Raw genomic sequence first — 107,311 nt, 5'->3', positions numbered from 1 at the left:
TTTTGGAGGTGTAAACCCTGAGCTCCCTAAAAGTCCCGTGAATCATTTCAGTCTCTTTGTCGAAAGAAGAGGTATTTAATTGCCGGGACAATCTCGGGCATGGAGGCTATAACAGATTGGACGCCTTCAAAAGGCGGCTTCCATCACTAAGGACCCCCACCACCCAGGAGTGGCCTCTTCTCATTGTTACCAGCGGGGAGAAGCCTGGAGACTCGCACACAGCGATTCAGGAGCGCTTCCCCTCCGCCACTAGACTTTTGAACGGACTGTGAACCCATGAACACTATCTCAGTATTTTTAAAATCTCTTTTGATATGTATAATTTATAGTAATTTTATGTATTGCTCTGTACTGCTACCGCAGAACAATTTTCACCGCGTACCCCATGTCAGTAACAAAAAGCCCGAACCTGATTCTGGGAGACACGTTGAAGAGGAAGGAAAGGAGGCCTTTTTGAATCAGGTGAGATTTTGAGAGGGTTGACAGCGTCGTTACTGAGGGGCACAAACCGGAAAATCTACAGATGCTGGAAATCCGAGCAACACACACAAAATGCTGGGGGAACTCAGCAGGCCGGGCAGCATCAACAGTCAACAGTCGACGTTTCGGGCCGAAACCCTTTATCAGGACTGGAAAGAAAGGTGCAGAATAAGAGATGGGTTTGGGGGGATGAGCTCAAGCTGACAGGCGATAGGTGAGTGAGGGGGGAGGTATGTGGATGGGGGAAGGAGGAATGAAGTAAGCTGGGAAATGGGAGGTGGAAAAGGTAAAGGGCTGGAGAAGGAGGAACCTGCCGGAGCCAGGGACTGGAGGTTGGTGGCTAGGAGGCGGCCCATCATGGGGTTGACGGTCTATCTGTGTGTATGAAGGAGCCTGTTTTATTGTTGTTAATGGTGTTGTGCTACCGAGCATTGTGGACATGCGGTGATGGCACCGGAATGTGTGGCCCCCAGCACATCCTTAGGTACGTTTTGATGTTCGTGAGAGAGATAAATGAACCAGTCCCTGCTCCGACATGACTGTTAGAACAGACTCTAGGGGCTGAATGGCCTACTCCCATTGCTACATTGTCTGGGTGTCAACATCTCTGAAGATCTATCCCGGGCCCAAAATATCGATGCAATGACAGAGAAGGCACGAGGCAGTTATATTTCATTCGGAGTTTGGGGAGATCTGCTATGTGACCAAAGATTCGTAGAGAACATGGTGACCGGTTGAATTACCGTCTGGTACGGAGGGGCCACCGCATGAGATCGTTAAAAAGCTGCAGCCATCTCCGTCAAGGGCTCCAGCCTCCCCAACACCGAGCAGTCGGGGTCCATCATTAAGGACCCCCGTGGCGACCCACTTTCTGCGCGGGGGGAGACCTTGGTCATTTCCGCCCGGAGGGGGCGGGCGCTCGGGATTTAAATGCCAGCGCCGCCAAGTTTGAATAAACGAGTCTCGAAACGACTGACTGGAGGGACCTTGGCATGGGACAGTCAGCAACGGTGCGGTTCTCTCGCTGTTCAGGTCTGCTGGCGTGCGGATGGAGCAGTTGTAACGGAGTCACTACAAACACTAGAGATTCTGCAGATGCCGGACATTTAGAGCAACACACACACACACAATGCCGGAGGAACTCAGCAGGTCAGGCAGCATCTATGCAAATGAATAAACAGTCGCCGTTTCAGGTCGAGACCCGTCATCAGGGCTGCGAAGGAAGGGGGCAGGAGCCGGAATGAGAAGATGTAGGGAGACGGAGTACAAGCTGGCAGGTGATAGGTGAGACCAGGTGAGGAGGAAGGTGGGTGGGTAGGGGAGAGAAAGAAGGTGGGTGGGTAGGGGAGGGGAGGAAGTACAAAGCTGGGAGGTGATAGGTGAGACCAGATGACAATAGACAATAGCTGCAGGAGTAGGCCATTCGGCCCTTCTAGCCAGCACCACCATTCATTGTGATCATGGCTGATCATACACAATCAGTACCCCATTCCTGCCCTCTCCCCATATCCCTTGACCCCGCTATCTATAAGAGCTCTATCTAACTCTCTCTTGAATGCATCCAGAGACTTGGCCTCCACTGCCTTCTGGGGCACAGCATTCCACATATCCACCACTCTCTGGGTGAAAAAGTTTTTACGCATCTCTGTACTAAATGGCCTACCCCTTATTCTTAAACTCTAGTTCTGGACTCACCCATCAGCGGGAACATGCTTCCTGCCTCCAGTGTGTCCAATCCCTTAATAATCTTATATGTCTCAATCAGATCCCCTCTCATCCTTCTAAATTCCAGTATGTACAAGCCCAGTCACTCCAACATATGACAGTCCCGCCATTCCGGGAATTAACCTTGTGAACCTACACTGCACTCCCTCAATAGCAAGAATGTCCTTCCTCAAATTTGGAGACCAAAACTGCACACAATACTCTAGTTGTGGTCTCACCAGGGCCCTGTACAGCTGCTGAAGGACCTCTTTACTCCTATACTCAATTCCTCTTGTTATAAAGGCCAGCATGCCATTAGCTTTCTTTACTGCCTGCTGTACCTGCATGCTTGCTTTCAATGACTGATGTACAAGAACACCTAGATCTCGTTGTACTTCCCCTTTTCCTAACTTGACTCCATTTAGATAGTAATCTGCCTTCCTGTTCTTGCCACCAAAGTGGATAACCTCACATTTACCCACATTAAACTGCATCTGCCATACATTTGCCCACTCACCCAACCTGTCCAAGTCACCCTGCATTCTCATAACATCCTCCTGACATTTCACACTGCCACCCAGCTTTGTGTCATCAGCAAATTTGCTAATGATACTTTTAATCCCTTGGATTAAAGGGATTCTACTCCTATGGGTAGAAACGGTTCTACTGGGCTCGGTGGCTGAGGAGGAAGGTGGGTGGGTAGGGGAGGGGAGGAAGGTACATGAAACTTTTGGGCGTCTGCCCAAAGACACAGGTTTTGAGGCACCAGTAACCCACCTTTGCCCCTTCTCCTGTGGGTGGAAACGGTTCCACCGGGCTCGGTAGCTAAGCCACACATGAAGGTCAGGAGCTGGACTTGATCGTCAGAGGCTATTTGATATGCAAACTTTCGGGAGCATTTAATAGGTAGTGGGAGCTTATCCCCATTACCACCCTGGGATACAACACCCTTAAGAAACCGGTTTCAATTGTTATCAGTTAATTTCAATTAAAGCAAGTGAGTGGTGAGGATTGGTGGCAAGGTGGAGATAGGTCTCTACCAAAGGAGGTGTGAGGTGCTCCTTCCCTCTGCTAGCCTGCGGGGCACCCTTGGGTGAGGTGCAGCCCCTGCTTAACCTCCCCTGTCCCTGGATCAGGGTCATGTGAAGCCACAGGAGCCGGTGGTGGATGGTCGGATGAGCAGCCGGTGCAGATCACAAGTCCTGGTTTTGTGATCACCGACGCCAGGCAGACAATCTCTGAAGAGTATTGATAATGGCTGGTGTAAAGACACAGCACAGTTGGGGGGGGGGTATTCCAGAGGAGGACAGCACAGTTGGGGGGGGGGGTATTCCAGCGGAGGACAGCACAGTTGGGGGGGGGGATTCCAGCAGAGGACAGCACAGTTGGGAGGGGGTATTCCAGCAGAGGACAGCACAGTTGGGGGGGGTATTCCAGAGGAGGACAGCACAGTTGCGGGGGGGATTTCAAAGGAGGACAGCACAGTTGGGGGGGGGATTTCAAAGGAGGACAGCACAGTTGGGGGGTATTCCAGCAGAGGACAGCACAGTTGGGGGGGATTCCAGCGGAGGACAGCACAGTTGGGGGGGTATTCCAGCAGAGGACAGCACAGTTGGAGGGGATTCCAGCGGAGGACAGCACAGTTGGGGGGGATTCCAGCAGAGGAGAGCACAGTTGGGGGGGGTATTCCAGCAGAGGACAGCACAGTTGGGGGGGGGATTTCAAAGGAGGACAGCACAGTTGGGGGGGGTATTCCAGCGGAGGACAGCACAGTTGGGGGGGGGATTCCAGCGGAGGACAGCACAGTTGGGGGGGGTATTCCAGCGGAGGACAGCACAGTTGGGGGGGTATTCCAGCGGAGGACAGCACAGTTGGGGGGGGGGGTATTCCAGCGGAGGACAGCACAGTTGGGGGGGGGTATTCCAGCGGAGGACAGCACAGTTGGGGGGGGTATTCCAGCGGAGGGCAGCACAGTTGGGAGGGGGTATTCCAGCGGAGGACAGCACAGTTGGGGGGGTATTCCAGCGGAGGACAGCACAGTTGGGGTGCTGGGGGTATTCCAGCAGAGGACAGCACAGTTGGGGGGGGGTATTCCAGCAGAGGACAACACAGTTGGGGGGGATTCCAGCGGAGGACAGCACAGTTGGGGGGGGGATTCCAGCGGAGGACAGCACAGTTGGGGGGGTATTCCAGCAGAGGACAGCACAGTTGGGGGGGGTATTCCAGCGGAGGACAGCACAGTTGGGAGGGGGTATTCCAGCGGAGGACAGCACAGTTGGGGGGGGGGTATTCCAGCAGAGGACAGCACAGTTGGGGGGGGTATTCCAGCGGAGGAGAGCACAGTTGGGGGGATTCCAGCGGAGGAGAGCACAGTTGGGGTGCTGGGGGTATTCCAGCAGAGGACAGCACAGTTGGGGGGGGTGTATTCCAGCGGAAGGCTGGACTGTTCCCCGTTTGCACGGTAAAGAGTGATTGAGGGTCGAGTGTGAGCCATCAGAGTCCAGTTCACCGGTGACAACGCTGCCCTTCTCCAGGGCAGCCACATGGCCCAGGCAGGGGAGGATGAAGTGTGGGACAGATTGCCCTGGGCTTTAAGAGCCTTTTCCAAACAAACAGGCAGGCGTGTGGTCCCTCTCCTGTGTGGTGTGAGGCTTTGTAACTTCAAAGGTAAAGTGCCAGGCAAACTCAAAGGCCTTAAGGTGGATAAGTCACCTGGGCCAGATGGACTACATCCCAGAGTCCTGAGAGTGGTTGCTGAAGAGCTAACAGATGCATTGGTCATGATCTTTCAAGAATCACTTGATTCTGGCATATTCCTGAAGGACTGGAGGATTGCAAATGTCACTCCACTCTTTAAGAAGGGAGGAAGCCAAAAGAAAGGAAATTATAGGCCAGTTAGCCTAACCTCAGTGGTTGGGAAAGTGTTGGAGTCTATTATTAAGGATGAGGTTTTGGGGTACTTGGAGACTAATGATAAAATAAGTCAAAGTCAGCATGGTTTCTGTGAAGGAAAATCTTGCCCGACAAATCTCTTAGAGTTCTTTGAGAAAGTAACAAGCAGGGTGGACAAAGGAGAGGCAGTGGATGTCACTTAGTTGGATTTCCAGAAGGCATTTGATAGGGTGCCACACGAGGCAGCTTAACAAGATAAAATCCTATGGCATTACAGGAAAGGTACAGGCACAGATAGAGGAATGGCTGACAGGCAGCGAGTGGGAGGAAAAGGGGCCTTTTCTGATTGGCTGCCAGTGACTACTGGTGTTCCTCAGGGGTCAGTATTGGGAGTGCTAATTTTCACATTGCTAGGCAATGATTTGGATAATGGAATTGATGGCTTTGTGGCAAAGTTTGCAGATGATAAGATAGGTGGAGGGGTAGGTAATACTGAGGAAGCAATGCAATTACAGCAGGACTTGGATAAATTGGAAGAATGGGCCAAAAAGTGGCAGACGGAAAACAGTGTTGGGAAATGTATGATAATGCATTGTGGTAAAAGGAACAATAGTGCGGACTGTTAACTAATCTAGATTCAAGGATCAGAGGGACTGCAAGACTCCCAGAAAGTTAATTTACAGGTTGAGTCTGTGGTAAAGAAGGCAAATGCAATGTTGGCATTTAGTTCAAGGGGAATAGAATATAAAAACAAGGAGATAATGCTGAGGCTTTACCTATAAGGCACTAGTCAGGCCGCACTTGAAGTATTGTCAACAGTTTTGGGCCCCATATCGCAGAAAGGATGTGTTGTGATTGGAGAGAGTCCAGAGGAGGTTCACAAGGATTCTGGGAATGAAGGGGTTAATATACGAGGAGTGTTTGGCAGCTTTGGGCCTGTACTCACTGGAACTGAGAAGACTGCGAGGGGATCTCATTGAAACCTACCAAATGTTGAAAGGACTAGATGTGGAGAGGATGTTTCCTATGGTGGGGGTATCCAGAACTAGAGGGCACAGCCTCAAAACTGAGGGGCGACCTTTCAGAACTGAGGTAAGGAGGAATTTTTTTAGCCAGAGAGTAGTGAATCTGTGGAATGCTCTGGCACAGACTGCGGTGGGGCCAAGTCCGTGGGTATATCTAAGGCGGAAGTTGATCATTTCCTGATCAGTCAGGGCATCAAAGGATATGGGGAGCAGGCAGGTGTATGAGGTTGGGTGGGATCTGGGATCAGCCATGATGGAATGGCAGAACAGACTTGATGGGCTGAATGGCCTAATCCTGCTTCTATGTCTTATAGTCCTTTCTTTTGCCTTCCTCCCTTCTGAAAGAGTCGAGTGACATTTGCAATCCTCCAGTCCTCCGGGAATATGCCAGAATCAAGTGATTCCTGAAAGATCATGACCAATAGTCTGCTGGGTGACCCATGGACCCTGATGAGAGGCATCAGTGAGGGTGAAGTGAATGGCGGCACTTCTCAAGAGGTGTTCGCTCCGCACCATAAGAAATGGGTAACCGCTGCGCATAATCAGAGAACTACAGCACAAAACAAGCCTTTTGGCCCATCTAGCCTATGCCAGCTCGTATTCTGCCCCACCCCATCAACCTGCACTGGGCCCACAGCCCTCTGTACCCCTCCCATCTGTGTACCCATCCAAACTCCTCTTAAACGTTGCAGTCAAACCTGCTGGCAGCTCGGACCACACTCCCATCACCCTCTGAGTCAAATTCCTCTCAGTTAATTCACCTTTCACCTAAGATCTCCAGTCCTAGTCTCAGCCAATCGCAGCGCAAGAGCCTGCTTACATTTACCCTATCTAATACCCCTCATAATTTTGTGTGCCTCCATCAAATCACTCCTCATTGTCCTGCGATCCAGGGAATAAAGTTCAAAGTAAATTTATTATCAAAGTGCATTACGTCACCATATACAACCCCGAGATAAATTCCTAACCTCTTCAACCTTTCCCTGTAACTCAGGTTCCCAAGTCCCAGCAACATCCTTATAAATTTCCTCTGCACTCATTCTGACATCTTTCCTGTCAGGTGACCAGCAATGCAAGGAGAACACCAAACTGGACACCAACAGCCTCTTGCACAACTTCAACCCAGCCTTCCAACTCCTGGACTTAATACTCTCGTATATGAAAGCCAAGATGCTCTCAGCTTTGCATATGATCCCCCTTTAAATCCCCCTACCAAATCCAAATTCACTCAGCACCTGCCATCTCATACTCCACCCGTGTGTGTTGTTCTGGCTTTACATCATCTGCAGAAACTGAGGTTTATCCTGTAGTTCAGAGTATCAAAGAACGTGAACAATATACACCCTGAAATTCTTTCTCTCCACAGCAGTCCACGAAACAGGAAAAACCCCAAAGAGTAACTGATAGAAAAAACAGTAAAAACGTGAGCCCCCACCCTCCCACTCTCGACAAACAGTAAAAACGTGAGCCCCCACCCTCCCACTCCCACTCCCAACAAACAGTAAAAACGTGAGCCCCCACCCTCCCACTCCCACTCCCAACAAAGTAAAAACGTGAGCCCCCACCCTCCCACTCCCACTCCCAACAAACAGTAAAAACGTGAGCCCCCACCCTCCCACTCCCAACAAACAGTAAAAACGTGAGCCCCCACCCTCCCACTCCCACTCCCAACAAACAGTAAAAACGTGAGCCCCCACCCTCCCACTCCCAACAAACAGTAAAAACGTGAGCCCCCACCCTCCCACTCCCAACAAACAGTAAAAACGTGAGCCCCCACCCTCCCACTCCCAACAAACAGTAAAAACGTGAGCCCCCACCCTCCCACTCCCACTCCCAACAAACAGTAAAAACGTGAGCCCCCACCCTCCCACTCCCAACAAACAGTAAAAACGTGAGCCCCCACCCTCCCACTCCCAACAAACAGTAAAAACGTGAGCCCCCACCCTCCCACTCCCACTCCCAACAAACAGTAAAAACGTGAGCCCCCACCCTCTCACTCCCAACAAACAGTAAAAACGTGAGCCCCCACCCTCCCACTCCCAACAAACAGTAAAAACGTGAGCCCCCACCCTCTCACTCCCAACAAACAGTAAAAACGTGAGCCCCCACCCTCTCACTCCCAACAAACAGTAAAAACGTGAGCCCCCACCCTCCCACTCCCACTCCCAACAAACAGTAAAAACGTGAGCCCCCACCCTCCCACTCCCACTCTCGACAAACAGTAAAAACGTGAGCCCCCACCCTCCCACTCTTGACAAACAGTAAAAACGTGAGCCCCCACCCTCCCACTCTTGACAAACAGTAAAAACGTGAGCCCCCACCCTCCCACTCGCAACAAACAGTAAAAACGTGAGCCCCCACCCTCCCACTCCCACTCTTGACAAACAGTAAAAACGTGAGCCCCCACCCTCCCACTCCCAACAAACAGTAAAAACGTGAGCCCCCACCCTCTCACTCCCAACAAACAGTAAAAACGTGAGCCCCCACCCTCCCACTCTCGACAAACAGTAAAAACGTGAGCCCCCACCCTCCCACTCTCGACAAACAGTAAAAACGTGAGCCCCCACCCTCTCACTCCCAACAAACAGTAAAAACGTGAGCCCCCACCCTCTCACTCCCAACAAACAGTAAAAACGTGAGCCCCCACCCTCCCACTCCCAACAAACAGTAAAAACGTGAGCCCCCACCCTCACACTCGGAACAAACAGTAAAAACGTGAGCCCCCACCCTCCCACTCCCACTCCCAACAAACAGTAAAAACGTGAGCCCCCACCCTCCCACTCCCAACAAACAGTAAAAACGTGAGCCCCCACCCTCCCACTCCCAACAAACAGTAAAAACGTGAGCCCCCACCCTCACACTCGGAACAAACAGTAAAAACGTGAGCCCCCACCCTCCCACTCCCAACAAACTGTAAAAACATGAGCCCCCACCCTCTCACTCCCAACAAACAGTAAAAACGTGAGCCCCCACCCTCCCACTCCCAACAAACAGTAAAAACGTGAGCCCCCACCCTCCCACTCCCAACAAACAGTAAAAACGTGAGCCCCCACCCTCCCACTCCCACTCCCAACAAACAGTAAAAACGTGAGCCCCCACCCTCCCACTCCCACTCCCAACAAACAGTAAAAACGTGAGCCCCCACCCTCCCACTCCCAACAAACAGTAAAAACATGAGCCCCCACCCTCCCACTCCCAACAAACAGTAAAAACGTGAGCCCCCACCCTCCCACTCCCAACAAACAGTAAAAACGTGAGCCCCCACCCTCTCACTCCCAACAAACAGTAAAAACGTGAGCCCCCACCCTCCCACTCTCGACAAACAGTAAAAACGTGAGCCCCCACCCTCCCACTCCCACTCCCAACAAACAGTAAAAACGTGAGCCCCCACCCTCCCACTCCCAACAAACAGTAAAAACGTGAGCCCCCACCCTCCCACTCCCACTCCCAACAAACAGTAAAAACGTGAGCCCCCACCCTCCCACTCCCAACAAACAGTAAAAACGTGAGCCCCCACCCTCCCACTCCCACTCCCAACAAACAGTAAAAACGTGAGCCCCCACCCTCCCACTCCCAACAAACAGTAAAAACGTGAGCCCCCACCCTCCCACTCCCAACAAACAGTAAAAACGTGAGCCCCCACCCTCCCACTCCCAACAAACAGTAAAAACGTGAGCCCCCACCCTCCCACTCCCAACAAACAGTAAAAACGTGAGCCCCCACCCTCCCACTCCCAACAAACAGTAAAAACGTGAGCCCCCACCCTCCCACTCCCAACAAACAGTAAAAACGTGAGCCCCCACCCTCCCACTCCCAACAAACAGTAAAAACGTGAGCCCCCACCCTCCCACTCCCAACAAACAGTAAAAACGTGAGCCCCCACCCTCCCACTCCCAACAAACAGTAAAAACGTGAGCCCCCACCCTCCCACTCCCACTCCCAACAAACAGTAAAAACGTGAGCCCCCACCCTCCCACTCCCAACAAACAGTAAAAACGTGAGACCCCACCCTCCCACTCCCAACAAACAGTAAAAACGTGAGCCCCCACCCTCCCACTCCCAACAAACAGTAAAAACGTGAGCCCCCACCCTCTCACTCCCAACAAACAGTAAAAACGTGAGCCCCCACCCTCCCACTCCCACTCCCAACAAACAGTAAAAACGTGAGCCCCCACCCTCCCACTCCCAACAAACAGTAAAAACGTGAGCCCCCACCCTCCCACTCCCAACAAACAGTAAAAACGTGAGCCCCCACCCTCCCACTCCCAACAAACAGTAAAAACGTGAGCCCCCACCCTCCCACTCCCAACAAACAGTAAAAACGTGAGCCCCCACCCTCCCACTCCCACTCCCAACAAACAGTAAAAACGTGAGCCCCCACCCTCCCACTCCCAACAAACAGTAAAAACGTGAGCCCCCACCCTCTCACTCCCAACAAACAGTAAAAACGTGAGCCCCCACCCTCCCACTCCCAACAAACAGTAAAAACGTGAGCCCCCACCCTCCCACTCCCAACAAACAGTAAAAACGTGAGCCCCCATCCTCCCACTCCCAACAAACAGTAAAAACGTGAGCCCCCACCCTCTCACTCCCAACAAACAGTAAAAACGTGAGCCCCCACCCTCCCACTCCCACTCCCAACAAACAGTAAAAACGTGAGCCCCCACCCTCCCACTCCCACTCCCAACAAACAGTAAAAACGTGAGCCCCCACCCTCCCACTCCCAACAAACAGTAAAAACGTGAGCCCCCACCCTCCCACTCCCACTCTCGACAAACAGTAAAAACGTGAGCCCCCACCCTCCCACTCTTGACAAACAGTAAAAACGTGAGCCCCCACCCTCCCACTCGCAACAAACAGTAAAAACGTGAGCCCCCACCCTCCCACTCCCACTCTTGACAAACAGTAAAAACGTGAGCCCCCACCCTCCCACTCCCAACAAACAGTAAAAACGTGAGCCCCCACCCTCCCACTCTCGACAAACAGTAAAAACGTGAGCCCCCACCCTCCCACTCCCAACAAACAGTAAAAACGTGAGCCCCCACCCTCCCACTCTCGACAAACAGTAAAAACGTGAGCCCCCACCCTCTCACTCCCGACAAACAGTAAAAACGTGAGCCCCCACCCAACAAACAGTAAAAACGTGAGCCCCCACCCTCCCACTCCCAACAAACAGTAAAAACGTGAGCCCCCACCCTCCCACTCCCAACAAACAGTAAAAACGTGAGCCCCCACCCTCCCACTCCCAACAAACAGTAAAAACGTGAGCCCCCACCCTCCCACTCCCAACAAACAGTAAAAACGTGAGCCCCCACCCTCCCACTCCCAACAAACAGTAAAAACGTGAGCCCCCACCCTCTCACTCCCAACAAACAGTAAAAACGTGAGCCCCCACCCTCCCACTCCCAACAAACAGTAAAAACGTGAGCCCCCACCCTCCCACTCCCAACAAACAGTAAAAACATGAGCCCCCACCCTCCCACTCCCAACAAACAGTAAAAACGTGAGCCCCCACCCTCCCACTCCCAACAAACAGTAAAAACGTGAGCCCCCACCCTCTCACTCCCAACAAACTGTAAAAACGTGAGCCCCCACCCTCTCACTCCCAACAAACTGTAAAAACGTGAGCCCCCACTCACTTATTTCAGCAAAGAGCATTGGCCCCACCAACCACCATGAAGATGGGGAGGAGGGAGGGGGAGACCCCCCCATTAGGAACAAAAAGAGAGAGAAGTGTTTGTGGAACCAGGACACACAAGATCCTAAATATTTCTTGTCTTAATTCAAGGAGGTTACAGATCCAGGTTTGTTTATTTATTACATTTACATCAAAATATACAGTGAAATGCGTCATTAACATTAACGTCCAACACACCCAAGGGTGAGCTGGGGACAGCAAGTGTCACCTCACTTTTTGGCCCCTTTCACAGCATGTTCACCACGCTCAGCAGAACAACACCAGCAACAAATCAGTAAAACGAGCCCCTCCCACAAATAAAGCCCACCTCTTGCCCACCGATCCCAGTCCTTGGTCAGGCCCACATAAGTGCCTCTGATCCCAGTTTATTTTCCTTAGAGCACAGACTGAGCAGGGATGGAAAGAGAATCAGGTTTATTACCACTGGTATCTGACGTGAAATCTGGTTTGTTGTCACTGATATCTGATGTGAAATCCGGTTTGTTGTCACTGATATCTGATGTGAAAACCTGTTTGTTGTCACTGATATCTGACGTGAAATCTGGTTTGTTGTCACTGATATCTGACGTGAAATCTGGTTTGTTGTCACTGATATCTGATGTGAAATCAGGTTTGTTGTCACTGATATCTGATGTGAAAACCTGTTTGTTGTCACTGATATCTGACGTGAAATCCGGTTTATTGCCACTGGTATCTGACGTGAAATCAGGTTTGTTGTCACTGATATCTGATGTGAAAACCTGTTTGTTGTCACTGATATCTGACATGAAATCCGGTTTATTGCCACTGGTATCTGACGTGAAATCAGGTTTGTTGTCACTGATATCTGACGTGAAATCAGGTTTGTTGTCACTGATATCTGACGTGAAATCCGGTTTATTGCCACTGGTATCTGACGTGAAATCAGGTTTGTTGTCACTGATATCTGACATGAAATCAGGTTTATTGCCACTGGTATCTGATGTGAAATCCGGTTTATTGCCACTGATCTCTGACGTGAAATCAGGTTTGTTGTCACTGATATCTGATGTGAAATCAGGTTTGTTGTCACTGGTATCTGACGTGAAATCAGGTTTGTCGTCACTGGTATCTGACGTGAAATCAGGTTTATTATCACTGATATCTGATGTGAAAACCTGTTGTTTTGTAACAGCCGTACAGAGTAAGACAAAAATCTATCAATTTCAAAACTAAAGTGAATAGTGTTCATATTTTGCAGCAGCAGTACAATCCAAAACAAAAAACTTACTGCAAAATTACATAAAGAATATATTAAGATAAATAGTGCAAAAAGAGAGCAAAAGAAAGTGAGGTAGTGTACATGGGTTCACTGTCCAGTCAGAAATCTGATGGTGGAGTAGAAGAAGCTGTTCCTGCAACATTGAGAGTGTGTCTTCAGGCTCCTGGACCTCCTCCCTGGTGGTGGCAGTGAGAAGAGGGCCTGTCCCGGAGGGAGAGGACTCTTTGTGATAGGTGCCTCTTTCTGGAAGCATTGCCATACGAAGATGCCCTGGAGGTGGTGCCCATGCTGGAGCTGGCTGGGTTTATCCAGTGCAGTGGAGCCTCCACACCAGGCAGTGGTTTAACCAGTCAGGATGCTCTTCGTGGTACCTCTAGAAATTTGTCAATCTTTGGTGACAAACCAAATCTCCTCAAACTCCTAATGAAAATCTCTTTTGGCACTACTTTTTATGCTGTGTCTTGACGTAATTCGCAGCATTTTTAAAAAAATGCCTTGCACTGTACTGCCGTTGCAAAACAACAAACTTCACAACATACATCAGTGACAATAAATCTGACTCTGATTCAATACACAGCCGCTGTTGTGATTCCGTCAATATGTTAGGCCCAGGACAGATCCTCTAAGATGTTGACACCAGGAACTTGGAGCTGCTCACCTTTTCCACCACTTGGCCCTCGATGTGGACTGGAGTGTGTTCCACATTGTTTACAACTGACTCCAAACTTCTGCAAGTTTAGAAATATTACTCCTCAAATCTGAGTCCGCTCATTACTATATTTTAGACATACAGGACAGGAAGGAACATGGATGGGAAAGTTTTACAGGGATATTGTGTGCCATTCTGATTGCCAGGATGTTATTAAATCAGAAAGATTGCATAAAACATCTACAAGATGTTGCTGGGTTCTGGCAGCTCGAGCAATAAGGAGAGACTGGACAGGATGGGGCAGCTCTCCCTGGATGATAGGCGGCCGAGGTATGACCCTGTAAAGGTTTATCAAATCATGAGGGCCATAGATAAGTTAAAAGGTCAATGTCCTCCCAAATTCCCCTTCCTAAAGCCCAGAATCATTTCCTTGGGTTTACTGACATTGAAATTTGTCCAAAGCTTAGGCACCTAGATACTGAGAAAAGGGATGTGTCTGAAACAGGTGGGCAGATGTTTAAGTGATGTTGAATCAGAGAGGATTCAGGAGGAACTGTCCTCCAGGGTGGTCGAGATCAGTGACACTGACTGGTTGCAGATCTTGGCATTGAAGTGTCTGGATGAGGACTGGAATAGGCCACAGGTACAGTGCCAGTGAATGTGAATTAGCGCAAACCAGGAGACACCAAGTGGGCTGAAGGGCCTGTTTCTTCTGTAAACTTCTAACCAGCTCTCCCCAGAACACTGCTGCTGGACTTTGAACCAAAGCCAGATGAGGAACCCATCACTCCCACCCAATGACACTATTGTACCTGTCGAACCACTTCCGCTGGCAGCTCATTCCATATGCTCTCTGCCCCCTCACCCTAAGGCTGTTATAGCCGGGGGCGGTAATGGGGACAAACTCCTGCTACCTATTAAATGCTCTCGATGGCGTGCACCTCAAATACCGTCTGACAACCAAGTCCAGCTCCCGGCCTTCAAGTGCGGCTTAGCTACCAAGCCCGACGAAACGCTTTCTACTGACAGGAGAAGGGGCAGAGGCGGGTTACAGGTGCCTTAAAACCAGTCGCTTTGGGCCGATGGGGCCGTGGTTGGCAGCTCATCTAGGAGAAGGAAAACTCTGATCTCAAACCTCTGCTGCCTCACACTCATGAGGGAGTAAACCCCACGGGGTAAGTCGGAGCTGGAGTCCCTGAGGCAGTCCGACATTGAGTTCAACACTGACTGGCAACTCCTGTGATGCTGCTGGCGCCAAGTGTTATCAGTCTCTGCTGGAGAGGGGGAGACTGAGCATGGGTAATAGCTGACTATTAATAGCTATATCGCACTGCCAGGCTTGCATAACTAGACAGCGAGGACACAACATCCATGGTCAAGTCTGACTGATGGAGGCCTTCACCTCCCCTCCCCTTCCCCATTACTGTCCACCTTATCTGTACTTCTCAGAATTTTAAACATTTCTGTCAGATGGTTCCTCAATCTTCAGCACTCTGGGTGGGTCTCCAACACCACACAACTCTCACTTCTTAACCTCCATTTTAGCCCGTGAGCCCGTGTTCGAAAACTGCCGCTTTGTAGAGGGAGGGGCGGGCGGGCGGGCAGGGCTCTGTCACCGGCCCAACACATGAAACCCCTTGGCCCATTCAGACCTTGCCCGCTCACTGCCATCCCATTCTCTCCCACGCCAAACATTTCATCCCCAGTTTGCCTGTTGGTTGCCATGTGCAGGGTCAATGTGTGCTGACTATTCTCCCCCATTCCTACACGGCAGAATAGAAACTGAAATTTATTGTTTCAGTATCGAAGCCTGTCTGGAAAACTAAACACCATAAGGTATAGGAGCAGAATTAGGCCATTTGGCCCATCGACTCTGCTCTACTATTTCACCATGGCTGATCCATTTCCCTCTCAGCCCCAATCTCCTGCCTCTCCCTGTCCCTTCATGCCCTGACCAATCGATAATATGGCAACTTCTGCCTTAAATATACCCCATGACTTGGGAGGATGGGGTAGAATAAATATGCAGACTATTTTCTAAACAGGCAGAAAATCCAAAAAAATGTGAAATGTAAAGCCACTTGGGAGTCCTTGTGTAGAACACCCTGAAGGTTAACTTGCAGGTTGAGTCGGTGGTGAGGAAGGCAAATGCCATGTTAGCATTCATTTCAAGAGGTCTAGAATACAAGAGCAGGATGTGATGCTGAGGCTTCATAAAGCACTGGTGAGTATTGTGAACAGTTTTGGGCTCCTCATCTTAGAAAGGATTTGCTGGCATTGGAGAGGTTCCAGAGGAGGTTCACAAGGATGATTCCGGGAATGAAGGGGTGACCATAGGAGGAACGTTTTATGGCTCTGGGTCTTACTCGCTGGAATTTAGAAGGATGGGGGGGAATGCGGAATCTCATTGAAACCTTTCAAATGTTGAAAGGCCGAGACAGAGTAGACATGGTAAGGATGTTTTCCATGGTGGGGGAGTCTAGGACAAACGGGCACAGCCTCAGGATAGAGGGGCGCGCATTTAACACAGATGGGGGTGATTTCCTTAGCAAAAAGGTGGTGAATTTGTTACCACAGGCAGCTGTGGAGGGCGGGTGGTTGGGTGTATTTAAGACAGAGTTTGACAGGTTCTTGATTGACCACGCATCGAAGGTGACGGGGAGGCCATGGAGTGGTGCTGGGGAAGGGAAAAAGAATCAGCCCTGATTGAGTGGCAGAGCAGACTCGATGGGCCAAATGGCCCAATTCTGCTTCCATGTCTTTTAGTCTAATGTTTATTTTATTAGACATTTTGTAATGTAATTTATAGTATTTACTGTACTACTGCTAAACACATTTGCCAGTGCTAATCAACCTCAGGATCATAATCCGAATACAGCGAGGGAACCGGCGCTTCGGCCCAAATCGCCCCACCCGATCGAGGCTCTCACTTGTCCGCGTTTGTACCAAGTCCCGCTAAACCTTTCCCAATCAAACACTAATCCCATTTTAAAATACCCCGATGTAAATCTTTACAAGAGCGACTGAGTTACGAGTAGATCGACGCTGTTTTGTGGGATTGACAGTGTGTGACAACTACTAGTCAGTCAGGGGAGTATCGACGTCCCGAGGTGTGAAAGGCGCCGGCCACAGCAACAAACGTGTCTGACCACCCGTCTGGAACATAACGTAGCAGAGCGACTCAAACTTTCAATAAATTTATTGTAATTATTCCTTCACAATAAATAAAAAGTGCCCAATGTCTTTAAAGTGCTACATCTAGAGTTACATCTCATAATCCTCAATAACTAAAACAGGGGTAACAAATCAAATGAAACATTACATTTAAATTCGGAAAAACAGACAAGTTGAACTTTCACACACCGTGTCTTCCCGCTACCCTCGGGGTCACGGCAGTTTCTCCTGAGAGAAAAATGAAGAATAGGGCCATGAATAATTAACCTTCGCAAAATTATGTGTCTGAGGCACTTTCTGCGACTTGGAACCCAAACACCAAGGATAAATAATGCACCCACACACAATATACAGCGACTTCGTCACGTCGCTACCAAAAACGAACTTTCTGGCCAAAAGTCGTGTATCATTTTCCTTTCGATACTTGTATCCGTGACCTATCAGTGGGACTAAACACACGTTCCTCCTTATCCCCCAAGAATTTCAGTGGCTCAAAAGTCATTCGCAAGACAATCCGGTTCGCAATGTCTCATTTTTTAGAGACCTGCGTTTTCTTGGGGAGCAGCACGGCCTGGATGTTGGGGAGCACGCCTCCCTGCGCGATGGTCACCCCCCCAAGCAGCTTATTGAGCTCCTCGTCATTCCTGATGGCCAGCTGGAGGTGACGGGGGATGATCCTGGTCTTCTTATTGTCCCGAGCAGCATTACCAGCCAGCTCCAGAATCTCAGCCGACAGGTACTCGAGCACGGCCGCCAAGTAGACGGGCGCCCCAGCTCCCACTCGCTCGGCGTAGTTGCCTTTCCGTAAGAGGCGGTGGACGCGGCCTACTGGGAACTGCAAGCCGGCCCGAGAAGATCGGGACTTGGCTCTAGCCCGTGCCTTGCCGCCGGTCTTACCTCGACCAGACATTCTCCGTCGCTACAGTATGACCAGCTGTCAGCGGCGGCTACAACGTGGCGCGGCATTAAACCCCGCCCCCTCGCGGCGCGGGGTATTAATAACCCGGCGGACGTCACTGCTTGTTCACCTGATTGGTCCGCCGGAGGCCAGGTAACTCTCCCATTGGATTTAATCTGGATCCTTCATTTGCATATTGCTGTGCAAACGCGAACCAAGTCATTGGACCACCGAGCTCCAGTGTTTGGATGGGGTTTGAAGGGGTGGGGCTGGCATCCGACCATCTGTTTATCTGTGTTTCACGACAAGCCGAATCTCTCACGATTAACACGCTCGGTATGGCTTTCGGGTTTAAATCCGGCCACCGCCTCTCCAATTCCTTACTTCTCCGCGGTTCCTTCATCTGAAAACAATGACTTTCATTTATAAAACCGCCGTCATCAAAGGGACGCTTTGCGAGATGTTAAAGAAGCCTTAGGCTTTAATGGGCGATGTGGAACGAGCTGAGCACAAGGACAAAACAATTGCAAATGAGATGGTTAGACATCGGAGCAGAATCGAACCATTCGGCCCATCAAGTCTGCTCCGCCATTCCATCATGGCTGATTCATTATCCCGCTCAATCCCATTCTCCTGCCTTCTCCCGTAACCTTTGACATCCTGATTAATTAATCTATCAACCTGCATCTTAAATATAAAATGTAGTCTGGTGTACTGACCTCTACCTTGCTGAGGCCCAGCACCAACTCTCAGACATCTCTCACTTAACCCTCAAACAGGACCCCACTAAGGAGCATTGTCTCCCACACAATCACCAATCTTATTAACTCTGGGGATCTCCCATCCATTGCCACCAACCTCATAGTTCTCGCACCCCACATCCCTGGCTTCTACCTCCTACCTGCTTGTCCAGGTAGATCCATTGTTTCAGGTTTTCTGCCCCCCCCCCCCCCCGAACTCATATCTACATACCTCAACTCTGTTTTATTCACCCCTCCCTACCCTTCCTCCCTACATCCATGACACTTCACACGCTCTGGATCTTTTCAATTATTTCAGGTTCCCTGGCCCCCATCATCTTATTTTTACTGTGGATGTCCAGTCCCTATACACCTGTGTCCTCCACCAGAAGGCCTCAAAACTCTCCTTTTTCTGGACACCAGACCCAACCAATTACCCTCCACCTAGCTGAACTTGTCCTCACTCTAAATAATTTCTCCTTCAGCTCCTCCCACTTCCTTCAAACTAAAGGGGTCGCCACAGGCACTCACATGGGTCCCAGCTATGTCTGTCTGTATGTTGGCTATGTGGAACAGTCTATCTTCCAAGACTGCACTGGTGATCATCCCACACTTTCCCTACGCTACATCGATGTCTACATTGGTGTTGCTTCCTGCACCTGTACTGAACTCGTCAACTTCATCCACTTTGCCTCCAACTTCCACCCTGCCCTCAAATTCACTTGGACCATTTCTGACACCTCCCTCCCCTTTCTCAATCTCACTGTATCTGTCTCCGGAGACAACTTATCTACTGATGTATATTATAAACCCACAAATTCTCACAGCTACCTGCACTATACCTCATCCCACCCTGCTACTTGTAAAAATGCCATCCCCTTATCTCAATTCCTCTGTCTCTACCACATCTGCTCTCAGGAAAAGGCTTTTTATTCCAGAACGAAGGAGATGTCCTCCTTTTTCCCTTCTTCCACCATCAACACTGCCCTAAACTGCATCTCTTCTGTTTCACACACGTCTGCCCCCACCCCATAACTGGTTTCACAAAGGGATTAGATACATAGGAGACTGTTTTGAAGGAGGTATATTAATGTCATTTGACCAATTAAAGAATTGTTATGAAGGATGAACAGCTCTGATGGGCAGAAGGGTGCAGAGTTGCCCCTGTTTCCCCCCCTCCGGGAGAATCACAAACTGTTACTGTTGCTATGCTGCTAATGAGAGAGAGAGATGTAAGAAAACATACAAGAATATCTGCTACAGATAAGGGAGAGATAAAGCAGGGGAGAGACTTGTTGATTCACCATATTATGACTTATGAAAGACTTATGGCTTCTGAGAGCATTGTTTATCTGGTTCCATTCTGTTCATTAAAATTCCTCAGTGGACAGCCAGAGTGAGTTGGTTTGATGGACACAGCCATTCAAAACTGATTGACAACTGAGACCCTGTGAGTAGGGATAAAAGTGAGGTCTGAGGAGACACCCCTCAGACACACTATTGAGCACTGCTTGAGTGTTGGAACCCACGGGAAGGTGTGGGGCATCAGAGACCAAACAAAGGATCGGTCAGTTAAACTCACAGTGTTATAGCAGGGCCGGTGGGGACTTGTGTGTGTGTCCACTCATGCCAGAGTGACGAGTCCACCACAGAAGAGCGGTCTAGCAGAAGGACAGAGGGCCTGAATGGCCTCAACAGAATGACGGATCAAGAACATAAAGGAAAGTTTGCCTGCCTGTAGCTGTTACTGCTCTCCCTCTCTCCAACAATTACAACACACCAACACCTACCTCAGCATGTATGAACTGAACTAAACTTTATATTCACAAATGACAATTCATTATCCCCTAGACATCGACAGAACTTGTTTATTATTACTTATTATTATTCCCACATTTTTAGGTTTATTATTACTAACGTGTATTATCTATATATTTGCATTATTGATTTGTGTATTTTACTAATAAACACTTTTGAATATAATACCACCAGACTCCAATGGATTCTTCTATCTTTGCTGGTTAGACACCCAGTTACGGGGTACGTAACAGAATAAATATAAAATATCACATAACACTCTTTTTTGTTATTTCCAATTAAGGGCTTATTTAAGAGATAAACTGGGTCAAACAATGTTATTGCCGAAACCTAATGAAAGAGAAACTTTAATTCATAAAGGAAAAATTAAAAAAATTATTTCTGGTATGTACAATTTGATTCAAAAACAGCCAATTAAACAAGGAATTCATAAGTCAAGACAAAAATGGAAAACTGATTTGAATATTAAAATTGATGAAAAGTTGGTCAAGATTATGTCTTGACAGTATGACAAATACAATAAATGTTCAACTAAGATTAGTACAATATAACTTTTTACATCATGTATATATTACACCACAAAAAATAAATAGATTAAACTCAAATTTATCTGATCAATGTTTTTGATGTAATCAAGAAATTGGTACTTTTTTATACTCTACTTGGTCTTGTTTTAAAATTCAAACTTTTTGGACAAATTTAAGAGTTTTACTGGAACAAATTATTGGAATACAACTTCCACATAATCCAACATTATTTTTACTAGGCGATATTGAAGGGATAAAATTGAAATTCAAATTGAATAAATATCAGAAAGAATTCATAAAAATTGCATTGGCAGTAGCCAAAAAGGCTTTTGCAGTTACTTGGAAATCGGATTCATACTTAAGTATAGATCATTGGAAGAATGAAATTTTTAGCTGCATTCCACTTGAAAAAATTACTTATAATTTAAGTAATAAATATGAAATATTTCTGAAAATTTGGTGCCCTTATTTACAAAAAATAGGATTAAATATATAGCTGCTCCGAAGATAAAATTATTGGTTATCTGGGGAAAGAAATAAATATATATACTAAAGCTATTATGAACTCCATGGAGCATTTGGGGATCTTCCGATAACCAGGCATTCTTTCTTTCTTTTTTCCTCTCTTTTTTTTCCTATAGGGATATGTTAGGGGGGAGGGGGGAAGGGTTGATAATTTTTTTTCTTTCTGTAACCTATTTGAAAATTCGATAAAAAATTAAAAAAAAAACAATCAGGTTTCTGGTGTCTTGTTTACATTTGCATTCTAGTTCTTACTTAGAGATATTGAGGAGTCTGATGGCTTGGGGGAAGAAACTGTTACATTGTCTGCTTTGGTGCCTTTTCCCAGATGGCAGGAGGGAGAAGAGTTTGTATTTGGGGTGTGTGGGGTCCTTCTTAATCCTGTTTGCTTTGCGGATGCAGCGTGTAGTGTAAATGTTTGCAATAGCGGGAAGAGAGACCCCGATGATGATCTCAGCTGACCTCACTATCCGCTGCAGGGTCTTGCGATCTGAGATGGTGCAATTTCTGAACCAGGCAGTGATGCAGCTGTTCAGGATGCTCTCAATACAACCCCTGTAAAATGTAGTGAGGATTGGGGTGGGGGGAGGAGATGGACTTTCCTCAGCCTTCGCACAAAGTAAAGACGATGCTGGGCTTTCTTTGCTATGGAGCTGGTGTTGAGGGACCACGTGAGATTCTCCGTCAGGTGAACATCAAGAAATTTGGTGCTCTTAACAATTTCTACTGAGGAGCTGTTGATGTTCAGCGGGGAGTGGTCACTCCATGCCCTCCTGAAGTCAACAAAGTTTAAAGTCTGTCCCGAGCCAGATAGGCTCATCAGGCCGGTGCTTATTTCCGGTTTCCGTGGCATGAAGCGACTGAGACTCTCCCCCTGATAGGACACCAGTCTATCGCGAGTCTATACCAGTCCACCCAGCATTTTTGCCGGTACCCATTTTCAGCTGGGTGGACTGGAGCAATGTGTGGTTAAGTGCCTTGCTTAAGGACAGACACGCTATCCTGGCTGGGGCCCAAACTCATGACCTTCAGGTCACTAGTCCAACACCTTAACCACTTGGCCACATGCCACACTGAAGTCAACAACCATCTCTTTTGTTTTGTTTACATTAAGAGACAGGTTGTTGGCTCTGCACCAGTCCGTTAACCGCTGCACCTCCTCTCTGTATGCTGACTTGTCGTTCTTGTTGATGAGACCCACCACGGTGGTGTCATCGGCGAACTTGATGATGTGGTTCGAGCTGTGTGTTGCAGCACAGTCGTGGGTCAGCAGAGTGAACAGTAGTGGACTGAGCACGCAGCCCTGGGGGGCCCCTATGCTCAATGTGATGGTGTTGGAGATGCTGCCTCCGATCCAGACTGACTGAGGTCTCCCAGTCAGGAAGTCTAGGATCCAGTTTCAGAGGAAGGTGTTCAGGCCCAATAGGCTCAGCTTTCCAATCAGTTTCTGAGGGATGATTGTGTTGAATGCTGAACTGAAGTCTATGAACAGCATTTGAACCTACCTGCCTTTCCTGCATAACCCTTAATTCCCTACTATGCAAAACATTGTGAACATTGTGCATAATTGTCTTATTTCCTCATGGAGAATCTCTGGGTCCGAAATAGTTCTTGCACAGTAGAAGGAATCAGTCTATGCTGAGAGATATGATGGTAGCTGTTACTGTTTAGGTACAAGTCCATGTGAGTGGATTTCCAATTGATGCCTGTCAAAGGGTTTCAGCCCGAAATATTGACTGTACTTTTTTCCATTGATGCTGCCTGGCCTTCTGAGTTCCTTGAGCATTTTGTGTGTGTTGCCGAGGCTACCGTCCAGTTTCCACTGTACTAGAATGTTCAGGAATGGGAGACGTAATAATCAATGAACCTTGAATCTTGGAGGTGGTGGCGGGGAAAGGCTATTCTGGCCGACCATCCTAGCCCACGTGTTATCTGTTGGCAATACCGCTCCTGTCCAGCAGGTGGCGCGCCGGCCGCTCTGCTGCCATGGCAACTCCCACCGCCTTCAGGATCCGCACTTCACGTCTTCGCAGCGCCTGAGTGTGTCCTTCACTCGCAGAACAAATTCCACTCAGAAAATCCTTCGTGCTCCTTGGTCCCTTTGTCACGGGGTAGAGGAATGTGAAGGAGATTGGAGAGGGTGGGCGTGGCTTACCCGAAGGTTAGGGGGGGCGAGACGAGGAGCCATACGGTCGGGTGCGCAGCGTCTAGGTGGGGCCAACAGGGGAGGAGGCGGGGCGAAACGGGAAGAAGCATGCGCACATTGGACTCCCGTGTCCCAGCGAGCGTTCTGGGGGCGGGGCAATGTCGGAGGGGCGGGTCAAGGAGAAGTGGTGCATGCGCAATGGGTCTCGTTCTGCGTGGTTGGGGCGTGGCCACCCGGAAAGAGGCGGACTAGGGTGGAGCATGCGCAGCGCCGGTGTGCCGTTAGCTGCTTAAGTTTGCGCGGGGCCGCGGCGAACCTTCGGGAAGCTTTCGCCCGCTGTTCAGCTGAGGTAAAAGTTTTCCGTGTGGCCCCAGTCAGGGTCTCTTGCTCTCTCGGCCGCTCCAGTATGGCTCCCACTGGCTCATCCGCCTCCCCTGAGGAGCTCAGGGCCGGCATTAAGCGGCTGATCGATTCGCACCTGGTGGTGGTGTTCAGTAAGAGCTTCTGCCCGTACTGCAAGAAGGTGAGACTGTGACTAGCGATCGGGTGACGAGGTCTGGGGCGGTGGAGGCTGAGTACGGAAAAGGCCTGCTGGAAGGTTCACTCAGCGCCGTGGAGCCCTCCCATCCAGTCTCGTTAATGGTGGAGAAACGCTGTGCAGACGTGTCACGCGTGTTTGCCGGTGGGGAAACGCTGTGTAGACGTGTCACGCGTGTTTCCCGGTGGAGAAACGCTGTGTAGACGTGTCACGCGTGTTTCCCGGTGGAGAAACGCTGTGTAGACGTGTCACGCGTGTTTGCCGGTGGAGAAACGCTGTGTAGACGTGTCACGCGTGTTTCCCGGTGGAGAAACGCTGTGTAGACGTGTCACGCGTGTTTGCCGGTGGAGAAACGCTGTGTAGACGTGTCACGCGTGTTTGCCGGTGGGGAAACGCTGTGCAGACGTGTCACGCGTGTTTGCCGGTGGGGAAACGCTGTGCAGACGTGTCACGCGTGTTTGCCGGTGGGGAAACGCTGTGCAGACGTGTCACGCGTGTTTGCCGGTGGGGAAACGCTGTGTAGACGTGTCACGCGTGTTTGCGGGTGGGGAAACGCTGTGCAGACGTGTCACGCGTGTTTGCGGGTGGGGAAACGCTGTGTAGACGTGTCACGCGTGTTTGCCGGTGGGGAAACGCTGTGTAGACGTGTCACGCGTGTTTGCGGGTGGGGAAACGCTGTGTAGACGTGTCACGCGTGTTTGCGGGTGGGGAAACGCTGTGTAGACGTGTCACGCGTGTTTGCCGGTGGGGAAACGCTGTGCAGACGTGTCACGCGTGTTTGCCGGTGGGGAAACGCTGTGCAGACGTGTCACGCGTGTTTGCCGGTGGGGAAACGCTGTGCAGACGTGTCACGCGTGTTTGCCGGTGGGGAAACGCTGTGCAGACGTGTCACGCGTGTTTGCCGGTGGGGAAACGCTGTGCAGACGTGTCACGCGTGTTTGCCGGTGGGGAAACGCTGTGCAGACGTGTCACGCGTGTTTGCGGGTGGGGAAACGCTGTGTAGACGTGTCACGCGTGTTTGCGGGTGGGGAAACGCTGTGTAGACGTGTCACGCGTGTTTGCCGGTGGGGAAACGCTGTGTAGACGTGTCACGCGTGTTTGCCGGTGGGGAAACGCTGTGCAGACGTGTCACGCGTGTTTGCCGGTGGGGAAGCGCTGTGCAGACGTGTCACGCGTGTTTGCCGGTGGGGAAGCGCTGTGCAGACGTGTCACGCGTGTTTGCCGGTGGGGAAGCGCTGTGCAGACGTGTCACGCGTGTTTGCCGGTGGGGAAGCGCTGTGCAGACGTGTCGCGGGTGGGGAAGCGCTGTGCAGACGTGTCGCGGGTGGGGAAGCGCTGTGCAGACGTGTCGCGGGTGGGGAAGCGCTGTGCAGACGTGTCGCGGGTGGGGAAGCGCTGTGCAGACGTGTCGCGGGTGGGGAAGCGCTGTGCAGACGTGTCGCGGGTGGGGAAGCGCTGTGCAGACGTGTCGCGGGTGGGGAAGCGCTGTGCAGACGTGTCGCGGGTGGGGAAGCGCTGTGCAGACGTGTCGCGCGTGTGGAAACGCTGTGCAGAGGTGTCGCGCGTGTTTGCGGGTGGGGAAACACTGTGTAGACGTGTCACATTGCTTGAGTGCAGTGAAGTGCCGGGGTGGGTGTGTTGTGCGTGTTTATGTGTGGGACACTTTTGTGTTATGCGTGCACTTGCTACTGCAGCTTATGGATAGACGTTCAGCTATTGCTGTAGTCGGCTTGGCGGGTCAGATGAATCTGCCTCAGTGCCACGCTTTAATCCTCCCTTTTCAGAAGGTATCTTACATTCTCAGCGGTTCTATGGATATTGACAGCAGCTTGGAACGTAAATGGCCATGGTGTTCCCACGGTAAAATCAGAAATCTTCAGCGTCTTTGCATGGGAAACAGAAGACCAGAGCATTGATTTGGAGATCAATTTGAATTCCACCTCTCATCTGATGAATTCAAATTTAAGCAAAAAAAAATTGGACTGAATAATTTAGTGTCAGTGACTAGAAATGCTTGCCACAAGTCTAGTCCAATCTGTATCCACAATGTGGTCGCTGCTAACTGCCTTATCGAGGGAGGGTAGATTGGGTACAGCTAAATGGATCCCATGAGGTGCTCTTTTGGTGGCAAAGCATAATGAGTCTTTGTAAGCTGTTTTGACAAATATGCTCCAATTCCCTTAACTATAACAACCTGCTGCTGGGGATGTGGTGACCAACAAATGTATGTTAATGCCCTTTAGTTTGTTATTTGTGTGTGGATTTTATAATTGCCTTAAGTTGTCATGTGGTTGTGTATTCTACTGTGCTTTGCACCCTGGTCTGGAGAAACGTGTAATGGCCTGGTTCATATTTTTACTGTTAAGCTGTATGTATTTCATTTAGCAGTTATGGTTTCAGCTTGTTTGGGTTACTGTTGAAGATAAGAGATAGGAGAAATGTCTGCCATCCAATTAAGATGGGCAAATTAAGGGGAGGTTTCTCTGGTGAGGGACACTTAAGGTTGGGCTTGGGGCTTTTGTGTGAGAGGGGATGGAGAGGGAAGATGCAGTGGAGAACCGGTCATAGCATATGATCCGGAGCCGGACTATGATTCGACAAAGCTAGGAGTGAGATCAATTGAGGATTGGTGACTATGGAGAAACCGTGAGCTCCAACTTGTGCACGTTTGACTGTTTCATTAAAATGGGCCGTTTTCTTTACTAACTCACTGGGTAAATTAAGATTCATAAATATAATCTTTTAATCATATGCGGTGTACTGTTAATTATTTGGCGGCACTGATTTGTAACAGGGTAGCAAATTACACAGAATCCACAAAAACGGGTGTGGGGTGGGAGAGTGCCTCAATCTCATGAGTTTGGTGGGATTGGGTGTTGTCTTCCCTAGATTTATGCAGCCATGGAAACCAGGGAGTTTCAGTTGTCTAGTTTCTATATGCATTATATAGTTATATATGGTATGTGCATGTATATAGTAAAATGACAATGAACTTGTCTTAACTTGAACCGTTAGAATCTATGGTATTTCAAGGGCATCTTTATTCTAAATATAGTGCACATCCGCTGAAGATGAATATCTATCCAACATAATTAAAGCTGAGAATATTTAATACACTTTTCTTGCTTTGTGCTTACTCACAATGCACACCAATTTATTAACATATTGAATTTAAATTTAGCAAACCAATAAACTTGACCAAAAGATTCTAGGCATGTTTTGGATTAGCTGATCTTTACAGGGCAGAACCTCTCACACTGACGCTGTCTTCTGATCTAGAGCATGAAAATCCCAGCCATGATGCTTATCAATGATGGGAAGTTTAGGTTCTATTTGGGAGCAGGAGAGGCTTGTGGTGTCTCCACTCTGTTTGTCCATACGACTTGCAGTGATGAGGTACTGAAGCATTGCCTTGCCCTGGCAGCATTTGGTAATCTCACGATGAGTGCATGATGATGCAGTTCTGATAGTTTTGTGGCCATTGTTGCTCTATATGAATTTGAAGCCCTTATGTTGTTTTTAGGTAGCATTGCTTTCTTTTCATAATAAACAGCTGTTTTTCTTATAGGTTAAAGATCTATTTGAAAGCCTGGATGTTGATATTCATACTGTGGAACTAGACTTAATAGGTAATAATTTTTTAATCCTTAAAATGTTGATGGTGCAATTCTTTTCAAAGATGCTGTTTCAATATTTGATGTGCTGTCCTTATCGGTGTCAACTTTCAGTAGAACTTGAAAACAAATGGGAAAAGTGCAGAGTCATGCAGAGTAAGGGAAAATGTGCAAATTCTTATTCAGATGTTTATGGTTATAACCTTATTGCTATGGTGCATAATAAACAATGAATCAGCTGTGTCATCATATTCTTGCTTCCTTGATTTTATTTCCTCTAATCTCATAGTAAAACTTCTTCTGCACTGTGCCACTTTGCCCTTGTAACAAATTTATCACATCAGTGACCTCCCACGGAGATGGAGAATTGTGGACTAATAAGAGTTCTTTTCAGCACTTCTTACTGTGCTGACTGTTAAAATACTATAACCCATTTTTTCTGAACTCCTATAAGCACTCTTTCTCCTTCATTCATATGAATCTCATTCTGTGACTCCACCATTCTTTCTAGTAGTGCATTTAAATTTAGCCATGAGGAAGGTTTGAAGTTGCTTTGAAATAAGGGGCAAATGGAGATTTAATTGAACTGTACTGAAATAAGTATCTTGAAAAAGTGGAGATGAATCTTATTTCTACACCAGAAAATTGGTAGCAGAGGGAAGTTAATTCATTATTTTTAAAAATGAGAAGGAACTGAACTCTTTTCACCTGCAGTGTTGTAGAAGTGGAAACTGATCTTTGAGGTGACATTGATAAAGTAATCTGAAGGTCATCACATTCATTGGTGTTTCCCCTGAAAGTTTGATTCTGTTTTAGGCAATTGCAGAGGACAGAGATAGAGTTGAGTTGTTCTCTTTGCCCTTAATAGTCTTTTCATCTTGTACTGTTTTGAATTTTAAATATGCGGTCTGACAGAGGTGTGGAAAAAGTATCTGTGTAATTGAGCAATAGTGGTTTCAAGAGAGAATTTGGCACCTAGAGCGATTTACAAGAGTGCATGTTTTTGCATTTATATTGCTGTAGAAAATGGGTACTATACAAAAGCACTTGAAAGGTGTTTTTCTATAATTTCTTGTTTTCTGTAATTAGTTACTATGTAGGAAATGTGAGCCATTTTATGCACAATCTTAAATATAATTGAGAAATTCATCAATTATTCAAAGTAAGATTCTGGGAAAGGGGGTAATTGGATAGAGTAGATGGGCCAGAGCCTTTTAACCATCCCCTTCTCAAATCCTCAAACACGTATGCACTTGCAAATCTGTTTTAGTCATCCTAAAACATTACATTAAAGGTGATACTGCACATTATGGCTATTAAGGCTACAAAAATTTGCCCTTACAGAATTCACAAAAAAATTGATTTATGGGATGTCACTCGCAGAATTTTTTGTGGAAGGTGAAAAAGTAAATACAATTTTTTTTTTTCCCCCCCAAACTCATGTCTCCTGATGTGTGTGCAGATGATTTGGTTTTATTCTGTGGGGAAAAATTACGACATGGCCTATCTTTTATTAGAGCAGGTACCTCTGTATCGTGTTTCTGAGTTGGGCTTTTGACCATATTAGAGTAACATTAAGTTTGCCTTTGTCTACATAAGACTGACTTTGTCACCTGCTGTTGAAATCTTCAGTTATGCTTTTCATTAATCAACATTTTTCTGTTTTCACTGCTTCCCATACTGGCACGTCTATATTCTGTTCATACCAAAGCTCTGCTGTGTCCTACAAGACCACCCAACAACACCTCCCAGATTCCTGTTTTTCACCTCAGCATGCTGGTCTTTTATTGGCTTCCTCCAGTTCTAAGCATCTCCTATTTAAATAGTTCCTTTAGCTGCCAAGCCTTCAATGTACCTCCACCTCTTTCTTTTTTGAGGCACTCCTTAAAACTTGCCTGTCTTTTAATATCTCCTTAGGAATCCTTATCAAGATTCATTTAATATTCCTTTTCTAAGGATAGTGGTGCTATATAAATATCACTTCAAACCCCTCTGCATCTGCTGCTGTGTTCTTGCCAGTTTTTTTATCTGCGTGTATGTTTTGTTTCCATTAAGTTTCAATTGCTTTAACCTCACAGTTCATATAATTTCCACAAATGACTCCAGTCATATCCTTTGTTTTGGTCAACTGACATAAGATACTTCATCTGGCCTCGCCCCCTCTCCCCAATATCTCAAACAAGGGTTTGTAACTGTTAACAGATGTAGAACTGATTGATGTATATGAGAAGGCTGCATGGTATCCACAGTGCTTCAATTACTTAGAATCAGTCTTAGAAAACTACAGCATTGAAACAGGCCTTTTGGCCCTCCTAGTTCATGTTGAACTATTAATCAGCCTAGTTCTATCAATCTGTACCTGCACCAAATCCCTCCATACAACTGCCATTGATGCACCTATCCAAATTGCTCTTAAATGTTGAAATTGAACCTGTATCCACCACTTCTGCTGGCAGCTCATTCCACATTCGCCATCCTCTGTGAGAAGTTCCCCCGTGCTTCTTTTAAATATTTCACCTTTCACTCTTAACCCATGACCTCTAGTTTTAGTCTCATCCAACCTTGGTGGAAAAGCCTGCATGTGTATGCCATATCTATACCCCTCACACTGTAATTTTGTGTACCTATATCAAATCTCCCCTCATTCTACTACACTGCAGGGAATTAAAGTCACAACTGCATGTGATGCTTGAAATTAGTCCTCATCAATTTCTTATATGACTTCAACATAACATCTCAAATCCTGTACAGGTACTCAATACTTGAATTTTGAAGGCTAATGTGTCAAAAGCTTTCTTTATGATCCTACGTACCTGTGACCCCGCTTTTAAGGAATTATGATCTGTATTCCCAGATCTCTGTTCTACTGCACTCCTCAATGCCCTACTGTTCACCATGTACAGTGTACCCTGGTTTGTTACAAATTTGTTTTACAGTTTTAGCCGACATTACCAAATCTCTTGCCACCTTATTATCCTGGCTCTGTTGTATTTATTTTTGTTTCTGTTTTTGCAGACGAGGGAGTTGAAATGCAGAACATGTTGCATGAGATGACTGGCCAGAAGACTGTTCCTAACGTATTTGTTAATAAGGCTCATTTGGGTGGCTGTGATAGCACCATACAGGTAATGTGTTTTGTTTTTGATAAAGCTACACACATTGATTATTTCCCAAAATTTCTTACCTTTGTGAAGGAAATGAATTTGCAGCCTTGCACCTTTAGCTTATTTATAATTTATTTAGAAATGCAGTCTGAAGTGTAGTTTAACAGTTGAATGATTAAGCATGGAGCCCATTACAAAGATGCTAGGAATTCCTGTGTTGGTGAAACCTGTAGATCAATTTCTAGGCTTAATCTTTTCTGTGTTAAATCAGAGTAGACAGCTCAGAAATGTGCCCCTTGGCTACCACTTTCAAGCTGCCTGTTTTGCCTGTCTACACTAATCCCAGTTGATTGCATTCTCCTGTTCTTTGCCCATTCAAATATCAGTTTAATATAGCAAATGTTCGATCCCTTCACCTTCTCTGCTAGTGTATTCCAGATATCAGCCACTCTGTGCACTGAAATCGTTTCTCCTCAGATCCCCTTTAAATCTTCTTGCCTTTAAAGCGATATCCTCTTTTTTTTCCCCTCTGTTGGTAAGGTGGAGATGAGTCTCTATCAGAGGAGGTGTAAGGCACTCCTTTCCCTCCACGAGCTTACAGGTCACTCTTGGGAAAGATTATTTACATGCACAGACCTGCATACACCCTCCCCCCAGCTGATCAAGGTCATGTGAAGCCATGGGAGCAGGTGGTGGATGGTCTTATGAACAGCTGGAGCTATCACAGGTCCTGGTTATGCGACCATTGATGGCAGACAATCTCTGAAGAGCAGTGATAATAGCAGGGGTGACCCATTTGAAAAGACACTACCCCCAAAAAACCAATAGCAGACAACTTCTGTAGAAAAATTTGCCAAGAACAAAGACCATGATCACCCATGTCATACAATATGGCACATCATGATAATTGTAGGAAAGATGACATCTACTCTGTGTTCTCATATTTTTATATGCATCCTATATTATTGCTTGGCCTCCTGTAGCAAAGGAGGCCAAGCAATAATATATAGTGGCAACAAGCCTATTAATTGTTGTCACCACACTCCAGGCAACATCCTGATGAATCTACTCTCTAAGTGCAATGTAACCAGTGTTTAATAAAGTTGCTGCATTATAATGCAACTTTTGTATTCTATGCCACATTAATGTCTACTTATGTTGCCACTTTTGGACAACTCAAGTCTCTTCATTCAACACTCCTTAGTGACCTATCTTTTACTGTATGTACTACTCCTATTTTACTTCCCAAAATGCATTGCCCTGCACCTGTCGGGATTAGATGACAACTGCCAATATCTGAGCTAAAGCCTTTGGTAGTTGTAGACAACCTCTTCATTGTCATCTGCAAACTTATTGATCGTTCTCCAACATTCACATCCAAGTCAATAGTATCACAAATAATTGATTAAAAGATTAGCTTTATGTGTCGCATGTACATCGAAGCATACAGTGAAATGCATTGCTTGCATCAAACAAAATCAGTGAGGGTTGTGCTATGGGCAATCCATAAGTGTCACCACATTTCTGGTGCTAGAACTGCATGCCCACAACTTATGAACCCTAATCACGTGTCTGGGAATGTGGGAGGAAACTAGAGTACCTGAAGGTCACGGGGAGGACATGCAAATTCCTTACAGGAATTGAAACTTGATTGTACTGTAAAGCGATTGTGCTAACCACTATGCTACCATGCTGTTGCTGTTTGGAGTGATACAATTGATCTCCTCCCAGAATAAGGAAAGGGCAATGGCTAGATTTCCTGATTTCAATTGTTTAAGAGACTTTCAGGAAAATGTATGGGACTGCGTTATTAATTTGCCTGCCATTCTGACCTATTTTAGAATTTAGAATATTTAAATTGGGTGACAAATTTGAAGCTAACCATGCTTCATTGAAAACTATTATTGTGTGAAGAAGAGTTGAGAAAGTTTGTGGTGCTACGTTGTAGTAGTTTTTTTCTTGGGCAAGTTTGGGTGGTTTGGTGAGAGTGTATTCTTTCTAGCTACTTCCTGGCTCCATACTGTCTTTGTCATGTTTTATTGCGGAATTTTTTCCATTCTTAATAAGAGGGACAGCAGGAAACCCAACAGAAGGCTTTTATATTCACATTCAGTGGCTTTTTTATTATATATCTCCTGTACCTAATAAGGTGGTTACTGAGTGTATGCTCATTGTCTTTTGCTGTAGCCCGCCCACTTCAAGGTTTGACACGTGTGTTCTGGGATACTCTTTTCCACACCACTGTTGTAATGGGTATTTATATAAAAAAAAATTCCTATCATCTTCCAGTCAGCTTCAACCAGTTTGGCTATTCTGACCTCTCATTAAAAATACATTTTTGCTGATAGAACTGCTGCTCACTGGATGGACATGTAAATCCCAGGATATCAGCAGTTTTGAAACTCAAACCACCTTGTCTGGCACCAACAATCATTCCACAGTAAAAGTTACTTGTATCACATTTTTTCCCCATTCTGATGATTGGACTGAACAACTGAATCTCTTGGCAGTGTCTGCATGCTTTTTTGCATTGAGTACTGCCATGTGATTGGCTGATTAGAAATTTGCAGTAATGAGCAGGTGTGCTGAATGAACTGGCCACTGAGTGCAAGTGCTGATGGCCTTGCATGGATTGGGCACTAATCTTTGCTCCATATTGGTTGCTTATTTCAGCCTTTATGCCAGCTTCAAACAGAACAGTTGATCAGTCCCATTTCTCCATCTTCAGGCTGGGAAGTCAAGAATGCTAGATTAGAAACATAGAAAACCGATAGCACAATGCAGGCCCTTCGGCCCACAAAGCTGTGACGAACATCTTACCTTAGAACTCCCTAGGCTTACCCATAGCTAAGCTCCATGTATCCATCCAGCAGTCTCTTAAAAGACCCTATCATTTCCACTGTCCCCACTGCTGCCATCAGCAGCCCATTTTATGCACTTACTACTCTGCATTTTTTTTTAAATTGCCCCTGACATCTCTGTACCTACTTCCAAGCACCTTAAAACTATGTCCTCTTGTGCTAGCCATTTTATTCCTGGCAAAAAGCCTCTGACTATCCACACGATCAATACCTCTCATTATCTTATACTTCTGTATCAGGTCACCTCTCATCCTCTGTCACTCCAAGGAGAAAAGGCCGAGTTCACTCAACCTGCTTTCATAAGGCACGCTTCCCAATCTAGGCAACATCCTTGTAAATCTCCTCTGCACCCTTTCTGTGGTTTCCACATCCTTCCTATAGTGAGGCGACCAGAATTGAGCACAGTACTCCAAGTGGGGTATGACCAGGGTCCTATATAGCTGCAACTTGCCTCTCGGCTCTTAAACTCAATCCCACGATTGATGAAGGCCAATGCACCGTATGCTGCCTTAACCACACAGTCAACATGCGTAGCAGCTTTGAGTGTCCTGTGGATTCTGATCCTCCACACTGCCAGGAGTCTTGCCATTAATGCTATATTCTGCCATCACATTTGACCTACCAAAATGAACCACCCCACACTTAATCTGGGTTGAACTTCATCTGGCACTTCTCAGCCCAGTTTTGTAACCTATCAATGTTGTGCTGTAATCTCTGACAGCCCTCCATACTATCCACAACACCCCCAACCTTTGTGTCATCAGCATATTTACAAACCTGTCCCTCCACTTCCTCATCCAGGTCATTTATAAAAATTACAAAGAGTAGGGGTCCCAGAACAGATCCCTGAGGCACACCTCTGGTCACTGGTCTCCATGCAGAATATGACCCGTCTACAACCACACTTTGCCTTCTGTGGGCAAGCCAGTCCAGGATCCACAAAACAATGTCCCCTTGGATCCCATGCCTTCTTACTTTCTCAATAAGCCTTGCATGGGGTACCTTATCAAATGCTTTGCTGAAATCCATATACACTACATCTACGGCTCTACCTTAATCAATGTGTTTAGTCACATCCTCAAAAAATTCAATCAGGTTCGTAAGGCATGACCTGCCCTTGACAAAGCCATGCTGACTATTCCTAATCATGTTATGCCTCTCCAAATGTTCATAAATCCTGCCCCTCAGGATCTTCTCCATCAACTTACTGGTCTATAATTTCCTGGGTTATCCGTACTCCCTACTCCCTTTCTTGAATAAGGGAACAATATCCGCAACCCTCCAATCCTTCAGAACCTCTCCCATCCTCATTGATGATGCAAAGATCATTGCCAGAGGCTCGGCAATCTCCTCCCTCACCTCCCACAATAGCCTGGGGTACATCCCGTCCTGTCCCAGTGACTTATCCAACTTGATGCTTTCCAAAAGCTCCAGCACATCCTCTTCCTTAATATCTACATGCTCAAGCTTTTCAGTCTGCTGTAAGTCATCCCTACAATCACCGAGATTCTTTTCCATAGTGAATACTGAAGCAAAGTATTCATTAAGTACCTCTGCCATCTCCTCCAGTTCCATACACACTTTTCCATTGTCACGCTTCAGTGGTCCTCTTCTCTCACATCTTATCCTCTTGCTCTTCACATACTTGTAGAATGCCTTGGGGTTTTCCTTAATCCTGTCCATTAAGGCCTTGTCATGGCCCCTTCTGGCTCTCCTAATTTCATTCTTAAGCTCCTTCCTGCTAGCCTTATAATCTTCTAGATCTCTATCATTACCTAGTTTTTTTGAACCTTTCGTAAGTTCTTTTCTTCTTGACTAGATTTACAACAGCCTTTTGTACACCATGGTTCCTGTATGCTACCATCCTTTCCCTGTCTCATTGGAACGTACCTATGCAGAACCCCACGCAAATATCTGTTGAACATTTGCCACATTTCTGTGTGTTTCCCTGAGAACATCTGTTTCCAATTTGTGCTTCCAAGTTCCTGCCTGATAACCTCATATTTTCTCTTACCCAAATTAAACATTTCCCTAATTTGTCTGTTCTTATCCCTCTCCAATGCTATGGTAAAGGAGATAGAATTGTGATCACTATCTCCAAAATGCTCTCGCACTGAGAGATCTGACACCTGACCAGGTTCATTTCCCAATACCAGATCAAGTACAGCCTCTCCTCTTGTAGGCTTATTTACATATTGTGTTAAGAAGCCTTCCTGAACACACCTAACAAACTCCACCCCATCTAAACCTCACTCTAGGGAAATGCCAATCAATACTTGGGAAATTAAAATCTCCCACCACAACAACTCTGTTATTATTACTCCTTTCCAGGATCTGTTTCCCTATCTGCTCCTCGATGTCCCTGTTATTATTGGGTGGTGTACAAAGAACACTCAGTAGAGTTATTGACCCTTTTCTATTCCTAACTTCCACCCACAGAGACTCCGTAGACATTCCCTCCATGACTTCCTCCTTTTCTGCAGCTGTGATTTTCTGATCAACAGTGCCACACCCCCCACCTCTTTTGCCTCCCTCTCTGTCCTTCTGAAACATCTAAAGCCTGGCACTTGAACTAGCCATTCCTGCCTCTGCACCATCCAAGTCTCTGTAATGACCAAAACATCATAGCTCCAAGTGGTGATCCATGCTCTAAGCTCATCCACTTTATTCATAATGCTCCTCGCATTAAAATAGACACATCTCAAACCATCGGGCTGAGTGTGTTCCTTCTTTATCACCTGCCTATTCTCTCTCTCACACTATCTCCAAGCTTTCTCTGTTTGTGAGCCAACCTCCCTTTTCTTTGTCACTTCAGTTTGGTTCCCACCCTCCCCCCAGCTATTCTAGTTTAAACTCTTCCCCAATAGCTTTGCAAACCTCCCCACCAGGATATTAGACCCCTCAGATTCAAGTGCAACCTGTTCTTTTTGTACAGGTTACACCTACCCCAGACGAGGTCCCAATGATTCAGAAATCGGAATCCCTGCCCCCTGCTCCAATCCCTCAGCCACGCATTTATCCTTCACCTCACCCTATTCCTATACTCCCTGTCACATGGCACAAGCAGTAATCCTGAGATTACCTGCTTCTCAACTTCCTTCATAAATCCCTGTAGTCTGCTTTCAGGACCTTCTCCCTTTTCCTACCTATGTTGTTGGTACGAATATGTACCATGACCTCTGGCTGTTCTCTTTCCCACTTCAACATATCACGGCCGTGATCAAAAACATCCTGGACCCTGGCACCTGGGAGGCAAACTATCATCTGCGTTTCTTTCCTGCGTCCATAGAACCGCCTGTCTGACCCCTTAACTATAGAGTCACTGTTGCCATCCTCTTCCTTTCCCTACCCTTCTGAGCCACAGGGCCAGACTCTGTGCCAGAGGCGTGACCACTATTGCTTCCCCCAGGTAGATTGTCTCCCCAGCAGTACTCAAACAGGAGTACTTATTGCTAAGGGGGTACAGCCACTGGGGTACTCTCTAGCACCTGCTTCTTGCCCTTCCCTCTCCTGACTGTTACCGACTTATCTGTCTCCCCAGGGCCCGGAGTGACTACCTGCCTATAGCTCTTCTCTATCAACTCCTCACTCTCCCTGACCAGACGAAGGTCATCGAGCCGCATCTCCAGTTCCCTAACTTGGTCCCTATGGAGCTGCAGCTCGACGCACCTGGTGCAGATGTGGCCGTCTAGGAGCCTGATGGTCTGCAGGACCTCCCACATCTGACACCAAACACAGAAAACCGGCCTTACATTCTTTCAGTCTGTATTCTAAGCAGATAACCTACCTCGCCTCAACCCATTATCGCCGAAGCCTGTTAAGCCAAAGCCTTCCTACTCTGTCTTCCTGTACACTGATGCCGGCTCTATAAAGCTGTCTTCCTTTAAAACTCTTCCTGCTGATCTCCATGCGCTTGCGCAGTCATGACCGGCTCAAACTGCTGAAGAAATCACCGTCACCTTATCAACTCTGCTCGCTTTTAAACTTTTCCCGCTGTTCTCACTGGCCGACCTCCATGTGCTTGTGGATTCGTGCCCTGTTCAAACTGCTGAATAAGTAACTGGATTATTTTACATACTCTTGGTTCTTGCCATTTAATTTTACCCATTGATTAGAATGTTTATGGGTTTTCACCCACTGCTTAAGAGTTGATTACTTAAAATCACTACTTCATTTTGCTTCCTGTCTGTCTGCCTGCCTCCATGTCTGCTTCTGTACCCCTCAATGTCTTGTGCCCAATTTAATTTTTATTTTTGTCTTGTACTGTAGTGCTGCAGCAAAACAACAGATTTTGTGACATGTTGGTGGTGATAATCCTGATTCTGATTTTAGCCCCTGTTATGTTGCAACAGGATTGTCTTACATCACTGAGAATATTTCTGTCATCTCAGTCTGTTCACTGAGTTCATATCAGTGATTTAGCTGAGGGTGTAAGGGCCTGACAAGGTGTGACCTTGGGTTTGTGGGTGGCTAGTGTAGAAATTGCAGTGGTCCTTAGTGAATGGGTGAGGGTTGAAAGATGGCTTATGTTGTTCTGTTGTTTAAGAAAGGTTCTAAGAATAAACCAGCAAATTATAGGCTGGTGAGCCTGACATCAGTAGTGGGTAAGGTAGGACCTGATTAGGAATTGTCAACATAGCTTTGTGCATGGTATGCGGTGGAAACCAGAGTAATACACAGAATGCTGGAGGAACTCAGTAGGCCAGGCAACATGTATGGAAAACAGTAAATAGTTGACATTTTAGGCTGAGATATTTAAATTTGATTTATCGTTGGCTTTGTGGAGAAGCTAGAGAGTGGTAGTAGACAGTTGCCTCTCTATCTGGAGGCCTGTGATTAGTGGTGTGCTGCAGGGGTCAGTGCTATGGTCATTGTTTGTCATCTGTATCAATGATCTGAATGATACGGTAAACAGCAATTTTGCAAGTGGCAGCAAGATTGGGGGCGTAGTAGATAGTAAGGAAGTCTATCAAAGCTTGCAGGATCTGGACCAGCTAGAAAAATGGGCTGAAAATGGCAGATGGAATTTAATGCAGACAAGTGTGAGGTATTGCAATTTGGGAGGACCAGCCAGGGTAGGAATTACATAGTGAGTAGTAGGGCACTGAGGAATGCAGTAGAATGGGGATCTGGGAATATGGATGAATAATTCCTTGAAAGTGGTGTCACAGGTAAAAAAGGGTCATAAGAGAGCTTTTATCACACAAACCATCATAAATTAAAATATTGAGTACAGGAGTTGGAATGTTGAAGCTGTGTAAGGTATTGGTGAGGCCTAATTTCAAGCATTGTATGCAGTTTAGTCACCTACTTACTGAAGGATGTTGCCAGGATTTAAGTTGTGGGGAAGGGTTGAATAAGTTAGGACTTCATTCTGTAGAGCCTAGGAGAACAAGGGGAGATTTGATAGAGGTATACAAAATTATGAAGGGTATAGATAGGGTAAATACAAGCAGGCTTTTTCCACTGAGGTTGGGTGAGACTAGAACTGGAGGTCATGGGTTAAGTGTGAAAAGTTAAATAGTTAAGGGGAGGTGAGGGGAAACCACTCAGTGGTGAGTGTGTGGAATGAGCTTCCAGCAGAAGTGGTGGATGAGAGTTCAGTTTTAATATTTAAGTAAAGTTTGGGTAAGTTCCTGGATGAGAGGGGTATGGAGGGCTGGGTCCAGGTGCAGGTCAGAATAATAGTTTGCCACAGATTAGCTGGGCCAAAGGGTCAGTATCTGTGCTGTGTACTCTGACTCTATGAGCAGAAAATAACCATTCACACATTCAGAAGAGAAAAGAAACATAATGTAATATCAACGAAAGGGCAATTTGTAATAAAGAAATCTAGTGGAAGCTAGATCATGTGATATGGTGCTGTACAGCCTGAAAACAGGCCCTTCAGCCCAATTACTCATGCTAAGTTGCCTTCATATGCCTCTAAACCTTTTCTATCCATGTCCTCATCCAAGTGCCATTTAAGTGGTAATTGCATCCACCTCTCCTTTTCCTCGAACACCTTGTTCTCTCATTACCAATTAAGTGGACTCTTACAGCTGCAGTTTGTTCCGTAATCACACATTATTTACTTGTGCACAAGAACAGATGACCCCTGTCACCAATCTGTGTGGGGCTTGCAGAAAGAAATTGCTTTTTTTAAAAACAGAAATTGACTAGTTGTATACAGATGTTGATCCAATTGAAACTTTGTACTTCTGAATCCCATCACCAGTCATAATACGGTGGATTATGGTTATTGGGACACATTGGAACCAGTACGTTGTTCCATTTAAGTGGGTGCCTCAATTAGCTACAGTTTAGCTGAGTAACAATTTAAATGAAATACAGAACAAATTAGACTATACCAATACCTCTAAGTACTAAAAAAGTGTATTAGTTCCTCATAGTTATCGACAGAGGAATTCATTTGCTGTGTTCTTTTAATTGTAAATGACCAAAATCAGCACAGATACCTAGTACAGATAATGCCTTCATACGATGCTATCAATAGTTGCACCCTCCAAATCTTCATTTTTGTATCATTCAAGAAGATTGTAGATACCTTAGTTCTTTGTAGTTCCTAGCTTGTTGAAGTAATGAAATTATTTCATTTTCAGACTTGGTTATTTCTGGCATTTCTGAGCCTGAATGCTTGATACAGCAGTGAGCAAAACAGTTCTAAGTTGTCTTGTTGCTTATTTCTCACTATTTCTCAGTAACGCAAATATCAGATTTTTTTGAACTCGCGTGCAACTGACACTGTATAAAAACTGATCGCTGTAAGCATGGTGTGTCTAATGGCCATGCCAGTGCATACAACTGAGGCTACTTAGAAATAATTCACCAATAGTATTCTGTCCCAATTAAGTGGCATTGTCTCAAATTATCAAAGGGAATCCCAGTTATTTTAACAATCTAGTTCTTCAAGAGTTGGCCCAAATAATTGATGGCCTAATTAATGAGAATCTACTGTACTAGGGTATTATTAACCTATTATAGGTCAATAACATTTGAACATTAGTAATATAACTGTCCAATAGTAAGTGTTGCCCTAGAGTCCTTCATTTGCATCTTAATCTTGTTTGGGCACGCTTGGTGACCTTGGTTCCCAGGCTTGGACAGCCTGAGTAACTACACTATGCACCATATCTCTGTCATCTTTACTGTTGCCTTGGTGAACTTTCACACATAGAAAGGCTGTACAAAGTGTCTGTGATCTGTTCTGGTGGTTCATCTTTGTAATCCACTGTGCTTGGTGGGGAGGTTCTTATCTCTGAGATCTCCTTGATCACGTCCCCCTGTTTTGTCATCAGTATTCACTTTTTGGTCTAGGAGGGGTAATAACTATTGTGACTAGTGACGTTACCCAATAAAAAGAGCAGTTACAGTTTGAACAGGGCAGAGCCCCATCCATTCTGAGATGTTTGAAATTCAAGGGGAAAAGATGAAAAAGCACTTTCATTGTAATCTTTATTTATAATTACTTATTGTGATATAGTGTGGAATAGGCCCTTCCGGTCCTTCAAGCTGCACTGCCTAGCAATCCCAATTTTACACCTAGCCTGATCACTGGACAATTGACAGTGATCAATTGACCTTCTAATTGGTATAGGAAACCCACGGGGAGAATGTACAAACTTCTTGCAGATAGTAGCTGGAATTTACTAAGTTGGTTATAAAATTATTTGGAAGGTCAAACGTACACTGACATTACAGGTCAGGTACAGGTTTCCCTCACTATCCGAAGGTAGAGCGTTCTTGTGAAACCATTCATAAACTGAAATATCGTAAAGCGAAGAAGCAATTACCATTAATTTATATGGGAAAATCTTTTGAGCATTCCCAGACCCATAAAATAACCTACCAGATCATACCAGATAGCACATAAAACCTAAAATAACACAAACATATAGTAAAAGCAGGAATGGTATGATAAATACCCAGCTATATAAAGTAGAAATAATGTATGTACAATGTAGTTTTACTTATCAGAATCGGGAAGATTGAGCCAAGACTGATTTGTAGAAAAAAGTCGGCAGGTACATGCATGCGTGCACACCTGCCCGTGCAAGGCTTCATGGTCATGGTAGTCTTTCTTGGGGTAAACACAAGTTTAAAGCGGGCGTCTTTTTTTGTAAAAGCGCAAATCCTCTTTCGGTTAGTGAAAATGGGTACAGGCCCCCCCCCCCCCCCCCCCCGTGCTTTATGAACATTTGCTTTACGCCTCTGAACTTTTACAAAGGACCTACATTAGTAACCTGTTTTCGAATTAGAAAGAGGATTTTTGCTTTTATGAAAAATTTTCCCATATAAATTAATGGCTCTTCGCTTTACGCCGTTTCGGCTTAAGAAAGATTTCATAGGAATGCTGGAATGCTCTACCTTTGTAAAAGTGGGGGGGGGGGGCACCTGTACTAATGCAAGTCTTTTGTAAAAGCTAAGTTGCGTAAAGCAAACATTTGGAAAGCAGGGGACACCTGTATTGTCTGCATTCTCAATATACAGTTTAAATTGGTTTATTGTCAAATGTACTGAGATAGTGGAAAAGCTTGTCTTGCGCACTGTTCGTACAGTTCAGTCAATTGCACAGTGCATTGAGGTATTACAAAGTAAAGCAGTACAGAATAGTCACACACAAAATGCTTGAACTTAGCTGGGCATGCAGCATCTATGGAAAAGAATACAGTCAACGTTTTGGGCTGAGATATAGATATATACACATATATATGTGTATGTATATGATATTTATTAGTAATTTTAGTTCTGATATCTTGATATTCCAGCCTCCGACTATATTGGGGGGCTGAAAAATTTCTGTTGTCTAACACTGAGATAAGAAATGACAAACCCAGGTACTAAGTACATGCTGGAATTGTGTTTAAAATCTATTTGTAGCCACAGCCTGTGGTGAGTTTCTGTTGATGTTGTAGATTATAAATTAACAAAGTCACAAAATACAATTTTGTTTTCTGCAGGCTAATGATGATGGCTTGTTGAAGAGACTCTTGGATGGAGGTGAAATGTACGATTATGATCTCATAGTCATTGGCGGTGGTTCTGGAGGACTTGCAGCCTCAAAGGTACTGTATTTGGCTCTTATATAGCGAGAATGCAATCTGATAAGGTTTATCTGTTGTATTGCTGTAGAAACTAGAAAGCATTACTTTAACCCCACAGAGACTGTTAGCAACTTGATCCATGCATACAATTGATTTATTTTTTTATAAATGACACTTGTTAAATTCAGTGTCCCTTATCATGTGTCAGCAATCCAAGTTTAACAAACAAATCAGTGAACATTTGCCTGTCCTGTACCAAGCTGGAGTAAGTAATACAAATGTAACCTGAAATGGTTACATTTTTTCAGATGTTTTCTGCCATATCCAGTGTTTTCAGCATTTTTTTTTGTTGCAGATCATAGAAATAAAGGTAACTATCTTTTTGCTGTGAGATCTTTACTGCCCAGTTGAGAATGTAGGGGCTCTAATTCTCAAGCTCACACTTCTGAATGGGTGCAAGTTCATTTCATGGGTGAATGGTGCCAGGGCTGACAACTGGATATGTAAGACCATACTAGTCAGAAATGTGCGTTATCTATTGGTCCTAGAAACGTTGAGCAATAACAGTTTATAATATGATTAGTCTTGATAACATTACCCTGCTGCTGAGGCTTTTGTTAGCCCTTGGATACAATGATTCAAATATCCTCATTTCCTAAATGTATACATTTGAGTTAATGTACGTTTTCTAAATTATACAAGTCCTGTTGTCCATTACCTGTACAGGCAATCCCCGGGTTATGAATGAATTCTGTTCCTGAGTCGGTCTTTAATTCGGATTTGTACATAAGTTGTAACAGGTACATCCGGTATTACTTAGCATCAGTTAGTCAAACGTTTGTCTTAGTATATCGTATATATATTTACCTTTCTATGCATATAAAACACAAACGTATGTATTCAATAATTAAACCACTGCGTTGCTTAGTAATAATTGTAGCTTTCATCAGGGCAGGGCCTTTCACATGCTCTGTTACTCTCACTTTATCCTTTATTCTTTAAAATTGTTCCGAACATTGACCGACTGTAGCCTAACACTTTTCCAATGACTGGCTTTTCACCTCTTTCCGATCGCTTTATTATTTCCACTTTATTTTCAATTGCAACCGTTTTCCGTCAAGGGAACAGAAAACTGTAGATTCAGCAGCAGCCACAAGCGGTAGGTCCTCTGCTCCCTTGGGTCCTAAGATCCCCACCCCCGCACTGAGCCAGGTTAAATGGGACAAGTAGGAGCAGTGCTGACTGGAAAAGGGGTGGTGGGTGGGGGGGGGGGGGTCAGGGTGAATCTTGCTAAGAAATACTTAAGCCAAATACAAAGTTGCACACTCAACACTATGTTAATGGCAACGACAAAATGGCGGAAAGAGTTCTCCTCCCTCCGTTCGTAAGTCAGGTGTTCGTAACTCGTGGACTACCTGTATTTTCTTACCTCATCTTTTAATCCAGTACGCTTCATACATTTTACAAATTCTTGGCCTCACCCTGTCTCTGCAATTCTCCACTTACTCAATTTCCTGTACTCACTGTGTCTCCAGTCTAGGATCTGAGTTCCAAATTTCCTTCTAAACGGCCCTATTTCGTCTTCATTAGGATGTGTTAAAATTTCTTTGACTCAACTTCAGGCAAGATATAAATCAATTAGGAGTACCGTGGTTAAATCTATATTTAAGAAATCTACGTGTACCTTTTTTAATTTAACATCAGTCTTTTAAGCTGTAATTTAGGGGGGAACATCCTAATGAACATAAAAACTGCAGGATTGACTTTAAAAACACTTCTAAATTACCAGTGTTCTCCAAGGAATGAACTCTGACAGTCTTTCCTTTTTTGACCTGCATGTTACTCCAGATTGCCAGATGTTGACTCTTCAGTGCCCTGGGAAGTGTCTAGCAAGCCACTAACAATACATTTAATCAGAAGGAATAAAACTACACAGGCCACCTGGCGTCAAATTTGGACATGACAAAATCACACTTGACACAGTTGACCTTGCCAAGTAGTCCTCTCAAACAGCAGGGGGCTGGTGTCTGTATTGGAAAAGCTGCCCTACAGCCAAGTCATGCACTAGCCCAATATAGTCATACTCACACAATTGTACCTTCCCTTACCCTTGCCCTTTTGGGAGGTTATACCTATCAGAAGTCACATTACAGTGAAATGAAGGAATCCTCAACATTGACTTCATGAAGTCTGATATGACAAATATGAGAAGGGAAGCTATTGTAACTGCTTATGTTGAGCCACACTTGGTAGCAATGATAAAAGTGTAGAATTTTCCTGGTGGTATATAGATGCCTTGTCTCTCTGGTGGCAGCTGAAGTGAGGTTGAGGCCCCCTTAATTAAAGCTGAAACAGATTTCTGCCCCATGGTAAGGTAGGCTGTACTCTGCAAGATTAGCACTGTTTGAGCTGGATCCTGATCTTGTCAGTGATTCAGAAGAAAACCACTGATTTCTAATCAATGTGAGTAAAGGCTGGACTCGTGCAGAGCAGCTGTATAGACAGCAGTGGAGACTCGGGTAGAATTTCCCTGTATTATGCTGGAATATTGACCCTCCATTCCTACATCAATTCTGACCTTTTGTAGGAACGAAGACCACATAGCCGGTCCTCACCAGCTCTTGCAGTGTCCAGAAGGTCCTGCTCGTCCTCTCCATCTTTCCCAGATACAAGCTCAGGAAAGTTGAGGAGTTATGGAGCATTGCTTTGGTTCAGCTTATATGCATGTATCCTTGGCAGTTTTTTCTAATCTTTTTGTCTATCTGAATATTCCTATTTTGGCAAGTTTACCTTGACTGAGGCTGCCAGTTCTGTTTGTTGGGATGAATCTTTACTCTTTGCCCTTGTTTACAGGAGGCTGCCAACTTTGGAAGGAAAGTCTTGGTGTTTGATTATGTTGTGCCGACGCCTTTGGGAACATCCTGGGGTATGTTTCTATGCTTTCCCCTAACTAAAACATTAATGCATTTGCACATGTTTTTAGGCTTGCTTTGCTTCTACATTTGAACTTGGGTTTAGTCTTTTCTTAAATATGATACTTGTTCTGATAGAATCTGACATCAATGCTAGTCATATATTTCTGCCATTCTCAAAATCAGAACACTTGCCCAGCTCTGTATCAATACTGCAACACATACCAGACTTGGATATCTGAGTTGTGAATGAATAGTCAATGAAGGAGATATTTGAAAATTAAAAGATCTGAGTGTGTGCTACAGTTTTTACAGTTTAATATTTGAGATTGGTTGCAGCCCCCTCCACAATGCCACACTCCATTTTGGTGGTTCTTAAATCCTAATTTATCTCCTTTCTTTTGGAGGTCTTGGTGGTACGTGTGTAAATGTAGGGTGCATTCCAAAGAAGCTGATGCACCAGGCAGCTCTCCTCGGGCAAGGCTTAAAGGATTCCCGCAAGTTTGGCTGGGAGTTTGGAGATGCAGGTAAGAATTTTAAGTAATTTGTCTGTTTCATTTTGAGTTTGATATGTTGAAATACATCAAACAAATCTAATAACTGTTGGAGTAGCATTAAATTAATTGATGAGTTGGTTAAATAAGGCTGTGTTCAGGTCAGTTTTTCCATGCAGTTATAGAATTAATGGAATTTATGGCTTTTGGCCCATTTAGTTGCTAATCCTTCAAATTAACCAGTAGCTATGTTGTCTTTTTAGAAGGTGGAGAGTAAAATTGCATTTATCCCCTATGTAAGTGTCACTTCTCCTTTTGAATTTTTTTTCTAAGAGTAGAACTACATTTTAAAATGTTTGAGCTTTTTGTTTAAACATCAGAGGAAAAATGATAGGTGAATGCTGTTAGAGGAGGGTGTTAAAACCGCATGATCAAAGTTGAGGAATTCTTTTGTTTATGAATTATAGTTGAGCACAACTGGGCCAAAATGAAAGAAGCAATCCAGAACTACATTGGCTCTTTGAACTGGGGTTACAGAGTGGCTCTACGGGATAAGAAAATAACCTACATTAACTCCTATGCCGAGTTTGTGGAACCACATAAGATAAAGGTACATTACATAATAGCACACTATGTTCATATTATTACATGTAACTGTTTTCTGGAATTACTTTGTCCCTCATTCTTATTGCTTTGTGTTCAGATCCATTGTCTGCAGTATTACAGAATTATTGCAACTTCAGAGTATTCGGCCCAAATGGTCTGTTATTCTAAATTTATGGTCCAGAAATAAGTCACTTAGCTCTTGGTCTTTGAAAGTCATGGTATTTCAAGTGCTTATCTGGGTACATTTTAAATTTCAGGTATTTATATTCACATCCAATAAACGTCTAAGATGCAAAAATAAGAACACCAACCCAGTGACAATGAAGCTGCAAAACATGAATTGCATGCATTGTCACACTACCCTGTGATACCTGCATGCCTTGTTTAAAGTAAACTTGAAGTTAGACTTACATTCTGAACTGGTTTAATGTTTTGAAGTTACAAAACATAAGTTTCTATCATCTTTGTTCTGGCCACCAATATGCGGAATGGCCTCCTCACTGCCTCTTGCATCGATGTGTAATTTCCATTGAAGTCATGTACTGTACTGACATGGGAACTATTGCATCTTCATTATCACAGGGTCAGTGTTTTTATTATAGAATCTTGTTTATTGAATGTGAATTTTGTTGGCAGTGTCAGCATTTGTTATCCTTAATCACCTCTGAATTGAGGTAAGTAAGTGTTAATCACATGTAGCTTTGGAGTTGTGTGTCAAATGTCGACTGTCCATTTCATGGATGCCGCCTGACTTCATCGAACAGGAAAGTTTTAAGTATTTTTCCCCTTTCTCCTCCTGCCCCAGGCAACCAGCAAACGGGGCAAAGTGACCTTCCATTCAGCAGAAAGATTCATCATTGCAACAGGCGAAAGACCGCGTTATTTAAATATACCAGGAGATAAAGAATACTGCATAACCAGGTGTGGGACGATAAATATTGCCGTGGACTAGTTTTTTTTCTGTGCTGTGTAACTGTGATATAAAACCTAATTATATTTTTGATCATCTGTGAAACCAAAACATTGGGATGGTTAGTATCTCTGAGTAAGGGTGATAAGAAATTTTTTTTTAAAATTCTGAGCATGTGAATTGAAGCAGGTTCAAGCCTCTTCCACCTGTAATAAGATCACTGGAAACAGAATATTGCATTTGCCTGCAGTAACCTTTCATTCCTTCGCTTATTATGTGTTTCTGTCTTCAAAAAAAATTGAAGACTCCGCTCCCTTTTGAGGGAGAACACTCAAAAGAATCCAAGAAAATATTTTACCTCATCTTTTAATTGAATGACTGTTTATAAACAATGATCCTTGTTCTGTGTTCCCTCATGAGAGGAAATGTCCTGTCCACATCGTTGTTGAGGCATGCCCAGATTTTGTATGCTTTACCTAATCCAATAGTCCATTCAATTTTTCCTACAAGACATCTCAACCAATCCAGGTATTAGTCTAGTAAAGCACTTGCATTGTTTCTAATGTATTAACATTCTTTAATATTGTTTGTGTATCTAGATGTCCTCCCTGAACAATAAATCCTGATGCAGGGCTTTGATCTGAAGCACCAATAGTTTCTTTGCTCCCACAGTTGTTGCTCAATTCAGCAGCTTGTCTGTTGATAACTGAAACATGCCCTTCCTGTTTTTTCCCCCAAGGGGATTTGAATGCAGTGCATTCTGTGGCTCTCAATTTAGAATCAGAATCAGGTTTATTATTACTAACATTGTCAGTGTAATTCGGAATAGGCACCTTCCTATTGACTGTTTAGTTTCCCCTGGTGTTGTGCCAAAAGTTGTTCGCAGATCCAATAGAAATAAGGCATGCACACACTATGCTGCACACAACACACTTTATTGCCAAATTACAAAAAGTGGTACTTGTCTCAGAAGCGCACCTGAGCCCATTAAACTGCAGCGCCCCGTTCCAACAGGTCCACAGCATCAATTGCGACCTAACCTGTGGTGAGCCCACATCCAAGAGACCTCGCCGCCAGTGAGCACATTCTTTTATACCTTGGTCACTTCTCTCCACCTCTACCTGGGCTGATCCTTTGTCCAGGTTGACCTGGACATGACAGGCTCAGGTCTGCAGAGACCAATTCTTGGTCACCCTTTACCCCACACATCATACATTTGATCCCAGCAATTTTTCCTTGTGCTCCCTGACTGACGTTTTAGGATTCTACTACACCAGAGTACTCTTGCTTCCTTCCACAGTCCAAAAGAAGTATCAAGTTAGTTAATTGGTTATTGTAAATTGTCCTGTGATTCAGCTAGGGTTAAATTAGGGTTGTTGGAGCTTGCTGCAAGCGCCAAATCTGCATTGTATTGCTAAATAAAATGAGATCTGTTGTTCTGTGGCAGCAATACAGTGCAATACATAAAATATAGTATATGAGGGGTGATTGATAAGTTAGTGGCCCAAGGTAGGAGTCAGTTTTAGAAAACCTAGCACATTTATTTTTCAACATAGTCCCTCCTACATTTACACACTTAGTCCAGCAGTTGTGGAGCGTATGGATCTTGAACCTCCAGAAAGTGTCCACAGCAGGGGTTATTGATAAGTTCGTGGCCTAAGGTAGAAGGAGCTGAGTTATACAGCTCTTGTTACATGCACATGCAGTTCAACTCTTTGATTATGCAGAAAGTTTGAAGTTAATAACTCATCAGTTAATAACATTAGGGATGATTGATAAGTGTGTGGCCGAAGTTAGAAGGAGATGAGTTATTAACTTCAAACTTTATACATAATCAGTCAAAGATCTGTATACTCCACGACTGCTGGACTAAGTGTGTAAATGTTGGAGGGGACTATGTTGAAAAATAAATGTGCTAGGTTTTCTAAAATTGACTCCTACCTTAAGCCACAAACATATCAATCACCCCTTGTAACTTACAATAAGAAATATACAATGCACTAAAAAAAGTGCAAAAAGGGCTAGATAGTGAAGCTGCATTTGTCAGTTCATTGTCCATTCAGAAATCTGGTGGCAGAGCGGAAGAAGCTGTTTCTGAAATGTTGAGTGTGGGCCTTCAGGCTCCTGAAATACCTTACTTGTAATAGCAGCCTTTTGTGAATCTTGTGTGGGTGTCTAGATCAGAGTCCTGCAGTCCTCCTTGAAAATGTTTTCTCCCTCAGTTGGATCTAGTGGTTTTGTATGATGGGAACGTGTAACGATACAAATTGACCTCGATCTCACTAAATGGTTGGCATTACAACATCTCAGCTCAAACAACTCTTTAATAAAATGATTTTGACAAGTTTAAAATTTCCTGTGTACTGTGTGACAGATGATAACACATCTCATTACAATCTCCTTGCATCGAGGAAGTGTCTCTCTTTGCAACAGCCACAAAATGCTGGAGGAACTCAGCAGGCCAGGCAGCATCTATAGAAAAGAGTACAGTGGACATTTCAGGTCAAGAGCCTTCAGCAAGACTGGAGAAAAAAGGATGAGTAGAGTTAAAAGATCGGGGAGGAAGAACAAAGGTGATTGATAAAACTGGGAGCGGAAGGGGTGAAGAAAAGAGCTGGGAAGTTGATTGGTGAAAGAGATACAAGGCTGAAAAAGGGGGAATCTGATGGGACAGAAGAGGCAGGAAAGGGATGGAGAATGGTGGGGAGGGGGCACCATTACTGGAAGTTCGAGAAATCGATGTTCATGCCATCAGGTTGGAGGCTACCCAGACAGAATATAAGGTGGTGTTTCTCCAACCTGAGTGTGGTCTCATTACAACAGTAGAGGAGGCCATGGATTGACATATCGGAAGGGGAACTGGAATTAAATTGGGTGGCTACTGGAAGATCCTGCATTTTTGACAGACAATATATCAGTAAGTCCTGATGTAGATTGGGAGAGCACTTTGCTAAACACCTATGTTCCGTCCGCCAGATAAAGCAGGATCTCCCAGTAACCATCCATTTTAATTCCACTTCCCATTCCCATTCCAATATGTCTACTGCCACGATGAGGCTACACTCAGGTTGAAGGAACTACACCTTGTATTCCGTCTGGGTAGCCTCCAACCTGATGGCATGAGCATCGATGCTGCTCCCTGCTCTCCCCTCACCATTCCTCATCCCCTTTTCCCTCTCAGCTCATCTCCTTGCCTGCCCATCGCCTCCCTCTGGTTCTCCTGCCCCTTTTCTATCTGTCATGGCTTTCTGTTCTCTCCTATCAGAATCCCCTTTTTCCAGGCCTGTATCTCTTTCACCAAACAACTTTCCAGCTCTTTACTTCACCCTCCACCCCCTCTCTTTCCCCCCCCCCGTTTTACCTATCATCTGTTTCTCCCTTCCCTCCCCCCCCCCCCCCCCCCGCCACCTTTTAACTCTACTCCTCATCTTTCTTTCTTCTGCAGTCCTGCTGAAGGGTCTTTGCCAGAAATGTCGACTGTACTCTCTTCTGTAGATGCTACCTGGCCTGCTGTTCCTCCAGCATTTTGTGTTGTTTGGATTTCCAGCATCTGCAGACTTTCTCATTGCTCTCTTCCTGGACATATAGAACTTGCTGATTTGCAATACCGGGTATAAAATTTCTTTGGCTATGAAAAATCAGCTCTTTTATCAACTACACTTATGCATAGGTGCTAAGTATGTAAGGATGGGATTTGTGGTCAGCATAAAGCATGTCTGGTTTATTTAAAACTTGAATTGACTTTATTACTTAACATCCTTCATATACTTTGAGGAGTAAAAATCTTTACATCATGTCCATCTAAATGTGCAATTTATAGTAATGTGCAACAAGACAGTCAATATAACATAGAAATACAATTGTATCAGCATGAATTAATCAGTCTGATGGCCTGGTGGAAGAAGCTGTCCTGGAGCCTGATCCTAGCTTTTATGCTGTGGTACCGTTTTCCGGATGGTAGCAGCTGGAACAGTTTGTGATTGGGGTAACTTGGGTCCCCAATGATCCTCTGGGCTCCTTTTACGCACCTCTTTTTGTAAATGTCCTGAACAGTGGGAAGTTCACATCTACAGATGCGCTGGGCTGTCTGTACCACTCTGCAGAGTCCTGCGATTGAGGGAAGTACACTTCCCATACCAGGCAGTGATGCTCTCAATTGTGCCTCTTTTGAAAGTCCTTAGGATTTGGGGGGCCCATACCAAACTTCCTCAACAGTCTGGGGTAAATGAAGCACTGTTGTGCCTTTTGCACCACATAGCTGATATGTACAGACCCCATGAGATCCTCAGTGATGTTTATGCTGAGCAACTTAGCTGTTCCCCCTCTCAACCCCACATCCATTAATGTAATTCATTCCTCCTAGAGTCCACAACCAGCTCCTTAAGTTTTGTTATTGACAGAGAGGGGTTGCTTTCTTAACATTGTGTCAGGGTGATGACTTCTCTGTAGGCTGTCTCATTATTATTTGAGATTACTTCAAAAGTGAACTATGTTACCTTTTTTTTGTTGTTATTACTATCATGTTCAACAAAAGGAAATGAAAAATCAAAACTACAGATTCTGAAATATAGAAAATTCATGAAATGGTTTGCAGGTTCCGGCATCCTCTGTGAAAGAGAAATTGGTAACATTTCAGGTTTGGGGCTCTGTCAGAGTTGAGAAAGAGGAAAGCTGATTATTTTTCCAGTAGGATTGAACAGGGAGGAATGGGTAGAACAAAAAATATCTCTGGGATGAGTTCAAAAGGGTTAACGGTAGTTACTAGCATAGTAAGCTGCTTTGCTGGTGTGTGTCTGTGTGTGGCTCTGGGACAATATAAATAATTAAAACCGGGCTAAGACAGTAATGGCCAAGTGTCCGAAACTAATACAGACAAAAAATGAACAAAAAATTGTCAAATTTAATCAGTTTGGGATACAGCAATGTGATCAGACAGATGGCGTGGCGGTGTTCAGATTTGCATTGAGTTGCATCTGATGAGACCCTGTTGACAGGTCTCAGCCTGAAACATCAGCTGTCTTCACTATAGATGCTGCCTGATCTGCTGAGTTCCTCCAGCATCTTGTGTGTGTTGCTCAAGGTTTCCAACATCTACAGAATTTAGTGTTTAAAACCTATACTGAACCTTTTTGCAGCTAAACATGGTGCCACAGGAAAAGGTTAGAATGAGGTGGTGAATTAAAGCAGAAGGAATGTGCCTTTCCAGATAGATATTGAAGATTAGCCAATGTGGATAATTACTTTGTGCCCAAATTTGAATAACAGTTGTTCAAGAAGGGAGAGGACATTAAAGCAAATTATTGATTTTCATTTGCTTTCCTTATTTTTGTTTCCACAGTGACGATCTCTTTTCACTGCCTTATTGCCCAGGGAAGACTCTGGTTGTGGGTGCTTCCTATGTCGCACTGGAATGTGCAGGATTCCTTGCTGGCCTGGGATTGGATGTGACTGTTATGGTGCGCTCAATTCTCCTGCGAGGATTTGACCAGGAAATGGCAGGAAAAGTAGGAGAGCATATGGAAAGTCACGGGGTGAAATTTCTGAAGAAATATGTACCGATTAAGGTAATGTCACATACCCGTTAGCATTTTTCTGTTTGTAACATAATGATACTACAGTCAGGAGATGCAGTACAGTATATTGCAATTCTAGATTGTATAGTTAATTTGAGGGAAGGACTTCTGTACAAATCTAATGTTTGCAACATCAGAATAAGACTTTAAATATTTTTGTTAAAATCCTATGGGTGCAGTAGATCTGAAATAAAAATATTGTAAGTACTCAAGTTGGGCAACACTTGAGAGGAATGTTAGTTCAAATTAATACTGTTGGTCAGAGATCTTGTTAGATGCTAGAACAGGCTTGAGGGGCTAAATAGACCAAATCTGCTTCTCATTTTCAGTCTGAATGTAATAGAATGAAAGGTGCAGCAGAATGAGTTCGTTCTCACATTGAGGAAGGGTCTTGGGCCGAAGCATTGACTGTTTATTTTCTATAGATGCTGCCTGACCTGAGTTCCTCAGCATTTCCAGCATCTGCAGACTTTCTTGTGCTCATTCTTTTAATTTTCTACCGATTGAAATTAACTGACAGAAACTAAGCAACCGGGTATCTGAGCCTCATTCTGGCGCCTTAAAACCAGTTGCTCCGGGCAGATGGGGCTCGTTAACCACGGATGGCAGCTCATCTAGGAGAGGGAAAACTGCGATTACAAACCTCTGCTGCCTTGCGGCTGTACCTGTTCATGGGAAAGGGAGTAAACCCCGAGGGGAAAATCCGGAGTCAGAGTCCTGAAGGCGGCTGAGTGCTGTACTCAGCACTGGCATGGCAACTGCTGCGATTCGTCGTTCCTTTGGACCATTCATCAGAATGGGGGTGGGGGGGAGGTCCCACTACATGGGTAGCAGACAGATCTCCCTATCAACTTTGTCCTGGCTTGAGCCCTGGAGAAGCCACTACCAGAGGCGCAGTATCCATGGTTGACCATGACTGACAGAGGCCACACATGCCTTTTTCAGGCACTGCTCCTTGGATACTTTGTAGGCTAGTACCCAAGATGGATTCAACTAAATTTACAACCCTCTAGCTTCTTTTGGCCCTGTGCAGGAGCACCCCTCCCCCCACCCACACCAGAGCAGTGATGCAGCCTGTCAGAATGCTCTGCACAGTACATCTATATAAGTTTTTGAGTGTATTTGTTGACATACCAAATGTCTTCAAACTCCTAATAAAATATAGTCACTGTCTTACCCTTCTTTCTAACTGCATCGGTATGTTGGGACCAGGTTAGGTCCTCAGAGATCTTGATACCCAGGAACTTGAAACTGCTTACTCTCTCCACTTCTGATCCCTCTGAGGACTGATATGTGTTCCTTCGTCTTACTGTTTTTGAAGTCCACAATCACTCTTTTATCTCCCTGATGTTGAATGCCAGGTTGTTGTTAGGATACCACTCCACTAGTTGGCATACCTTGCTCCTGTACACCCTCTCATCTCCATCTGAGATTCTATCAACAATGGTTTTATTATCAGCAAACTTATAGCAGGCATTTGAGCTATGCCTAGCTGTACAGTCATGTGTACAGAGAGAGTAGAGCTGTGGGATAAGCACACAGAGCTGAGGTGCACCAATGTTGATCGTCAATAAGGAAGAGATATTATCAGTGATTTTTGTCACTGATAGTTGGCGAGAAATGAGCAGTAAGATGATTCAGAACTGCTTTGCTCACTGCTGTTTCAAGCATTGAGGCTTGGAGGTGCCAGAATTTCACAACTTCAAGTTAAGAACTGTGAAGAATTTGCAAATATTGACAATCATGAAGGTTACAATGAAAATGAAGGTTTGGAGGATTCAATCATCAAAAGCATTGTATGAAGGCAGTCCATTAACTACACTGATTTTGTTCAATTAGTCAATCAAAAGAACACAGCCAAGTACACTGGATGAATTCCTCCTTTGATAACTATTAGCAACTAATACAGTTTTATAGTATTGCAGTAGTATTGGTTGTCATAGTCATAGTAAACTAAATAGAAACAGACTCTTTAGCTCATCTGGTCTGACCCAAACCATTTAGATTGCGTAGTCCCATTGACCTGCACCCAGACCGTAGTCCCCCATACCTCTCCCATTCATTTATCCAAACTTCTCTGATACAGGAAATCAAAATTGCATTCACCACTTGCACCGGCAGCGTGCTCCACACTCGCCACTCTCTGAGTGTAGAAGATTCCCCTCATGTTCCCCTTAGCATTTTATGTCACCCTGAGCCCATGACCTCTAATTGTAGTCTCTCACCACCTCAGTGGGAAAAGCTTGCTTGCATTTATCCCATCTACACCTCTCATAATTTTGTATACCTCTATCAAATATCCCCTCAATCTTACTTGTTTCAAGGACAAAGTCCTAACCTATTCAATCTTTCCTAATAACTCAGGACCTCTGGTTCCAACAACATCCTTGTAAATTTTCTCTGCACTTTCAATCTTATTTACATCTTTCCTGTAGATAGGTGACCAAAACGGCAAACAATAATCCAACTTATGCCTCACCAATATCTTCTACAATTTCAACATAACATCCCAACTCTTGCACTTAATACTTTGATTAATGAAGGTCAATGTGCCAAAAGCTTTCTTTATGACCTTATCTACCTGTGACGCCACTTTCAATGAATTATGGATCTGTATTCCCAGATCCATTTGTTCTATCATACTGCTCAGTGTCCTACCACTCAATGTGTAAGACCTATCCTGGTTGGTCCTCCTGAAGTGCAACATCTCTTGCTTGTCTGCATTAAATTCTATCTGCCATTTTTTCAGCTATGGTGTTCCTCACTGTCCACTACACTCCCAGTCTTGGTGTCATCGCAAATTTGCTGATCCACTTAACCACATTATTATCAAACAGAACGGACCTAGCATTGATCCTTGCGGGACTCTTAGTCATAGGCCTCTAATTTCTGTATTTCTAATCTGTAGTGTTCTAATTTGTTCTGTATTTCATTTAAATACATAATTTGTTACCCAATTAAACGGTAGTTTGTCATTTATTTTACACTTTTTAAACTATTTTTATGAAACTTTCACTAATAGGGACAGTTACTTAATTGGACCAAAATATAGTTGCCCAATGTGTCTCAATTAACCGGAGTCCATTATTTATATTTCTAGCCTGTTCAGCTTTTTGATTGACATCTGATATGCATGCATTTCCATGATTTATGTAAAATGTCTTTAAATTCCAATTTGACAACACCTTTTCAGGTTGAACAGCTGGAGGCTGGAACTCCTGGGAGACTCAAAGTAACTGCAAAGTCCACAACGAGTAGAGAGGTCATTACTGGAGAATATAATACTGTGAGTATAATGTGTTACGGTCTTCACTTATTTTGAAAGACAGACTGATTTGGGGTATAAGTGGAAACCAGTCCCTGAACAAACAGTATAAATGAAATTGAAACAACACACTGATCTTATCTATCCATAAAGAATCTATTTTCAATTGAATGGATATTGTAAAGTGCTTTTCCCTCTGAGAACACTAATCCTATGCTAGGCAGTAATAACTGATGCCTAGTCATTCTTGGTTTGCGCTCTGTCAGACTATGGAAGGGCACCTGATTGTAAGACAAACCTTGACTTCAAATTGCAAGACTTACCACATTTAAGAATTTTGAGTTGAGTAGAGTTTCCTGTTGCTATTTAGTTAATTCCAAATTGGCCATTAATTAAACAGATGAAGATCAGGAGTTCCTTGTGTTTGATAAACTTTTCAATAATGTAAAGTGGGATTATACTGCCATGGCACATGTGCAATGGCATTTTTAATAAAATGCAGAAGTAGTCTTGATGAAGGGTCTCTTCCTGAAACATTGATAGTTCCCCTCCACAGATGCTGCCTGACTTGCTCAGTTCTTCCAGCACTTGAGAGATTTGCCCAAGATTTACAGCATCTTGTACATCTCTATCATATCATGCTTCCTTTTCTCCGGAGAAAACCAGGCCTGGCCGATTGAATCTTCCCTGATAACTCAAGCCCCACAATCCAGGCAACATCCTTCTGAATGTGTTCTGCATTCTCTCTAGCTTAATAGCATCCTTCTAGCGGTAGCCAGGACTGCAAACAATACTCAGAGTCTTGGCTGATGAAGGGAGGCATGCTATAGGCCTCCTTCACCACCTGCGTTTTCACTTTCAGGAAATTGTATTTCTATAACTTACACGTCCCAAGGCCCTGCTATTCAATGTGTATGTCCTGCCCGGGTTTAACTTCTCAAGATACATTACTTTGCAAATGTCCAGGTTAAATTCCACCTGCATAAACACGAGACTCTGCAGATGCAGAAAATCTTGAGCATCTCACACAAGACATTGAAAGAACTGAGCATCTGTCGAGGGTGATAAGTTCTTTCTTCTTCCCTGGATGAAGGGTCTCGGCTAAAAATGTCAGGTTTTTCCCCTCCATAGATGCTGCCTGAATTCCTCTGGCATTTGGTGCTTGTATGTGTGTTGCTGTAGATTACATCTATTTCTTTGCCCACTTTTACAGCTGATTTATCTCCAGTTGTAATTTTAGATGACTTAACTGACCATGTTCTACCAAATCTGGTCACCTGCAAACTTAGTCATACTACCTATATTTCATCTAAACTATTCTTGCATATGTTGTACACAAGGGCCCAGAGTATGTATATACTTAAACACCTTGAGATTCATTTTCTTGCAGGCATTTGCAAGAAAATAAAGAGATGAGATAGATTTTATGAAAAATTATGAATTACAAACAACCAATGTGCAAAGTCATGCAAATGATAAATAAAAAGTAAATAATGAGAACATGAATTGTATCTATCTGGGAAAGCAGCCCTCTGTTATCAGTCTTCACCGAGCCAATTTCATATATGGCTTATAAACTCGCAATAAATCCCACCCATTATAAAATTCTGGACCAGTCTTTCATGCAGGGTCTTGTCAAAGTCAATGTAGATAGGTACTGCCCTCGCTGTCTTTGTCAATCCTCAGTAATTTCTTCCAAAAAAAAAGCTCAGTCATGCAATCTATATGATTTCCCACACAAAAAGCCATGCTGGCTATAATTTATCCTTGCCTTTCCAAATAAATAAATCCTGACTCTTCGAATCCCTTCAATAAGTTTCCTATCACTGTAGTAAAGCTCATCAGCCTGTAGTTCCCCAGCTTATCCTGCTGCCTTAATAAAAGGTATGACATTAGTTTTGATTCTCACCTGTGGCTATTGAAAATGTACCAATCTCTGCTTGGTCCCCAGCAATCTCCTGTCTTGCTTCCCACAGTATCCTAGAATACATCTGGCCAAGTTCTGGGGATTCATCCACTTTAAACATTTCAATACCTCCAATGCCGCCTTTTTAATGACCATAAGCTTCAATATATCACTGTTCCCTCCCCTAACCTCACTAGTTTCCACATTAATTATTAATTAACTAACAAAGAAAACTATTTCTTTAGGTGCTAATTGCTGTGGGCCGTGATGCTTGCACCAAGTCCCTTGGCTTGGAGAAAGTTGGTGTTAATCTCAATGAAAAGTAAGAATTTTTCAAACTTCCATAAATGTCTGCAAGTAGTAGATTATAGTTTGATATACTAGCAATAGAATATACAAAATAATTTTGATCAATTTAACGGAGAATTTTTATTTGTGAATCACATGCTTTTTTCCCTCACAGCAGAACCCAACAAAACAAGGAAAATGTAAAGCATGAAAAACTAAAAAAAATCAAAAACCAGATCCCCCTGCTCCTCCACACTACCAAGTATCCTGCCATTTACTTTGTACTCTGCCTTGGAGTTTGTCCTTCCAAAGTGTACCACCTCACTCTTCTCCAGGTTGAACTCCAGCTGCCACTTCTCAGCCCACTTCTGCATCCTATCAATATCTCTCTGCGATCTTTGACAATCCTCGACACTATCTACAACACCACCAATCTTTGTGTTGTCTGCAAACTTACCAACCCACCCTTCTACCCCCACATCCAGGTCGATAATAAAAATCATAAAAAGTAGAGATCCCAGAACAGATCCTTGTAGGACACCACTAATCACAACCCTCCAATATGAATGTACTCCCTCCACCATGACCCTCTGCCTTCTGCAGGCAAGCCAATTCTGAATCCACCTGGCCAAACTTCCTTGGATCCCATGCCTTCTGACTTTCTGAATAAGCCTACTGTGTGGAACCTTGTCAAATGCCTTACTAAAATCCATGTAGATCACATCCACTGCACTATCCTCATCTATGTGCCTGGTCACCACCTCAAAGAACTCAATCAGGCTTGTTAGACATGATCTGCACTTCACAAAGCCATGCTGACTGTCCTTGATCAGACCATGATTCTCTAAATGCCCATAGATCATATCTCTAAGAATCTTTTCCAACAGCTTTCCCACCACAGACGTAAGGCTCACTGGTCTATAATTACCTGGACTTTCCCTACTACCTTTTTTGAACAAGGGAACAACATTTGCCTCCCTCCAATCCTCCGGTACCATTCCCGTGGACAAAGAGGACATAAAGATCCTAGCCAGAGGTTCAGCAATCTCTTCTCTCGCCTCGTGGAACAGCCTGGGGAATATTCCGTCAGGCCCTGGGGACTTATACGTCCTAATGTATTTTAACAACTCCAACACCTCCTCACCCTTAATATCAACATGCTCCAGAACATCAACCTCACTCATATTGTCCTCACCATCATCAAGTTCCCTCTCAGTGGTGAATACCGAAGAGAAGTATTCATTGAGGACCTCGCTCACTTCCACAGCCTCCAGGCACATCTTCCCACTTTTATCTCTAATCGGTCCTACCTTCACTCCTGTCATCCCTTTTGTGCTTCACATAATTGAAGAATGCCTTGGGGTTTTCCTTTACTCTACTCGCCAAGGCCTTCTCATGCCCCCTTCTTGCTCTTCTCAGCCCCTTCTTAAGCTCCTTTCTTGCTACCCTATATTCCTCAATAGACCCATCTGATCCTTGCTTCCTAAACCTCACGTATGCTGTCTTCTTCTACCTGACTGGATTTTCCACTTCACTTGTCACCCATGGTTCCTTCACCCTACCATTCTTTATCTTCCTCACTGGGACAAATTTATCCCTAACATCCTGCAAGAGATCCTTAAACATTGACCACATGCCCATAGTACGCTTCCCTGCAAAAACATCATCCCAATTCACACCCGCAAGTTCTAGCTTTATAGCCTCGTAATTTGCCCTTCCCCAATTAAAAAATTTCCTGTCTTCTCTGATTCTATCCTTTTCCATGATAATGCTAAAGGTCAGGGAGCGGTGATCACTGTCCCCCAGATGCTCACCCTGACCTGACCCAGTTCGTTACCTAATAGTAGATCTAGTATGGCATTCCCCCTAGTCGGCCTGTCAACATACTGTGAGAGGAATCCATCGTGGACACACTTAACAAACTCTGCCCCATCTAAACCCTTGGAACTAATCAAGTGCCAATCAATATTTGGGAAGTTAAAGTCACCCATGATAACAACCCTGTTATTTTTGCACCTTTCCAAAACCTGCCTCCCAATCTGCTCCTCGGTATCTCTGCTGCTACCAGGGGGCCTATAGAATACCCCCAATAGAGTAACTGCTCCCTTCCTGTTCCTGACTTACACCCATACTGACTCAAAAGAGGATTCTGCTACATTACCCACCCTTTCTACAGCTGTAATAGTATCCCTGACCAGTAATGCCACCCCTCCTCCTCTTCTCCCCCCCCCCATCCCTTTTAAAGCACTGAAAAAGTTCCACTTTAATCTCACCTGACTGCAAAATCTCCTCCTACATCTTTTCAGTATCTGCAGTCTTTACCAGCAAGGATGTGATTTTACTTAGCCAGGGCTTCTTCCTTGCCACACTTCCACAAATACCCTTTTTGTACAAAACCATAGAGATTGTGGAGCCATGAACTTCATCTTCAGTTGCAGCCAGTGGCCTCTGCAGCTTACTTTGTGATTGTTGGTTTCACAGCAGCTTCTCTTACACGTGCATTCTGCTCCAGTGACTATGATTAGAGGGGCGGTCAGACTAGGCAGCATGGTTATGGTTTCATATTTTTCCAGTTTTTCCCACAATAGACTACACTGAACTCCGAGATATGTTGGTGCCTTTGAGATGGTCTTTGTACCCTTCCCCAGATTTATGCTTCTCTATCATTTCCCTGAGTTGTCTTGAATACTTATTTGTCTTCATTTTGGTTTGGTCTGAAAATCTACTGTTGGACCTTAGAGAGGGAGTATTTATTCAGGTGATCCAATTTTCTATATCAACAAATTGGGTGAGTTGATAGGGTAATATAGTCCTGAGGAAAGTTAGCGTGGTAATGACAAAGGGGATGGTTTTTAATTTTTAGTAAATTGTTGACAGGTTTTGTACACCACAGGAACAAGTCCTTTGACCCACAGTGTTGTGCTGAGCCAATTAAATTAGTAATCAAAGGGCCGACTAAACTTATCTCTTCTGTCTGCAAAATGTCACTATCCCTATCTAAACATCTCTTAAAAGTCTAATGATTCTGTCAATAAAACATCTCAAATATTATAGCTCTTAATTTTGTTTTGAGTGGAATAATTGACTCCAATGCAAGCAGGACTGTTTGTTGTTTTCTTCTCACTGTTTATAGTTTAATCAAAATACTCTATGCCTGGTTTGTGAGTATGCTGTACTTCACCAATAATATTTTCCTTTAAAAGGACTAACAAATTCTCAACTATATTGTGCAGTTTTTTGATTTATTTTCCCCAATGCTATCATTCAAGATAGTTTCTGTGTGTTGTGGATTAATGTCTTTTTACAAAGACTGATCTGATCATTAGCCCCTCTGTTGGCCCATGTCAACCATCGATGTCGTGTCTTAGCTATCCATACGATATTCAAACCAGGGCAATATGATATGGAAAGCAAGCTGTTGCCTATGGAACAGGCTGCTCCTCTCCATGCAGCTAATGAATCCAAAGGAACTACAGTGACCAATACAGTTTGGTACCAGCAGTATAGCAGGAATTGTCAGTCAGTGTTGAACTTAACATAGGACTGCCTTAGGGACCCCAGCTCCAGCAATGGATGTTTGAGATTAGAGCTTTTCTTCTAGATGAGCTGCCAACAACTGCTGATGAGCCCTATCTGTCTGTCATGTTGTCAGTATTGTAGATGTAGACATTTTATGGGCTTTGGTAAGAGTCTTGGCAAGATCTCGTGTGATCGATGGTCCAGAACATTGAGGCCCCTGAGATTCGGGGTAAGTTGCCAATTAGATCTAAAATTTGCTTGATAAGAGGCCTAGCAAAGTGGTGAAGATAGCTTCTGATTGGATGTGTGTCCAGTGGTGTACCAAGGGCTGGTGTTAGGACTTTTTTTATTATAGGTAAATGATATGGATGTGAATGGTGGCATTCATCTGTTTTGAAGGACAATGCAGTTATGGTAGTGCCACTGGAGTGAGACCTTTACAGGGCACAAGCCTGGGCTGAAGGTAAGGAGATCCTGGAATGCCCAGTCATCAAGATCCCCCTCTTGGCTTCACTGGTGTTCTCCAAAAGAAAGTGAAGCTATGCATTTGGCACCAGCTTGGCTGCAGGAGCTGCTGTAAGGATGTTCAGTGACGTCCAGCTGCCTTGGGGGCTGCACTCTGGATTTTCTGTCCTGAGGCTGTCACAAGGCAGTGGTGCTATTTACCCATAGCTGGGGATCTGGTTCACCAGCACCAGGGTGTGTCCACGTGCCAGTGGGCCTGTGTGCTACATGTGCAGAGGCCAGACTTCCTCCCTGTCCTCTGTAGTTCTGAGTCTGAAGGATGTTCATTTTCTGTATTATCAGCAAGGAGAGGCTATGTACTGGCAGAGAGACTGCTAGCCAGTGGTGGGCAGCATAAAAATTGGTTCTTGTGGGTAGTAAGGAAGGTTACCCAAGCTACAACAGGATATGGCTTGGCTGAAAGGTTGGGCACAGCACTGACAGAAAAACTTGACAAGTATGAGGTTATGGATTTTGAGAAGTCAATTAAGGGTAGGGCATGGATAGTAAACAGTAGGGTGCTACTAATTTTGATAAACAGTCTTTGAGTTCAAGTCCATTGTTCCCTGATAAGATGGTGAAGAAGGCAAATGGCATGCTTCCCTTCCTCGGCCAGATAAAAGCTGGAAAGTTGTGTTGCAACTTTATTAAACACTGATTAGACCATATTTGAAATATTTCTACAGTTCTGGTAGAACTGGTACAGTTCAGTGCACAGGAGAAATGGAGTGGTTGCACAGTAGAGAATGCGGAAGAGATTGACCAAGATGTTAGTGATTTGGAAATACTGGGGTGGTTTTGGCTGGAGTAAAGGAGGCTAAGATCTAACTTGAAAGAAGTTTATAAAATTGAGAGGTATAGATATGGTAGTTTGCCAAAATCTTTTCCCATGGTAGATGTATCAAAACAAGAAAGTATGGGTTAAATGTGGGAAGAGGGAGTTTTCAAAGGGCCTTTGAGAATTAAGTTTTGCTTGATATTTGGAATGTACTGCCAGAAGAGGTGGTGTAGTCAGATAACAAACAATAAGTTTTTCATATTTGCTCTTATCCAGATTACAAGAGAAGAGGTGCTGGCTGTATGAGGCAAATTAAGGTGGATAAATCCCCTGGGCCTGACAAGGTGTAGCCTTAGATGTTGTAGAAGGCTACTACAGAAATTGCCTAGGCTCTGCCATGTGTCAGGTTCTGGAGGATGGCCAGTGGGAGGGGTGCAGAGCTAATGTTCAAGAAAGGCTTTAATAATAATCTGGGAAATTTTAGTTAGTCATTGGTAAGGCCACCAAAGCTTGCTCCGTGACCTGGACAAGCTGGAAAAATGGGCTGAAAGTGGTAAATGGAATTTAATACAGACAAGTATATTACAGATCTTACAGATCTATAATTCCTTGAAAGTATTGTCACAGGTAGATAGGTTCATAAAGAGAACTTTTGACACGTTTGCCTTAATAAATGTGCCAAAAGCAGGGTAGACAAAGGAGATACAGTGGATGTGGTGTACTTAGGTTTTCAGAAGGCCTTTGACAAGGTGTCGCACATGAGGCTGCTTAGCAAGATAAGAGCAATGGAATTACAGGGAAGTTACTAGCATGGGTGAAGCATTGGGAAACAGAAAACAGTGGGAATAAAGGGATTGTGGCGACCCATTTCCTAGCGTATCCGAACCGACTCACAATTAGATAGCCTACGGGGGTTTGCGAGCACAGAGCTTTGGAGCCTCTGCGCCATGGGGGGGCCGGTTGACAGAGGCTTAAAAGTGAGGCTGAAGTTTTCGAATAAAGTTTTTTCCTTCGACTGCAGTTACCGACTCCGTGTCGTAATTTTAGCGCTGCGTGTAGCACACCGCTACAATTGGTGACCCCGACGGTCCAAACGATTTTTGGACCAGAAATGACCGACGCCGCCTCTGTTCATGCGGTTTCGTTGAAACTGCCGGGTTTCTGGACACAGCGCCCGGACCTATGGTTCCAGCAAGCCGAAGCCCAATTCCACGTTCGCCGGATCACCTCAGAAGACACCCGCTACTACTATGTGGTGAGCTCCCTCGACCAGGACACAGCGGCCCAGGTCGCGGAGTTCGTACAGTCGCCCCCGGCAGACGGCAAGTACACGGAATTCAAAGCCCTGCTCCTCAGGACTTTCGGACTCTCTCGGCGCGAGCGGGCTGCCCGTTTACTGCACCTGGTGGATGGCTTGGGCGACAGACCTCCATCGGCTTTAATGAATGAGATGTTGTCTCTCGCCGACGAACACACACCCTGCCTCATGTTTGAGCAGGCATTCCTGGAGCAGCTGCCCGAGGACATACGCCTGCTGCTGTCCGATGCGGATTTCAGTGACCCCCGGAAGGTGGCAGCCCGGGCGGACTTGCTGTGGAACGCCAAAAAGGTGAGCGGGGCGTCCATCGCACAGATCACCCAGCCACGCTCCCGGCAGCAAACCAGTCCAGGCCCGGCCACAGAGCCCGCCAACCCCCGGCCCAATGAACACTGGTGCTTCTACCACCAGCGGTGGGGCGCAGAAGCCCGCCGTTGTCACCCGCCCTGCAAGTTCCCGGGAAACGCCAGGGCCAGCCGCCGCTGATGGCTATGGCGGCTGGCCATCGGGATAGCCTCCTGTATGTGTGGGATAGAAGGTCGGGACGCCGGTTTTTGGTCGATACTGGGGCTGAGATCAGCGTTTTACCTCCGACGAGTTACGACACCCGCAGCAGGGCACCGGGTCCCCCCCTGAGGGCCGTGAATGGCAGCACTGTAAGGACCTATGGCACCCGTCAGGTGCAGCTACAGTTCAGCTCCAGCCAGTTCACGTGGGACTTCACACTGGCCGCCGTAGCCCAACCGCTTCTGGGTGCGGATTTTTTGCGAGCTCACAGCCTGCTGGTCGACCTGCCCAGGCAGAGACTGGTACATGCCGAGACCTTTCAGACGTTCTCTCTGGGTGCAGCCCAGTTGCCAGCCCCTCACCTCGGCTCCATCACGCTGTCCGACAACGACTTCACCAGGGTCCTGGCGGAGTTCCCATCGGTTCTGGCACCGCAGTTCACAGCGGCCATGCCCAGGCACGGCGTACAGCACCAGATCCCGACCCAGGGACCACCCCTCCATGCCCGTGCTCGGCGGCTTCCCCCGGACAAGCTCCGACTGGCGAAGGAGGAGTTCCAGAGGATGGAGGAATTGGGGATCATCCGGCGGTCCGACAGCCCATGGGCCTCCCCCCTGCACATGGTGCCCAAAGCGACGGGGGGCTGGAGACCGTGCGGCGACTACCGCAGGCTGAACGAGGCTACCACACCGGACCGCTACCCTGTGCCGCACATTCAGGACTTTGCGGCAAACCTGCACGGCGCACGGATCTTCTCCAAGGTAGATCTCGTCCGGGGATACCATCAAATCCCGTTGCATCCTGACGACGTCCCCAAAACGGCTCTCATCACCCCTTTCGGCCTTTTCGAGTTCCTCCGCATGCCGTTCGGCCTGAAGAATGCCGCACAGACGTTCCAGCGGTTAATGGACGCGGTGGGACGGGACCTGGAATTTGCGTTCATCTATTTGGATCACATCCTCATAGCCAGCGGCAGTCGTCAGGAGCATCTGTCCCACCTCCGTCAACTCTGCGCCCGACTGAGTGAGTACGGTCTTACAATCAACCCCGCCAAATGCCAGTTCGGACTCGATACCATTGACTTCCTGGGCCACAGGATTACTAAAGACGGGGCAACCCCTCTGCCCGCTAAGGTAGATGCGGTCCGCCACTTCCCCCGACCCACCACGATCAAAGGCCTTCAGGAATTCGTAGGTATGGTCAATTTCTACCACCGCTTCCTCCCTTCAGCTGCCCGGATCATGCGCCCCCTGTTCGCCCTGATGTCGGGTCCGAGCAAGGACATTACCTGGGACGAGGAGTCCGCCGCCGCTTTCGTTCAAACGAAGGAAGCTTTGGCGGATGCCGCAATGCTAGTACATCCCAGAATGGACGCCCTACCGCCCTCACAGTGGACGCATCCAACACGGCAGTCGGTGGGGTGCTGGAGCAGCTCATCGCAGGTTGCTGGCAACCCCTGGCGTTTTTCAGCAAACACCTGCGTCCACCCGAGCTTAAGTACAGTGCTTTCGACCGGGAACTGTTGGCGCTCTACCTGGCAATCCGGCATTTCAGGTACTTCCTAGAAGGTCGGCCCTTCACCGCGTTCACGGACCACAAACCGCTTACCTTTGCGTTTACGAAAGCATCCGACCTCCCAAGCAGGTTCTGGCCCAGACTGTGGACATTGGGGGGTGTATCGCCGGTTCTGGGGGGGGGGGGGGTTATGTGGCGACCCATTTCCTAGCGTATCCGAACCGACTCACAATTAGATAGCCTACGGGGGTTTGCGAGCACAGAGCTTTGGAGCCTCTGCGCCATGGGGGGCCGGTTGACAGAGGCTTAAAAGTGAGGCTGAAGTTTTCGAATAAAGTTTTTTCCTTCGACTGCAGTTACCGACTCCGTGACGTAATTTTAGCGCTGCGTGTAGCACACCGCTACAGGATCCTATTTTTGGCTGGTCGCCAGTTACCAGTGGAGTTCCACAGGGGTTGGTTTTGGGACCGCTGCTTTTTATGATGTATGTCAGTGATTTGGACTATGGGATTAATGGATTTGTGGCTAAATTTGCAACGATACAGAGATAGGTGGAGGAGCGGGTAGTGTTGAGGGAACTGAGCCTGTTGAGAAACTTAGATAGTTTAGAGGAATAGGCAAGGAAGCGGCAAATGAAATACAATGTTGGAAAGTGTATGGTCATGTACTTTGGCGGAAGAAGTAAACAGGCAGACTAACATTTAGATGGGGAGAGAATTCAAAATGCAGAGATGCAAAGAGACTTGGGAGTCGTTGTGCAGGATACCCTAAAGGTTAACTTCCAGGTTGAGTCAGTGGTGCAGAAGGCGAATGCAATATTGCCATTCATTTCTAGAGGTATAGAATATAAAACAAGGGATGCGATGATGAGGCTCTGTAAGGCACTCGTGAGACCACATTTGGAGTATTGTGTGCAGTTTTGGGCTCCTTATTTCAGAAAGGATATACTGACATTGGGGAGCTTTCAGAGGAGATTCATGAGAATGATTCCAGGCATGAAAGAGTTACAGTATGAGGAACATCTGGCAGCTCTTGGGCTGTATTCCCTGGAGTTCAGGAGAATGAGGAGGGTTCTTAGAGAAACATTCTGAATGTTAAAAGGCCTGAACAGATTAGGTATGGTAAAGTTATTTCCCATGGTAGGGGAGTCTAGGACAAGAGGGCACAACTTCAGGATTGAAGGATTACCAGTTAGAACAGAGATGTGGGGAAATTACTTTAGTTGGGGGTGGTAAATCTGTGGAATTTGTTGTCACGAGCAGCTGTGGAGGCCAAGTCATTTGGTGCATTTAAGGAAGAGATAGATAGGTTCTTGATTAGCCAAGGCATCAAAGGGTATGGGGATGACTGGAAGAATTGGATCAGCCCATGATTGAATGGTGAAGCAGACTTGTTGGGCTGAGTGGCCTACTTCTGCTCCTATATCTTATGGTCTTAAATTGGCATTGAGTACAGGAGTTGGGGTGTTATGTTGTAGTTGGAATATCGTATGCAGTTATGGTCATCTACCTACAGGAAAGATTAAAGTAAGTTTGGAAGAATACAGGGAAATTTACAAGGATGTTGCCAGGACTTGAGGATCTGAGTTGTGGGGTATGTTTGTATAGTATAGGATTTTATTCTCTGGAGCACAGGAGAATGAGAGGAGATTTTAGAGTTATACTAAATTATCAGGGGTATAATGGTAGTTGGGTCACACTAGAACTAGAAGTCACAGGTTAAGGGTGAAAATTGAAATGTTTAAGGGCAGCATGAAGGAGAACTACACTCAGGGTGGTGTGAACGTGGAATGAGCTGCCAGTAGAAGTGGTGGATGTGGGTTTGATTCCAAAATTTAAGAGAAGTTTGGATAAGTACATGAATGAGGGGTATGGAGGGCTGTGGCCCAGGTTCAGGTCAATGGGACTAGGCAGAAGACCAAGTTGATGTGGACTGAATGGGGTGAATGGTTTTTGTGTTGTTGTATTTTTTGACTACGTAAGTTTAAGATTCATGTAGACAGGCATTTGAGTAAGCAAAGTATTGAAAGTTGTGGACCGAATGCAAGGAAAATAATTAGTGCAGATGTACAAGAGGTTTGGTTGCTCATAGTGGGCTAAAGGGTTTGTTGTGCTGTTCCACTGTATGACTGCCTTTCCTCTAAAGGAGGCCCTACACTGCATTACAGGAAAAATTATGTTCTTGAGTGAATAGAATAAAAGGAAGGTGTCCTTCAGATCTCTACCCTAGAATATGTTTGATTACTGACAGTGAGTTTTAATGAAACATCATCCACATAAAAATGTGCTGCCTTTTAGGTCCTATCTAACTTGTTAAATATCTGTTTACTTCTGGTGGAATGTGAAACCATTCTCAGGCCTCCAGTACTACCTGGGCAACTGCTGTAATCATTTGCCTGTAGTGTGTTTGAGAAAATGAAGAGATGTTCTAGGCATGTTAGTTTTGGCCTGTCTGGAGAATTGAGTAAGGGATGCAATTGAACCTGCAGAAATTCCACTTTGAAAGAACTGTTAACATCTCCCTGCCCCAAACATGACCAAGATGTACCAGAGTTCTGATCCCACGAATGTAATTGTGCTGATTTTCTTTCACTATTCCTGCTTGTTAATCAGGCAAAGTAAAACTATTGAATCTAATAAACTGGATGCTTTAGGTTGTTAATAGCTTTATGGCAGTTTCTAATCTTAGCTTTGTCCCTATGTCCAATTTCATTAAACTATAGATTTCTAATGAGAAATGGATCTTAGTAAAGGAAATGGGAGTGCCTCATGCCAAAAACTTCTAATACTATATTTGGCTTTTTCTAGATAAATTTGCTGCATATTTGGCAGTGGTTGTGTGGAGGAATGAGTTAGCAGTTTTTAAACTTGACTGGAATCCAGCTTGTATTGGGAAATATTCAGCTGGAAAGCTGAAATCAGTTGTTTGTGAAACTGTCACTTGGAGATTAATGCCTCCCCCAGGACCCAGGCACCTTTTTCTACATAATTAAAGCTTCCCATGAAGTTGCTTGAAATTTCAGGTGATATGTGTTATTGACAGCTAGGCAATGTCCCCGTTATTACTACTTGTTGTTTAAACACTGAAATCTTTGTCGTGACCTTAATCTTGCAGAACACTGGAGTTTTCAGATAGAACTTCTTAATATTTGCTAGAAATTGTTTATATATGCAGCTTTGTGTTTGCCCTCTTATCTGAGTGGAGAAAGAATGCAGTTGAGTGAGTTACTGAAGAAAAACCTAGGTGTTCTTGTTACACCTGCTAATGTTTTACAATTTGTGCACAGGTAAACATTCTTCTCATATTCCCCCCCCACCAACCCCATCAGACAGAAGATACAAAACCTGAAAGCACATACTACCAGGCTCAAGGCTACTTTTACCCTGTTTGAATGATAAGATGGGCTCTTGACCTCAATTTACCTGGTAACAATCTTGTACCTTTTGTCTACTTAGAATGCACATTTTCTATAGCTGTTACACTGTATTCAGCATTGGTATTGTTTTACCTTGGATTACCTAAATGCATTATGTAATGAATAATGGGATACTGATGCGTACTAAGTAGTTTTAGTCTCCTATTCAAGAAAAGATGTACTGGTATTGAAAGCAACCCAAAAGAGATTCACTACGCCAAATCTTGGGATGAGAGGGTTGTCGTGTCAAGGGGTTCAATGGGGATCTGTATTCCATGAAGTTTAGAAGACTGAGTAATACTGAGATGCAAGATCTGTGGAGGGAGGGGGAAGGTGTGATAAGTAGGTGTTTGGATGTTTTCACTAATAAAAAGATCTTAAAAGGGACATAGTTACAAGAATAGCGACTGGTTGGTTAAATCTTGTGTGCAGGAACTTTCCACAGAGAATGTTGAATTTCTTGAATTCTACCTTGGAGGATTGTGGGGAGTAAATATACGGGGGGGGGGCAGTGTTACAAAACATTACTCAGTCCATGAAGCCTATACTACCGTTCACTGTGATAATGGATGATCTATCCCGGGCCTCATCTCTTCTTTGCAAATTCCCCATCGGCCTCAATTCCTTGATCTTCCAAAAACTTATTTGAACACCCCTCCTTCCAAAAGAATTCTTCCCTCCATACCCTGGGGTAGAGAGTTCCAGAGATTTGGTACCCTCAGCAAGAAGCAGTTACTTTTTGAAAGGAAAGAGAATTGATAGCCAAGGTGAATTGATACAGGAGAGACTTGGAACATTTTAGCCAGGGTTGTGTTGATTTTCAATGGATGACTGACTTGCTCCTATTTTCTTAGTTTCTGGATGTATAAATGTTTGAAGGGTCTTAGCACAAAATGTTGACTGTACTCTTTTCTATGGGTGTTGCCTGGCCTGCTGAGTTCCTCCAGTATTTTGTGTGTGTTGCTTGGATTTCCAGCATCTGCAGATTTTCTTTTACATATAAATATTTGAGATTGGGTAGATCAAGTGATTTGGACAAGTCTACAAAAGCAACATTTTTTTGCTATTAACCATTGATTAGGCTAGAATATTCCACCTCCTGAAGGCTGTAGAGAAGATGCAGGTAAGATTAGTGCGGGTTCAGGGATGAAGAATTGTAATCATCAAGTGTGACTGGAAAATGTGAAATAAATTTGAGAGGAGATTCTATGTGAAATTGAGAAGGTGTTGGATATTTTTCTTTAGTGTTACAGAGATCAAGGTTCTATAAGGATATTGTCTTAAAGCAGAAAGCAAATATGGAGTCACCCATCGAGTTGCCAGCCATCAAATAGTTCACAAAAAGAAGCTGCTGCCTCGGTGACCTCTTTCTGAATATTCGTGAACATCTGTCTGGATTATTACTGGAGAACTAATACATAAAGTTAATGTAAATTTGTACTTTTTTGAGTCTGCGCTGCTGTTCAGTGTCACAATTTGATAAACGAGGGTTCAGTGGACTGCAGATTGGGGAGCCCCCAATCTATGGAATTGAATAAACAGTTGGCATTTTGGCCATGACCCTTGTCAGGACCGGAAGGGAAGGGGGAAAATTCCAGAATAAGGTGGGGGGGGAGGGGAAAGGGCAAGCAAGAAGGTGATGAGTGAAGCTGGATGAGTGCAGAAGGGGGGATGAAATAAGTTGGGAGGTGATAGGTGGGAGAGGTAAAGGGCTAGAGAAGGAATTTGATAGAAGGAGGGTGGACCAGGGGAGGAGGGGCTTCAGGAGGAGGTGATAGGCAAGTGAGAAGAGGTAAGAGGGAATTGAAGGCGAGAAGGGAGAAATTGAATGTAACGTCAAAGGACCAGAGACCAATAGAGAATTATGGAGATGTGCACAAAGCAGCATAGCTCCTGTTGCCTCACTAGAACATTAATGCAAGAATTCCTGTTGTCTCCTAGCCCCAGCTAGACAAATAACTGATTTTCACTCTAGTTGGATTGTGCATATTCAGTTTTATTACAGAATGTCTGCAAGCAGCTAGACTTGGATATGTTATGGCATAGTTTGTGGCAAATACTGCCTCTGTGACCATTCTCACCTACCCTTGAAATGCAGATGTGTTGTCGTTGCCTTGACTGCTACCATTATCATCCTGGGGTTCACTGTTAACCAGAGGCTCCAGAGGCTTAATTTGATCAAGCACTAAAATAATGTTACTATATAGAAACAGACCAGAGGCAGAATATCCAGTCGTGATTGTCTTGCCTTTTGATTTATCAGTGTTTCTGAAAAGCACAATCAGAAATATGATCGAATAGCCTCCACTTGACTGGATAAGTGCATCCCTCTCAATAATCCATCTTGATACCATCAGGGCAAAGCAGTCTTCATGGTTCTGTCAATGCTCAAGCATTCCTCCCTCCTCCACTGGTATGTGCTAACTGTAAAATGTGCTTTGGAAAACAAGTGTATTTTGCCCCAGGTTATGTGATTTCCTAACTCAAAAATGTTTTTCATTCTTTTGTTATCTTTGGGTGTGCATGTGGAAATTCTTTAATGTAATAGTAATGTTGGTCTGCAATGTTTCAAGGAAAAGTCTTACCAGCACCATTAAAAATATATAGTAAAAGCTGGCCTTGACAACTAGTGTTCCATGAATGTTCTACGTATTGAGCTTATGAAAATGGAAACTAGTGAGCTCTTTTCCAATCCTATCCCAATGTCCTTGATTACTTTACTGTACAAGTTTAGCAATCCTTCTTGAGAAAGATGGGTGAGAAAATACTAGGACATGGTATAAAAGGGTGAGCAGAAATGTTAGAAATTAAGTCATCATTACATGCTCCCACTAAACACTTTGTTTCAAGGGAACTTTAGAAGGTTTGTAAATGGGGGAAAATGTGTATATTGACATTTGCCAAGACAGTTCCATCATCTTTGACCTGTGGAAGTTTGCCAATAATTTTTTCTCGGTAAAGGAGCCAATGGATAAGAAATGCCTGGAGAAACCTGCAGGGACTGTATGATTTTCTTTTAAGCTTCAAATAGCAACTATTGTATCTTGCTGCAGTATTTTGTTTCTTTTGCTTCAATCTTTTTTGTAAGGTAATTACTGTTTCACTAAATTCTATATGACAATCATTGGAAAGATTTTATAAAATAATAAATTCAATATGTAAACTCTAAATGAAATTATTGATAAAGTTGGAATTAAAGATTTTCTGAGAATAGAAGTATTGTATTTTTAGCCTGCTGGTTATACCTAGCTTAAAAAGCTGAATGTTTTGTTGCATTCATTTTCTTTTGATATTTGTTAGAAATGGAAAAATGTTGGTGGACAGTGAAGAAAGGTCCAGTGTGCCTTATATTTATGGCATAGGCGATGTTATTGATGGCAAGTTGGAACTCACCCCTGTTGCCATTCAAGCTGGGAAGTTGCTTGCTCGCAGACTCTATGCAGGTTCTACCGTGAAGGTAAGGTGGTATCTAAACTCCAAATTGATAGCATGGACGTAGTGAGTGAATAATTTCCTCAGCCATAAATTTGATCTTGGTAGGGTAGTGATAAAAGGTCTTGATTCCTCTGCAGACAGAAGAAAAATAGTGAAGGACAGTTTTTACAATGAATGTTGATAACTTGTGTAGCACCTGAGAAATTTCATAGAGGTAGATCATAATAGCAACCTGTGTCAAGTGAGTTTTAATGCAATCCTAGTGAACATGCTTTTTTTAAAAAAACTTGGCTTTCGGTATGTCTTAACGCAGAAGAGGAATGGTGAGGTTTGTCAAGGAACTCTAGAGCAGAGTTGAAGTTGTAGCTTGCAATTGTGAAGGAACCAGAAACAGATCATAAAAGATTGTAGGCAAAGATTAAGGATAAGGAAACCAAGTAGATACTTTTGTCAAATAACAAATGATTATATTTGGACTGCAAGTGCAATGGAACAACTTTACCTTTGGCATGTCACCAGACTGATTTAGTAGAGATGGGGCACCTTAATGAATTGAGAGCTGTAGCCCATGAACCTCTTTGTGGGAGTGGGCAGTAATGGGAGGAAGTTGAAGGGCCAGATTTGTCAAAATGTTTTAAAGTTGGGCTGTAACCTTTTGAAAACAATATTATTTAATATACATTGGCAGTTGGGTGCTGGGGTGGAGATGGGTCTCTACCAAAGGTGTAAGACATACCTTCCCTGCACTAGCCTGCAGGTTACCTTTTGGTAAGATGTTGTACCTGCTTTAACCCCTTTCCCCCACCTGGATGAAGGTCATGTGACGCCGTGGGAGCAGGTGGAGGATGGCTCTACGAGCAGCTGATACATAACACAAGTCTTGGTTATGCGACCACTGATGCCAGGCAGACGAGCTCTGAGGAGTATTGATAATAGCTGGGGTCACCCATCTTGTAAAGGCACTGCCCAGAGGAATGCAATGGGGGGAAAATTTGTCAAGAGTAATCATGGTCATGGTTATTTCTGTTAGTACCTCGACACTCTCGATTCATCTCTTTGTATGTTACGAATGGGATAGATATTCCAGTGAACCAGTTAAATTGAAAAGGGCCATTAGAGCTGGGGCCCCAACAAACTGAAATGAAGTATGGCAAACATTACCTGGTGGAATTTCTGGGTTATTGGTTGTATTGTAGAAATCCACAAAAATGTAACTCATAGTATTTTGTGTTATTGTCTTTCAATGTTTAACACTAAAATTAAACTGAATAGTGGCATGTCATGTCATTGATTCTATTTATTTTTCAGTGTGACTATGTCAATGTATGCACCACAGTCTTTACGCCTTTGGAGTATGGATGCTGTGGGCTGTCTGAGGAAAGTGCAAAAACACTTTATGGAGAGGAGGTCATTGAGGTAGGAACTAGATTGATTTTCAGAGTTAAATGGCTTCCTATTATCATTGAAATATAAATTTTAACAAATGACAAAAGCCAATTAAAATGAGAGCTCAGTTAATAGATACTTTGGTTAATGCTGGAACTTGATTAGCAACATGTTTGGTTGCTATTCAAAGAACTCCATTTTGGCTTGCATCCACCTTTGGAGGTTTAGTTCAGCTTGAGCAAGACCTGGAATTTGCTCTGGATTTTCATCATCTGCAGAATCTCTTGTGTTCATGATTAGCTGTCCTTTCAATTGCTTTTAAAAGCAATCTGCCTGTTGAGGAAGAAATGGGCTAAAATATAGTACTCAATGTTGGAAAATATTTGTGTGATGCAGAGTGATGTTCCCTATTGAAAAACCAGTGCTCTAAACCTGCACTGAAAATCTGTGAACAGGAAGAGAGGGAAGGAATTTAGTTTGTTTTTGGTGTTGCTGCTTATATTCTGAACTCCATAGATAATCATATAACAATTACAGCACGGAAACAGGCCATCTCGGCCCATCTAGTCCGTGCCGAACACTTACTCTTACCTAGTCCCACTGGCCCACACTCAGCCCATAACCCTCCATTCCTTTCCTGTTCACATACTTGTCCAATTTTACTTTAAATGACAATACCGAACCTGCCTCTAAAAAAAATTAAAGGCCAGCATTTGGCTTGCCTTCCAAGTTGTCTGCTGTTTCTGTATGTTAATGTTTTTTACAGGTGCATCCAGGTCCCCTGAACATTCTCAGTGTCACCATTACAAAAAAAGTTCTCCACTTTCCTACTGCTTATACCAAACTAGATGACTTTTTTAACCCAATATTTTTGTATCATGACCTGTTCATGTACTTGCATGCTGTAAAATCATCAGTTTTCATTAGCTGTGCGACATTATTAAACTTGATCCTTTAATTTTTATCAGTCATTTAGATGAATAGCTGGGACTATCGAACTGAATTTTCATTCTGCAAAAAGACACATTAACATTAGCTAATCTTTTTATTTATATTTACATTTCTGTAGGATCTGTCTTTTTTGATTTATCAACTTTACCTTGTATTCTACTTTTCTCTTCCTTATTAGGACCTTAGGCTTACTTTTGCTAAATTCTGACATATTCCCAGTTCGTGGGCTTCGCTACTTTTGACAATATCTTGTACATTTCTCCTATAATGTAATTCTATCTTAATATTGCCTTGAAGGAATATATATTACTTGTAAACTGCCCTAATTCACTGTATGCCAATATATGGGATATAATAACCCAATTAATGGTGTGGTGGGACACAATTATCTATCTGCATTTGTAGAGGTACACTGTCTACACAAGTTCTTTGCAAAATGTGAGTTATTTGAATGTCAGGCCTGTTTTAAATACAGACAGACATACTTTATTGATCCCGAGGGGAAATTGGGTTTCGTTACAGCGGCACCAACCAAGAATAGTGAAGAAATACAGCAATATAAAACCAGAAATAATTAAATAATAATAAATTAAGCATGCCAAGTGGAAATAAGTCCAGGACTAGCCTATTGGCTCAAGGTGTATGACACTCCGAGGGAGGAGTTGTAAAGTTTGACGGCCACAGGCAGGAATGGAGTGAAACTTCAAGAACACTTACAATTTCCTTTTTACTTTTGCTCAGTGTCAACTTTTTCACATTTCAGGTATATCACAGCATATTCTGGCCATTGGAATGGGTCTTACCTGGAAGAGATAAGAATGCTTGTTATGGCAAGGTGATTTGCTCGAAGTCAGATAATGTAAGTTTTTGGAAGAATCTGTAGAATGTATGGTATTTGTTTTCAAAGTGCTTTTTTCATTAAAGTATGTATGTCATATACAACCTTGAGATTTATTTTATAGGCAGCCAGAAAACAAAAAAATAAAAACAATTTTTTTTAAAAAAAAAGGATGGTCAGGCTCCTAATGTGCAGAAAAAAAGAACAAATCAATCAAACAATAAAAGTAACCAAATAATATTCAGAACTGATTTTCCTCAGTAAATCCACAGCCACAAAGCCAGTCACAGCTGATCCAGGAGCCTGTTAGTTGTAGGACGCAGCCTTAGATCAGCGCAGAGATGAGTAAACCTTCTGAGCAGCGGCTGAACACTATCCGTCCCTTGCCTTCGGCCTCGACGTCCTGACCTTTTCAATCTGGTCCAGCACTTAAATCAGCCAGGCAGCATGTTGTTCCTCACTCTTGGACTAGGGCCCTGTCATTTTCATATGCTCTTGGGTCCAGAACCAGCCTCCTCGATTCAGACTAAACCCGGTCTTTCCAATATGGCCTGGTGCTTAAATTGGTTAAACATCAGCGGCTTCCTCTCTCTTGCAGGTACAGGCCCTGGTGTCTTGACTCTACCTTGCCTTGGTTCGCCGCTTCAAACCAGCTCTAAGTCTTCTCCAACAGCCAAATGTTGGGTCATTCCCCGCTCTCAGGCCAGGCCCTGTCACCTCAATTTGGCCTATATGTGCCACGTCACAACCGTCCTGCACCTTTTGAAATTTCAGATCACACTGCAAAAATGCCAGGTTGTATAGGCGGTTCAGAAGCTCAACACAAGAAGGGAAGTTACAAGCTATTGATTGCAATGATAGTTTTGGAGAGAGTGTGGGGAGTAAAATTGTTAATAGTTGTTTGCTGCCAGGAAGTTGTCATTATGCTTCAGCAGTGTCGTCATAAACTGGAAAACATTTTAAACAGGTTAGTTTCTTCATTGTTCATGTGTACATTCTATAACACGTTTTGTGGAGAGTAATTACCCCTCCAGGTAACTTCAAGTCTGTGCTAAGACTTAGTATGGCCATGCCAAATCTGATTTTTATCAACAACTTTCAATTTAGTCATTTAACTCTGGCTCTTGCACTGAAAACTTCTGAGCATGGTTCTGTTTATACTGGCTACTGCCTGTTCTTCCATCTCAGATCAGGTTGTGAAGTGAGCATTAAATGTAGGAATGGAGCATAGGTCATGTGTACAACCCTTTGTCTAATCGAATTGTGTTAATTGCAAAGAGGGAAGGGATAGAATCAGGTTTATTATCACTGGCGTGTGACGTGAAATTTGTTAGCAGCAGCAGTTCAATGCAGTACATAACATAGAAGAGAAAAAATGATAAAATAAAAATAATTAAGTAAATCGATTACAGCATAAGTCTATTGAATAGATTAAAATCGTGTAAAAATAAAACACACAGAAATACTGTTTATTTTTTTAAAAAGTGAGTTAGTGTCCAAGGGTTCACTGTCCATTTAGGAATTGGATGGCAGAAGGGAAGAAGCTGTTCCTGAATTGCTGAGTGTATGCCTTCAGGCTTCTGTACCTCCTGTTGATGGTAGCAGTGAGAAAAGGGCATGCCCTGGGTGCTGAAGGTCCTTAATAATGGACGCTGCCTTTTTCAGATGCTGCTCCCTGAAGATATCCTGGGTACTTTGTAGGTTAGTTCCAAAATGGAACTGATTAGGTTAATGACCCTCTGCAGCTTCTTTTGGTCCTGTATTATCATCACTTGGAGTAATCTGTGAATTAGGGCATTTAAGTAAACAAGAACTTCCAAATTAAGAGCTGTCAACTTGAACTGTTAACTGTTTCTTTCCACAATTAAAGCCTTCCCTTAATATTTACCAACATTTAAATGTATTAACTAATGTATTATTCTGTATCAGTAATTTAAAGTTAAGCATACTCTTTTTTTAATTGGGAATGTTTTTGTTCTATCCATTGTATTTTAATTGTATTCTTAACAGCTTATCAAAGTAATAACACTTGCACATTACCATTTAAAATTAAGATCTGTTTCAAGTTGGATGAAAATGGTTGAATGCTGCCTTTTTTTGAATTAAATTAAAGGCAAAAGTGTATATAATCCAAGCAGTACTTGATGAACTTTTCTTATTTTAGAATAAGGTGGTGGGATTCCATGTTCTTGGTCCGAATGCTGGTGAAATCACACAAGGATTTGGTGCGGCAATGAAGTGTGGCATGACCAAAGACCAGCTGAACAATGTCATTGGCATTCATCCAACCTGTGCAGAGGTAAGATGCCTCATTTCTTGATTGCACACACATTCTTTCCCTGTTTCTTGCTTTGCTTCTGTATCGTGCAAAAGAGTCATTGGAAAATGCATGTTCTTATTTTGGTTGTTAAATTTATCAGATTTCATCGTGTTTATAGCTCCCTTGTGTGAGCAGACTGTTTTCCATTTGATGATGGGGTACAGACATGAGCATGGTTCAATCCTGAGGTTTCACCTCATTTTCCCCAAACATCTGGGACTAGGTCTGGGTTAAACGTCTTGGTCAGTGGCTTTAAGGTGGCTGACTACTTAGTTGGTTCATTCAACACTTGACTCCAGCTGATCAGAAAATACTCTTGGCATGTGTCCAATTATGTGAGAGTTCTTTTACTTGGTGTCTATTGAAGTAATCCCTGCAACCTTTCTAGTTGAGTTTTATTACTGTGTGGTGATGGCTGGTTAGGGAGCAGGTTAAAGTTATTTTAAATGTCTTAATATTATTCAGAATAGAAAATGCTTATAGAAAAAATGTTAAAAAGAAAATGTTTCTGGTAATGATTTGAATCTGTTTTCTTGTAAACAGAATCACTAAACTTTGGGCAAGTGGTTTGTTGATCTTGTCTGTTACAGGAAATACATTGGTGCTAGAAAGTTTGTGAACCCTGTAGAGTTTTATCTATTTCTGTATAAATAGGACCTAAACTGTGATCAGATCTCCACACAAGTCCTAAAACCAGATAAAGATAACCCAATTAAATAAATGACACAAAAACATACTTACTATTTGTTGAGAAAAGTGAACCAATATTACATGTATTTGATAGAAAAAGTATGTGAATCTTTGCTTTTGGTAACTGATGTGACCCCCTTGTAGAGCAATAACCTCAACCAAGTGTTTCTGGTAAATGTTGATAAGTCCTGCGCGTCAGCTTGGAGGAATTTTATGCCATTCCTCCTTACAAAACTGCTTCAACTCTGGGATGTTGTTGGGCTTCCTTGCATGAACTGCTTTCTTCAGGTCTTTCCACCACATTTCTATAGGATTAAGGTCAGGACTTTGACTTGAAATAAATCTTCTTTTTAAATCATTCCGTTGTTGATTTACTCTTGTTTTTCAGATCATTGTCTTGTTGCATTATCCAAGTTCTATTAAGCTTCAGGTGACAGACTGCTACCCTGACATTCTCCTGTAAAATGTCTTGCTACAATTTTGAATTAATTGTTCCCTCAACAATTGCAAGCTGTCCAGGCCCCGAGGCAGCAAAGCAGCCCAAAACCGTGATGCTCCTTCCACCATGCTTCACAGTTGGGATGAGGTTTTGGTGTTGCAGTGCAGTGCCCTTTTCCTCAACATAGCAATGTGTATTTCTGCCAAAAAGTTCAACTTTGTCTCATCTAGCCACAGAACATTGTCCCAGAAGCGTTGTAGAACATTCAGGTAATCTTTTGCAAACTTGAGACAAGCAGCAATTTTTTGTTTGGAGAACAGTGGTTTCTTCCTTGGTGTCCTTCCATGAACACCATTCTTGTTCAGTGTTTTTCTTATCGTGGACATGTGAACAGAGACTTTAGCAAGTTCTAGAGATTTCTGGAGGTCTTTTGCTTTTACCCTTGTGTTCTTTTTCACCTCCTTCCTCATTGCACATTGTTCTCTTGGTGTGATCTTTGCAGGATGCCCACTTCTAGGGAGAGTAGCAACAGTACTCCATTTGTAGATAATTTATCTTACTGTGGACTGATGAACTTTCAAGTCTTTAGAAATGCTTTTGTAGCCTTTTCCAACGTCGTGGTCTTCTGAAAGTTGTTTTGATTGAGGCACGGTGCACTTAACAGATCTTTCTTGAGAAGAGCAGGCTCTGTCAGTAACCTGACTTTGTGTGTCTTTTTTATAGGGCAGGGCATTTCTACAACCCACACCTCCAATCTCATCTCATTGATTGGAACACCTGACTCCAAATAGCTTTTGTAGAATGCGTTACCCCAGAGATTCACATACATTTTCCAAAAAATATATTGGATCATTTTTCTTAATAAGTAAATGAACAAGTATATATTTTTTTGCATTATTTAATTGGGTTCTCTTTATCTAGTTTTAGGATGCATGAAGATCTGATCACTTTAGGTCACATTTATGCAGAAAGAGAAAAAAAATTCAACAGGGTTCACAAACCTAGCATCACTGTACATGGTGAAACTGGAAAGAATGCATAAAAGATTTTAGAATATTGCCAGGACTGAAGGCTTGAGTTATAAGGAGAGATTAGACGGGCTAAATCTTGTATTACTTGTGTAGAAGTGTTCAAAATTGAGAGCTGTAGATGAGATGGATGGCAAGTCTTTTCTCCAGGGTAGGTGAGTCCAAAACCGGGGCAATAGGTTTAAGGCAAGGGTTCCCAACCTGGAGTTCACGGACCCCTCTGTTAATGGTAAAGCTCCATGGCATAAAAGGTTGGGGGCATCAGGTTTAAGGTGAGAGGGATGAAACATTTAAAGGGGATGAGGGGCAACTTGCGCAGAGTATATAGAATGAGCTGCCAGAGGAAGTGATTGAGGCATGTATAATAGTGTCATTTAAGGAGCACTTTGGATAGGTATATGGGTTGAATGCAGGAGATTGGGACTACTTGGATAGACTGGTTGGGCTGAATTGCCTTGTCTGTGCTGTTTAAAAAAAAAATTGTTCAGACTCTTTACAGATTTCTATGATTTACCTTTTGTTTGTAGGTGTTCACAACAATGGAAATAACGAAACGATCCGGGGTGGACATTACCAAGAAAGGAGGATGCTGAGGTTAAGCCCTGCTGTTGTAATGCTGTTGCCTTGTGTGCATTGTTACTGCTGTAAGGCTTGGTCAACTTGCATCTTGCCTCCTACTCAGGTAAAACTAACACCAAGAATAACCAGTGACAAAGCACTGTGAAACGGCTTTCCTTGCTGCAGTGCCTTGCCTTGAGTTCTGCCACAGCAGAGGATCACGGATGTACATGGGGCATACGACACAACAGCGGGGTAAACCTCGGTGTGAACTTTATCACCAGATCTGCTTGGAAGGGCACTGACTTGGAAGGGCCTGTGCCTCCTTGAAGTTTTGGCCTGGAATCTGGTACAAGGTGGGCCAAGATGGATGACTAACAAGCAGGGTCTGGAACTTCTACGTCCACTCGGCTGATTGCGCTTCCTTCTCTAGTGAGACTTCAGTCTTGTGTAACAGCCTAGTCTCCTGAGATATTACTCTGTTTTTTAAGTGTTGGGCTGCTGATGGGAATGTTTTTGTTTCATTATAGTGTAGCTAATTAGCATCATTGGATTATTGTAAGTTTTTTTTTTAATCAAGAATTTGTAAAAGAATATCCATGTTTGATTATTAGATGCTCTACAATATTGATCTTTTATCATAAAGTATACTGATTATGGTTTGGGAAGCATATGTTTGATTATTTTGTAATATGAGGAACTGCCCTGTTTATAATGGTCTCTACTTTTTAATCTTAAAGTCCAATAGGAGTAAGCAATCTCTGACCAATCTTGCAATTGTTCTTGTATGTCAGAATGTGTGAATCTAGAAAATTCTTTCTACAGAAATTTTATTTAAAATCTGATTCTGCAGTAGAATTGTAAGCTTCCATAAAAGTTCATTGACTTTTTTTTTTGCCTTGTTCTCTTTGTTATTTGAGGAAGTGGTCACGGTCTGTTTAATTCTGTTTGTAGCTCTTGCTGGTGACTTGTAGACCATTTGTTTTAGAACCAGGCAGTTTCTGCTCCTTAGTGTGACATGTTGAAATCGCCTATGTATTCAGATGCTTTCGTTTCCTTGTCTTTCTGCTCATTTTTAATTGGGAACATTTGCAAACCAAGGTCAGATTAAATGCATGCACTGTCACATTTTTTTTTGTGGTAGTGTATATTTTTGGGTAAGCACACAAGTGCTTGGATATTTAATTGGAATGATAGCTGACTTGCATTTATTTATCACTGGTGCCTGTCTGATCAGAACTTTTTGTCAAGATTTTGTGTATTCCACCTCAAGCAGCACTAACTGAAATTTTCTATTGTGAACAAAGTTTGTTATCCAAAATACATTTAATAAAATCTATACCAAATTTAATAGTGTGTAAGGAATGCCTTTCTGATGAGGCAACTAGACTGTACTAGGCTTAAAAATTAATCTTTCTCTCAGTGGCACAGTTCAACTGAAAGCAGCTGTTAATACCGACCATACTTGGAAAACTTGTTCTTTTCATGAGTATAAGTTTGTAACTTTTTTCCAATATAGTGGGTTCCTGTTAATTAGATAATCGATCTATTAAGCCAGCCACTTACTTTTTGGACAACTCTTAAAGAACGAAAACTAATCGATAAAATAGCTGGGATTCCCTTTGTTTATTTGGGACACTGCTGCTATATTGGGGCAGGAGACTGGTTTTTTTTTTAGTTTCTAACTAGCGTCAATTGTGTGCACCTCTGTGGCCATTAGACATTTGACAATGCTTAGAGTAAACAGTTTTTAAAAAGTGTTAGGTGTGTGTATTTGTGTTGGAAAAAGCAGTGATCTGTGTCACTGATAGTTGGTGAGAAATGAGCAGCAAGACAATTCAGAACTGTTTTGCTCACTGCAGTTTCAAGCACTGAGGCTTGAAGATGCCAGAAACAACTGGAAGAGAAAATGAAACTTTCACTACTTCAAGTTGGGAACTATGAAGAATTAGAAGGTATCAACAATGATCTTGAATGACACAATGAAAGGGAAGATTTGAAGGATGCAGTCGTCAAAAGCATTGTATGAAGGTAGTCTATTATCTGCACTTGGTGACTGCACAGATTTTGTTCATTTACAGTCAAAAGAATAGCAGTGTACCTGAATTCCTCCCAATAATTATTAGGAATTAATACAGTTTTATAGTATTGTAGAGGTATTGGTAATGTTCTGATTTGTTCTGTATTTCATTTCAAAACATTACCTTTTTTGTATTTACTTTAATTATTTCCATGAAACTTCAGCTAATTAGGGTAGTCACTTAACTGGGCCAAAGTATACTGGTCCAAAATCCACTATTTTTCATTTTTAAATTATAAAATGTCAGTGCTTACAAATATAGTCATTTGCAAATTTCCTATCAGCTATTTGGATCATTTTGCCAAAGCTAGACTCCAAAGTTTTATAAAAATGAGATTCTACAGATGCTGGAAATCCAGAGTGCGCACACAAAATGCTGGAAGAATTTAGCAGGTCAGGCAGTAAAAGGAATAAAGAGTCCGTGTTTCGGGCCAGGATCCTTCATCACCCTCAATCTATGACTTCTAGTTCTAGTCTCAACCAGCCTCTGGAAAAAGCCTGCTTGCCTTTACCTTGTATATACCCACCATAATTTTGTATGTCTTTATATCTATCACTTTCTTTCCTGCCTACTTACTTTAACCTTTCACCATACTTGTCAGATATCTATCTACCTCTCCAGAAGAAGTGCCTCGGCCCAAACCATTGACTATCTATTCATTTCCATGGATGCTTCCTGACCTGAGTTCCTCCAGCATTTTGTGTGTGTGTGTGTGTGTGTATGTGTGTGTGTGTGTCTTTCTCTCTCTCTCTCTCTCTCTCTCTCTCTTTGGATTTCCAGCAGCTGCAGACGTTCTCCTATATATCTACCTCTATCTTGATAATATTCAGAGACCCTTCCTCGAGCTGTAGAAACAATTACAAGAAAAATTGAGACCCTTTAAGTAAACATTTTCTCATGCCTTTAGTAACCTGACCCTTTTTTTTTTAAAAAAAAAGTGAATTTGAGTTTGGAATTCTTCCACAAGCTGAAGCATCTTTGGTACAATCACCATGCAAAATCTCTTGAGGATTTTGAACATTCCAAATAATTCCTCTCACTCACTTAAGAAGTCTAGTATCCAACCTCTCCTTTTCTAGACTGGATGGTAGCTGCTTCCAATGTATTGACATCCTACATTGAAAAAGGAGTCCACTGTTTGAGCTGTGGTATCAACAATGCCATATGTAAATGAAGCATGTCCTCCTACCTTTGTATTCAATTCACCTCTGCTTCCTGTGGATGGCCCATTTCTGTTCTAAGTGTTTGCAGGTGACCACCCTTGTGGGCTGTATTTCAGATGATGGAGCCTCAGTACAGGAAGAAGGTGGAGATGGTGACTTGACAACAACCTTTCCTTCTGACTCAGAAGAGCAAAAGATCTGGTTATTGTCTTCAGAAAGGGAGGTGGTGCACTTGCTCCTATCTCCATTAATGATTCTGAGGTTGAGAGCATCACGTTCCTAGGAGCCAACATCATCAACAGCCTGTCCTGGTCCAAGTACATTGATACCACAACCAATAAAGCTCACCAGTTAATTGGGTGGCTAAAGAAACTTGGCTTGTCCTAATATCCAGATACATGGCATGGCATGGCAACCCTAAAACCATGAGAAACAGAGTTGTGGACACAGCTCAAAACATCATGGAAATCACACTTCTCACTGTAAAGCAGCCAGCATAATCAAAGTCTCCAGCCACCTGGACATTCTCATCCCTCACCTACCCCATTAGGACACAAATGACTGAATGCTCAAGGACAGATTTTATCCTGTTCTTATAAGACTATTGAAGATCCTTTGTTATGAAAAGTCTACATCATGATCTTGCATCTTATGATCTGCCTGTACTGCACTTTCTCTGTTACATGTTATTCTGCCTTCTTTTACTGTTTTTCCTTGTACTTAACGTACTGTGTAATGAATTGATCTGTATGAATGGCATGGAAGTCCTTTTTGCTGTACTCCAGTACATTTATTGCAATAATAAACCAATTTACCAATAAAGAAGAAACATAGTTTTACTCACCCTTGATTCAGCATCCCTCTACCTGTGCAAATACTTCTGTGTTTGTCAAAAGCGAAAGAATTCTTTAGACTTTAGACATACTGAAGAAAAACAATATCCCATCTACACTAAATTTACTAGCACTTGGTTTCAGGCTAGGCAATTCAACTGTTCAAAGTTCAAAGTAAATTTTGTTATCAAAGTACATGTCAGCATATATTGCCCTGAGATTCCTTTTCCTGTGGGCATACTCAGCAAATCTATAGGATGGTAATTATAACAGTTTCAATGAAAGATCAACCAAGGTGCACAAGACGACAAACTGCAAATGAGAAAAATATTGAGCAATAAATAATGAGAACATGAGATGAAGTGTCCTTAAAGTAAGATCATTGGTTGTAGGAACAGTTCGATGATGGAGCAAATGAGTGTAGTTATTCCCTCCAATTCAAGAGCCTGATGGCTGAGGGAGTAGTAACTGTTGAGTCCTGAGGCTCTTTTACCTTCTACCTGATGGCAGCAATGAGAAGAGATGATGGCCTGGGTGGTGTGTATCTCTGATGATGGATGCTAATTTCCTACAACAGTGTTGCAAGTGTGTGTGCTCAATTGTCGGGAGGGCTTTACCTGTGATGTAGCGGGCCAAATCCACTACTGTTTGTTTGTAGGATTTTCCATTCAAAGGCATTGGTGTTTCCACACCAGGCGGTGATGCAGCCAGTCAATGTATTCTCCACTACACATTTCTAAAAGTTACATTTAAGGTTGCAACAGTTTACTGAAAATTGTCTCTCCTACAATTAGTAGCCATTTTATAAGGTACCTCCTAGACCTAATAAAGTGGCTACTGAGTATGTTTGTCATCTGCTACTATAGCCCATTCACTTCAAGGTCTGATATGTGTTCAGGGATGCACGCTACTGTTGTAATGTGGTCATTTGATTTATTGTTACCTTCCTGTCAGTTTGAACGAGGCTGTCATTCTCCTCTGACCTCTTATTAATAGAGTATTCACCCATGGACCTGCTGCTCACTGGATGTTTTTTGTTTTTCCACACCGTTATATGGCCCAATCCATCACTGGTAAAGTTCTCACAAATCTATATGAAATGCTGTCGCAGGAAAGCAGGATCCATCATCAGGGACCCCCACCACTCGGGATGTAAGACACAGGAGCAGAATTAGGCCATTCAACCCATTGAATCTGCTCCACCATTCCATCATGGCTGATCCTGGATCCCACTGGACCCCATACACCTGCTGTCTTGCCATATCCTTTGATGCCCTGACCAAACAGGAAATGATAACTGTGGTAGAGCATTGGACGGATTCACGACTCTCTGGCTAAAAAAAAAATCCTCCTTCCTTCTGTTCTAAAAAGTTGCCCCTTGATTGAGGCTGTGCCCTCTAATTCTGGATGCCCCCACCATAGGAAACATTCTCTGCACATCCACCCTATCTAGTCCTTTCAACATTCAGTAAATTTCAATGAGATCCCCCACCGCATTCTATATTCCAATGAGTTAAGTCCCAAAACTGCCAAACGCTCCTCATTTGTTAACCACTTCATTCCTGGAGTCATCCTCGTAAACCTCCTCGAGAATCTCTCCAACGCCAACACTTCCTTTCTGAGATATGGGGCCCAAAACTGTTGACAATATTCAAAGTGTAGTGTGGCTAATGTCTTAAAAAGCCTCAGCATTATCTTGTTGCTTTTATAGTCTGTTCCCCTTGAAATAAATACCAACATTGCATTTGCTTTCTTTACCACAGACTTAACCTTCTGGGAGTTTTGCATTCCTAAATCCCTCTGCACCTCTGTTTGAAATTTTTCCCTATTTTAGTCCACACTAATGTTCCTTTTACCAAAATGCATTTTTGCACATTTCCCAACACTTGCATCTGCCACTTTTTTGCCCATTCTTACAATTTGTCTAAGTCCTTCTGCAATCACATTGCTTCCTCAGCACTACCTACCTCTCCACCTATCATCCACAAACTTTGCCACAAACCAATCAATTTCATACTCCAAATCATTGACAAGCAATGTGAAAAGGAGTAGTCCCATTACTGACCCCTGAGGAACACCACTAGTCACTGGCAGCCAACCAGAAAGGTCCCCTCTATTCTCATTCACTGCTTCCTGCCTGTCAGCCATTCCTCATTCTATGCCTTTATCTTTCCTGTAATGCCATAGGATTTTATCTTGTTAAGCTGCCTCATGTGGCACCCTATCAAATGCCTTCTGGAAATCCAACTAAATGACATCCACTGCCTCTCCTTTGACTACTGTATGTGTTACTTCTTCAAAGAACTCTTGTCAGGCAAGATTTCCCTTTACAGAAACCATGCTGACTTTGACTTATTTTATCATTAGTCTCCAAAACCTTATCCTTAATAATAGACTCCAACACTTTCCCAACCATTGAGGTTAGACTAACTGGCCTATAATTTTTTTTTGTCTTCCTCCCTTCTTAAAGAGTGGAGTGACATTTGCAATCTTCCAGTCCTTCAGGAATATGCCAGAATTAAGTGATTCTTGAAAGAGCATGACCAATGCATCTGTTAGCTCTTCAGCAACCACTCTCAGGACTCTGGGATGTAGTCCATCTGGTCCAGGTGACTTATCCACATTAAGCCTTTGAGTTTGCCTAGCACTTCTTCCTTTGTAATAGCAATGGCACTCACTCACGGACTTCTGGCACACTACTAGTGTCTTCCACAGTGAAGACTGATGCAAAATACCCATTCAGTTCATCTGCCATTTTTTATCCCCCATTACTACCTCACCGGCATCATTTTCCAGTAGTCTAATATCAGCTCTCATCTCTCTTATACTCTTTAAATAACTGAAAAAACTTCTGGTAATATGCTTTATATTATTGGCTAGTTTGCCCTCATATTTCATTTTTTTTCCTTTCTTATAGCTTTTTTAGTTGCCTTTTGTTGGATTTTAAAAGCTTCCCAATCATCCAACTTTCCAGTCACTTTTGTTATCTTAAATGCCCTTTCCTTGTCTTTTATGCAGTTCTTAACTTCCCTTGTCTTATCCCTGCCATTTGATAACAACTTCTTCTGTGGGACATATCTATCCTGGACCTTGTGAGCTATTCCCGGAAACTTCAGCCAACTCTGCTCTGCCTTCATCCCTACCAGTATCCCCCCTCCAACCCACCTGGGAAAGCTCCCTCGCATGTCTCTAATTCCCTTTGTTCCATTGTGATACTGATACATGAGACTTGTGCTTCTCCCTCTCAAACTGTAGTATGAATTCAATCATATTATGATCACTGTCTCCCAGGGGTTCCATCTCTCCAAAGAGTAAAGCCCTAGCTCCCTTAATCTCTGATTATAATGCACACTCTGTAAACCAGGCAGCGTCCTGGTAAATCTCCTCTGTACCCTTTCCAATGCTTCCACATCCTTCCTATAGTGAGGCGACCAGAACTGGACACAGTACTCCCAAGTGTGGCCTAACCAAAGTTTTATAGAGCTGCATCATTACCCCATGACTCTTAAACTCTATCCCTCAACTTATGAAAGCTAACACTCCATAAGCTTTCTTAACTACCCTATCTACCTGTGAGGCAACTTTCAGAGATCTGTGGACATGTACCCCCCCCCCCCACCCACCCAGATCCCTCTGCTGCTCCACACTTCCAAGTATCCTTTCAAGGACTCTTCATCTCATGTTCTTGATATATATCTTGCTTTATTATTATCATCATTATTTCATTTTCTAATTGCACAGTTTGTCTTCTGCAGTCTGTTTAAATAGACATACTTCATTGATCCCGAGGGAAATTGGGTTTCGTTACAGCCTAGATGGGTGGTCTTTCATTCACTTGTTCTTCTACAGATTTATTGAGTATGCCCACAAGAAAATGAATCTCAGGGTTGTGTTAGGTGACATATATGTACTTTAATAATACACTTACTTTGAACTTTGTAAACTCTAGAAGACTGTTGTGCATGAAAATACCAGGAGATCAGCAGTTTCTGAGATGCTCAAACCATTAACAATTACTCCATGGTCAAAGCTACTTGATATGCTGCCACATGACTAGCTGATTAGATGTTCACATTATTGAGCAGGTGTATCTACTCATGGGGCCACTGGGTACACATTCTTAAATTTGTTTTTTTTTTGTGGCAGAGGTACAGTGCATTACAGAATGCATGGCAATACTTGCAAGCTGTCACTGAACGTAGATTGTGTTTGTTAACGCAAACAACACATTTCCCTGTACCTTTAAATGTACATTTAGATAAATGTAAATAAACTTTCCCCTCTAACTTTAGAAGCACACCTTTGTCTGACATTTCTACCTTTGGGTAAAGACTCTGATTGTGTACCATATATATATCTCATAATTAAAACAAAACCTCAGGTCTCCCTCAGCCTTCAACATTCCAGAGAAAATAATCCAAGTTTGTTCAGTCTTTACTTATGGGTCATGCCCCCAATCTAGGCAGCATCCTGGTGAACCTCTTCGGCACCCTCTTCACATCCCTTTCTATAATGAGATGACCAGAACTGCGCACAATTGAGCCATTTGATAAAATTCAAAACCCCCCCACAGGTGCTGGAAATTTGAGATCAAAACTGAAGCCATAGTAATGACTGAGAAAGTCAGGCAGCATCTGTGGAAAGAGAAAGCAATGGCATTTAATACTGAAGAATTAGCCATTCCATGTTGCAGGAGGCTATTAACACAGGCTAATGAGGAGCAAAACAAGGTGAATAATTAGTACTGAGTAACATACATAAAATGCTGGAGGAACTCAGCAGGTCAGGTAGCATTCGTGGAAATGAATAAACAGTCAACGTTTCAGGCCAAGACCCTTCATCAGGACTGGAATGAAAGGGGAAAGATGCCAGAATAAAAAGGTGTAGGGAGGAGAAGGAGGATAACTAGGTGATAGGTGAAACCAGATAGGTAGGGAAGGGGGATGAAGTAAGAAGCTGGGAGGGGATGGTTGGAAAAAGCAAGGGGCCAGAGAAGAAGGAATCTGAAAGTAGGGGAGAGTAGACCATGGGAGAGAAGGAAGGTGGAGGGACACCAGTGGTAGGTGATGGCCAGGTAAGGGGAAAAGGTACAAGTCCAAAGTGGGAAATTGAAGAAGAGTGAAAGGGGAGGGGAAGAATTACTGGAAGGAGAAATCAATGTTCATCCTATCAAGTTGGAGGCTACCCAGATGGAATATGAGGTGTTGCTCCTCCATCCTGAGAGTGGCCTCATTGTGGCAGAAAAGGAGGCCATCATCCGACATGTCAGAATGGGAATGGGCATAGGAATGATTAATATTGGCTGATAGAATTTAGGACATTGATCCCTACAGCTCACAATATCCATGTCAGCATGATGCCAAATTAAAACTATCTGGTGGCACATGTCCTGTACTTCTCCATTTCCTGCCAGTTTATGTGTGACAGAATGCCTCTTAAAAACCATGCAGTGTCTGCTTCCATCATCTCCACCAGTGGTGGGCACCCACCACTCTAACTCTCCACCCTCATGCCTTAAAGCCAAGCCCTACAGTATTTGGCATTTACACCTCAGGAAAAGGACTATCTACCATATTGGTGCTTCTCATAATTTTATAAATCTCTATCAGTTCTTCTTTCAGCCTCCAACACTCCCGAGAAAACAATCTTAAGTTTGCTTAACCTCTCCTTATAGCCAATATTCTCTATTCCAGGCAACATCTTGGTGACATTTACATCGGTGAGAGCTGATGTAGATTTGGGGACAGAATAGGCAGGATTTTCCAGTAGTCACCCATTCCAATTCAACTTCCCATTCTTAATGGTTGGTTCACAGCCCACTCCACTGCCATGATAAGGTCACACACAGGTTGAAGGAGCTATACCTCGTATTCCATCGGAATAGCCTCTAACCTGATGGCATATTCAAGTCTGCTGGTGATACCACTGTCAAAGGCCAAAGCAAAGGTGGTGATGAATCAGAGAGAGATCGAGAATCTGGCTGAGTGGTGTCATAACAACCTCTCATTCAATGTCAGCAAGACCAAGGATCTGATTATTGACTTCAGGAGAAAGAAACCAGAAGTCCATGAGTCAGTCCTCACTGGAGGATCACAGATGGAGAGGGTCAGCAACTTTAAATTCCTCAGTGTTATCATTCAGAGGACCTGTCCTTGTCATTGGGGGGGGGGGGGGATTGGGAGCGGACCCAAATGCAAGACACAGACACTGAAGTACTAGGAACAGGACTAGGCATGAGAAAGAAGCAAGGGTAGTGGGGAAGAAAGGACGTTGGACATGGCACAGGCCTCAGACGACACAAGGATTCCGGGCCTGGGCTAGGACTTGACGAGGATAGCAAAACCAGGACATGGAACTGGGAACTAGGAACTTGGAACCTGGGCAAGGACTCTGAGCCAGAGACTGGACAAGGACCCAGAACCTGGGTCTTGACTCAGGCTTGGGACCCCAGAACTAGGCGAGGACATGACGAGGCTTGGGTCTGGACTCCGAGCCAGAGACTGGGTCTTGACTCAGGCTTGGGACCCCAGAACTAGGTGAGGACAAGAGTGGCTACAGGAGGAGAGGAGGCAACAGGCCTGGACCTGATAATACGTGATAGAGCTGAGTAATTATTGCTTGCTTATTATTTTTTTCTTTTATATTGGCACAGTTTGTTGCCTTTTGCACCACCTGGTCGGGCGCCCTGTTGGGTACGGTCACTCATTGATTCTGTTCTAGGTATTGGACTTACTGAGTTTGCCTGCAATAAAATGAATCTCAGGGTTGTGCACGGTGACGTACCCGTACTTTGATAGTAAATTTACTTTGAACTTTTAAAACAGTTGACGTTTCAGTCCGAAACGTGGATTGTTTATTCATTTCCATGGACAATGCCTGACCCGCTGAGTCCCTCCAGCATTCTGTGTGCCTTACGGAGGAAAGCGACTCTCCTCCGACCGGTGGTACATAATCCTCGTGCACAATGGGGGTGGGGGAGGTGGTGTTCGATCCCTTTGAGGCGACTGGTATATTTTGGTTCGAACGGTTCTCTAACGCCTCTGTTCGCAGGCAGTAGCCGAGTGACCGACCTCCTTTCGCAACAGAGAGAGAGAGAGAGCGGCTGGACCCGGAGCTCAAAAGCCAGTAGACGTCGATCTGTACTCTAACGTGGAGGTGAGCCCCCTTGGCCCAGGATGACAAGGGGTAGGATTTATCCCGGGGCTTCCAGTGGGAGGCGACAATGTCAACACCGACTTCAAACTCCACCCTGGTCCCAAATGAAATTCTAATGGTTTTGACCCCCAAATTCCTGATCGCGGACCCCCAAAGTGGCAAACTTGATCCCAGCAGTGAATTTCAGGCCTAATCCGTCATCCTGCCTCGCAAACGGGTCCATGACATAAAATGGTTTGGAGCCCCCCCCCCCCCCCCCATCGCCATCAAATTTCTGAACGGACAGTAAATCCATGTAGACTACTTCACAACTGTGTCTCTCTTTGTACAACTTATTTAATAATATGAGTATCTTATTTATAGAATTAACTTAGTTTTATTATATATTTCACGGCATATATCAGTGATACTAAAACTGATTCTGAACCTCATAGTGACTGTAACTCTGATATCCTGACTTTTAATGGCTCACTCTAGCCACTGTGTGAATGTTTAATGTACCTCCAACACACATAAAGTACCCGGGATCTCAGTGGATCAGGCAGCATCTGTGGAGGGAAGCGGACCGGACCGGACAGTCGACATTTCAATTTTCCTTCAAAGATGCTGCCTGGCCTGCTGAGTTTCCCCAGAACTTAGTGTGTCTTGCACCAGATTTCCATTCCTCAGTATTCCTCAGCGTGTGCTGGTCAACCTTCACCAATGTTTATCAAAGCACCACAGAAAGCACCCTATCCACATACAACACACACACAAAATGCTGGAGGAACACAGCAGGTCAGGCAGCATCTATGGAGATGAAAGAGTTGGTGTTTCTGGCCGAGACCCTTCTTCAGGCTTGGAGAGGAAGGAGGAGGGTGCCAGAGTGAAAAGGTGGAGGGAGGGGAAGGACGAGTAGCCAGGAAATAATAGCAGAATCACGGATGGATCACGGCTTGGTCTGGCTGTGACCACAGCAAACCGCAGAAAGTCAAGGACAGCTCAGCACATCACAGGAACTGGCCTCCCCTCCATGGTCTCTGTCTGTTCGTCTTTCTGCCTCAGCAAAGCAGCCCGCAGAATCAAAGACCCCTCACCCTGGACATTCTCTGCTCTCCTCCTCCCCATCGGGCAGAAGATACAAAATCCTGAAAGCACGTCCCACCAGGCTCACGGACAGTTTCTGTGCTGCTGTTGTGACTATTGAATGAACCTCTTGATTGCCTGTTGACCTCACAATCTACCTTGTTATGATCTTGCACTTTATTGTTTACCTGCTCTGCACTTTTAGAGTTATAGAAACTACCCCTCAGAAACAGTTCCTTTGGCCCATCTAATCCATGCTGAACCATTTATACTGCTTACTCCCATTGACAGGCATGGGGACCACAGCCCTCCATACCCCTACAATCCATGCAACTATCCAAACTTCACTTAATATTAGAATTGAGGTCACATGCACCGCTTGCACTGTCACACTCTCACCACCCTCTGATTGAAGAAGATTCCCTTAAACTTCTCACCTTTCTCCTTTAACCCATGATCTCTGGTTGTAGTCCCACCCAATCTCAATAGAAAAAGCTTGAGCCTCAGCTGAGGCAGCGTGTTTGTGTCCTTGAGCAAGGCACTTAACAACACATTGCTCTGCGACATCACCGGTGCCAAGCTGCATGGGTCCTAGTGCCCCTCCCTTGGACAACATTGGTGGCATGGAGAGGGGAAGGTCTGCAGCTTGGGCAACTGCCAGTCTCCTATACAACCCTGGCCAGGCCTGCGCCCTGGAAACTCCAGGTGCAGATCCATGGTCTCTCGAGACTGATGGATGCCACCACCATTTACCCTCATAATTTTATATACCTCTATCAAATCTCCCCTCAATCTGCTACATTCCAAGGAATAAAGTCCTGACCTATTCAGTCTTTCCTTATGACTCAGGTCCTTCAGACCCGGTAGTATCCTTGTAAGTCTTCTCTGTACTTTCAACCTTATTTCTTCAACATAACATCCTATCTCCGGTACTGAACACTTTGAATACTTTTCTGGTAGCTTTTACACTTTATTCTGAATTGTTATTGTTTTACAGAACAAGCATGTGGTTCAGGAAGGTTTAGACAAGATTTCCTAATCTGGAGTCCACAGACCTCTCGGTTAATAGTAGGGGTCCATGGTATAAAAAAAGTTGGGAAGCCCTGGATTGGAGGGATTTGGGCCGAATATAGGCAAGTGGGACTGGATTAGGTGTGAACCTTGGTTGTATGGAACTGATGGACTGAATAGTCTGTTTCTTGCAGTATGATTCTCTGATTGCACACTCTAAAAATGGTAAACACTGGGGATGCTCAGTCTGTTGAGTAGAAACTATGGGAGGGCAGGGATGGTGCTTACAGTTTTCTTCGTGATGTTTTGCCACCTCTACACCTCCCCCCCCACCCCCCACACACACGCAGAGGCTGTCTGACCTGCTGGACATTGTCTGCAATTCATAAACACAAAAGATTCTGTAGATGCTGGAAATCCAGAGCACCATACACAAAATGCTGGAGGAACTCAGCAAGTCTGGCAGTATTTATGGAGCAGAATAAATAGTCGACGTCACTCATGAACACTACCTTACTACTTTTTTATTTCTAGTTTTGCTTTACTTATTTAACTACTTAATATACATTTGTGTACTTACTGTAATTCACATTTTATGTATTATTATGTATTGCACTATACTGTTGCTGCAAAGACAACAGATTTCATGACATATGCCAGTGATATTAAACCTGATTCCGATTCTGACGTTTCAGATTATTTGGGACTGGAAAGGAGGGGGAAGGCGCTGGAATAAATGGTGGAGGAAGGGAAGGAGGATAGCCAGAAGGTGATAGATGAGGTCAGGTAGGTGGGAAAGGGGTGGAGAAGCAGGATTCTGATTGGAGGGGAACCAGGGGGAGGTGATAGGCAGGTGAGAAGAGGCAAAGGGCCAGAGTGGGGATAATAGAAGAGGGAAGGAGTAGGGATTGTTCTTTTACAGGAAGGGAAAGTCAATATTCGTGTCATCAGCTTGGAGGCTACTCAGATGGCATATAAGGTGTTGTTCCTCCACCCTGAGGGTGGCCTCAGCTTGGGACAAGAGGAGACCATGGACTGACATGTCGGGATGGGAATGGGAATGGGAATTAAAATGTTTGGCCACTGGGAAGTTCGACTTTTGAAGGAGGGAGCAGAGGTGCTCGGCAAAGCAGTACCCCCATTTACAATGGGTCCCATCAATGTAGAGAAGATCTCACTGGGAGCACTGGACACAATAGGTGACCCCAGCTGATTCACGGCTGAAATGATGTCTCATCTGGAGCCAACACTTAGGGGACCTGAACGGAGGTGAGTGGGCAGGTGTAGCACTTCGGCCACTTGCAGGAATAAGTGCCTGGAGTGAGATTAGTTAGGAGGAACAAATGGACAAGGGAATCAGGAGTGATCCCTGCAGGAAGTGGTTTGGAGGTAAAGATATGTTTGGAGTAAATATGTTTATATTTTTGTCTCAGATTTCCAACATCTGCGTTTTTCTTTCTCACTTTCAGTCCAACATAAATTCTGAAGTAACTCAGTTTTTATCCTTGCTTATCTGCTGGCTTTCCTACTCTTCTGATTTATTTTTGAACCCCAAAATTCGTTGTGTGTTCGGGCTCAGCGACCCAGCAGTGTTCCAGCTCTCCTCTGGGTCCCATTCATTATACCGTACCTCCCCAGACAGCAAAGCTGCACCATCAGGCCCGTGGCGCCCTCTGCTGGTCATTTATCATTGTCACATGCACGGAGATCGAATGAAAAGCTGGTCTTGCACACTGTTCATTCAGATCAAATCGTTACACAGAGCATTGAGGCAAAACAAAATACGACAATAACAGAATGCAGAATAAAGTGTATTAGCTATAGAGAAAGTGCCGTGTAGGCAGACAATGCACAAGGTCACAATGAGGTAGAATGTGAGGTCGAGTTCATCTTATCACACTGGGGAACTATAAAATACTTACAGCAGTGGGGTGGAGGCTGCCCTTGAGCCTGGTGGGACACGCTTTCAGGCTTTTGTGTACCTGATGGAGGGGGGTGGGGGGAGGTAAGCAAGAACATCCAGGGTGATGATGCTGGCTGCTTTACTGAGCCAGCGAGAAGCGTAGTCGGGGTTCATGGAGGACCGTGATCTGCCGAGCTGCCTCCACAACCCTCTGCAGTTTCTTGTGGTCTCGGGCTGAGCAGCGATGCATCTGCAGAGGAAGCTTTCCATAGTGAGGGTAGAAGGTGACATGTCAAATTTCCTTAGCCTCTCAAGCCTTTCTTAGCTTAACCTGTGATGTTCATTCCCACCCAGTTAGAGTCATAGCGTCATACTATGCAGAAACAGGCCCTTTGGCCCCTCTGGACCATGTTGACCAAGCTGCCCCATCTAACTCACTATCATTTGGCCCAGAACCTTCCAAACCCTGCCAATCCATGTATCTACCCAACTGTCTTCTAATTGAAATTATTATATCCGCCTCAGGCATTTCTTCTGGCAGCTCATTCCACAACTGACCCACGCTGTTGCCTCTCAGGTTGCGATTGAATCTCTCCCCTCTCACCTTAATCCTGTTTCCTGGGACACGCTGAGTCGCACCCACAGCTCTTTGCAGTTCTGTGCGGTCACGGGCAGAGCCGATGTGCAAAGAGCAAATCTGCGGATGACACAGAGGTTGGGGGTGCAGTGGACAGCAAGAAAAGCTGTCATGGCTTCCAGTGGAAAGAATGGGCTGAGAGGTGGCAGATGGAATTTAATGCAGACAAGTGTGAGGTGTTCCACTCCCCTCAGGGAGGGGGGCTATGCAGCATCCACACCAGGACCACCAGACTCTAAAACAGTTATTTACCCCAAGCAGTGAGGCTGACCAACACCTCCACCCGCTAACCTACCCCTCCACACCCCCAACCACCACTACTTCATCATTTCCTGTCAGTCCCTTTATCCACAGACACTCCTGTGCCTAGCGTCACTTTATGGACTGACAATGTTTATAAGCTATCTTATGTATTTATATTTATTGTTTTAATTATTATTGTGTTCTTTATCTTATTGTGTTTATGCTTATGCTTTGAATCTAGAGCAACAATTATTTCAGTCTCATTTACACACGTGTATGGGAAATGACACGAAACAATCTTCAATGTTGAGTCTTGATGCATGTGTGTACACAGTAAGGATCAGAATTAGATTATCACTGACATATGTCATGAAATGTATTGTTTTGTGTCAATAGTACGGTGCAGCACTTAAAAATACTACTATAAGTGTAACACTTACCCACAGGCTGGTATATGTCTGGGGAAAAGGAGATCCAGCCCCTCACCACCCCCACCTCCCGTACACACAGGTGCTGTGAGAATCAAGTTTATGCCGCGCACACACACCGTATCAAACTCACACCAGATACCGTTACGAAATACACTTTTAAAGATATTACTAAAACTAAAAGAGTACTATGCAATACAGTATATATGAAGGAAAGGAAAATAAAGCGAAAGGCGCCAACTTATCAAAGTTCAGTCAGTTTATTGCACATCGTTGGAGATCAACCATCGGACCATTCGACCCCTCGTCTCTTGCCTCCGACCTCCACGTCCTCCCACCTGGGACCACCCCCGGCGGTCAACCAAGCAGTGCAGCGCACATCCACCTTCCTCGGCGTCTTCCTCCCGACTCTCCCGAAAACCCGCGAAACCACCCCCCCCCCCCAAGCTCCCAGCCTCACAAGACAAAATAACATTCTCCATTGGTTAACAAATGAATACAATCCCCATATCAGCAAGTCTAAAGCTAAACAACTGCGAGAGAAACACTTACCATACAAAGAAGCCATTTTGATTAACATACACAGTACATTGTACAGAAGTTACACAAAGGAATATGCAGCTATATATATAATTATTAGTGCAAAAACGAAGCAAGATGCTGAGGAAGTCGCCATGGGTTGGTTCACTGTCTGTTCAGCAATCTGATGGCCAAAGGGAAAAAGCTGTTCCTAAACCATTGAGTGTGGGGCTTCGGGTCTGGTACCTTCTCCCAGGTAGTAGCAATGAGTAGGGGCCAAGTCCTGGGTGATGAGGGTCCTTAACGGTGGATACTGCCTTCTTGAGGCATCAACTTTTCAAGATGCCCTCAATGCCAAGGGAGTGTGCCAAGCCTGTGGTAGAGCTGGCTGAGTTTACAATACTCCGCAGCTTTTACCGATCCTGCGCAGTGGCCCCTCCGTATGAGATGCTGAATAAGTCAGTCAGAACCCTCTTTGCGGGACATCTGTAGAAATTTGCTAGAGATCTAGGTGACATAGCAAATCTCCAAAAACACCAAGTGAAATGTAACTGCTGTTGTGCCTTGTTAATTGCGTCAAAATGATGGGCCCAGATCCTCAGAGCTGTTGATACCCAGGACCCCAGAGGGGACAGACATTACAGGCTGGCAATTCTGGGAAAGGAAAAGGAGTCTGGAAAACTGGATACAGTGGACAGAGAGCTTCACTCTGTGTCTGACCCCAGGAGTGTGTGATGGGACGGTGTGGAGGGAGCTTCACTCTGTGTCTGACCCCAGGAGTGTGTGATGGGACGGTGTGGAGGGAGATTCACTCTGTGTCTGACCCCAGGAGTGTGTGATGGGACGGTGTGGAGGGAGCTTCACTCTGTGTCTGACCCTGGGAGTGTGTGATGGGACAGTGTGGAGGGAGCTTCACTCTGTGTCTGACCCCAGGAGTGTGTGATGGGACGGTGTGGAGGGAGATTCACTCTGTGTCTGACCCCGGGAGTGTGTGATGGGACGGTGTGGAGGGAGATTCACTCTGTGTCTGACCCCGGGAGTGTGTGATGGGACAGTGTGGAGGGAGCTTCACTCTGTGTCTGACCCCAGGAGTGTGTGATGGACGGTGTGGAGGGAGATTCACTCTGTGTCTGACCCTGGGAGTGTGTGATGGGACGGTGTGGAGGGAGATTCACTCTGTGTCTGACCCCAGGAGTGTGTGATGGGACAGTGTGGAGGGAGATTCACTCTGTGTCTGACCCCAGGAGTGTGTGATGGACGGTGTGGAGGGAGATTCACTCTGTGTCTGACCCTGGGAGTGTGTGATGGGACGGTGTGGAGGGAGATTCACTCTGTGTCTGACCCCAGGAGTGTGTGATGGGACAGTGTGGAGGGAGATTCACTCTGTGTCTGACCCCGGGAGTGTGTGATGGGATGGTGTGGAGGGAGATTCACTCTGTGTCTGACCCCAGGAGTGTGTGATGGGACAGTGTGGAGGGAGCTTCACTCTGTGTCTGACCCCAGGAGTGTGTGATGGGACGGTGTGGAGGGAGATTCACTCAGTGTCTGACCCCGGGAGTGTGTGATGGGACGGTGTGGAGGGAGATTCACTCTGTGTCTGACCCCGGGAGTGTGTGATGGGACAGTGTGGAGGGAGCTTCACTCTGTGTCTGACCCCAGGAGTGTGTGATGGACGGTGTGGAGGGAGATTCACTCTGTGTCTGACCCTGGGAGTGTGTGATGGGACGGTGTGGAGGGAGATTCACTCTGTGTCTGACCCCAGGAGTGTGTGATGGGACAGTGTGGAGGGAGCTTCACTCTGTGTCTGACCCCGGGAGTGTGTGATGGGATGGTGTGGAGGGAGATTCACTCTGTGTCTGACCCCGGGAGTGTGTGATGGGACAGTGAGGAGGGAGATTCACTCTGTGTCTGACCCCGGGAGTGTGTGATGGGATGGTGTGGAGGGAGATTCACTCTGTGTCTGACCCCGGGAGTGTGTGATGGGACGGTGTGGAGGGAGATTCACTCTATGTCTGACCCCGGGAGTGTGTGATGGGACAGTGTGGAGGGAGCTTCACTCTGTGTCTGACCCCGGGAGTGTGTGATGGGATGGTGTGGTGGGAGCTTCACTCTGTGTCTGACCCCAGGAGTGTGTGATGGACGGTGTGGAGGGAGATTCACTCTGTGTCTGACCCCAGGAGTGTGTGATGGGACAGTGTGGAGGGAGCTTCACTCTGTGTCTGACCCCGGGAGTGTGTGATGGGATGGTGTGGAGGGAGTTTCACTCTGTGTCTGACCCCGGGAGTGTGTGATGGGACGGTGTGTAGGGAGATTCACTCTGTGTCTGACCCCGGGAGTGTGTGATGGGACAGTGTGGAGGGAGCTTCACTCTGTGTCTGACCCCGGGAGTGTGTGATGGGATGGTGTGGTGGGAGCTTCACTCTGTGTCTGACCCCAGGAGTGTGTGATGGACGGTGTGGAGGGAGATTCACTCTGTGTCTGACCCTGGGAGTGTGTGATGGGCCGGTGTGGAGGGAGATTCACTCTGTGTCTGACCCCAGGAGTGTGTGATGGGACAGTGTGGAGGGAGCTTCACTCTGTGTCTGACCCCGGGAGTGTGTGATGGGATGGTGTGGAGGGAGTTTCACTCTGTGTCTGAGCCCGGGAGTGTGTGATGGGACAGTGTGGAGGGACATTCACTCTGTCTCTGACCCTGGGAGTGTGTGATGGGATGGTGTGGAGGGTGCTTCACTCTGTGTCTGACCCTGGGAGTGTGTGATGGGACAGTGTGGAGGGAGTTTCACTCTGTGTCTGACCCCGGGAGTGTGTGATGGGACAGTGTGGAGGGAGTTTCACTCTGTGTCTGACCCCTGGAGTGTGTGATGGGACGGTGTGGAGGGAGATTCACTCTGTGTCTGACCCCGGGAGTGTGTGATGGGACGGTGTGGAGGGAGATTCACTCTGTGTCTGACCCCGGGAGTGTGTGATGGGACAGTGTGGAGGGAGCTTCACTCTGTGTCTGACCCCGGGAGTGTGTGATGGAATGGTGTGGTGGGAGCTTCACTCTGTGTCTGACCCCAGGAGTGTGTGATGGACGGTGTGGAGGGAGATTCACTCTGTGTCTGACCCTGGGAGTGTGTGATGGGACGGTGTGGAGGGAGATTCACTCTGTGTCTGACCCCGGGAGTGTGTGATGGGATGGTGTGGAGGGAGTTTCACTCTGTCTCTGACCCTGGGAGTGTGTGATGGGATGGTGTGGAGGGTGCTTCACTCTGTGTCTGACCCTGGGAGTGTGTGATGGGACAGTGTGGAGGGAGTTTCACTCTGTGTCTGACCCCGGGAGTGTGTGATGGGACAGTGTGGAGGGAGTTTCACTCTGTGTCTGACCCCAGGAGTGTGTGATGGGACAGTGTGGAGGGAGTTTCACTCTGTGTCTGACCCCGGGAGTGTGTGATGGGACAGTGTGGAGGGACATTCACTCTGTGTCTGACCCCGGGAGTGTGTGATGTGACGGTGTGGAGGGAGATTCACTCTGTGTCTGACACTGGGAGTGAGTGATGGGACAGTGTGGAGGGAGATTCTCTCTGTGTCTGACCCCGGGAGTGTGTGATGGGACGGTGTGGAGGGAGTTACACTCTGTGTCTGACCCCGGGAGTGTGTGATGGGATGGTGTGGTGGGAGCTTCACTCTGTGTCTGACCCCAGGAGTGTGTGATGGACGGTGTGGAGGGAGATTCACTCTGTGTCTGACCCCAGGAGTGTGTGATGGGACAGTGTGGAGGGAGCTTCACTCTGTGTCTGACCCCGGGAGTGTGTGATGGGATGGTGTGGAGGGAGTTTCACTCTGTGTCTGACCCCGGGAGTGTGTGATGGGACGGTGTGGAGGGAGATTCACTCTGTGTCTGACCCCAGGAGTGTGTGATGGGACGGTGTGGAGGGAGATTCACTCTGTGTCTGACCCCGGGAGTGTGTGATGGGACGGTGTGGAGGGAGATTCACTCTGTGTCTGACCCTGGGAGTGTGTGATGGGATGGTGTGGAGGGAGTTACACTCTGTGTCTGACACTGGGAGTGTGTGATGGGATGGTGTGGAGGGAGTTACACTCTGTGTCTGACACTGGGAGTGTGTGATGGGACGATGTGGAGGGAGTTACACTTTGTGTCTGACCCCAGGATTGTGTGATACGCTGTGGAGGAATTTCTGAAAATTGTTGTGTGTGCATTTTGATATTTAATGCAAAGATGGTTGTTTTCTGAGCAGCTTGACTTCCTTTCTATTCCCTTCACGCAGGATGCTGAACGTTGGCAAGGTGGTTGCTGGATCCGACATGGAGACTGTGCAACCTGAGCCTGGAGCATGGGACTCTGGTGAGCAGATATGGAGCTCCCCATCGTCACTCTCAGATGCTGTGGGTAGCACCCATGTGCTGAATTTTAAACCAGCTTTGGTGTCCAGTTTTGCCTTTCTGAGGAACCGGATGGAAGCCCTGGGAGGTGAGATTCAGTCGAGATTCTCCAATCAAATTTCAGTTCAGAGCAGATGCCACATGAATGGAGGCAGCATTGAGCTTATCAGGACCTGCTTGTGCACATAACCCTGTCATCCTGTTTGTGATGGGACAGTAGGACAGAGCTTCACTCTATCTGACCCTGGGAGTGTGTGATGGGACGGCGTGATGGGAGATTCACTCTGTGTCTGGCCCCGGGAGTGTGTGATGGGACGGTGTGATGGGAGATTCACTCTGTGTCTGGCCCCGGGAGAGTGTGATGGGACAGTATGGAGGGAGTGTGTGATGGGACGGTGTGGAGGGAGATTCACTCTGTGTCTGACCCTGGGAGTGTGTGATGGGACGGTGTGGAGGGAGTTTCACTCTGTGTCTGACCCCGGGAGTGTGTGATGGGACTGTGTGGAGCGAGATTCACTCTGTGTCTGACCCTGGGAGTGTGATGGGACGGTGTGGAGGGAGTTTCACTCTGTGTCTGACCCCGGGAGTGTGTGATGGGACGGTGTGGAGGGAGCTTCACTCTATCTGACCCTGGGAGTGTGTGATGGGACGGTGTGGAGGGAGCTTCACTCTATCTGACCCCGGGAGTGTGTGATGGGACAGTGTGATGGGAGATTCACTCTGTGTCTGGCCCCGGGAGTGTGTGATGGGATGGTGTGGAGGGAGATTCACTCTGTGTCTGACCCCGGGATCGTGTGATGGGACGGTGTGGAGGGAGTTTCACTCTGTGTCTGACCCCAGGAGTGTGTGATGGGACAGTGTGGTGGGAGATTCACTCTGTGTCTGTGGACAGAGTGGAGGGAGATTCACTCTGTGTCTGACACCGGGAGTGTGTGATGGGACGGTGTGGAGGGAGTTTCACTCTGTGTCTGACCCCAGGAGTGTGTGATGGGACAGTGTGGTGGGAGATTCACTCTGTGTCTGACCCCGGGAGTGTGTGATGGGACGGTGTGGAGGGAGTTTCACTCTGTGTCTGACCCCGGGATCGTGTGATGGGACGGTGTGGAGGGAGTTTCACTCTGTGTCTGACCCCGGGAGGGTGTGATGGGACGGTGTGGAGGGAGCTTCACTCTGTGTCTGACCCCGGGAGTGTGTGATGGGACAGTGTGGAGGGAGTTTCACTCTGTGTATAAATGTGAAGTTATCCAATAAATGTGAAGTTATCCACTTTGGAAGCAGGAACAAGAGGTCAGAGTATTGTCTGAACGGTGTAGAGTTAGGTAAGGGAGAAATGCAAAGAGACCTAGGAGTCCTAGTTCACCAGTCAATGAAGGTGAATGAGCAAGTGCAACAGGCAGTGAAGAGGGCAAATGGAATGTTGGCCTTTGTTACAAGGGGAATTGAGTACAAGAGCAAGGATGTCCTTTTGCATTTGTACAGGGCCCTGGTGAGACCACACCTGGAATATTGTGTACAGTTTTGGTCTCCAGGTTTAAGGAAGGACATTCTGGCAATTGAGGAAGTGCAGCATAGATTCACTAGGTTGATTCCTGGGATGGCAGGGCTGTCTTACGCAGAGAGATTGGAGAGATTGGGCTTGTACATGCTGGAATTGAGGAGATTGAGAGGGGATCTGATTGAAACGTTTAAGATAATTAAAGGATTTGATAGGATTGAGGCAGGAAATATGTTCCAGATGTTGGGAGAGTCCAGTACCAGAGGGCATGGATTGAGAATAAGAGGTCAGTTATTTAAAACAGAGTTGAGGAAGAGCTTCTTCTCCCAGAGAGTTGTGGAGGTGTGGAATGCACTGCCTCGGAAGACGGTGGAGGCCAATTCTCTGGATGCCTTCAAGAAGGAGCGAGATAGATATCTGATGGATAGGGGAATCAAGGGATATGGGGACAAGGCAGGGACTGGGTATTGATAGTGAATGATCAGCCATGATCTCAGAATGGCGGTGCAGACTCGAGGGGCCAAATGGTCTACTTCTGCACCTATTGTCTATTGTCTATTGACACCTGGAGTGTGTGATTGGACGGTGTGGAGGGAGATTCACTCTGTGTCTGACCCTGGGAGTGTGTGATGGGACAGTGTGGAGGGAGATTCACTCTGTGTCTGACCCCGGGAGTGTGTGATGGGACGGTGTGGAGGGAGATTCACTCCGTGTCTGACCCCGGGAGTGTGTGATATGATGGTGTGGAGGGAGATTCACTCAATGTCTGACCCTGGGAGTGCGTGATGTGACAGTGTGGAGGGAGTTTCACTCTGTGTCTGACACCGGGAGTGTGTGATGGGACAGTGTGGAGGGAGCTTCACTCTGTGTCTGTGGACAGAGTGGAGGGAGATTCACTCTGTGTCTGACACCGGGAGTGTGTGATGGGACGGTGTGGAGGGAGATTCACTCTGTGTCTGACACCGGGAGTGTGTGATGGGACGGTGTGGAGGGAGATTCACTCTGTGTCTGACCCCGGGAGTGTGTGATGGTATGGTGTGGAGGGAGATTCACTCTGTGTCTGACCCTGGGAGTGTGTGATGGGACGGTGTGGAGGGAGATTCACTCTGTGTCTGACCCTGGGAGTGTGTGATGGGACGGTGTGGAGGGAGTTTAACTCTGTGTCTGACTCTTGGAGTGTGTGATGGGACAATTTCCCAATCACTGAAGTTAACTGAGGCTAACTGGCCTGTAAAAGAAAGGAAATTATAACCCCGTTAGGCTAACCTCAGTAGCTGGGAAAGTGTTGGAGTCTATTATTAAAGAGGAGGTTTGGGGTGCTTGGTGACTAATGATAAAATAAATCAAAGTCAGCATGGTTTCCGTAAAGGGAAATCTCGCCTGACAGATTTGTTAAAGTTCTTTGATGCAATAACAAGCAGGGTGGACAAAGGAGAGGCAGTGGATGTCATTTACTTCGATTTTCAGAAGACATTTGATAAGGTGCCACACATGAAGCTGCTTAACAAGATAAAGTCCTGTCGTGTTACAGGAAAGACACTTTCCTGTACATCAATTTGTACACTTTCCTGTACATCAATTTGTCATTGATGTAAATAATGGAATTGATGGCTTTGTGCATGATACAAAAATAAGTGGAGGGGTAGATAGTGCTGAGGAACTAATGTGATTGCAGCAGGACTTGGACAAATTGGAAAAATGGGCAAAAAATTGGCAGATGGATACAGTGTTGGGAAATGTATGATAATACACTTTGGTAAAAGGAACAATAGTGCAGGCTGTTAACTAATCTAGATTCAAACATCAGCGGTGCGGAGGGACTTAGGAGTCCTCGTGCAAGACTCCCAGAAGGTTAATTTACAGGTTGAGTCTGTGGTAAAGAAGGCAAATGCAATGTTGGCATTTAGTTCAAGGGGAACAGAATATAAAAACAAGGAGAAAATGCTGAGACTTTATAAGACACTAGTCAGGCCACACTTGGAGTATTGTCAACAGTTTTGGGCCCCATATCGCAGAAAGGATGTGTTGTGATTGGAGAGAGTCCAGAGGAGGTTCACAAGGATTCTGGGAATGAAGGGGTTAATATACGAGGAGCTTTTGGCAGCTTTGAGCCTGTACTCACTGGAACTGAGAAGACTGCGAGGGGATCTAATTGAAACCTACCAAATGTTGAAAGGACTAGATGTGGAGAGGATGTTTCCTCTGGTGGGGGTATCCTGAACTAGAGGGCACAGCCTCAAAACTGAGGGGGCGACCTTTCAGAACTGAGGTAAGGAGGAATTTTTTTAGCCAGAGAGTGGTGAATCTGTGGAATGCTCTGGCACAGACTGCGGTGGGGCCAAGTCCGTGGGTATATCTAAGGCGGAAGTTGATCAGTCAGGGCATCAAAGGATATGGCGAGCAGGTAGGTGTATGGGGTTGGGTGGGATCTGGGATCAGCCATGATGGAATGGCAGAACAGACTTGATGGGCTGAATGGCCTAATCCTGCTTCTATGTCTTATAGTCCTTTGGAGATGCTGCAGCACAGCAGCAAGATGAGTCAGCTGGGTGACCCATGGACCCTG

At 44.8% G+C, this 107,311-nt stretch overlaps 2 protein-coding genes across 2 annotated transcripts; one reads left to right on the top strand and one right to left on the bottom strand.

Annotated features, from left to right (window-relative positions):
- Positions 1-16,869: 16,869 nt before the first annotated feature.
- LOC132377686 (histone H2A-like) lies at positions 16,870-17,848 on the bottom strand. Its single transcript, XM_059943913.1, has one exon. The coding sequence runs from the start codon at positions 17,770-17,772 to the stop codon at positions 17,392-17,394; it is 381 nt and encodes a 126-aa protein (XP_059799896.1). The 5' UTR covers positions 17,773-17,848; the 3' UTR covers positions 16,870-17,391.
- Positions 17,849-23,630: 5,782 nt separating this feature from the next.
- Positions 23,631-90,196, top strand: LOC132377685 (thioredoxin reductase 1, cytoplasmic-like). Its single transcript, XM_059943912.1, has 16 exons — positions 23,631-24,036; positions 27,620-27,680; positions 30,681-30,790; positions 42,591-42,695; positions 45,528-45,600; positions 45,994-46,113; positions 46,548-46,690; positions 47,492-47,607; positions 52,935-53,160; positions 56,363-56,455; positions 58,586-58,662; positions 73,485-73,641; positions 74,928-75,035; positions 76,720-76,815; positions 78,959-79,093; positions 81,799-90,196. The coding sequence occupies exons 1-16, from the start codon at positions 23,920-23,922 to the stop codon at positions 81,862-81,864; spliced, it is 1,803 nt and encodes a 600-aa protein (XP_059799895.1). The 5' UTR covers positions 23,631-23,919; the 3' UTR covers positions 81,865-90,196.
- The last annotated feature ends 17,115 nt before the right edge of the window (positions 90,197-107,311 follow it).

Source organism: Hypanus sabinus, chromosome 19, assembly GCF_030144855.1.
Source record: "Hypanus sabinus isolate sHypSab1 chromosome 19, sHypSab1.hap1, whole genome shotgun sequence".
NCBI classification, from domain to species: domain Eukaryota; kingdom Metazoa; phylum Chordata; class Chondrichthyes; order Myliobatiformes; family Dasyatidae; genus Hypanus; species Hypanus sabinus.
The sequence above is the reverse complement of the archived record's forward strand: the minus strand, read 5'-3'. Positions and strand labels throughout refer to the sequence as shown.

What these genes read in the sequence shown, in the direction of transcription:
- LOC132377686 (XM_059943913.1), bottom strand. Translation starts at nt 17,772, where the DNA reads ATGTCTGGTCGAGGTAAGACCGGCGGCAAGGCACGGGCTAGAGCCAAG.
- LOC132377685 (XM_059943912.1), top strand. Translation starts at nt 23,920, where the DNA reads ATGGCTCCCACTGGCTCATCCGCCTCCCCTGAGGAGCTCAGGGCCGGC. An exon ending in TGTGGAACTAGACTTAATAG is followed by an intron (nt 27,681 to 30,680) that starts GTAATAATTTTT and finishes CTGTTTTTGCAG; the next exon opens with ACGAGGGAGTTGAAATGCAG. An exon ending in TTTGCTCGAAGTCAGATAAT is followed by an intron (nt 76,816 to 78,958) that starts GTAAGTTTTTGG and finishes TTCTTATTTTAG; the next exon opens with AATAAGGTGGTGGGATTCCA.